The following is a 133,570-nucleotide window of genomic DNA, read 5'->3' on the forward strand; positions in this document are numbered from 1 at the left end:
AACTTCCTGGGAAGGAGAGAAAGGAACAGGGGAAGCGACCCCATCAGAGCTGGGCAGGAGAAAGAGCTTTATAGTGGAGAAGCTCAAGCAGCAGCCCCTGGCAAGGGCTGGATGTGTGGGCTGTGCAGAAAAAGCCCATCAAGTGGCCCAGGAAGGCCCTTGTGCAGGGCACTACTGGACCCAGCCCTCTTTCCCAAAGCGCACGATTACCTCCATCATAGTGCCGATCTCTGCAGCCAGGCGCACCAGCTCATCTCTCAGCTGTTTCACCTCTTGGGATTGTTCCCCCCACGCAGACAGCGTGTTCCTGCAGTCATCGGGAAAGCAGATCTTGTCAGAAAGTGGCTCAGCTCTTCCCAGAGCATCCAAGCTCATGAGGAGCAGAGACAAAGGTGCTCAAGCCCCCTTCATTTTTTTCGCAGGCCTGCAAATGCTTCCCATGCAAATGCGTCAGGAGAGGAGAGGGCTCTTACCGCAGGTCAAGCAGGTCAGCTGCAGGCTGCCCCAGCAGCACCTGGAAGGGAAAGGTTCTCCATATGAGTCCCAGAGCTGCTGGAGCTTTCCAGAGCTGGTGGCTCTAGGAAGGCCAGGCACAAGCTGCTGCTGATCCTCTGGGTCACTGCCTAGAGCTGGAGGGACTGGGCAATTTACCCGCCCACCATCTAGCAAGGTTCCTCTGTGGGGCTTGCCTGTGCCACAACGACAATCACTGACCTGCGGCGCATCCTGTGTCCACAGCCTCAACATCAGCAGCAAGCTCCCGCAGCAAACACCAGCTGTAATTCACATCACCAAGTGAGTTATTTCCTCAGGCCGTCCAATGATCCCTGCAGTCCCACAGTCTCCTCCCACATCAGGGTAGCAAGAGGCTGGCTGAGGACACGGGGGAAAGGGCGCCGAGCTTGCAGTTCCAAGCAAGCGGGGACCCTCTCCCTGGTTTCAGGGCACACTTGGCGTCTCAAAGCTGCACCCCATTTTCCCTCCCTTCTCTGCATGTAGTGGGCATCTTGGGAGCTCCCTGAGCTGCAGACACGGGAGGCTGGAAGGGCCCCACCAGCACCTCTCTGTCACACTGCAGCTCACACTCTGCGCCTCTGCGAGTCCGCTGACGGCGGGTGAACGCTCACCTAGAGCACCTAGGATCATCAAGATGAGGATCGTGCAGAGCCTCTTCTTTTTCAAGGTGATGATCTCTTTCCTGAATAAAAGAGGGAGTCCCGGTGTTAGCAGTGCTCAAGAGCAGTGCCCTGCACATGGGGGATTTTCCCTCACCAGCTGAGGAGCAGCAATGTGGGAGGAGCCAGGGTCTCCTGGTGGGGAGCACTGCCAGCCTCCCCTTGCTGGCCTTGACCCACTGGCACCCGTCGCCTGTGTGTCCGTACCGGACAAGTATTGTACTCACACGGTGGAGACTCCCGGGCTGAGGCGTCTCTGGAGGGAGACCACAGCCATTACCAGACTGAGGACCAAGCCTGGGCAAAGAAACCAGAGAAAACTCTGAGGGCTCTTCTTGAGGACACTGGTTCAGCACAAGCCAGATCCCTGCAGGGAGGTGGGCGCTGGTGCCATGGCCTCGCTCCCTGGGGCAGGGCCAGGGCCAGGGCCAGGGCCAGGGCCGTGGTTATGCCCTATGGAGCGGGGCAGCTGGGCGCCCCCTGGCCCTGGGCGGGTGGAGGGCCGGGCAGGGTCGCCCCGCAGGCAGGGCACTGACGGTGGGCCTGGGGAAGGAGGATGGCGCGAGTCCGGGGTTACTGCACAGTTTCTAGAGTGTCCCACAAAGACGGAGACGTGATGGCCAGCTCTGTCACCGTCACACAGCCGAGGTGGCCCCAGGCCTCCTTTGGGGCAGCAGGACGCTGGCTCTGCAGGGCTGTCAGGCCCGGCCGAGCCAGGCAGGCTTGGTGCAAAGATGGGGTGAAAGGCAGCACTGAACTTGCCTTCATGTTCCGCAGCCCTGTGGCGTGCGGACCCTCGCCATCTGGTGCCCGGGCTGCTCCTGCCTCCTCGCCTCGCCAGGGCAGCCCGTTGTGCTCCCTGAGGAGCCTTTCTCTTCCCCATCCTGGGCAGAAAGGAAAGTCTCCGGCAAGCTTCTGCGCCTGTCCGCTCAGAACTCCTCCTGGAGACAGCTGGCAGAGCGCCTGCCACAGGCACACAGCCACCAGCACACTGCGAGCTCCTCACAGGCCCACAGCTGCTGGCCCACAGTGCCCCACCTCAGAGAGGCTTGGCCCTGCATGGCGTGACGTCATGGCTGCGACGTCACAGACAGAGCTGCAGGGGGTGGGGGAAGGGGGTCAGGGAGAGACCCCGCAGCCCGCGTGGTGCTGTGTTTGGCATTTGTGAGCAGGCAGTGCTGGAAACACCCCAGCGTTCTAGCTGGTGCTGAGCAGCGCTTGCAGAGCACCGAGGCTTCTCCTGTTTCTCTCTGTGTCCCCAAGCGAGTAGGCCGAGGCTGGGTGAGAGGCTGGGAGGGGACACAGCTGGGATGGCCAGCCCAAACTGACCAAAGGGGCACTGCATGCCACGAAACGTCATGCTGCACAATAGAGCCTGGCCCTTTGGTCTTTCCAAAGGAGCCATTGCATGGGGACTGGCTGGGCATCGCTCTGCTGGGGTCGACCCAGCACAGCCAGTTGAGAGAAAGGAGGGGTTTGCTGAGAGCTTCAGAGGCGCCCAGTAGGCCGGGAAGGTTCCTGTGTGGGGGCACAAGGTGCCCCGAGGGCACTGGGCGTCTGGTCGGGCAGCATGGGGCCACAGGCTGTCCTAAGCATGGCCTCTGTGTCAGGGTCCACATTTTAAGTCGTCTCCAAGGTGCTTGCTCCCACCTCCACCGCAAGCGACGGCATCACTCTCCAGGAGCCCGCCAGTGACAGCCGCGGAGCCCGTGAGCCTGCCCGGCCACGAGAACTTTGCCTGGCTACAGGGGGTTGGCTCTGCAGGGATCCTGACCGGCGACAGGCAATGAGAGACTTGCATGGCCAAGGACAAATCGCCTGTCCCCGCCAAAGCATGTGCGCTGCTGCAAATGGAGGAGGGATAAGTTAGAAATGCCTCCTCACTGTTTCTGTCCCCTAGTCAAGACCAGGTACCAATAGGAGCATGGTGAACACGAATCCCCTCAAATTCTTACCAAGGAGTTTCCATCCTCTGCAACTGAACTAGCCCAACTGAAAAAGGATTTTAGTCGTTCACCAAAAGATTCTGAGATGGAATAGTTTTGGAGGGTGTCATTGTCTGGGGAGGATCAGATATTATTAAGGGAACAGGAAGCCGAGGGCTACTGGGGGCCAGGAGTGTTCCCTACCACCGGTGACCACTGTGCGCCCTGGTCCCTAACTCAAAGAGCAGCCTCTTGGGCTGGAGGCCTCAACCCTTTCTAAAGGGGGGACCCCCTTGCCATTGTGGGGTCGGGCAACCAGGTAGTGGAAAATGGACAGAAGGCAGCATGTCTGCAAGGGATGTGCGACCGGGAGCTCAAATTTAAACAAGGATCCCCCATGATGACACCCGTTGACTCACAGCAAGTGATACCTCTCATACAGGGCCTCCCGGACTCCCTGAAAACTTTTGGCATTCAGCTGCGAGGGAAAATACAAGTGATGTCCCAGAGCAAAAGGGAATAATGCTGCCGCATTAGAAGGAAAAGCGACCCCCAATTGCAGATTCCCTGAAAGGGAAGTTTGGACTTGGGGAGAGGTGGCGCAAGAGTTAATTAATTACGACCGAAAGAATTGTCCGGTGCCCTCTGTGGAAGGTGACTCTAAAGCTATCAGATGAGCAGAGTGGCACCCCCCTTCTGCAAAAACAAAACCCCTAGGGAATAACAATGGTAGGGGACACCCGGCACATGAGGATCCCCGGGCCCCAAGGGAGAAATGTTATGCCCTCTGGAAGAAGGGTGTTTTAAAGGTGATCCCTCGGGAGGTGATTGATGCGTTACCCACTCCCAACCTGGAAAGCCTGGTGGAAGGCTGGGCCAAAATACTGCCGGGGTGGAAAAAAACACAATCCAAGGTGTACCTTAGGAGGGCAAAAGAAAATGGGCGGATAAAAGCTACACCCTTGCGTAATCCCGGCCCCTCCCCAGTGTGGCCAACGCAACCTCCTGATAATAAAAGGTCTACAAAATGGACAGGGGTATTTTAAAACCCATACCTCTCTTTGGCGTGGTGATGGGTTCTATTTGCAGGCCCCGATCGTTGTGTGGACACCATGTATTCTGAAACTTCATGCTTAGCTGTACATAGACTTTTTACAGTAATGTGCTTTGCACAGTCAGCCTTCTAACAGTGATTTAATTCCGGTGTATAATATCTTGTATAATAGTGGTAGCTATAACCTTCTTAATATTTTTCGGATGCGAATAAGGATATGAATTAGCTTGAGGACCATGCAATTGTCCACCCGAATATGCCTATTGCCATATTAAATGGAAAGGCAAATGAGGAAAGCAATGTGGAAGGAGAGCAGAGGTGCCAAAGCTTTCTCCACAAAGCTGCACCCGCTGAAGTGAGAAGAAGATCACACTGCTTTCCAGGCCTCCCGTACTTAGCAGAGTAGCAGGGCTGGCAGTGCAACTGTTGGCTTTAGCTTTTGAAGTTTACATGAGTCTGAGACGAATGTGTGTAGGTCCATAGCCTTGCGTACTTGCTGTTGAAGATGCAGGGCTGAACTGGGCAAATCTCCCCTTGAAAAAGACGGATGTTTGTGTGTTCAGTGTTGAGCTGGGACCTGACTGTGTTTTGGCTTTTCAGGCAGGGGGAACGGTGTCTCTCTTAGAGACACGCAGAAGGCAGAAGCGGAGGGTTGTGCCTGGGAGCGCACATGGGCACAGGGAGCTGGGCCAGCGTCCCCTCTCTGCAGCAGCTGGGCCGCTCAGACCTCCTTACACACCCCAGACACTCCTCAGGGGTCCCAGACACGGCTGCACCCCGTGTGGACCCCTACCAGACCCTGTCCCCAGGGCCAAGGTGCCATCTGAATGAAATGGGCCAGTGCTTTGGGGATCATGACCCTCAAATGCTGCCAGGCTCTCCGATGACTCCTTCTTGGGATGAGATGGGGGGGTGCCCCTCAGGCTGCAGGAATTTGTCGAGGAAAGGCTAGAGGAGCGTCGTCTCCTTTTGCTTAGTTAGGAAACATCCCTGAAGTGGAGAGCAAGTGGAAAGCCTGAGGAAGGCCTCAGCCTGCAAAAGGCAGAGCTTGGCAGCTTGGAGAGGGCCTCTGATATGACATTGCTCTGCAGCAGACTAACAGCCACATCCCTCTGGCCTGTTTCTCCATTTAACTCTTTAATAACTATTGAGGTAAGGTCTCCACATGTGTGTGGCGGATGGCATTTGTTTCCACAATCTCCCCATGCACCTGCACTCGATAAATGCAGGTGTATCCTCGTTTTCCCCAGTTGCTCCGTATGCCGAGCTTCAAAAGCTGGAAGGCTCTGGGCTTCCCATTCTGCAAGAAAAGCACGGCAAAATGTAGCGTCACTCCTGGGGTGTAAAGAGGGAGAGCAGGGTTGCGCGCATATTCTCTGCTGGCCCCTGCCCTGCTCCAGGACCAGCTCCCATCGTGGCTGAGGCGGCAGCTTTTCCCTCCTTCCCTTCTCCCACCCAGGTGGCAAAGGACCCCGTGCCCCTGCAGACCAAACACCCGCCGCAGGGATCATGCAGGGCGGCTGTGGAAAGCAGAGGCTCGCTGGCTGCGGGAAACGGAGTGTGGGGAAAGTCCTGAGCCGGGACGAGGTGCTGGGTGTCCTTCCCGCCCCCACCTGCCCATCGGGTGCAGCCAGGTACCCCTGGGGACCCGCGCAGCTCTGGGGGCAAGGGGGCCCTTGTTCTGCATTTGCTGCCCTGCTGGATGACACTCTCCCCCGCAAGCACATTAATGTTTCTCTTGGCCAGTGTCGAGCCCCTGCCCCGGCAAGGACCATCCCCACTCCTTCTGCAAGAGACTTGCTGGTAAACCAGCGTTTGGGCCCTGGCCTCTTGCCCACACACACTCACTGCACCTGCAGAGTGAAGGTCTGGGTCGGTTCTTTCTGCACGTTGTAGGTGAAGGTCCCCAGCAGAGTTTCTTCCTTGCCTTCCTCAGCCAGTCCCTTGGAGATAGTGCAAGAGGAGCAGGTCAGGCTGAAGGCGTCCATGAGGAAAGGTTCGTGCCAGATCTGGGCCCGTGATCCCCGCTCAGCCCCTTCAGCTCCAGCCCAGTCCCAGCCCCCAGTGCCCGGCAGAGACTTACAGAGACAGTGAAATCTCGGGGGGCACTGCTGACGGTGCCCAGCGGAGAGGCTGCCTTTGAGGTGTGTTGTATGGTGACGGTCGTCGGCTGTATTAGCATGGGCAACCGGATTAGCACCTCGCTCTGAGACCCTCGGAAAGGCCAGCAGTATCCCGGGGACGTATCCGGCTGAAAGCAGAGGCCAAGAGCCATGAACGCGAGGCCACGATGGGCCCCGCTGGGCTCCTGTGCAGCCAGAAGCACAGACGGCACTGCGCCTGTGGGCTGGGTTTGTGCTCGAAATGAGTGGTGCGCTGGGAAGTGTGCAGAAGTGCCCGGCTCTCTTCCCGGTGTGGGACAGAGGAAAAAAGCCAGCCAGTGACTTTATTAGGGGCAAGAGAAGCAGTACTGACCGTTTCTGCTACTCTACCTGCACAAAGGTATCCAGCTGTGGTGGAGCACACAGGAACCAAAACACACTGCTGAAGCCTGTACAGCTGCTGGACGATCTCTGCAGGTCAATGGCAGCCCCTAAGGGGAGAACGGAGCAGCCTCAGGCTTGGAGGACCTGGGGGCTGCAGGCTATTTCTAAGGCTGCCTGCCAGCCCTGCACAAAGCCTCACACCCTCGCCGGGGATGCAGCAAACAGAAGGGGATCCCCATGCTTGGTGACGACAGCATTTGTCTCCCAGCCACACACAGAGAAGGGCTGCGGGTGCTGGAAGGCTGTGAGCTCCAATGGGAAGGGCAGCAGACCCAAGGCAAGGCCCCGCTGTGTGCACAGCAAAGGATGACCCGGCCACTGATTTTCGTTCCCCAGGAAGGCTCAGCGGATGGGGAGAGGGAGAAACGCTGTCTAGGGCACGGCCGGTGCTCCAGTGAGGGCTCTGACGGCAGGGCTGGTGCGAGCCCAAGGAGCCACTCAGCCGCAGTCGTGCTCTTGGGCCCTGCGGTTTTGTGCCACCTCCCTCTGCCCCAGGGAGCAGAGTCTGCAGCGCAGCCTGCTTTATGGAGCGCTAAGCACGATGAGCCCAGTGCAATGACAGCCCTACCCCTGTCCGTTCGTCTGTACCTGCACTTCTCAGAGACCAGTCAGACAACTGCGTGGTTGCAGACATTGTGTCTCTCATTTGCTGAACTTCCTGGGAAGGAGAGAAAGGAACAGGGGAAGCGACCCCATCAGAGCTGGGCAGGAGAAAGAGCTTTATAGTGGAGAAGCTCAAGCAGCAGCCCCTGGCAAGGGCTGGATGTGTGGGCTGTGCAGAAAAAGCCCATCAAGTGGCCCAGGAAGGCCCTTGTGCAGGGCACTACTGGACCCAGCCCTCTTTCCCAAAGCGCACGATTACCTCCATCATAGTGCCGATCTCTGCAGCCAGGCGCACCAGCTCATCTCGCAGCTGTTTCACCTCTTGGGATTGTTCCCCCCACGCAGACAGCGTGTTCCTGCAGTCACCGGGAAAGCAGATCTTGTCAGAAAGTGGCTCAGCTCTTCCCAGAGCATCCAAGCTCATGAGGAGCAGAGACAAAGGTGCTCAAGCCCCCTTCATTTTTTTCGCAGGCCTGCAAATGCTTCCCTTGCCCTCCCGGTTTAGCAAAAGGCCCAGGCAGGAGCGAAAGGCACGAGCCCTGAGCGCCGTACAAGTGAGTGCAAATAGCACGGGCTCATCTGCCGTTACCCCACTAAATGTCCTGCCCGTCAGGAAAGGAGAGGGCTCTTACCGCAGGTCAAGCAGGTCAGCTGCAGGCTGCCCCAGCAGCACCTGGAAGGGAAAGGTTCTCCATATGAGTCCCAGAGCTGCTGGAGCTTTCCAGAGCTGGTGGCTCTAGGAAGGCCAGGCACAAGCTGCTGCTGATCCTCTGGGTCACTGCCTAGAACTGGAGGGACTGGGCAATTTACCCGCCCACCATCTAGCCGGGTTCCTCTGTGGGGCTTGCCTGTCCCACAACGACAGTCACCGACCTGCGGCGCATCCTGTGTCCACAGCCTCAACGTCAGCAGCAAGCTCCCGCAGCAAACACCAGCTGTAATTCACATCACCAAGAGAGTTATTTCCTCAGGCTGTCCAATGATCTCTGCAGTCCCACAGTCTCCTCCCACATCAGGGTAGCAAGAGGCTGGCTGAGGACACGGGGGAAAGGGCGCCGAGCTTGCAGTTCCAAGCAAGCGGGGACCCTCTCCCTGGTTTCAGGGCACACTTGGTGTCTCAAAGCTGCACCCCATTTTCCCTCCCTTCTCTGCATGTAGTGGGCATCTTGGGAGCTCCCTGAGCTGCAGACACGGGAGGCTGGAAGGGCCCCACCAGCACCTCTCTGTCACACTGCAGCTCACACTCTGCGCCTCTGCGAGTCCGCTGACGGCGGGCGAACGCTCACCTAGAGCACCTAGGATCATCAAGATGAGGATCGTGCAGAGCCTCTTCTTTTTCAAGGTGATGATCTCTTTCCTGAAAAGAAGAGGGAGTCCTGGTGTTAGCAGTGCTCAAGAGCAGTGCCCTGCACATGGGGGATTTTCCCTCACCAGCTGAGGAGCAGCAATGTGGGAGGAGCCAGGGTCTCCTGGTGGGGAGCACTGCCAGCCTCCCCTTGCTGGCCTTGACCCACTGGCACCCGTCGCCTGTGTGTCCGTACCGGACAAGTATTGTACTCACACGGTGGAGACTCCCGGGCTGAGGCGTCTCTGGAGGGAGACCACAGCCATTACCAGACTGAGGACCAAGCCTGGGCAAAGAAACCAGAGAAAACTCTGAGGGCTCTTCTTGAGGACACTGGTTCAGCACAAGCCAGATCCCTGCAGGGAGGTGGGCGCTGGTGCCATGGCCTCGCTCCCTGGGCCAGGGCCAGGGCCAGGGCCAGGGCCGTGGTTATGCCCTATGGAGCGGGGCAGCTGGGCGCCCCCTGGCCCTGGGCGGGTGGAGGGCCGGGCAGGGTCGCCCCGCAGGCAGGGCACTGACGGTGGGCCTGGGGAAGGAGGATGGCGCGAGTCCGGGGTTACTGCACAGTTTCTAGAGTGTCCCACAAAGACGGAGACGTGATGGCCAGCTCTGTCACCGTCACACAGCCGAGGTGGCCCCAGGCCTCCTTTGGGGCAGCAGGACGCTGGCTCTGCAGGGCTGTCAGGCCCGGCCGAGCCAGGCAGGCTTGGTGCAAAGATGGGGTGAAAGGCAGCACTGAACTTGCCTTCATGTTCCGCAGCCCTGTGGCGTGCGAACCCTCGCCATCTGGTGCCCGGGCTGCTCCTGCCTCCTCGCCTCGCCAGGGCAGCCCGTTGTGCTCCCTGAGGAGCCTTTCTCTTCCCCATCCTGGGCAGAAAGGAAAGTCTCCGGCAAGCTTCTGCGCCTGTCCGCTCAGAACTCCTCCTGGAGACAGCTGGCAGAACGCCTGCCACAGGCACACAGCCACCAGCACACTGCGAGCTCCTCACAGGCCCACAGCTGCTGGCCCACAGTGCCCCACCTCAGAGAGGCTTGGCCCTGCATGGCGTGACGTCATGGCTGCGACGTCACAGACAGAGCTGCAGGGGGTGGGGGAAGGGGGTCAGGGAGAGACCCCGCAGCCCGCGTGGTGCTGTGTTTGGCATTTGTGAGCAGGCAGTGCTGGAAACACCCCAGCGTTCTAGCTGGTGCTGAGCAGCGCTTGCAGAGCACCGAGGCTTCTCCTGTTTCTCTCTGTGTCCCCAAGCGAGTAGGCCGAGGCTGGGTGAGAGGCTGGGAGGGGACACAGCTGGGATGGCCAGCCCAAACTGACCAAAGGGGCACTGCATGCCACGAAACGTCATGCTGCACAATAGAGCCTGGGCCTTTGGTCTTTCCAAAGGAGCCATTGCATGGGGACTGGCTGGGCATCGCTCTGCTGGGGTCGACCCAGCACAGCCAGTTGAGAGAAAGGAGGGGTTTGCTGAGAGCTTCAGAGGCGCCCAGTAGGCCGGGAAGGTTCCTGTGTGGGGGCACAAGGTGCCCCGAGGGCACTGGGCGTCTGGTCGGGCAGCATGGGGCCACAGGCTGTCCTAAGCATGGCCTCTGTGTCAGGGTCCACATTTTAAGTCGTCTCCAAGGTGCTTGCTCCCACCTCCACCGCAAGCGACGGCATCACTCTCCAGGAGCCCGCCAGTGACAGCCGCGGAGCCCGTGAGCCTGCCCGGCCACGAGAACTTTGCCTGGCTACAGGGGGCTGGCTCTGCAGGGATCCTGACCGGCGACAGGCAATGAGAGACTTGCATGGCCAAGGACAAATCGCCTGTCCCCGCCAAAGCATGTGCGCTGCTGCAAATGGAGGAGGGATAAGTTAGAAATGCCTCCTCACTGTTTCTGTCCCCTAGTCAAGACCAGGTACCAATAGGAGCATGGTGAATACGAATCCCCTCAAATTCTTACCAAGGAGTTTCCATCCTCTGCAACTGAACTAGCCCAACTGAAAAAGGATTTTAGTCGTTCACCAAAAGATTCTGAGATGGAATAGTTTTGGAGGGTGTCATTGTCTGGGGAGGATCAGATATTATTAAGGGAACAGGAAGCCGAGGGCTACTGGGGGCCAGGAGTGTTCCCTACCACCGGTGACCACTGTGCGCCCTGGTCCGTAGCTCAAAGAGCAGCCTCTTGGGCTGGAGGCCTCAACCCTTTCTAAAGGGGGGACCCCCTTGCCATTGTGGGGTCGGGCAACCAGGTAGTGGAAAATGGACAGAAGGCAGCATGTCTGCAAGGGATGTGCGACCGGGAGCTCAAATTTAAACGAGGATCCCCCATGATGACACCCGTTGACTCACAGCAAGTGATACCTCTCATACAGGGCCTCCCGGACTCCCTGAAAACTTTTGGCATTCAGCTGCGAGGGAAAATACAAGTGATGTCCCAGAGCAAAAGGGAATAATGCTGCCGCATTAGAAGGAAAAGCGACCCCCAATTGCAGATTCCCTGAAAGGGAAGTTTGGACTTGGGGAGAGGTGGCGCAAGAGTTAATTAATTACGACCGAAAGAATTGTCCGGTGCCCTCTGTGGAAGGTGACTCTAAAGCTATCAGATGAGCAGAGTGGCACCCCCCTTCTGCAAAAACAAAACCCCTAGGGAATAACAACGGTAGGGGACACCCGGCACATGAGGATCCCCGGGCCCCAAGGGAGAAATGTTATGCCCTCTGGAAGAAGGGTGTTTTAAAGGTGATCCCTCGGGAGGTGATTGACGCGTTACCCACTCCCAACCTGGAAAGCCTGGTGGAAGGCTGGGCCAAAATACTGCCGGGGTGGAAAAAAACACAATCCAAGGTGTACCTTAGGAGGGCAAAAGAAAATGGGCGGATAAAAGCTACACCCTTGCATAATCCCGGCCCCTCCCCAGTGTGGCCAACGCAACCTCCTGATAATAAAAGGTCTACAAAATGGACAGGGGTATTTTAAAACCCATACCTCTCTTTGGCGTGGTGATGGGTTCTATTTGCAGGCCCCGATCGTTGTGTAGACACCATGTTTTCTGAAACTTCATGCTTAGCTGTACATAGACTTTTTACAGTAATGTGCTTTGCACAGTCAGCCTTCTAACAGTGATTTAATTCCGGTGTATAATATCTTGTATAATAGTGGTAGCTATAACCTTCTTAATATTTTTCGGATGCGAATAAGGATATGAATTAGCTTGAGGACCATGCAATTGTCCACCCGAATATGCCTATTGCCATATTAAATGGAAAGGCAAATGAGGAAAGCAATGTGGAAGGAGAGCAGAGGTGCCAAAGCTTTCTCCACAAAGCTGCACCCGCTGAAGTGAGAAGAAGATCACACTGCTTTCCAGGCCTCCCGTACTTAGCAGAGTAGCAGGGCTGGCAGTGCAACTGTTGGCTTTAGCTTTTGAAGTTTACATGAGTCTGAGACGAACGTGTGTAGGTCCATAGCCTTGCGTACTTGCTGTTGAAGATGCAGGGCTGAACTGGGCAAATCTCCCCTTGAAAAAGACGGATGTTTGTGTGTTCAGTGTTGAGCTGGGACCTGACTGTGTTTTGGCTTTTCAGGCAGGGGGAACGGTGTCTCTCTTAGAGACACGCAGAAGGCAGAAGCGGAGGGTTGTGCCTGGGAGCGCACATGGGCACAGGGAGCTGGGCCAGCGTCCCCTGTCTGCAGCAGTTGGGCCGCTCAGACCTCCTTACACACCCCAGACACTCCTCAGGGGTCCCAGACACGGCTGCACCCCGTGTGGACCCCTACCAGACCCTGTCCCCAGGGCCAAGGTGCCATCTGAATGAAATGGGCCAGTGCTTTGGGGATCATGACCCTCAAATGCTGCCAGGCTCTCCGAGGACTCCTTCTTGGGATGAGATGGGGGGGTGCCCCTCAGGCTGCAGGAATTTGTCAAGGAAAGGCTAGAGGAGCGTCGTCTCCTTTTGCTTAGTTAGGAAACATCCCTGAAGTGGAGAGCAAGTGGAAAGCCTGAGGAGGGCCTCAGCCTGCAAAAGGCAGAGCTTGGCAGCTTGGAGAGGGCCTCTGATATGACATTGCTCTGCAGCAGACTAACAGCCACATCCCTCTGGCCTGTTTCTCCATTTAACTCTTTAATAACTATTGAGGTAAGGTCTCCACATGTGTGTGGCGGACGGCATTTGTTTCCACAATCTCCCCATGCACCTGCACTCGATAAATGCAGGTGTATCCTTGTTTTCCCCAGTTGCTCCGTATGCCGAGCTTCAAAAGCTGGAAGGCTCTGGGCTTCCCATTCTGCAAGAAAAGCACGGCAAAATGCAGCGTCACTCCTGGGGTGTAAAGAGGGAGAGCAGGGTTGCGCGCATCTTCTCTGCCGGCCCCTGCCCTGCTCCAGGACCAGCTCCCATCGTGGCTGAGGCGGCAGCTTCTCCCTCCTTCCCTTCTCCCACCCAGGTGGCAAAGGACCCCGTGCCCCTGCAGACCAAACACCCGCCGCAGGGATCATGCAGGGCGGCTGTGGAAAGCAGAGGCTCGCTGGCTGCGGGAAACGGAGTGTGGGGAAAGTCCTGAGCCGGGACGAGGTGCTGGGTGTCCTTCCTGCCACCACCTGCCCATCGGGTGCAGCCAGGTACCCCTGGGGACCCGCGCAGCTCTGGGGGCAAGGGGGCCCTTGTTCTGCATTTGCTGCCCTGCTGGATGACACTCTCCCCCGCAAGCACATTAATGTTTCTCTTGGCCAGTGTCGAGCCCCTGCCCCGGCAAGGACCATCCGCACTCCTTCTGCAAGAGACTTGCTGGTAAACCAGCGTTTGGGCCCTGGCCTCTTGCCCACACACACTCACTGCACCTGCAGAGTGAAGGTCTGGGTCGGTTCTTTCTGCACGTTGTAGGTGAAGGTCCCCAGCAGAGTTTCTTCCTTGCCTTCCTCAGCCAGTCCCTTGGAGATAGTGCAAGAGGAGCAGGTCAGGCTGAAGGCGTCCATGAGGAAAGGTTCGTGCCAGATCTGGGCCCGTGATCCCCGCTCAGCCCCTTCAGCTCCAGCCCAGTCCCAGCCCCCAGTGCCCGGCAGAGACTTACAGAGACAGTGAAATCTCGGGGGGCACTGCTGACGGTGCCCAGCGGAGAGGCTGCCTTTGAGGTGTGTTGTATGGTGACGGTCGTCGGCTGTATTAGCATGGGCAACCGGATTAGCACCTCGCTCTGAGACCCTCGGAAAGGCCAGCAGTATCCCGGGGACGTATCCGGCTGAAAGCAGAGGCCAAGAGCCATGAACGCGAGGCCACGATGGGCCCCGCTGGGCTCCTGTGCAGCCAGAAGCACAGACGGCACTGCGCCTGTGGGCTGGGTTTGTGCTCGAAATGAGTGGTGCGCTGGGAAGTGTGCAGAAGTGCCCGGCTCTCTTCCCGGTGTGGGACAGAGGAAAAAAGCCAGCCAGTGACTTTATTAGGGGCAAGAGAAGCAGTACTGACCGTTTCTGCTACTCTACCTGCACAAAGGTATCCAGCTGTGGTGGAGCACACAGGAACCAAAACACACTGCTGAAGCCTGTACAGCTGCTGGACGATCTCTGCAGGTCAATGGCAGCCCCTAAGGGGAGAATGGAGCAGCCTCAGGCTTGGAGGACCTGGGGGCTGCAGGCTATTTCTAAGGCTGCCTGCCAGCCCTGCACAAAGCCTCACACCCTCGCCGGGGATGCAGCAAACAGAAGGGGATCCCCATGCTTGGTGACGACAGCATTTGTCTCCCAGCCACACACAGAGAAGGGCTGCGGGTGCTGGAAGGCTGTGAGCTCCAATGGGAAGGGCAGCAGACCCAAGGCGAGGCCCCGCTGTGTGCACAGCAAAGGATGACCCGGCCACTGATTTTCGTTCCCCAGGAAGGCTCAGCGGATGGGGAGCGGGAGAAACGCTGTCTAGGGCACGGCCGGTGCTCCAGTGAGGGCTCTGACGGCAGGGCTGGTGCGAGCCCAGGGAGCCACTCAGCCGCAGTCGTGCTCTTGGGCCCTGCGGTTTTGTGCCACCTCCCTCTGCTCCAGAGAGCAGAGTCTGCAGCGCAGCCTGCTTTATGGAGCGCTAAGCACGATGAGCCCAGTGCAATGACAGCCCTACCCCTGTCCGTTCGTCTGTACCTGCACTTCTCAGAGACCAGTCAGACAACTGCGTGGTTGCAGACATTGTGTCTCTCATTTGCTGAACTTCCTGGGAAGGAGAGAAAGGAACAGGGGAAGAGACCCCATCAGAGCTGGGCAGGAGAAAGAGCTTTCTAGTGGAGAAGCTCAAGCAGCAGCCCCTGGCAAGGGCTGGATGTGTGGGCTGTGCAGAAAAAGCCCATCAAGTGGCCCAGGAAGGCCCTTGTGCAGGGCACTACTGGACCCAGCCCTCTTTCCCAAAGCGCACGATTACCTCCATCATAGTGCCGATCTCTGCAGCCAGGCGCACCAGCTCATCTCTCAGCTGTTTCACTTCTTGGGATTGTTCCCCCCACGCAGACAGCGTGTTCCTGCAGTCATCGGGAAAGCAGATCTCGTCAGAAAGTGGCTCAGCTCTTCCCAGAGCATCCAAGCTCATGAGGAGCAGAGACAAAGGTGCTCAAGCCCCCTTCATTTTTTTCGCAGGCCTGCAAATGCTTCCCTTGCCCTCCCGGTTTAGCAAAAGGCCCAGGCAGGAGCGAAAGGCATGAGCCCTGAGCGCCGTACAAGTGAGTGCAAATAGCACGGGCTCATCTGCCGTTACCCCACTAAATGTCCTGCCCGTCAGGAAAGGAGAGGGCTCTTACCGCAGGTCAAGCAGGTCAGCTGCAGGCTGCCCTAGCAGCACCTGAAAGGGAAAGGTTCTCCATATGAGTCCCAGAGCTGCTGGAGCTTTCCAGAGCTGGTGGCTCTAGGAAGGCCAGGCACAAGCTGCTGCTGATCCTCTGGGTCACTGCCTAGAACTGGAGGGACTGGGCAATTTACCCGCCCACCATCTAGCAAGGTTCCTCTGTGGGGCTTGCCTGTCCCACAACGACAGTCACCGACCTGCGGCGCATCCTGTGTCCACAGCCTCAACATCAGCAGCAAGCTCCCGCAGCAAACACCAGCTGTAATTCACATCACCAAGAGAGTTATTTCCTCAGGCTGTCCAATGATCTCTGCAGTCCCACAGTCTCCTCCCACATCAGGGTAGCAAGAGGCTGGCTGAGGACACAGGGGAAAGGGCGCCGAGCTTGCAGTTCCAAGCAAGCGGGGACCCTCTCCCTGGTTTCAGGGCACACTTGGCGTCTCAAAGCTGCACCCCATTTTCCCTCCCTTCTCTGCATGTAGTGGGCATCTTGGGAGCTCCCTGAGCTGCAGACACGGGAGGCTGGAAGGGCCCCACCAGCACCTCTCTGTCACACTGCAGCTCACACTCTGCGCCTCTGCGAGTCCGCTGACGGCGGGCGAACGCTCACCTAGAGCACCTAGGATCATCAAGATGAGGATCGTGCAGAGCCTCTTCTTTTTCAAGGTGATGATCTCTTTCCTGAAAAGAAGAGGGAGTCCCGGTGTTAGCAGTGCTCAAGAGCAGTGCCCTGCACATGGGGGATTTTCCCTCACCAGCTGAGGAGCAGCAATGTGGGAGGAGCCAGGGTCTCCTGGTGGGGAGCACTGCCAGCCTCCCCTTGCTGGCCTTGACCCACTGGCACCCGTCGCCTGTGTGTCCGTACCGGACAAGTATTGTACTCACACGGTGGAGACTCCCGGGCTGAGGCGTCTCTGGAGGGAGACCACAGCCATTACCAGACTGAGGACCAAGCCTGGGCAAAGAAACCAGAGAAAACTCTGAGGGCTCTTCTTGAGGACACTGGTTCAGCACAAGCCAGATCCCTGCAGGGAGGTGGGCGCTGGTGCCATGGCCTCGCTCCCTGGGGCAGGGCCAGGGCCAGGGCCAGGGCCGTGGTTATGCCCTATGGAGCGGGGCAGCTGGGCGCCCCCTGGCCCTGGGCGGGTGGAGGGCCGGGCAGGGTCGCCCCGCAGGCAGGGCACTGACGGTGGGCCTGGGGAAGGAGGATGGCGCGAGTCCGGGGTTACTGCACAGTTTCTAGAGTGTCCCACAAAGACGGAGACGTGATGGCCAGCTCTGTCACCGTCACACAGCCGAGGTGGCCCCAGGCCTCCTTTGGGGCAGCAGGACGCTGGCTCTGCAGGGCTGTCAGGCCCGGCCGAGCCAGGCAGGCTTGGTGCAAAGATGGGGTGAAAGGCAGCACTGAACTTGCCTTCATGTTCCGCAGCCCTGTGGCGTGCGGACCCTCGCCATCTGGTGCCCGGGCTGCTCCTGCCTCCTCGCCTCGCCAGGGCAGCCCGTTGTGCTCCCTGAGGAGCCTTTCTCTTCCCCATCCTGGGCAGAAAGGAAAGTCTCCGGCAAGCTTCTGCGCCTGTCCGCTCAGAACTCCTCCTGGAGACAGCTGGCAGAGCGCCTGCCACAGGCACACAGCCACCAGCACACTGCGAGCTCCTCACAGGCCCACAGCTGCTGGCCCACAGTGCCCCACCTCAGAGAGGCTTGGCCCTGCATGGCGTGACGTCATGGCTGCGACGTCACAGACAGAGCTGCAGGGGGTGGGGGAAGGGGGTCAGGGAGAGACCCCGCAGCCCGCGTGGTGCTGTGTTTGGCATTTGTGAGCAGGCAGTGCTGGAAACACCCCAGCGTTCTAGCTGGTGCTGAGCAGCGCTTGCAGAGCACCGAGGCTTCTCCTGTTTCTCTCTGTGTCCCCAAGCGAGTAGGCCGAGGCTGGGTGAGAGGCTGGGAGGGGACACAGCTGGGATGGCCAGCCCAAACTGACCAAAGGGGCACTGCATGCCACGAAACGTCATGCTGCACAATAGAGCCTGGGCCTTTGGTCTTTCCAAAGGAGCCATTGCATGGGGACTGGCTGGGCATCGCTCTGCTGGGGTCGACCCAGCACAGCCAGTTGAGAGAAAGGAGGGGTTTGCTGAGAGCTTCAGAGGCGCCCAGTAGGCCGGGAAGGTTCCTGTGTGGGGGCACAAGGTGCCCCGAGGGCACTGGGCGTCTGGTCGGGCAGCATGGGGCCACAGGCTGTCCTAAGCATGGCCTCTGTGTCAGGGTCCACATTTTAAGTCGTCTCCAAGGTGCTTGCTCCCACCTCCACCGCAAGCGACGGCATCACTCTCCAGGAGCCCGCCAGTGACAGCCGCGGAGCCCGTGAGCCTGCCCGGCCACGAGAACTTTGCCTGGCTACAGGGGGTTGGCTCTGCAGGGATCCTGACCGGCGACAGGCAATGAGAGACTTGCATGGCCAAGGACAAATCGCCTGTCCCCGCCAAAGCATGTGCGCTGCTGCGAATGGAGGAGGGATAAGCTAGAAATGCCTCCTCACTGTTTCTGTGCCCTAGTCAAGACCAGGTACCAATAGGAGCATGGTGAATACGAATCCCCTCAAATTATTACCAAGGAGTTTCCATCCTCTGCAACTGAACTAGCCCAACTGAAAAAGGATTTTAGTCGTTCACCAAAAGATTCTGAGATGGAATAGTTTTGGAGGGTGTCGTTGTCTGGGGAGGATCAGATATTATTAAGGGAACAGGAAGCCGAGGGCTACTGGGGGCCAGGAGTGTTCCCTACCACCGGTGACCACTGTGCGCCCTGGTCCCTAACTCAAAGAGCAGCCTCTTGGGCTGGAGGCCTCAACCCTTTCTAAAGGGGGGACCCCCTTGCCATTGTGGGGTCGGGCAACCAGGTAGTGGAAAATGGACAGAAGGCAGCATGTCTGCAAGGGATGTGCGACCGGGAGCTCAAATTTAAACAAGGATCCCCCATGATGACACCCGTTGACTCACAGCAAGTGATACCTCTCATACAGGGCCTCCCGGACTCCCTGAAAACTTTTGGCATTCAGCTGCGAGGGAAAATACAAGTGATGTCCCAGAGCAAAAGGGAATAATGCTGCCGCATTAGAAGGAAAAGCGACCCCCAATTGCAGATTCCCTGAAAGGGAAGTTTGGACTTGGGGAGAGGTGGCGCAAGAGTTAATTAATTACGACCGAAAGAATTGTCCGGTGCCCTCTGTGGAGGGTGAATCTAAAGCTATCAGATGAGCAGAGTGGCACCCCCCTTCTGCAAAAACAAAACCCCTAGGGAATAACAACGGTAGGGGACACCCGGCACATGAGGATCCCCGGGCCCCAAGGGAGAAATGTTATGCCCTCTGGAAGAAGGGTGTTTTAAGGGTGATCCCTCGGGAGGTGATTGACGCGTTACCCACTCCCAACCTGGAAAGCCTGGTGGAAGGCTGGGCCAAAATACTGCCGGGGTGGAAAAAACCACAATCCAAGGTGTACCTTAGGAGGGCAAAAGAAAATGGGCGGATAAAAGCTACACCCTTGCGTAATCCCGGCCCCTCCCCAGTGTGGCCAACGCAACCTCCTGATAATAAAAGGTCTACAAAATGGACAGGGGTATTTTAAAACCCATACCTCTCTTTGGCGTGGTGATGGGTTCTATTTGCAGGCCCCGATCGTTGTGTAGACACCATGTTTTCTGAAACTTCATGCTTAGCTGTACATAGACTTTTTACAGTAATGTGCTTTGCACAGTCAGCCTTCTAACAGTGATTTAATTCCGGTGTATAATATCTTGTATAATAGTGGTAGCTATAACCTTCTTAATATTTTTCGGATGCGAATAAGGATATGAATTAGCTTGAGGACCATGCAATTGTCCACCCGAATATGCCTATTGCCATATTAAATTGAAAGGCAAATGAGGAAAGCAATGTGGAAGGAGAGCAGAGGTGCCAAAGCTTTCTCCACAAAGCTGCACCAGCTGAAGTGAGAAGAAGATCACACTGCTTTCCAGGCCTCCCGTACTTAGCAGAGTAGCAGGGCTGGCAGTGCAACTGTTGGCTTTAGCTTTTGAAGTTTACATGAGTCTGAGACGAATGTGTGTAGGTCCATAGCCTTGCGTACTTGCTGTTGAAGATGCAGGGCTGAACTGGGCAAATCTCCCCTTGAAAAAGACGGATGTTTGTGTGTTCAGTGTTGAGCTGGGACCTGACTGTGTTTTGGCATTTCAGGCAGGGGGAACGGTGTCTCTCTTAGAGACACGCAGAAGGCAGAAGCGGAGGGTTGTGCCTGGGAGCGCACATGGGCACAGGGAGCTGGGCCAGCGTCCCCTGTCTGCAGCAGTTGGGCCGCTCAGACCTCCTTACACACCCCAGACACTCCTCAGGGGTCCCAGACACGGCTGCACCCCGTGTGGACCCCTACCAGACCCTGTCCCCAGGGCCAAGGTGCCATCTGAATGAAATGGGCCAGTGCTTTGGGGATCATGACCCTCAAATGCTGCCAGGCTCTCCGATGACTCCTTCTTGGGATGAGATGGGGGGGTGCCCCTCAGGCTGCAGGAATTTGTCAAGGAAAGGCTAGAGGAGCGTCGTCTCCTTTTGCTTAGTTAGGAAACATCCCTGAAGTGGAGAGCAAGTGGAAAGCCTGAGGAGGGCCTCAGCCTGCAAAAGGCAGAGCTTGGCAGCTTGGAGAGGGCCTCTGATATGACATTGCTCTGCAGCAGACTAAGAGCCACATCCCTCTGGCCTGTTTCTCCATTTAACTCTTTAATAACTATTGAGGTAAGGTCTCCACATGTGTGTGGCGGACGGCATTTGTTTCCACAATCTCCCCATGCACCTGCACTCGATAAATGCAGGTGTATCCTCGTTTTCCCCAGTTGCTCCGTATGCCGAGCTTCAAAAGCTGGAAGGCTCTGGGCTTCCCATTCTGCAAGAAAAGCAAGGCAAAACGCAGCGTCACTCCTGGGGTGTAAAGAGGGAGAGCGGGCTGCGTGCATCTTGTCTGCCGGCCCCTGCCCTGCTCCAGGACCAGCTCCCATCGTGGCTGAGGCGGCAGCTTCTCCCTCCTTCCCTTCTCCCACCCAGGTGGCAAAGGACCCCGTGCCCCTGCAGACCAAACACCCGCCGCAGGGATCATGCAGGGCGGCTGTGGAAAGCAGAGGCTCGCTGGCTGCGGGAAACGGAGTGTGGGGAAAGTCCTGAGCCGGGACGAGGTGCTGGGTGTCCTTCCTGCCACCACCTGCCCATCGGGTGCAGCCAGGTACCCCTGGGGACCCGCGCAGCTCTGGGGGCAAGGGGGCCCTTGTTCTGCATTTGCTGCCCTGCTGGATGACACTCTCCCCCGCAAGCACATTAATGTTTCTCTTGGCCAGTGTCGAGCCCCTGCCCCGGCAAGGACCATCCGCACTCCTTCTGCAAGAGACTTGCTGGTAAACCAGCGTTTGGGCCCTGGCCTCTTGCCCACACACACTCACTGCACCTGCAGAGTGAAGGTCTGGGTCGGTTCTTTCTGCACGTTGTAGGTGAAGGTCCCCAGCAGAGTTTCTTCCTTGCCTTCCTCAGCCAGTCCCTTGGAGATAGTGCAAGAGGAGCAGGTCAGGCTGAAGGCGTCCATGAGGAAAGGTTCGTGCCAGATCTGGGCCCGTGATCCCCGCTCAGCCCCTTCAGCTCCAGCCCAGTCCCAGCCCCCAGTGCCCGGCAGAGACTTACAGAGACAGTGAAATCTCGGGGGGCACTGCTGACGGTGCCCAGCGGAGAGGCTGCCTTTGAGGTGTGTTGTATGGTGACGGTCGTCGGCTGTATTAGCATGGGCAACCGGATTAGCACCTCGCTCTGAGACCCTCGGAAAGGCCAGCAGTATCCCGGGGACGTATCCGGCTGAAAGCAGAGGCCAAGAGCCATGAACGCGAGGCCACGATGGGCCCCGCTGGGCTCCTGTGCAGCCAGAAGCACAGACGGCACTGCGCCTGTGGGCTGGGTTTGTGCTCGAAATGAGTGGTGCGCTGGGAAGTGTGCAGAAGTGCCCGGCTCTCTTCCCGGTGTGGGACAGAGGAAAAAAGCCAGCCAGTGACTTTATTAGGGGCAAGAGAAGCAGTACTGACCGTTTCTGCTACTCTACCTGCACAAAGGTATCCAGCTGTGGTGGAGCACACAGGAACCAAAACACACTGCTGAAGCCTGTACAGCTGCTGAACGATCTCTGCAGGTCAATGGCAGCCCCTAAGGGGAGAATGGAGCAGCCTCAGGCTTGGAGGACCTGGGGGCTGCAGGCTATTTCTAAGGCTGCCTGCCAGCCCTGCACAAAGCCTCACACCCTCGCCGGGGATGCAGCAAACAGAAGGGGATCCCCATGCTTGGTGACGACAGCATTTGTCTCCCAGCCACACACAGAGAAGGGCTGCGGGTGCTGGAAGGCTGTGAGCTCCAATGGGAAGGGCAGCAGACCCAAGGCGAGGCCCCGCTGTGTGCACAGCAAAGGATGACCCGGCCACTGATTTTCGTTCCCCAGGAAGGCTCAGCGGATGGGGAGCGGGAGAAACGCTGTCTAGGGCACGGCCGGTGCTCCAGTGAGGGCTCTGACGGCAGGGCTGGTGCGAGCCCAGGGAGCCACTCAGCCGCAGTCGTGCTCTTGGGCCCTGCGGTTTTGTGCCACCTCCCTCTGCTCCAGAGAGCAGAGTCTGCAGCGCAGCCTGCTTTATGGAGCGCTAAGCACGATGAGCCCAGTGCAATGACAGCCCTACCCCTGTCCGTTCGTCTGTACCTGCACTTCTCAGAGACCAGTCAGACAACTGCGTGGTTGCAGACATTGTGTCTCTCATTTGCTGAACTTCCTGGGAAGGAGAGAAAGGAACAGGGGAAGAGACCCCATCAGAGCTGGGCAGGAGAAAGAGCTTTCTAGTGGAGAAGCTCAAGCAGCAGCCCCTGGCAAGGGCTGGATGTGTGGGCTGTGCAGAAAAAGCCCATCAAGTGGCCCAGGAAGGCCCTTGTGCAGGGCACTACTGGACCCAGCCCTCTTTCCCAAAGCGCACGATTACCTCCATCATAGTGCCGATCTCTGCAGCCAGGCGCACCAGCTCATCTCTCAGCTGTTTCACTTCTTGGGATTGTTCCCCCCACGCAGACAGCGTGTTCCTGCAGTCATCGGGAAAGCAGATCTCGTCAGAAAGTGGCTCAGCTCTTCCCAGAGCATCCAAGCTCATGAGGAGCAGAGACAAAGGTGCTCAAGCCCCCTTCATTTTTTTCGCAGGCCTGCAAATGCTTCCCTTGCCCTCCCGGTTTAGCAAAAGGCCCAGGCAGGAGCGAAAGGCATGAGCCCTGAGCGCCGTACAAGTGAGTGCAAATAGCACGGGCTCATCTGCCGTTACCCCACTAAATGTCCTGCCCGTCAGGAAAGGAGAGGGCTCTTACCGCAGGTCAAGCAGGTCAGCTGCAGGCTGCCCTAGCAGCACCTGAAAGGGAAAGGTTCTCCATATGAGTCCCAGAGCTGCTGGAGCTTTCCAGAGCTGGTGGCTCTAGGAAGGCCAGGCACAAGCTGCTGCTGATCCTCTGGGTCACTGCCTAGAACTGGAGGGACTGGGCAATTTACCCGCCCACCATCTAGCAAGGTTCCTCTGTGGGGCTTGCCTGTCCCACAACGACAGTCACCGACCTGCGGCGCATCCTGTGTCCACAGCCTCAACATCAGCAGCAAGCTCCCGCAGCAAACACCAGCTGTAATTCACATCACCAAGAGAGTTATTTCCTCAGGCTGTCCAATGATCTCTGCAGTCCCACAGTCTCCTCCCACATCAGGGTAGCAAGAGGCTGGCTGAGGACACAGGGGAAAGGGCGCCGAGCTTGCAGTTCCAAGCAAGCGGGGACCCTCTCCCTGGTTTCAGGGCACACTTGGCGTCTCAAAGCTGCACCCCATTTTCCCTCCCTTCTCTGCATGTAGTGGGCATCTTGGGAGCTCCCTGAGCTGCAGACACGGGAGGCTGGAAGGGCCCCACCAGCACCTCTCTGTCACACTGCAGCTCACACTCTGCGCCTCTGCGAGTCCGCTGACGGCGGGCGAACGCTCACCTAGAGCACCTAGGATCATCAAGATGAGGATCGTGCAGAGCCTCTTCTTTTTCAAGGTGATGATCTCTTTCCTGAAAAAAAGAGGGAGTCCCGGTGTTAGCAGTGCTCAAGAGCAGTGCCCTGCACATGGGGGATTTTCCCTCACCAGCTGAGGAGCAGCAATGTGGGAGGAGCCAGGGTCTCCTGGTGGGGAGCACTGCCAGCCTCCCCTTGCTGGCCTTGACCCACTGGCACCCGTCGTCTGTGTGTCCGTACCGGACAAGTATTGTACTCACACGGTGGAGACTCCCGGGCTGAGGCGTCTCTGGAGGGAGACCACAGCCATTACCAGACTGAGGACCAAGCCTGGGCAAAGAAACCAGAGAAAACTCTGAGGGCTCTTCTTGAGGACACTGGTTCAGCACAAGCCAGATCCCTGCAGGGAGGTGGGCGCTGGTGCCATGGCCTCGCTCCCTGGGGCAGGGCCAGGGCCAGGGCCAGGGCCAGGGCCGTGGTTATGCCCTATGGAGCGGGGCAGCTGGGCGCCCCCTGGCCCTGGGCGGGTGGAGGGCCGGGCAGGGTCGCCCCGCAGGCAGGGCACTGACGGTGGGCCTGGGGAAGGAGGATGGCGCGAGTCCGGGGTTACTGCACAGTTTCTAGAGTGTCCCACAAAGACGGAGACGTGATGGCCAGCTCTGTCACCGTCACACAGCCGAGGTGGCCCCAGGCCTCCTTTGGGGCAGCAGGACGCTGGCTCTGCAGGGCTGTCAGGCCCGGCCGAGCCAGGCAGGCTTGGTGCAAAGATGGGGTGAAAGGCAGCACTGAACTTGCCTTCATGTTCCGCAGCCCTGTGGCGTGCGGACCCTCGCCATCTGGTGCCCGGGCTGCTCCTGCCTCCTCGCCTCGCCAGGGCAGCCCGTTGTGCTCCCTGAGGAGCCTTTCTCTTCCCCATCCTGGGCAGAAAGGAAACTCTCCGGCAAGCTTCTGCGCCTGTCCGCTCAGAACTCCTCCTGGAGACAGCTGGCAGAGCGCCTGCCACAGGCACACAGCCACCAGCACACTGCGAGCTCCTCACAGGCCCACAGCTGCTGGCCCACAGTGCCCCACCTCAGAGAGGCTTGGCCCTGCATGGCGTGACGTCATGGCTGCGACGTCACAGACAGAGCTGCAGGGGGTGGGGGAAGGGGGTCAGGGAGAGACCCCGCAGCCCGCGTGGTGCTGTGTTTGGCATTTGTGAGCAGGCAGTGCTGGAAACACCCCAGCGTTCTAGCTGGTGCTGAGCAGCGCTTGCAGAGCACCGAGGCTTCTCCTGTTTCTCTCTGTGTCCCCAAGCGAGTAGGCCGAGGCTGGGTGAGAGGCTGGGAGGGGACACAGCTGGGATGGCCAGCCCAAACTGACCAAAGGGGCACTGCATGCCACGAAACGTCATGCTGCACAATAGAGCCTGGGCCTTTGGTCTTTCCAAAGGAGCCATTGCATGGGGACTGGCTGGGCATCGCTCTGCTGGGGTCGACCCAGCACAGCCAGTTGAGAGAAAGGAGGGGTTTGCTGAGAGCTTCAGAGGCGCCCAGTAGGCCGGGAAGGTTCCTGTGTGGGGGCACAAGGTGCCCCGAGGGCACTGGGCGTCTGGTCGGGCAGCATGGGGCCACAGGCTGTCCTAAGCATGGCCTCTGTGTCAGGGTCCACATTTTAAGTCGTCTCCAAGGTGCTTGCTCCCACCTCCACCGCAAGCGACGGCATCACTCTCCAGGAGCCCGCCAGTGACAGCCGCGGAGCCCGTGAGCCTGCCCGGCCACGAGAACTTTGCCTGGCTACAGGGGGTTGGCTCTGCAGGGATCCTGACCGGCGACAGGCAATGAGAGACTTGCATGGCCAAGGACAAATCGCCTGTCCCCGCCAAAGCATGTGCGCTGCTGCGAATGGAGGAGGGATAAGCTAGAAATGCCTCCTCACTGTTTCTGTGCCCTAGTCAAGACCAGGTACCAATAGGAGCATGGTGAATACGAATCCCCTCAAATTATTACCAAGGAGTTTCCATCCTCTGCAACTGAACTAGCCCAACTGAAAAAGGATTTTAGTCGTTCACCAAAAGATTCTGAGATGGAATAGTTTTGGAGGGTGTCGTTGTCTGGGGAGGATCAGATATTATTAAGGGAACAGGAAGCCGAGGGCTACTGGGGGCCAGGAGTGTTCCCTACCACCGGTGACCACTGTGCGCCCTGGTCCCTAACTCAAAGAGCAGCCTCTTGGGCTGGAGGCCTCAACCCTTTCTAAAGGGGGGACCCCCTTGCCATTGTGGGGTCGGGCAACCAGGTAGTGGAAAATGGACAGAAGGCAGCATGTCTGCAAGGGATGTGCGACCGGGAGCTCAAATTTAAACAAGGATCCCCCATGATGACACCCGTTGACTCACAGCAAGTGATACCTCTCATACAGGGCCTCCCGGACTCCCTGAAAACTTTTGGCATTCAGCTGCGAGGGAAAATACAAGTGATGTCCCAGAGCAAAAGGGAATAATGCTGCCGCATTAGAAGGAAAAGCGACCCCCAATTGCAGATTCCCTGAAAGGAAAGTTTGGACTTGGGGAGAGGTGGCGCAAGAGTTAATTAATTACGACCGAAAGAATTGTCCGGTGCCCTCTGTTGAAGGTGACTCTAAAGCTATCAGATGAGCAGAGTGGCACCCCCCTTCTGCAAAAACAAAACCCCTAGGGAATAACAATTGTAGGGGACACCCGGCACATGAGGATCCCCGGGCCCCAAGGGAGAAATGTTATGCCCTCTGGAAGAAGGGTGTTTTAAAGGTGATCCCTCGGGAGGTGATTGACGCGTTACCCACTCCCAACCTGGAAAGCCTGGTGGAAGGCTGGGCCAAAATACTGCCGGGGTGGAAAAAAACACAATCCAAGGTGTACCTTAGGAGGGCAAAAGAAAATGGGCGGATAAAAGCTACACCCTTGCGTAATCCCGGCCCCTCCCCAGTGTGGCCAACGCAACCTCCTGATAATAAAAGGTCTACAAAATGGACAGGGGTATTTTAAAACCCATACCTCTCTTTGGCGTGGTGATGGGTTCTATTTGCAGGCCCCGATCGTTGTGTAGACACCATGTTTTCTGAAACTTCATGCTTAGCTGTACATAGACTTTTTACAGTAATGTGCTTTGCACAGTCAGCCTTCTAACAGTGATTTAATTCCGGTGTATAATATCTTGTATAATAGTGGTAGCTATAACCTTCTTAATATTTTTCGGATGCGAATAAGGATATGAATTAGCTTGAGGACCATGCAATTGTCCACCCGAATATGCCTATTGCCATATTAAATTGAAAGGCAAATGAGGAAAGCAATGTGGAAGGAGAGCAGAGGTGCCAAAGCTTTCTCCACAAAGCTGCACCAGCTGAAGTGAGAAGAAGATCACACTGCTTTCCAGGCCTCCCGTACTTAGCAGAGTAGCAGGGCTGGCAGTGCAACTGTTGGCTTTAGCTTTTGAAGTTTTGCATGAGTCTGAGACGAACGTGTGTAGGTCCATAGCCTTGCGTACTTGCTGTTGAAGATGCAGGGCTGAACTGGGCAAATCTCCCCTTGAAAAAGACGGATGTTTGTGTGTTCAGTGTTGAGCTGGGACCTGACTGTGCTTTGGCATTTCAGGCAGGGGGAACGGTGTCTCTCTTAGAGACACGCAGAAGGCAGAAGCGGAGGGTTGTGCCTGGGAGCGCACATGGGCACAGGGAGCTGGGCCAGCGTCCCCTCTCTGCAGCAGTTGGGCCGCTCAGACCTCCTTACACACCCCAGACACTCCTCAGGGGTCCCAGACACGGCTGCACCCCGTGTGGACCCCTACCAGACCCTGTCGCCAGGGCCAAGGTGCCATCTGAATGAAATGGGCCAGTGCTTTGGGGATCATGACCCTCAAATGCTGCCAGGCTCTCCGAGGACTCCTTCTTGGGATGAGATGGGGGGGTGCCCCTCAGGCTGCAGGAATTTGTCAAGGAAAGGCTAGAGGAGCGTCGTCTCCTTTTGCTTAGTTAGGAAACATCCCTGAAGTGGAGAGCAAGTGGAAAGCCTGAGGAAGGCCTCAGCCTGCAAAAGGCAGAGCTTGGCAGCTTGGAGAGGGCCTCTGATATGACATTGCTCTGCAGCAGACTAACAGCCACATCCCTCTGGCCTGTTTCTCCATTTAACTCTTTAATAACTATTGAGGTAAGGTCTCCACATGTGTGTGGCGGACGGCATTTGTTTCCACAATCTCCCCATGCACCTGCACTCGATAAATGCAGGTGTATCCTCGTTTTCCCCAGTTGCTCCGTATGCCGAGCTTCAAAAGCTGGAAGGCTCTGGGCTTCCCATTCTGCAAGAAAAGCACGGCAAAACGCAGCGTCACTCCTGGGGTGTAAAGAGGGAGAGCAGGGTTGCGCGCATCTTCTCTGCCGGCCCCTGCCCTGCTCCAGGACCAGCTCCCATCGTGGCTGAGGCGGCAGCTTCTCCCTCCTTCCCTTCTCCCACCCAGGTGGCAAAGGACCCCGTGCCCCTGCAGACCAAACACCCGCCGCAGGGATCATGCAGGGCGGCTGTGGAAAGCAGAGGCTCGCTGGCTGCGGGAAACGGAGTGTGGGGAAAGTCCTGAGCCGGGACGAGGTGCTGGGTGTCCTTCCTGCCACCACCTGCCCATCGGGTGCAGCCAGGTACCCCTGGGGACCCGCGCAGCTCTGGGGGCAAGGGGGCCCTTGTTCTGCATTTGCTGCCCTGCTGGATGACACTCTCCCCCGCAAGCACATTAATGTTTCTCTTGGCCAGTGTCGAGGCCCTGCCCCGGCAAGGACCATCCCCACTCCTTCTGCAAGAGACTTGCTGGTAAACCAGCGTTTGGGCCCTGGCCTCTTGCCCACACACACTCACTGCACCTGCAGAGTGAAGGTCTGGGTCGGTTCTTTCTGCACGTTGTAGGTGAAGGTCCCCAGCAGAGTTTCTTCCTTGCCTTCCTCAGCCAGTCCCTTGGAGATAGTGCAAGAGGAGCAGGTCAGGCTGAAGGCGTCCATGAGGAAAGGTTCGTGCCAGATCTGGGCCCGTGATCCCCGCTCAGCCCCTTCAGCTCCAGCCCAGTCCCAGCCCCCAGTGCCCGGCAGAGACTTACAGAGACAGTGAAATCTCGGGGGGCACTGCTGACGGTGCCCAGCGGAGAGGCTGCCTTTGAGGTGTGTTGTATGGTGACGGTCGTCGGCTGTATTAGCATGGGCAACCGGATTAGCACCTCGCTCTGAGACCCTCGGAAAGGCCAGCAGTATCCCGGGGACGTATCCGGCTGAAAGCAGAGGCCAAGAGCCATGAACGCGAGGCCACGATGGGCCCCGCTGGGCTCCTGTGCAGCCAGAAGCACAGACGGCACTGCGCCTGTGGGCTGGGTTTGTGCTCGAAATGAGTGGTGCGCTGGGAAGTGTGCAGAAGTGCCCGGCTCTCTTCCCGGTGTGGGACAGAGGAAAAAAGCCAGCCAGTGGCAAACGGGGATGGCCTGCACTGGAGTCAGCGTTTCAGAGAAACCCCTCTCTTTGACCCACAGCTCTGCAGCCTCCCCCCACTCTGTGCCATCAGGAGAGGGACAATTAGAGTTGTGGCAGAGAAATGGGATGCCAAAGCAAAAGCTCCTTCAGCCACTAGTGACCAGGGATGATGGGCAGGAAGCTCAGCTCAGCTCAGCTCAGCTCGGCTCGGCTCAGCTCAGCTCAGCTCAGCTCGGCTGAGCCCCCCTTTGAGGACAACTGCCCTGTTTTTGCAAGCCAAGTCCCATGTGACACCTCGTGTGTCAGGCATCAGACCAGTGCCGTGGTCTTGTGGAACACCACCGGCCTGAGGGGAGATGCGCCAGGGCTTGTCCCCAACTTGATTAGGGGCAAGAGAAGCAGTACTGACCGTTTCTGCTACTCTACCTGCACAAAGGTATCCAGCTGTGGTGGAGCACACAGGAACCAAAACACACTGCTGAAGCCTGTACAGCTGCTGGACGATCTCTGCAGGTCAATGGCAGCCCCTAAGGGGAGAATGGAGCAGCCTCAGGCTTGGAGGACCTGGGGGCTGCAGGCTATTTCTAAGGCTGCCTGCCAGCCCTGCACAAAGCCTCACACCCTCGCCGGGGATGCAGCAAACAGAAGGGGATCCCCATGCTTGGTGACGACAGCATTTGTCTCCCAGCCACACACAGAGAAGGGCTGCGGGTGCTGGAAGGCTGTGAGCTCCAATGGGAAGGGCAGCAGACCCAAGGCAAGGCCCCGCTGTGTGCACAGCAAAGGATGACCCAGCCACTGATTTTCGTTCCCCAGGAAGGCTCAGCGGATGGGGAGAGGGAGAAACGCTGTCTAGGGCACGGCCAGTGCTCCAGTGAGGGCTCTGACGGCAGGGCTGGTGCGAGCCCAAGGAGCCACTCAGCCGCAGTCGTGCTCTTGGGCCCTGCGGTTTTGTGCCACCTCCCTCTGCCCCAGAGAGCAGAGTCTGCAGCATAGCCTGCTTTATGGAGCGCTAAGCACGATGAGCCCAGTGCGATGATAGCCCTACCCCTGTCCGTTCGTCTGTACCTGCACTTCTCAGAGACCAGTCAGACAACTGCGTGGTTGCAGACATTGTGTCTCTCATTTGCTGAACTTCCTGGGAAGGAGAGAAAGGAACAGGGGAAGCGACCCCATCAGAGCTGGGCAGGAGAAAGAGCTTTATAGTGGAGAAGCTCAAGCAGCAGCCCCTGGCAAGGGCTGGATGTGTGGGCTGTGCAGAAAAAGCCCATCAAGTGGCCCAGGAAGGCCCTTGTGCAGGGCACTACTGGACCCAGCCCTCTTTCCCAAAGCACACGATTACCTCCATCATAGTGCCGATCTCTGCAGCCAGGCGCACCAGCTCATCTCTCAGCTGTTTCACCTCTTGGGATTGTTCCCCCCACGCAGACAGCGTGTTCCTGCAGTCATCGGGAAAGCAGATCTTGTCAGAAAGTGGCTCAGCTCTTCCCAGAGCATCCAAGCTCATGAGGAGCAGAGACAAAGGTGCTCAAGCCCCCTTCATTTTTTTCGCAGGCCTGCAAATGCTTCCCATGCAAATGCGTCAGGAGAGGAGAGGGCTCTTACCGCAGGTCAAGCAGGTCAGCTGCAGGCTGCCCTAGCAGCACCTGAAAGGGAAAGGTTCTCCATATGAGTCCCAGAGCTGCTGGAGCTTTCCAGAGCTGGTGGCTCTAGGAAGGCCAGGCACAAGCTGCTGCTGATCCTCTGGGTCACTGCCTAGAACTGGAGGGACTGGGCAATTTACCCGCCCACCATCTAGCAAGGTTCCTCTGTGGGGCTTGCCTGTCCCACAACGACAGTCACTGACCTGCGGCGCATCCTGTGTCCACAGCCTCAACGTCAGCAGCAAGCTCCCGCAGCAAACACCAGCTGTAATTCACATTACCAAGAGAGTTATTTCCTCAGGCCGTCCAATGATCCCTGCAGTCCCACAGTCTCCTCCCACATCAGGGTAGCAAGAGGCTGGCTGAGGACACGGGGGAAAGGGCGCCGAGCTTGCAGTTCCAAGCAAGCGGGGACCCTCTCCCTGGTTTCAGGGCACACTTGGCGTCTCAAAGCTGCACCCCATTTTCCCTCCCTTCTCTGCATGTAGTGGGCATCTTGGGAGCTCCCTGAGCTGCAGACACGGGAGGCTGGAAGGGCCCCACCAGCACCTCTCTGTCACACTGCAGCTCACACTCTGCGCCTCTGCGAGTCCGCTGACGGCGGGCGAACGCTCACCTAGAGCACCTAGGATCATCAAGATGAGGATCGTGCAGAGCCTCTTCTTTTTCAAGGTGATGATCTCTTTCCTGAAAAAAAGAGGGAGTCCCGGTGTTAGCAGTGCTCAAGAGCAGTGCCCTGCACATGGGGGATTTTCCCTCACCAGCTGAGGAGCAGCAATGTGGGAGGAGCCAGGGTCTCCTGGTGGGGAGCACTGCCAGCCTCCCCTTGCTGGCCTTGACCCACTGGCACCCGTCGCCTGTGTGTCCGTACCGGACAAGTATTGTACTCACACGGTGGAGACTCCCGGGCTGAGGCGTCTCTGGAGGGAGACCACAGCCATCACCAGACTGAGGACCAAGCCTGGGCAAAGAAACCAGAGAAAACTCTGAGGGCTCTTCTTGAGGACACTGGTTCAGCACAAGCCAGATCCCTGCAGGGAGGTGGGCGCTGGTGCCATGGCCTCGCTCCCTGGGGCAGGGCCAGGGCCAGGGCCAGGGCCGTGGTTATGCCCTATGGAGCGGGGCAGCTGGGCGCCCCCTGGCCCTGGGCGGGTGGAGGGCCGGGCAGGGTCGCCCCGCAGGCAGGGCACTGACGGTGGGCCTGGGGAAGGAGGATGGCGCGAGTCCGGGGTTACTGCACAGTTTCTAGAGTGTCCCACAAAGACGGAGACGTGATGGCCAGCTCTGTCACCGTCACACAGCCGAGGTGGCCCCAGGCCTCCTTTGGGGCAGCAGGACGCTGGCTCTGCAGGGCTGTCAGGCCCGGCCGAGCCAGGCAGGCTTGGTGCAAAGATGGGGTGAAAGGCAGCACTGAACTTGCCTTCATGTTCCGCAGCCCTGTGGCGTGCGGACCCTCGCCATCTGGTGCCCGGGCTGCTCCTGCCTCCTCGCCTCGCCAGGGCAGCCCGTTGTGCTCCCTGAGGAGCCTTTCTCTTCCCCATCCTGGGCAGAAAGGAAAGTCTCCGGCAAGCTTCTGCGCCTGTCCGCTCAGAACTCCTCCTGGAGACAGCTGGCAGAACGCCTGCCACAGGCACACAGCCACCAGCACACTGCGAGCTCCTCACAGGCCCACAGCTGCTGGCCCACAGTGCCCCACCTCAGAGAGGCTTGGCCCTGCATGGCGTGACGTCATGGCTGCGACGTCACAGACAGAGCTGCAGGGGGTGGGGGAAGGGGGTCAGGGAGAGACCCCGCAGCCCGCGTGGTGCTGTGTTTGGCATTTGTGAGCAGGCAGTGCTGGAAACACCCCAGCGTTCTAGCTGGTGCTGAGCAGCGCTTGCAGAGCACCGAGGCTTCTCCTGTTTCTCTCTGTGTCCCCAAGCGAGTAGGCCGAGGCTGGGTGAGAGGCTGGGAGGGGACACAGCTGGGATGGCCAGCCCAAACTGACCAAAGGGGCACTGCATGCCACGAAACGTCATGCTGCACAATAGAGCCTGGCCCTTTGGTCTTTCCAAAGGAGCCATTGCATGGGGACTGGCTGGGCATCGCTCTGCTGGGGTCGACCCAGCACAGCCAGTTGAGAGAAAGGAGGGGTTTGCTGAGAGCTTCAGAGGCGCCCAGTAGGCCGGGAAGGTTCCTGTGTGGGGGCACAAGGTGCCCCGAGGGCACTGGGCGTCTGGTCGGGCAGCATGGGGCCACAGGCTGTCCTAAGCATGGCCTCTGTGTCAGGGTCCACATTTTAAGTCGTCTCCAAGGTGCTTGCTCCCACCTCCACCGCAAGCGACGGCATCACTCTCCAGGAGCCCGCCAGTGACAGCCGCGGAGCCCGTGAGCCTGCCCGGCCACGAGAACTTTGCCTGGCTACAGGGGGCTGGCTCTGCAGGGATCCTGACCGGCGACAGGCAATGAGAGACTTGCATGGCCAAGGACAAATCGCCTGTCCCCGCCAAAGCATGTGCGCTGCTGCAAATGGAGGAGGGATAAGCTAGAAATGCCTCCTCACTGTTTCTGTGCCCTAGTCAAGACCAGGTACCAATAGGAGCATGGTGAATACGAATCCCCTCAAATTCTTACCAAGGAGTTTCCATCCTCTGCAACTGAACTAGCCCAACTGAAAAAGGATTTTAGTCGTTCACCAAAAGATTCTGAGATGGAATAGTTTTGGAGGGTGTCATTGTCTGGGGAGGATCAGATATTATTAAGGGAACAGGAAGCCGAGGGCTACTGGGGGCCAGGAGTGTTCCCTACCACCGGTGACCACTGTGCGCCCTGGTCCCTAACTCAAAGAGCAGCCTCTTGGGCTGGAGGCCTCAACCCTTTCTAAAGGGGGGACCCCCTTGCCATTGTGGGGTCGGGCAACCAGGTAGTGGAAAATGGACAGAAGGCAGCATGTCTGCAAGGGATGTGCGACCGGGAGCTCAAATTTAAACAAGGATCCCCCATGATGACACCCGTTGACTCACAGCAAGTGATACATCTCATACAGGGCCTCCCGGACTCCCTGAAAACTTTTGGCATTCAGCTGCGAGGGAAAATACAAGTGATGTCCCAGAGCAAAAGGGAATAATGCTGCCGCATTAGAAGGAAAAGCGACCCCCAATTGCAGATTCCCTGAAAGGAAAGTTTGGACTTGGGGAGAGGTGGCGCAAGAGTTAATTAATTACGACCGAAAGAATTGTCCGGTGCCCTCTGTTGAAGGTGACTCTAAAGCTATCAGATGAGCAGAGTGGCACCCCCCTTCTGCAAAAACAAAACCCCTAGGGAATAACAATGGTAGGGGACACCCGGCACATGAGGATCCCCGGGCCCCAAGGGAGAAATGTTATGCCCTCTGGAAGAAGGGTGTTTTAAAGGTGATCCCTCGGGAGGTGATTGACGCGTTACCCACTCCCAACCTGGAAAGCCTGGTGGAAGGCTGGGCCAAAATACTGCCGGGGTGGAAAAAAACACAATCCAAGGTGTACCTTAGGAGGGCAAAAGAAAATGGGCGGATAAAAGCTACACCCTTGCGTAATCCCGGCCCCTCCCCAGTGTGGCCAACGCAACCTCCTGATAATAAAAGGTCTACAAAATGGACAGGGGTATTTTAAAACCCATACCTCTCTTTGGCGTGGTGATGGGTTCTATTTGCAGGCCCCGATCGTTGTGTAGACACCATGTTTTCTGAAACTTCATGCTTAGCTGTACATAGACTTTTTACAGTAATGTGCTTTGCACAGTCAGCCTTCTAACAGTGATTTAATTCCGGTGTATAATATCTTGTATAATAGTGGTAGCTATAACCTTCTTAATATTTTTCGGATGCGAATAAGGATATGAATTAGCTTGAGGACCATGCAATTGTCCACCCGAATATGCCTATTGCCATATTAAATTGAAAGGCAAATGAGGAAAGCAATGTGGAAGGAGAGCAGAGGTGCCAAAGCTTTCTCCACAAAGCTGCACCAGCTGAAGTGAGAAGAAGATCACACTGCTTTCCAGGCCTCCCGTACTTAGCAGAGTAGCAGGGCTGGCAGTGCAACTGTTGGCTTTAGCTTTTGAAGTTTACATGAGTCTGAGACGAATGTGTGTAGGTCCATAGCCTTGCGTACTTGCTGTTGAAGATGCAGGGCTGAACTGGGCAAATCTCCCCTTGAAAAAGACGGATGTTTGTGTGTTCAGTGTTGAGCTGGGACCTGACTGTGCTTTGGCATTTCAGGCAGGGGGAACGGTGTCTCTCTTAGAGACACGCAGAAGGCAGAAGCGGAGGGTTGTGCCTGGGAGCGCACATGGGCACAGGGAGCTGGGCCAGCGTCCCCTCTCTGCAGCAGTTGGGCCGCTCAGACCTCCTTACACACCCCAGACACTCCTCAGGGGTCCCAGACACGGCTGCACCCCGTGTGGACCCCTACCAGACCCTGTCGCCAGGGCCAAGGTGCCATCTGAATGAAATGGGCCAGTGCTTTGGGGATCATGACCCTCAAATGCTGCCAGGCTCTCCGAGGACTCCTTCTTGGGATGAGATGGGGGGGTGCCCCTCAGGCTGCAGGAATTTGTCAAGGAAAGGCTAGAGGAGCGTCGTCTCCTTTTGCTTAGTTAGGAAACATCCCTGAAGTGGAGAGCAAGTGGAAAGCCTGAGGAAGGCCTCAGCCTGCAAAAGGCAGAGCTTGGCAGCTTGGAGAGGGCCTCTGATATGACATTGCTCTGCAGCAGACTAACAGCCACATCCCTCTGGCCTGTTTCTCCATTTAACTCTTTAATAACTATTGAGGTAAGGTCTCCACATGTGTGTGGCGGACGGCATTTGTTTCCACAATCTCCCCATGCACCTGCACTCGATAAATGCAGGTGTATCCTCGTTTTCCCCAGTTGCTCCGTATGCCGAGCTTCAAAAGCTGGAAGGCTCTGGGCTTCCCATTCTGCAAGAAAAGCACGGCAAAACGCAGCGTCACTCCTGGGGTGTAAAGAGGGAGAGCAGGGTTGCGCGCATCTTCTCTGCCGGCCCCTGCCCTGCTCCAGGACCAGCTCCCATCGTGGCTGAGGCGGCAGCTTCTCCCTCCTTCCCTTCTCCCACCCAGGTGGCAAAGGACCCCGTGCCCCTGCAGACCAAACACCCGCCGCAGGGATCATGCAGGGCGGCTGTGGAAAGCAGAGGCTCGCTGGCTGCGGGAAACGGAGTGTGGGGAAAGTCCTGAGCCGGGACGAGGTGCTGGGTGTCCTTCCTGCCACCACCTGCCCATCGGGTGCAGCCAGGTACCCCTGGGGACCCGCGCAGCTCTGGGGGCAAGGGGGCCCTTGTTCTGCATTTGCTGCCCTGCTGGATGACACTCTCCCCCGCAAGCACATTAATGTTTCTCTTGGCCAGTGTCGAGGCCCTGCCCCGGCAAGGACCATCCCCACTCCTTCTGCAAGAGACTTGCTGGTAAACCAGCGTTTGGGCCCTGGCCTCTTGCCCACACACACTCACTGCACCTGCAGAGTGAAGGTCTGGGTCGGTTCTTTCTGCACGTTGTAGGTGAAGGTCCCCAGCAGAGTTTCTTCCTTGCCTTCCTCAGCCAGTCCCTTGGAGATAGTGCAAGAGGAGCAGGTCAGGCTGAAGGCGTCCATGAGGAAAGGTTCGTGCCAGATCTGGGCCCGTGATCCCCGCTCAGCCCCTTCAGCTCCAGCCCAGTCCCAGCCCCCAGTGCCCGGCAGAGACTTACAGAGACAGTGAAATCTCGGGGGGCACTGCTGACGGTGCCCAGCGGAGAGGCTGCCTTTGAGGTGTGTTGTATGGTGACGGTCGTCGGCTGTATTAGCATGGGCAACCGGATTAGCACCTCGCTCTGAGACCCTCGGAAAGGCCAGCAGTATCCCGGGGACGTATCCGGCTGAAAGCAGAGGCCAAGAGCCATGAACGCGAGGCCACGATGGGCCCCGCTGGGCTCCTGTGCAGCCAGAAGCACAGACGGCACTGCGCCTGTGGGCTGGGTTTGTGCTCGAAATGAGTGGTGCGCTGGGAAGTGTGCAGAAGTGCCCGGCTCTCTTCCCGGTGTGGGACAGAGGAAAAAAGCCAGCCAGTGGCAAACGGGGATGGCCTGCACTGGAGTCAGCGTTTCAGAGAAACCCCTCTCTTTGACCCACAGCTCTGCAGCCTCCCCCCACTCTGTGCCATCAGGAGAGGGACAATTAGAGTTGTGGCAGAGAAATGGGATGCCAAAGCAAAAGCTCCTTCAGCCACTAGTGACCAGGGATGATGGGCAGGAAGCTCAGCTCAGCTCAGCTCAGCTCGGCTCGGCTCAGCTCAGCTCAGCTCAGCTCGGCTGAGCCCCCCTTTGAGGACAACTGCCCTGTTTTTGCAAGCCAAGTCCCATGTGACACCTCGTGTGTCAGGCATCAGACCAGTGCCGTGGTCTTGTGGAACACCACCGGCCTGAGGGGAGATGCGCCAGGGCTTGTCCCCAACTTGATTAGGGGCAAGAGAAGCAGTACTGACCGTTTCTGCTACTCTACCTGCACAAAGGTATCCAGCTGTGGTGGAGCACACAGGAACCAAAACACACTGCTGAAGCCTGTACAGCTGCTGGACGATCTCTGCAGGTCAATGGCAGCCCCTAAGGGGAGAATGGAGCAGCCTCAGGCTTGGAGGACCTGGGGGCTGCAGGCTATTTCTAAGGCTGCCTGCCAGCCCTGCACAAAGCCTCACACCCTCGCCGGGGATGCAGCAAACAGAAGGGGATCCCCATGCTTGGTGACGACAGCATTTGTCTCCCAGCCACACACAGAGAAGGGCTGCGGGTGCTGGAAGGCTGTGAGCTCCAATGGGAAGGGCAGCAGACCCAAGGCAAGGCCCCGCTGTGTGCACAGCAAAGGATGACCCAGCCACTGATTTTCGTTCCCCAGGAAGGCTCAGCGGATGGGGAGAGGGAGAAACGCTGTCTAGGGCACGGCCAGTGCTCCAGTGAGGGCTCTGACGGCAGGGCTGGTGCGAGCCCAAGGAGCCACTCAGCCGCAGTCGTGCTCTTGGGCCCTGCGGTTTTGTGCCACCTCCCTCTGCCCCAGAGAGCAGAGTCTGCAGCATAGCCTGCTTTATGGAGCGCTAAGCACGATGAGCCCAGTGCGATGATAGCCCTACCCCTGTCCGTTCGTCTGTACCTGCACTTCTCAGAGACCAGTCAGACAACTGCGTGGTTGCAGACATTGTGTCTCTCATTTGCTGAACTTCCTGGGAAGGAGAGAAAGGAACAGGGGAAGCGACCCCATCAGAGCTGGGCAGGAGAAAGAGCTTTATAGTGGAGAAGCTCAAGCAGCAGCCCCTGGCAAGGGCTGGATGTGTGGGCTGTGCAGAAAAAGCCCATCAAGTGGCCCAGGAAGGCCCTTGTGCAGGGCACTACTGGACCCAGCCCTCTTTCCCAAAGCACACGATTACCTCCATCATAGTGCCGATCTCTGCAGCCAGGCGCACCAGCTCATCTCTCAGCTGTTTCACCTCTTGGGATTGTTCCCCCCACGCAGACAGCGTGTTCCTGCAGTCATCGGGAAAGCAGATCTTGTCAGAAAGTGGCTCAGCTCTTCCCAGAGCATCCAAGCTCATGAGGAGCAGAGACAAAGGTGCTCAAGCCCCCTTCATTTTTTTCGCAGGCCTGCAAATGCTTCCCATGCAAATGCGTCAGGAGAGGAGAGGGCTCTTACCGCAGGTCAAGCAGGTCAGCTGCAGGCTGCCCTAGCAGCACCTGAAAGGGAAAGGTTCTCCATATGAGTCCCAGAGCTGCTGGAGCTTTCCAGAGCTGGTGGCTCTAGGAAGGCCAGGCACAAGCTGCTGCTGATCCTCTGGGTCACTGCCTAGAACTGGAGGGACTGGGCAATTTACCCGCCCACCATCTAGCAAGGTTCCTCTGTGGGGCTTGCCTGTCCCACAACGACAGTCACTGACCTGCGGCGCATCCTGTGTCCACAGCCTCAACGTCAGCAGCAAGCTCCCGCAGCAAACACCAGCTGTAATTCACATCACCAAGAGAGTTATTTCCTCAGGCTGTCCAATGATCCCTGCAGTCCCACAGTCTCCTCCCACATCAGGGTAGCAAGAGGCTGGCTGAGGACACGGGGGAAAGGGCGCCGAGCTTGCAGTTCCAAGCAAGCGGGGACCCTCTCCCTGGTTTCAGGGCACACTTGGCGTCTCAAAGCTGCACCCCATTTTCCCTCCCTTCTCTGCATGTAGTGGGCATCTTGGGAGCTCCCTGAGCTGCAGACACGGGAGGCTGGAAGGGCCCCACCAGCACCTCTCTGTCACACTGCAGCTCACACTCTGCGCCTCTGCGAGTCCGCTGACGGCGGGCGAACGCTCACCTAGAGCACCTAGGATCATCAAGATGAGGATCGTGCAGAGCCTCTTCTTTTTCAAGGTGATGATCTCTTTCCTGAAAAAAAGAGGGAGTCCCGGTGTTAGCAGTGCTCAAGAGCAGTGCCCTGCACATGGGGGATTTTCCCTCACCAGCTGAGGAGCAGCAATGTGGGAGGAGCCAGGGTCTCCTGGTGGGGAGCACTGCCAGCCTCCCCTTGCTGGCCTTGACCCACTGGCACCCGTCGCCTGTGTGTCCGTACCGGACAAGTATTGTACTCACACGGTGGAGACTCCCGGGCTGAGGCGTCTCTGGAGGGAGACCACAGCCATCACCAGACTGAGGACCAAGCCTGGGCAAAGAAACCAGAGAAAACTCTGAGGGCTCTTCTTGAGGACACTGGTTCAGCACAAGCCAGATCCCTGCAGGGAGGTGGGCGCTGGTGCCATGGCCTCGCTCCCTGGGGCAGGGCCAGGGCCAGGGCCAGGGCCAGGGCCGTGGTTATGCCCTATGGAGCGGGGCAGCTGGGCGCCCCCTGGCCCTGGGCGGGTGGAGGGCCGGGCAGGGTCGCCCCGCAGGCAGGGCACTGACGGTGGGCCTGGGGAAGGAGGATGGCGCGAGTCCGGGGTTACTGCACAGTTTCTAGAGTGTCCCACAAAGACGGAGACGTGATGGCCAGCTCTGTCACCGTCACACAGCCGAGGTGGCCCCAGGCCTCCTTTGGGGCAGCAGGACGCTGGCTCTGCAGGGCTGTCAGGCCCGGCCGAGCCAGGCAGGCTTGGTGCAAAGATGGGGTGAAAGGCAGCACTGAACTTGCCTTCATGTTCCGCAGCCCTGTGGCGTGCGGACCCTCGCCATCTGGTGCCCGGGCTGCTCCTGCCTCCTCGCCTCGCCAGGGCAGCCCGTTGTGCTCCCTGAGGAGCCTTTCTCTTCCCCATCCTGGGCAGAAAGGAAAGTCTCCGGCAAGCTTCTGCGCCTGTCCGCTCAGAACTCCTCCTGGAGACAGCTGGCAGAACGCCTGCCACAGGCACACAGCCACCAGCACACTGCGAGCTCCTCACAGGCCCACAGCTGCTGGCCCACAGTGCCCCACCTCAGAGAGGCTTGGCCCTGCATGGCGTGACGTCATGGCTGCGACGTCACAGACAGAGCTGCAGGGGGTGGGGGAAGGGGGTCAGGGAGAGACCCCGCAGCCCGCGTGGTGCTGTGTTTGGCATTTGTGAGCAGGCAGTGCTGGAAACACCCCAGCGTTCTAGCTGGTGCTGAGCAGCGCTTGCAGAGCACCGAGGCTTCTCCTGTTTCTCTCTGTGTCCCCAAGCGAGTAGGCCGAGGCTGGGTGAGAGGCTGGGAGGGGACACAGCTGGGATGGCCAGCCCAAACTGACCAAAGGGGCACTGCATGCCACGAAACGTCATGCTGCACAATAGAGCCTGGGCCTTTGGTCTTTCCAAAGGAGCCATTGCATGGGGACTGGCTGGGCATCGCTCTGCTGGGGTCGACCCAGCACAGCCAGTTGAGAGAAAGGAGGGGTTTGCTGAGAGCTTCAGAGGCGCCCAGTAGGCCGGGAAGGTTCCTGTGTGGGGGCACAAGGTGCCCCGAGGGCACTGGGCGTCTGGTCGGGCAGCATGGGGCCACAGGCTGTCCTAAGCATGGCCTCTGTGTCAGGGTCCACATTTTAAGTCGTCTCCAAGGTGCTTGCTCCCACCTCCACCGCAAGCGACGGCATCACTCTCCAGGAGCCCGCCAGTGACAGCCGCGGAGCCCGTGAGCCTGCCCGGCCACGAGAACTTTGCCTGGCTACAGGGGGCTGGCTCTGCAGGGATCCTGACCGGCGACAGGCAATGAGAGACTTGCATGGCCAAGGACAAATCGCCTGTCCCCGCCAAAGCATGTGCGCTGCTGCAAATGGAGGAGGGATAAGCTAGAAATGCCTCCTCACTGTTTCTGTGCCCTAGTCAAGACCAGGTACCAATAGGAGCATGGTGAATACGAATCCCCTCAAATTATTACCAAGGAGTTTCCATCCTCTGCAACTGAACTAGCCCAACTGAAAAAGGATTTTAGTCGTTCACCAAAAGATTCTGAGATGGAATAGTTTTGGAGGGTGTCGTTGTCTGGGGAGGATCAGATATTATTAAGGGAACAGGAAGCCGAGGGCTACTGGGGGCCAGGAGTGTTCCCTACCACCGGTGACCACTGTGCGCCCTGGTCCCTAACTCAAAGAGCAGCCTCTTGGGCTGGAGGCCTCAACCCTTTCTAAAGGGGGGACCCCCTTGCCATTGTGGGGTCGGGCAACCAGGTAGTGGAAAATGGACAGAAGGCAGCATGTCTGCAAGGGATGTGCGACCGGGAGCTCAAATTTAAACAAGGATCCCCCATGATGACACCCGTTGACTCACAGCAAGTGATACCTCTCATACAGGGCCTCCCGGACTCCCTGAAAACTTTTGGCATTCAGCTGCGAGGGAAAATACAAGTGATGTCCCAGAGCAAAAGGGAATAATGCTGCCGCATTAGAAGGAAAAGCGACCCCCAATTGCAGATTCCCTGAAAGGGAAGTTTGGACTTGGGGAGAGGTGGCGCAAGAGTTAATTAATTACGACCGAAAGAATTGTCCGGTGCCCTCTGTGGAAGGTGACTCTAAAGCTATCAGATGAGCAGAGTGGCACCCCCCTTCTGCAAAAACAAAACCCTTAGGGAATAACAACGGTAGGGGACACCCGGCACATGAGGATCCCCGGGCCCCAAGGGAGAAATGTTATGCCCTCTGGAAGAAGGGTGTTTTAAAGGTGATCCCTCGGGAGGTGATTGACGCGTTACCCACTCCCAACCTGGAAAGCCTGGTGGAAGGCTGGGCCAAAATACTGCCGGGGTGGAAAAAAACACAATCCAAGGTGTACCTTAGGAGGGCAAAAGAAAATGGGCGGATAAAAGCTACACCCTTGCGTAATCCCGGCCCCTCCCCAGTGTGGCCAACGCAACCTCCTGATAATAAAAGGTCTACAAAATGGACAGGGGTATTTTAAAACCCATACCTCTCTTTGGCGTGGTGATGGGTTCTATTTGCAGGCCCCGATCGTTGTGTAGACACCATGTTTTCTGAAACTTCATGCTTAGCTGTACATAGACTTTTTACAGTAATGTGCTTTGCACAGTCAGCCTTCTAACAGTGATTTAATTCCGGTGTATAATATCTTGTATAATAGTGGTAGCTATAACCTTCTTAATATTTTTCGGATGCGAATAAGGATATGAATTAGCTTGAGGACCATGCAATTGTCCACCCGAATATGCCTATTGCCATACTAAATTGAAAGGCAAATGAGGAAAGCAATGTGGAAGGAGAGCAGAGGTGCCAAAGCTTTCTCCACAAAGCTGCACCCGCTGAAGTGAGAAGAAGATCACACTGCTTTCCAGGCCTCCCGTACTTAGCAGAGTAGCAGGGCTGGCAGTGCAACTGTTGGCTTTAGCTTTTGAAGTTTACATGAGTCTGAGACGAACGTGTGTAGGTCCATAGCCTTGCGTACTTGCTGTTGAAGTTGCAGGGCTGAACTGGGCAAATCTCCCCTTGAAAAAGACGGATGTTTGTGTGTTCAGTGTTGAGCTGGGACCTGACTGTGTTTTGGCATTTCAGGCAGGGGGAACGGTGTCTCTCTTAGAGACACGCAGAAGGCAGAAGCGGAGGGTTGTGCCTGGGAGCGCACATGGGCACAGGGAGCTGGGCCAGCGTCCCCTCTCTGCAGCAGTTGGGCCGCTCAGACCTCCTTACACACCCCAGACACTCCTCAGGGGTCCCAGACACGGCTGCACCCTGTGTGGACCCCTACCAGACCCTGTCCCCAGGGCCAAGGTGCCATCTGAATGAAATGGGCCAGTGCTTTGGGGATCATGACCCTCAAATGCTGCCAGGCTCTCCGATGACTCCTTCTTGGGATGAGATGGGGGGGTGCCCCTCAGGCTGCAGGAATTTGTCAAGGAAAGGCTAGAGGAGCGTCGTCTCCTTTTGCTTAGTTAGGAAACATCCCTGAAGTGGAGAGCAAGTGGAAAGCCTGAGGAAGGCCTCAGCCTGCAAAAGGCAGAGCTTGGCAGCTTGGAGAGGGCCTCTGATATGACATTGCTCTGCAGCAGACTAACAGCCACATCCCTCTGGCCTGTTTCTCCATTTAACTCTTTAATAACTATTGAGGTAAGGTCTCCACATGTGTGTGGCGGACGGCATTTGTTTCCACAATCTCCCCATGCACCTGCACTCGATAAATGCAGGTGTATCCTCGTTTTCCCCAGTTGCTCCGTATGCCGAGCTTCAAAAGCTGGAAGGCTCTGGGCTTCCCATTCTGCAAGAAAAGCACGGCAAAACGCAGCGTCACTCCTGGGGTGTAAAGAGGGAGAGCAGGGTTGCGCGCATCTTCTCTGCCGGCCCCTGCCCTGCTCCAGGACCAGCTCCCATCGTGGCTGAGGCGGCAGCTTCTCCCTCCTTCCCTTCTCCCACCCAGGTGGCAAAGGACCCCGTGCCCCTGCAGACCAAACACCCGCCGCAGGGATCATGCAGGGCGGCTGTGGAAAGCAGAGGCTCGCTGGCTGCGGGAAACGGAGTGTGGGGAAAGTCCTGAGCCGGGACGAGGTGCTGGGTGTCCTTCCTGCCACCACCTGCCCATCGGGTGCAGCCAGGTACCCCTGGGGACCCGCGCAGCTCTGGGGGCAAGGGGGCCCTTGTTCTGCATTTGCTGCCCTGCTGGATGACACTCTCCCCCGCAAGCACATTAATGTTTCTCTTGGCCAGTGTCGAGGCCCTGCCCCGGCAAGGACCATCCCCACTCCTTCTGCAAGAGACTTGCTGGTAAACCAGCGTTTGGGCCCTGGCCTCTTGCCCACACACACTCACTGCACCTGCAGAGTGAAGGTCTGGGTCGGTTCTTTCTGCACGTTGTAGGTGAAGGTCCCCAGCAGAGTTTCTTCCTTGCCTTCCTCAGCCAGTCCCTTGGAGATAGTGCAAGAGGAGCAGGTCAGGCTGAAGGCGTCCATGAGGAAAGGTTCGTGCCAGATCTGGGCCCGTGATCCCCGCTCAGCCCCTTCAGCTCCAGCCCAGTCCCAGCCCCCAGTGCCCGGCAGAGACTTACAGAGACAGTGAAATCTCGGGGGGCACTGCTGACGGTGCCCAGCGGAGAGGCTGCCTTTGAGGTGTGTTGTATGGTGACGGTCGTCGGCTGTATTAGCATGGGCAACCGGATTAGCACCTCGCTCTGAGACCCTCGGAAAGGCCAGCAGTATCCCGGGGACGTATCCGGCTGAAAGCAGAGGCCAAGAGCCATGAACGCGAGGCCACGATGGGCCCCGCTGGGCTCCTGTGCAGCCAGAAGCACAGACGGCACTGCGCCTGTGGGCTGGGTTTGTGCTCGAAATGAGTGGTGCGCTGGGAAGTGTGCAGAAGTGCCCGGCTCTCTTCCCGGTGTGGGACAGAGGAAAAAAGCCAGCCAGTGGCAAACGGGGATGGCCTGCACTGGAGTCAGCGTTTCAGAGAAACCCCTCTCTTTGACCCACAGCTCTGCAGCCTCCCCCCACTCTGTGCCATCAGGAGAGGGACAATTAGAGTTGTGGCAGAGAAATGGGATGCCAAAGCAAAAGCTCCTTCAGCCACTAGTGACCAGGGATGATGGGCAGGAAGCTCAGCTCAGCTCAGCTCAGCTCGGCTCGGCTCAGCTCAGCTCAGCTCAGCTCGGCTGAGCCCCCCTTTGAGGACAACTGCCCTGTTTTTGCAAGCCAAGTCCCATGTGACACCTCATGTGTCAGGCATCAGACCAGTGCCGTGGTCTTGTGGAACACCACCGGCCTGAGGGGAGATGCGCCAGGGCTTGTCCCCAACTTGATTAGGGGCAAGAGAAGCAGTACTGACCGTTTCTGCTACTCTACCTGCACAAAGGTATCCAGCTGTGGTGGAGCACACAGGAACCAAAACACACTGCTGAAGCCTGTACAGCTGCTGGATGATCTCTGCAGGTCAATGGCAGCCCCTAAGGGGAGAATGGAGCAGCCTCAGGCTTGGAGGACCTGGGGGCTGCAGGCTATTTCTAAGGCTGCCTGCCAGCCCTGCACAAAGCCTCACACCCTCGCCGGGGATGCAGCAAACAGAAGGGGATCCCCATGCTTGGTGACGACAGCATTTGTCTCCCAGCCACACACAGAGAAGGGCTGCGGGTGCTGGGAGGCTGTGAGCTCCAATGGGAAGGGCAGCAGACCCAAGGCGAGGCCCCGCTGTGTGCACAGCAAAGGATGACCCGGCCACTGATTTTCGTTCCCCAGGAAGGCTCAGCGGATGGGGAGCGGGAGAAACGCTGTCTAGGGCACGGCCGGTGCTCCAGTGAGGGCTCTGACGGCAGGGCTGGTGCGAGCCCAGGGAGCCACTCAGCCGCAGTCGTGCTCTTGGGCCCTGCGGTTTTGTGCCACCTCCCTCTGCTCCAGAGAGCAGAGTCTGCAGCGCAGCCTGCTTTATGGAGCGCTAAGCACGATGAGCCCAGTGCAATGACAGCCCTACCCCTGTCCGTTCGTCTGTACCTGCACTTCTCAGAGACCAGTCAGACAACTGCGTGGTTGCAGACATTGTGTCTCTCATTTGCTGAACTTCCTGGGAAGGAGAGAAAGGAACAGGGGAAGAGACCCCATCAGAGCTGGGCAGGAGAAAGAGCTTTCTAGTGGAGAAGCTCAAGCAGCAGCCCCTGGCAAGGGCTGGATGTGTGGGCTGTGCAGAAAAAGCCCATCAAGTGGCCCAGGAAGGCCCTTGTGCAGGGCACTACTGGACCCAGCCCTCTTTCCCAAAGCGCACGATTACCTCCATCATAGTGCCGATCTCTGCAGCCAGGCGCACCAGCTCATCTCTCAGCTGTTTCACTTCTTGGGATTGTTCCCCCCACGCAGACAGCGTGTTCCTGCAGTCATCGGGAAAGCAGATCTCGTCAGAAAGTGGCTCAGCTCTTCCCAGAGCATCCAAGCTCATGAGGAGCAGAGACAAAGGTGCTCAAGCCCCCTTCATTTTTTTCGCAGGCCTGCAAATGCTTCCCTTGCCCTCCCGGTTTAGCAAAAGGCCCAGGCAGGAGCGAAAGGCATGAGCCCTGAGCGCCGTACAAGTGAGTGCAAATAGCACGGGCTCATCTGCCGTTACCCCACTAAATGTCCTGCCCGTCAGGAAAGGAGAGGGCTCTTACCGCAGGTCAAGCAGGTCAGCTGCAGGCTGCCCTAGCAGCACCTGAAAGGGAAAGGTTCTCCATATGAGTCCCAGAGCTGCTGGAGCTTTCCAGAGCTGGTGGCTCTAGGAAGGCCAGGCACAAGCTGCTGCTGATCCTCTGGGTCACTGCCTAGAACTGGAGGGACTGGGCAATTTACCCGCCCACCATCTAGCAAGGTTCCTCTGTGGGGCTTGCCTGTCCCACAACGACAGTCACCGACCTGCGGCGCATCCTGTGTCCACAGCCTCAACATCAGCAGCAAGCTCCCGCAGCAAACACCAGCTGTAATTCACATCACCAAGAGAGTTATTTCCTCAGGCTGTCCAATGATCTCTGCAGTCCCACAGTCTCCTCCCACATCAGGGTAGCAAGAGGCTGGCTGAGGACACAGGGGAAAGGGCGCCGAGCTTGCAGTTCCAAGCAAGCGGGGACCCTCTCCCTGGTTTCAGGGCACACTTGGCGTCTCAAAGCTGCACCCCATTTTCCCTCCCTTCTCTGCATGTAGTGGGCATCTTGGGAGCTCCCTGAGCTGCAGACACGGGAGGCTGGAAGGGCCCCACCAGCACCTCTCTGTCACACTGCAGCTCACACTCTGCGCCTCTGCGAGTCCGCTGACGGCGGGCGAACGCTCACCTAGAGCACCTAGGATCATCAAGATGAGGATCGTGCAGAGCCTCTTCTTTTTCAAGGTGATGATCTCTTTCCTGAAAAAAAGAGGGAGTCCCGGTGTTAGCAGTGCTCAAGAGCAGTGCCCTGCACATGGGGGATTTTCCCTCACCAGCTGAGGAGCAGCAATGTGGGAGGAGCCAGGGTCTCCTGGTGGGGAGCACTGCCAGCCTCCCCTTGCTGGCCTTGACCCACTGGCACCCGTCGTCTGTGTGTCCGTACCGGACAAGTATTGTACTCACACGGTGGAGACTCCCGGGCTGAGGCGTCTCTGGAGGGAGACCACAGCCATTACCAGACTGAGGACCAAGCCTGGGCAAAGAAACCAGAGAAAACTCTGAGGGCTCTTCTTGAGGACACTGGTTCAGCACAAGCCAGATCCCTGCAGGGAGGTGGGCGCTGGTGCCATGGCCTCGCTCCCTGGGGCAGGGCCAGGGCCAGGGCCAGGGCCAGGGCCGTGGTTATGCCCTATGGAGCGGGGCAGCTGGGCGCCCCCTGGCCCTGGGCGGGTGGAGGGCCGGGCAGGGTCGCCCCGCAGGCAGGGCACTGACGGTGGGCCTGGGGAAGGAGGATGGCGCGAGTCCGGGGTTACTGCACAGTTTCTAGAGTGTCCCACAAAGACGGAGACGTGATGGCCAGCTCTGTCACCGTCACACAGCCGAGGTGGCCCCAGGCCTCCTTTGGGGCAGCAGGACGCTGGCTCTGCAGGGCTGTCAGGCCCAGCCGAGCCAGGCAGGCTTGGTGCAAAGATGGGGTGAAAGGCAGCACTGAACTTGCCTTCATGTTCCGCAGCCCTGTGGCGTGCGGACCCTCGCCATCTGGTGCCCGGGCTGCTCCTGCCTCCTCGCCTCGCCAGGGCAGCCCGTTGTGCTCCCTGAGGAGCCTTTCTCTTCCCCATCCTGGGCAGAAAGGAAAGTCTCCGGCAAGCTTCTGCGCCTGTCCGCTCAGAACTCCTCCTGGAGACAGCTGGCAGAGCGCCTGCCACAGGCACACAGCCACCAGCACACTGCGAGCTCCTCACAGGCCCACAGCTGCTGGCCCACAGTGCCCCACCTCAGAGAGGCTTGGCCCTGCATGGCGTGACGTCATGGCTGCGACGTCACAGACAGAGCTGCAGGGGGTGGGGGAAGGGGGTCAGGGAGAGACCCCGCAGCCCGCGTGGTGCTGTGTTTGGCATTTGTGAGCAGGCAGTGCTGGAAACACCCCAGCGTTCTAGCTGGTGCTGAGCAGCGCTTGCAGAGCACCGAGGCTTCTCCTGTTTCTCTCTGTGTCCCCAAGCGAGTAGGCCGAGGCTGGGTGAGAGGCTGGGAGGGGACACAGCTGGGATGGCCAGCCCAAACTGACCAAAGGGGCACTGCATGCCACGAAACGTCATGCTGCACAATAGAGCCTGGGCCTTTGGTCTTTCCAAAGGAGCCATTGCATGGGGACTGGCTGGGCATCGCTCTGCTGGGGTCGACCCAGCACAGCCAGTTGAGAGAAAGGAGGGGTTTGCTGAGAGCTTCAGAGGCGCCCAGTAGGCCGGGAAGGTTCCTGTGTGGGGGCACAAGGTGCCCCGAGGGCACTGGGCGTCTGGTCGGGCAGCATGGGGCCACAGGCTGTCCTAAGCATGGCCTCTGTGTCAGGGTCCACATTTTAAGTCGTCTCCAAGGTGCTTGCTCCCACCTCCACCGCAAGCGACGGCATCACTCTCCAGGAGCCCGCCAGTGACAGCCGCGGAGCCCGTGAGCCTGCCCGGCCACGAGAACTTTGCCTGGCTACAGGGGGTTGGCTCTGCAGGGATCCTGACCGGCGACAGGCAATGAGAGACTTGCATGGCCAAGGACAAATCGCCTGTCCCCGCCAAAGCATGTGCGCTGCTGCAAATGGAGGAGGGATAAGCTAGAAATGCCTCCTCACTGTTTCTGTGCCCTAGTCAAGACCAGGTACCAATAGGAGCATGGTGAATACGAATCCCCTCAAATTATTACCAAGGAGTTTCCATCCTCTGCAACTGAACTAGCCCAACTGAAAAAGGATTTTAGTCGTTCACCAAAAGATTCTGAGATGGAATAGTTTTGGAGGGTGTCATTGTCTGGGGAGGATCAGATATTATTAAGGGAACAGGAAGCCGAGGGCTACTGGGGGCCAGGAGTGTTCCCTACCACCGGTGACCACTGTGCGCCCTGGTCCCTAACTCAAAGAGCAGCCTCTTGGGCTGGAGGCCTCAACCCTTTCTAAAGGGGGGACTCCCTTGCCATTGTGGGGTCGGGCAACCAGGTAGTGGAAAATGGACAGAAGGCAGCATGTCTGCAAGGGATGTGCGACCGGGAGCTCAAATTTAAACAAGGATCCCCCATGATGACACTCGTTGACTCACAGCAAGTGATACATCTCATACAGGGCCTCCCGGACTCCCTGAAAACTTTTGGCATTCAGCTGCGAGGGAAAATACAAGTGATGTCCCAGAGCAAAAGGGAATAATGCTGCCGCATTAGAAGGAAAAGCGACCCCCAATTGCAGATTCCCTGAAAGGAAAGTTTGGACTTGGGGAGAGGTGGCGCAAGAGTTAATTAATTACGACCGAAAGAATTGTCCGGTGCCCTCTGTTGAAGGTGACTCTAAAGCTATCAGATGAGCAGAGTGGCACCCCCCTTCTGCAAAAACAAAACCCCTAGGGAATAACAATGGTAGGGGACACCCGGCACATGAGGATCCCCGGGCCCCAAGGGAGAAATGTTATGCCCTCTGGAAGAAGGGTGTTTTAAAGGTGATCCCTCGGGAGGTGATTGACGCGTTACCCACTCCCAACCTGGAAAGCCTGGTGGAAGGCTGGGCCAAAATACTGCCGGGGTGGAAAAAAACACAATCCAAGGTGTACCTTAGGAGGGCAAAAGAAAATGGGCGGATAAAAGCTACACCCTTGCGTAATCCCGGCCCCTCCCCAGTGTGGCCAACGCAACCTCCTGATAATAAAAGGTCTACAAAATGGACAGGGGTATTTTAAAACCCATACCTCTCTTTGGCGTGGTGATGGGTTCTATTTGCAGGCCCCGATCGTTGTGTAGACACCATGTTTTCTGAAACTTCATGCTTAGCTGTACATAGACTTTTTACAGTAATGTGCTTTGCACAGTCAGCCTTCTAACAGTGATTTAATTCCGGTGTATAATATCTTGTATAATAGTGGTAGCTATAACCTTCTTAATATTTTTCGGATGCGAATAAGGATATGAATTAGCTTGAGGACCATGCAATTGTCCACCCGAATATGCCTATTGCCATATTAAATGGAAAGGCAAATGAGGAAAGCAATGTGGAAGGAGAGCAGAGGTGCCAAAGCTTTCTCCACAAAGCTGCACCCGCTGAAGTGAGAAGAAGATCACACTGCTTTCCAGGCCTCCCGTACTTAGCAGAGTAGCAGGGCTGGCAGTGCAACTGTTGGCTTTAGCTTTTGAAGTTTTGCATGAGTCTGAGACGAACGTGTGTAGGTCCATAGCCTTGCGTACTTGCTGTTGAAGATGCAGGGCTGAACTGGGCAAATCTCCCCTTGAAAAAGACGGATGTTTGTGTGTTCAGTGTTGAGCTGGGACCTGACTGTGCTTTGGCATTTCAGGCAGGGGGAACGGTGTCTCTCTTAGAGACACGCAGAAGGCAGAAGCGGAGGGTTGTGCCTGGGAGCGCACATGGGCACAGGGAGCTGGGCCAGCGTCCCCTCTCTGCAGCAGTTGGGCCGCTCAGACCTCCTTACACACCCCAGACACTCCTCAGGGGTCCCAGACACGGCTGCACCCCGTGTGGACCCCTACCAGACCCTGTCGCCAGGGCCAAGGTGCCATCTGAATGAAATGGGCCAGTGCTTTGGGGATCATGACCCTCAAATGCTGCCAGGCTCTCCGAGGACTCCTTCTTGGGATGAGATGGGGGGGTGCCCCTCAGGCTGCAGGAATTTGTCAAGGAAAGGCTAGAGGAGCGTCGTCTCCTTTTGCTTAGTTAGGAAACATCCCTGAAGTGGAGAGCAAGTGGAAAGCCTGAGGAAGGCCTCAGCCTGCAAAAGGCAGAGCTTGGCAGCTTGGAGAGGGCCTCTGATATGACATTGCTCTGCAGCAGACTAACAGCCACATCCCTCTGGCCTGTTTCTCCATTTAACTCTTTAATAACTATTGAGGTAAGGTCTCCACATGTGTGTGGCGGACGGCATTTGTTTCCACAATCTCCCCATGCACCTGCACTCGATAAATGCAGGTGTATCCTCGTTTTCCCCAGTTGCTCCGTATGCCGAGCTTCAAAAGCTGGAAGGCTCTGGGCTTCCCATTCTGCAAGAAAAGCACGGCAAAATGCAGCGTCACTCCTGGGGTGTAAAGAGGGAGAGCAGGGTTGCGCGCATCTTCTCTGCCGGCCCCTGCCCTGCTCCAGGACCAGCTCCCATCGTGGCTGAGGCGGCAGCTTCTCCCTCCTTCCCTTCTCCCACCCAGGTGGCAAAGGACCCCGTGCCCCTGCAGACCAAACACCCGCCGCAGGGATCATGCAGGGCGGCTGTGGAAAGCAGAGGCTCGCTGGCTGCGGGAAACGGAGTGTGGGGAAAGTCCTGAGCCGGGACGAGGTGCTGGGTGTCCTTCCTGCCACCACCTGCCCATCGGGTGCAGCCAGGTACCCCTGGGGACCCGCGCAGCTCTGGGGGCAAGGGGGCCCTTGTTCTGCATTTGCTGCCCTGCTGGATGACACTCTCCCCCGCAAGCACATTAATGTTTCTCTTGGCCAGTGTCGAGGCCCTGCCCCGGCAAGGACCATCCCCACTCCTTCTGCAAGAGACTTGCTGGTAAACCAGCGTTTGGGCCCTGGCCTCTTGCCCACACACACTCACTGCACCTGCAGAGTGAAGGTCTGGGTCGGTTCTTTCTGCACATTGTAGGTGAAGGTCCCCAGCAGAGTTTCTTCCTTGCCTTCCTCAGCCAGTCCCTTGGAGATAGTGCAAGAGGAGCAGGTCAGGCTGAAGGCGTCCATGAGGAAAGGTTCGTGCCAGATCTGGGCCCGTGATCCCCGCTCAGCCCCTTCAGCTCCAGCCCAGTCCCAGCCCCCAGTGCCCGGCAGAGACTTACAGAGACAGTGAAATCTCGGGGGGCACTGCTGACGGTGCCCAGCGGAGAGGCTGCCTTTGAGGTGTGTTGTATGGTGACGGTCGTCGGCTGTATTAGCATGGGCAACCGGATTAGCACCTCGCTCTGAGACCCTCGGAAAGGCCAGCAGTATCCCGGGGACGTATCCGGCTGAAAGCAGAGGCCAAGAGCCATGAACGCGAGGCCACGATGGGCCCCGCTGGGCTCCTGTGCAGCCAGAAGCACAGACGGCACTGCGCCTGTGGGCTGGGTTTGTGCTCGAAATGAGTGGTGCGCTGGGAAGTGTGCAGAAGTGCCCGGCTCTCTTCCCGGTGTGGGACAGAGGAAAAAAGCCAGCCAGTGGCAAACGGGGATGGCCTGCACTGGAGTCAGCGTTTCAGAGAAACCCCTCTCTTTGACCCACAGCTCTGCAGCCTCCCCCCACTCTGTGCCATCAGGAGAGGGACAATTAGAGTTGTGGCAGAGAAATGGGATGCCAAAGCAAAAGCTCCTTCAGCCACTAGTGACCAGGGATGATGGGCAGGAAGCTCAGCTCAGCTCAGCTCAGCTCGGCTCAGCTCAGCTCAGCTCAGCTCAGCTCGGCTGAGCCCCCCTTTGAGGACAACTGCCCTGTTTTTGCAAGCCAAGTCCCATGTGACACCTCGTGTGTCAGGCATCAGACCAGTGCCGTGGTCTTGTGGAACACCACCGGCCTGAGGGGAGATGCGCCAGGGCTTGTCCCCAACTTGATTAGGGGCAAGAGAAGCAGTACTGACCGTTTCTGCTACTCTACCTGCACAAAGGTATCCAGCTGTGGTGGAGCACACAGGAACCAAAACACACTGCTGAAGCCTGTACAGCTGCTGGACGATCTCTGCAGGTCAATGGCAGCCCCTAAGGGGAGAATGGAGCAGCCTCAGGCTTGGAGGACCTGGGGGCTGCAGGCTATTTCTAAGGCTGCCTGCCAGCCCTGCACAAAGCCTCACACCCTCGCCGGGGATGCAGCAAACCGAAGGGGATCCCCATGCTTGGTGACGACAGCATTTGTCTCCCAGCCACACACAGAGAAGGGCTGCGGGTGCTGGAAGGCTGTGAGCTCCAATGGGAAGGGCAGCAGACCCAAGGCAAGGCCCCGCTGTGTGCACAGCAAAGGATGACCCAGCCACTGATTTTCGTTCCCCAGGAAGGCTCAGCGGATGGGGAGAGGGAGAAACGCTGTCTAGGGCACGGCCAGTGCTCCAGTGAGGGCTCTGACGGCAGGGCTGGTGCGAGCCCAAGGAGCCACTCAGCCGCAGTCGTGCTCTTGGGCCCTGCGGTTTTGTGCCACCTCCCTCTGCCCCAGAGAGCAGAGTCTGCAGCACAGCCTGCTTTATGGAGCGCTAAGCACGATGAGCCCAGTGCGATGATAGCCCTACCCCTGTCCGTTCGTCTGTACCTGCACTTCTCAGAGACCAGTCAGACAACTGCGTGGTTGCAGACATTGTGTCTCTCATTTGCTGAACTTCCTGGGAAGGAGAGAAAGGAACAGGGGAAGCGACCCCATCAGAGCTGGGCAGGAGAAAGAGCTTTATAGTGGAGAAGCTCAAGCAGCAGCCCCTGGCAAGGGCTGGATGTGTGGGCTGTGCAGAAAAAGCCCATCAAGTGGCCCAGGAAGGCCCTTGTGCAGGGCACTACTGGACCCAGCCCTCTTTCCCAAAGCACACGATTACCTCCATCATAGTGCCGATCTCTGCAGCCAGGCGCACCAGCTCATCTCTCAGCTGTTTCACCTCTTGGGATTGTTCCCCCCACGCAGACAGCGTGTTCCTGCAGTCATCGGGAAAGCAGATCTTGTCAGAAAGTGGCTCAGCTCTTCCCAGAGCATCCAAGCTCATGAGGAGCAGAGACAAAGGTGCTCAAGCCCCCTTCATTTTTTTCGCAGGCCTGCAAATGCTTCCCATGCAAATGCGTCAGGAGAGGAGAGGGCTCTTACCGCAGGTCAAGCAGGTCAGCTGCAGGCTGCCCTAGCAGCACCTGAAAGGGAAAGGTTCTCCATATGAGTCCCAGAGCTGCTGGAGCTTTCCAGAGCTGGTGCCTCTAGGAAGGCCAGGCACAAGCTGCTGCTGATCCTCTGGGTCACTGCCTAGAACTGGAGGGACTGGGCAATTTACCCGCCCACCATCTAGCAAGGTTCCTCTGTGGGGCTTGCCTGTCCCACAACGACAGTCACCGACCTGCGGCGCATCCTGTGTCCACAGCCTCAACGTCAGCAGCAAGCTCCCGCAGCAAACACCAGCTGTAATTCACATCACCAAGAGAGTTATTTCCTCAGGCTGTCCAATGATCCCTGCAGTCCCACAGTCTCCTCCCACATCAGGGTAGCAAGAGGCTGGCTGAGGACACAGGGGAAAGGGCGCCGAGCTTGCAGTTCCAAGCAAGCGGGGACCCTCTCCCTGGTTTCAGGGCACACTTGGCGTCTCAAAGCTGCACCCCATTTTCCCTCCCTTCTCTGCATGTAGTGGGCATCTTGGGAGCTCCCTGAGCTGCAGACACGGGAGGCTGGAAGGGCCCCACCAGCACCTCTCTGTCACACTGCAGCTCACACTCTGCGCCTCTGCGAGTCCGCTGACGGCGGGCGAACGCTCACCTAGAGCACCTAGGATCATCAAGATGAGGATCGTGCAGAGCCTCTTCTTTTTCAAGGTGATGATCTCTTTCCTGAAAAAAAGAGGGAGTCCCGGTGTTAGCAGTGCTCAAGAGCAGTGCCCTGCACATGGGGGATTTTCCCTCACCAGCTGAGGAGCAGCAATGTGGGAGGAGCCAGGGTCTCCTGGTGGGGAGCACTGCCAGCCTCCCCTTGCTGGCCTTGACCCACTGGCACCCGTCGTCTGTGTGTCCGTACCGGACAAGTATTGTACTCACACGGTGGAGACTCCCGGGCTGAGGCGTCTCTGGAGGGAGACCACAGCCATTACCAGACTGAGGACCAAGCCTGGGCAAAGAAACCAGAGAAAACTCTGAGGGCTCTTCTTGAGGACACTGGTTCAGCACAAGCCAGATCCCTGCAGGGAGGTGGGCGCTGGTGCCATGGCCTCGCTCCCTGGGCCAGGGCCAGGGCCAGGGCCAGGGCCAGGGCCGTGGTTATGCCCTATGGAGCGGGGCAGCTGGGCGCCCCCTGGCCCTGGGCGGGTGGAGGGCCGGGCAGGGTCGCCCCGCAGGCAGGGCACTGACGGTGGGCCTGGGGAAGGAGGATGGCGCGAGTCCGGGGTTACTGCACAGTTTCTAGAGTGTCCCACAAAGACGGAGACGTGATGGCCAGCTCTGTCACCGTCACACAGCCGAGGTGGCCCCAGGCCTCCTTTGGGGCAGCAGGACGCTGGCTCTGCAGGGCTGTCAGGCCCAGCCGAGCCAGGCAGGCTTGGTGCAAAGATGGGGTGAAAGGCAGCACTGAACTTGCCTTCATGTTCCGCAGCCCTGTGGCGTGCGGACCCTCGCCATCTGGTGCCCGGGCTGCTCCTGCCTCCTCGCCTCGCCAGGGCAGCCCGTTGTGCTCCCTGAGGAGCCTTTCTCTTCCCCATCCTGGGCAGAAAGGAAAGTCTCCGGCAAGCTTCTGCGCCTGTCCGCTCAGAACTCCTCCTGGAGACAGCTGGCAGAACGCCTGCCACAGGCACACAGCCACCAGCACACTGCGAGCTCCTCACAGGCCCACAGCTGCTGGCCCACAGTGCCCCACCTCAGAGAGGCTTGGCCCTGCATGGCGTGACGTCATGGCTGCGACGTCACAGACAGAGCTGCAGGGGGTGGGGGAAGGGGGTCAGGGAGAGACCCTGCAGCCCGCGTGGTGCTGTGTTTGGCATTTGTGAGCAGGCAGTGCTGGAAACACCCCAGCGTTCTAGCTGGTGCTGAGCAGCGCTTGCAGAGCACCGAGGCTTCTCCTGTTTCTCTCTGTGTCCCCAAGCGAGTAGGCCGAGGCTGGGTGAGAGGCTGGGAGGGGACACAGCTGGGATGGCCAGCCCAAACTGACCAAAGGGGCACTGCATGCCACGAAACGTCATGCTGCACAATAGAGCCTGGGCCTTTGGTCTTTCCAAAGGAGCCATTGCATGGGGACTGGCTGGGCATCGCTCTGCTGGGGTCGACCCAGCACAGCCAGTTGAGAGAAAGGAGGGGTTTGCTGAGAGCTTCAGAGGCGCCCAGTAGGCCGGGAAGGTTCCTGTGTGGGGGCACAAGGTGCCCCGAGGGCACTGGGCGTCTGGTCGGGCAGCATGGGGCCACAGGCTGTCCTAAGCATGGCCTCTGTGTCAGGGTCCACATTTTAAGTCGTCTCCAAGGTGCTTGCTCCCACCTCCACCGCAAGCGACGGCATCACTCTCCAGGAGCCCGCCAGTGACAGCCGCGGAGCCCGTGAGCCTGCCCGGCCACGAGAACTTTGCCTGGCTACAGGGGGCTGGCTCTGCAGGGATCCTGACCGGCGACAGGCAATGAGAGACTTGCATGGCCAAGGACAAATCGCCTGTCCCCGCCAAAGCATGTGCGGTGCTGCAAATGGAGGAGGGATAAGTTAGAAATGCCTCCTCACTGTTTCTGTGCCCTAGTCAAGACCAGGTACCAATAGGAGCATGGTGAATATGAATCCCCTCAAATTCTTACCAAGGAGTTTCCATCCTCTGCAACTGAACTAGCCCAACTGAAAAAGGATTTTAGTCGTTCACCAAAAGATTCTGAGATGGAATAGTTTTGGAGGGTGTCATTGTCTGGGGAGGATCAGATATTATTAAGGGAACAGGAAGCCGAGGGCTACTGGGGGCCAGGAGTGTTCCCTACCACCGGTGACCACTGTGCGCCCTGGTCCCTAACTCAAAGAGCAGCCTCTTGGGCTGGAGGCCTCAACCCTTTCTAAAGGGGGGACCCCCTTGCCATTGTGGGGTCGGGCAACCAGGTAGTGGAAAATGGACAGAAGGCAGCATGTCTGCAAGGGATGTGCGACCGGGAGCTCAAATTTAAACAAGGATCCCCCATGATGACACCCGTTGACTCACAGCAAGTGATACCTCTCATACAGGGCCTCCGGGACTCCCTGAAAACTTTTGGCATTCAGCTGCGAGGGAAAATACAAGTGATGTCCCAGAGCAAAAGGGAATAATGCTGCCGCATTAGAAGGAAAAGCGACCCCCAATTGCAGATTCCCTGAAAGGGAAGTTTGGACTTGGGGAGAGGTGGCGCAAGAGTTAATTAATTACGACCGAAAGAATTGTCCGGTGCCCTCTGTGGAAGGTGACTCTAAAGCTATCAGATGAGCAGAGTGGCACCCCCCTTCTGCAAAAACAAAACCCCTAGGGAATAACAACGGTAGGGGACACCCGGCACATGAGGATCCCCGGGCCCCAAGGGAGAAATGTTATGCCCTCTGGAAGAAGGGTGTTTTAAAGGTGATCCCTCGGGAGGTGATTGACGCGTTACCCACTCCCAACCTGGAAAGCCTGGTGGAAGGCTGGGCCAAAATACTGCCGGGGTGGAAAAAAACACAATCCAAGGTGTACCTTAGGAGGGCAAAAGAAAATGGGCGGATAAAAGCTACACCCTTGCGTAATCCCGGCCCCTCCCCAGTGTGGCCAACGCAACCTCCTGATAATAAAAGGTCTACAAAATGGACAGGGGTATTTTAAAACCCATACATCTCTTTGGCGTGGTGATGGGTTCTATTTGCAGGCCCCGATCGTTGTGTAGACACCATGTTTTCTGAAACTTCATGCTTAGCTGTACATAGACTTTTTACAGTAATGTGCTTTGCACAGTCAGCCTTCTAACAGTGATTTAATTACGGTGTATAATATCTTGTATAATAGTGGTAGCTATAACCTTCTTAATATTTTTCGGATGCGAATAAGGATATGAATTAGCTTGAGAACCATGCAATTGTCCACCCGAATATGCCTATTGCCATATTAAATTGAAAGGCAAATGAGGAAAGCAATGTGGAAGGAGAGCAGAGGTGCCAAAGCTTTCTCCACAAAGCTGCACCCGCTGAAGTGAGAAGAAGATCACACTGCTTTCCAGGCCTCCCGTACTTAGCAGAGTAGCAGGGCTGGCAGTGCAACTGTTGGCTTTAGCTTTTGAAGTTTACATGAGTCTGAGACGAATGTGTGTAGGTCCATAGCCTTGCGTACTTGCTGTTGAAGATGCAGGGCTGAACTGGGCAAATCTCCCCTTGAAAAAGACGGATGTTTGTGTGTTCAGTGTTGAGCTGGGACCTGACTGTGTTTTGGCATTTCAGGCAGGGGGAACGGTGTCTCTCTTAGAGACACGCAGAAGGCAGAAGCGGAGGGTTGTGCCTGGGAGCGCACATGGGCACAGGGAGCTGGGCCAGCGTCCCCTCTCTGCAGCAGTTGGGCCGCTCAGACCTCCTTACACACCCCAGACACTCCTCAGGGGTCCCAGACACGGCTGCACCCTGTGTGGACCCCTACCAGACCCTGTCCCCAGGACCAAGGTGCCATCTGAATGAAATGGGCCAGTGCTTTGGGGATCATGACCCTCAAATGCTGCCAGGCTCTCCGATGACTCCTTCTTGGGATGAGATGGGGGGGTGCCCCTCAGGCTGCAGGAATTTGTCAAGGAAAGGCTAGAGGAGCGTCGTCTCCTTTTGCTTAGTTAGGAAACATCCCTGAAGTGGAGAGCAAGTGGAAAGCCTGAGGAAGGCCTCAGCCTGCAAAAGGCAGAGCTTGGCAGCTTGGAGAGGGCCTCTGATATGACATTGCTCTGCAGCAGACTAACAGCCACATCCCTCTGGCCTGTTTCTCCATTTAACTCTTTAATAACTATTGAGGTAAGGTCTCCACATGTGTGTGGCGGACGGCATTTGTTTCCACAATCTCCCCATGCACCTGCACTCGATAAATGCAGGTGTATCCTCGTTTTCCCCAGTTGCTCCGTATGCCGAGCTTCAAAAGCTGGAAGGCTCTGGGCTTCCCATTCTGCAAGAAAAGCACGGCAAAATGCAGCGTCACTCCTGGGGTGTAAAGAGGGAGAGCAGGGTTGCGCGCATCTTCTCTGCCGGCCCCTGCCCTGCTCCAGGACCAGCTCCCATCGTGGCTGAGGCGGCAGCTTCTCCCTCCTTCCCTTCTCCCACCCAGGTGGCAAAGGACCCCGTGCCCCTGCAGACCAAACACCCGCCGCAGGGATCATGCAGGGCGGCTGTGGAAAGCAGAGGCTCGCTGGCTACAGGAAACGGAGTGTGGGGAAAGTCCTGAGCCGGGACGAGGTGCTGGGTGTCCTTCCTGCCACCACCTGCCCATCGGGTGCAGCCAGGTACCCCTGGGGACCCGCGCAGCTCTGGGGGCAAGGGGGCCCTTGTTCTGCATTTGCTGCCCTGCTGGATGACACTCTCCCCCGCAAGCACATTAATGTTTCTCTTGGCCAGTGTCGAGCCCCTGCCCCGGCAAGGGCCATCCGCACTCCTTCTGCAAGAGACTTGCTGGTAAACCAGCGTTTGGGCCCTGGCCTCTTGCCCACACACACTCACTGCACCTGCAGAGTGAAGGTCTGGGTCGGTTCTTTCTGCACGTTGTAGGTGAAGGTCCCCAGCAGAGTTTCTTCCTTGCCTTCCTCAGCCAGTCCCTTGGAGATAGTGCAAGAGGAGCAGGTCAGGCTGAAGTCGTCCATGAGGAAAGGTTCGTGCCAGATCTGGGCCCGTGATCCCCGCTCAGCCCCTTCAGCTCCAGCCCAGTCCCAGCCCCCAGTGCCCGGCAGAGACTTACAGAGACAGTGAAATCTCGGGGGGCACTGCTGACGGTGCCCAGCGGAGAGGCTGCCTTTGAGGTGTGTTGTATGGTGACGGTCGTCGGCTGTATTAGCATGGGCAACCGGATTAGCACCTCGTTCTGAGACCCTCGGAAAGGCCAGCAGTATCCCGGGGACGTATCCGGCTGAAAGCAGAGGCCAAGAGCCATGAACGTGAGGCCACGATGGGCCCCGCTGGGCTGCTGTGCAGCCAGAAGCACAGACGGCACTGCGCCTGTGGGCTGGGTTTGTGCTCGAAATGAGCGGTGCGCTGGGAAGTGTGCAGAAGTGCCCGGCTCTCTTCCCGGTGTGGGACAGAGGAAAAAAGCCAGCCAGTGACTTTATTAGGGGCAAGAGAAGCAGTACTGACCGTTTCTGCTACTCTACCTGCACAAAGGTATCCAGCTGTGGTGGAGCACACAGGAACCAAAACACACTGCTGAAGCCTGTACAGCTGCTGGACGATCTCTGCAGGTCAATGGCAGCCCCTAAGGGGAGAACGGAGCAGCCTCAGGCTTGGAGGACCTGGGGGCTGCAGGCTATTTCTAAGGCTGCCTGCCAGCCCTGCACAAAGCCTCACACCCTCGCCGGGGATGCAGCAAACAGAAGGGGATCCCCATGCTTGGTGACGACAGCATTTGTCTCCCAGCCACACACAGAGAAGGGCTGCGGGTGCTGGAAGGCTGTGAGCTCCAATGGGAAGGGCAGCAGACCCAAGGCAAGGCCCCGCTGTGTGCACAGCAAAGGATGACCCGGCCACTGATTTTCGTTCCCCAGGAAGGCTCAGCGGATGGGGAGAGGGAGAAACGCTGTCTAGGGCACGGCCGGTGCTCCAGTGAGGGCTCTGACGGCAGGGCTGGTGCGAGCCCAAGGAGCCACTCAGCCGCAGTCGTGCTCTTGGGCCCTGTGGTTTTGTGCCACCTCCCTCTGCCCCAGAGAGCAGAGTCTGCAGCACAGCCTGCTTTATGGAGCGCTAAGCACGATGAGCCCAGTGCGATGACAGCCCTACCCCTGTCCGTTCGTCTGTACCTGCACTTCTCAGAGACCAGTCAGACAACTGCGTGGTTGCAGACATTGTGTCTCTCATTTGCTGAACTTCCTGGGAAGGAGAGAAAGGAACAGGGGAAGCGACCCCATCAGAGCTGGGCAGGAGAAAGAGCTTTATAGTGGAGAAGCTCAAGCAGCAGCCCCTGGCAAGGGCTGGATGTGTGGGCTGTGCAGAAAAAGCCCATCAAGTGGCCCAGGAAGGCCCTTGTGCAGGGCACTACTGGACCCAGCCCTCTTTCCCAAAGCGCACGATTACCTCCATCATAGTGCCGATCTCTGCAGCCAGGCGCACCAGCTCATCTCTCAGCTGTTTCACTTCTTGGGATTGTTCCCCCCACGCAGACAGCGTGTTCCTGCAGTCATCGGGAAAGCAGATCTTGTCAGAAAGTGGCTCAGCTCCTCCCAGAGCATCCAAGCTCATGAGGAGCAGAGACAAAGGTGCTCAAGCCCCCTTCATTTTTTTCGCAGGCCTGCAAATGCTTCCCTTGCCCTCCCGGTTTAGCAAAAGGCCCAGGCAGGAGCGAAAGGCACGAGCCCTGAGCGCCGTACAAGTGAGTGCAAATAGCACGGGCTCATCTGCCGTTACCCCACTAAATGTCCTGCCCGTCAGGAAAGGAGAGGGCTCTTACCGCAGGTCAAGCAGGTCAGCTGCAGGCTGCCCCAGCAGCACCTGGAAGGGAAAGGTTCTCCATATGAGTCCCAGAGCTGCTGGAGCTTTCCAGAGCTGGTGGCTCTAGGAAGGCCAGGCACAAGCTGCTGCTGATCCTCTGGGTCACTGCCTAGAACTGGAGGGACTGGACAATTTACCCGCCCACCATCTAGCCGGGTTCCTCTGTGGGGCTTGCCTGTCCCACAACGACAGTCACTGACCTGCGGCGCATCCTGTGTCCACAGCCTCAACATCAGCAGCAAGCTCCCGCAGCAAACACCAGCTGTAATTCACATCACCAAGAGAGTTATTTCCTCAGGCTGTCCAATGATCCCTGCAGTCCCACAGTCTCCTCCCACATCAGGGTAGCAAGAGGCTGGCTGAGGACACAGGGGAAAGGGCGCCGAGCTTGCAGTTCCAAGCAAGCGGGGACCCTCTCCCTGGTTTCAGGGCACACTTGGCGTCTCAAAGCTGCACCCCATTTTCCCTCCCTTCTCTGCATGTAGTGGGCATCTTGGGAGCTCCCTGAGCTGCAGACACGGGAGGCTGGAAGGGCCCCACCAGCACCTCTCTGTCACACTGCAGCTCACACTCTGCGCCTCTGCGAGTCCGCTGACGGCGGGCGAACGCTCACCTAGAGCACCTAGGATCATCAAGATGAGGATCGTGCAGAGCCTCTTCTTTTTCAAGGTGATGATCTCTTTCCTGAAAAAAAGAGGGAGTCCCGGTGTTAGCAGTGCTCAAGAGCAGTGCCCTGCACATGGGGGATTTTCCCTCACCAGCTGAGGAGCAGCAATGTGGGAGGAGCCAGGGTCTCCTGGTGGGGAGCACTGCCAGCCTCCCCTTGCTGGCCTTGACCCACTGGCACCCGTCGTCTGTGTGTCCGTACCGGACAAGTATTGTACTCACACGGTGGAGACTCCCGGGCTGAGGTGTCTCTGGAGGGAGACCACAGCCATTACCAGACTGAGGAACAAGCCTGGGCAAAGAAACCAGAGAAAACTCTGAGGGCTCTTCTTGAGGACACTGGTTCAGCACAAGCCAGATCCCTGCAGGGAGGTGGGCGCTGGTGCCATGGCCTCGCTCCCTGGGGCAGGGCCAGGGCCAGGGCCAGGGCCAGGGCCGTGGTTATGCCCTATGGAGCGGGGCAGCTGGGCGCCCCCTGGCCCTGGGCGGGTGGAGGGCCGGGCAGGGTCGCCCCGCAGGCAGGGCACTGACGGTGGGCCTGGGGAAGGAGGATGGCGCGAGTCCGGGGTTACTGCACAGTTTCTAGAGTGTCCCACAAAGACGGAGACGTGATGGCCAGCTCTGTCACCGTCACACAGCCGAGGTGGCCCCAGGCCTCCTTTGGGGCAGCAGGACGCTGGCTCTGCAGGGCTGTCAGGCCCGGCCGAGCCAGGCAGGCTTGGTGCAAAGATGGGGTGAAAGGCAGCACTGAACTTGCCTTCATGTTCCGCAGCCCTGTGGCGTGCGGACCCTCGCCATCTGGTGCCCGGGCTGCTCCTGCCTCCTCGCCTCGCCAGGGCAGCCCGTTGTGCTCCCTGAGGAGCCTTTCTCTTCCCCATCCTGGGCAGGAAGGAAACTCTCCGGCAAGCTTCTGCGCCTGTCCGCTCAGAACTCCTCCTGGAGACAGCTGGCAGAACGCCTGCCACAGGCACACAGCCACCAGCACACTGCGAGCTCCTCACAGGCCCACAGCTGCTGGCCCACAGTGCCCCACCTCAGAGAGGCTTGGCCCTGCATGGCGTGACGTCATGGCTGCGACGTCACAGACAGAGCTGCAGGGGGTGGGGGAAGGGGGTCAGGGAGAGACCCTGCAGCCCGCGTGGTGCTGTGTTTGGCATTTGTGAGCAGGCAGTGCTGGAAACACCCCAGCGTTCTAGCTGGTGCTGAGCAGCGCTTGCAGAGCACCGAGGCTTCTCCTGTTTCTCTCTGTGTCCCCAAGCGAGTAGGCCGAGGCTGGGTGAGAGGCTGGGAGGGGACACAGCTGGGATGGCCAGCCCAAACTGACCAAAGGGGCACTGCATGCCACGAAACGTCATGCTGCACAATAGAGCCTGGGCCTTTGGTCTTTCCAAAGGAGCCATTGCATGGGGACTGGCTGGGCATCGCTCTGCTGGGGTCGACCCAGCACAGCCAGTTGAGAGAAAGGAGGGGTTTGCTGAGAGCTTCAGAGGCGCCCAGTAGGCCGGGAAGGTTCCTGTGTGGGGGCACAAGGTGCCCCGAGGGCACTGGGCGTCTGGTCGGGCAGCATGGGGCCACAGGCTGTCCTAAGCATGGCCTCTGTGTCAGGGTCCACATTTTAAGTCGTCTCCAAGGTGCTTGCTCCCACCTCCACCGCAAGCGACGGCATCACTCTCCAGGAGCCCGCCAGTGACAGCCGCGGAGCCCGTGAGCCTGCCCGGCCACGAGAACTTTGCCTGGCTACAGGGGGTTGGCTCTGCAGGGATCCTGACCGGCGACAGGCAATGAGAGACTTGCATGGCCAAGGACAAATCGCCTGTCCCCGCCAAAGCATGTGCGGTGCTGCAAATGGAGGAGGGATAAGTTAGAAATGCCTCCTCACTGTTTCTGTCCCCTAGTCAAGACCAGGTACCAATAGGAGCATGGTGAATACGAATCCCCTCAAATTCTTACCAAGGAGTTTCCATCCTCTGCAACTGAACTAGCCCAACTGAAAAAGGATTTTAGTCGTTCACCAAAAGATTCTGAGATGGAATAGTTTTGGAGGGTGTCATTGTCTGGGGAGGATCAGATATTATTAAGGGAACAGGAAGCCGAGGGCTACTGGGGGCCAGGAGTGTTCCCTACCACCGGTGACCACTGTGCGCCCTGGTCCCTAACTCAAAGAGCAGCCTCTTGGACTGGAGGCCTCAACCCTTTCTAAAGGGGGGACCCCCTTGCCATTGTGGGGTCGGGCAACCAGGTAGTGGAAAATGGACAGAAGGCAGCATGTCTGCAAGGGATGTGCGACCGGGAGCTCAAATTTAAACAAGGATCCCCCATGATGACACCCGTTGACTCACAGCAAGTGATACCTCTCATACAGGGCCTCCCGGACTCCCTGAAAACTTTTGGCATTCAGCTGCGAGGGAAAATACAAGTGATGTCCCAGAGCAAAAGGGAATAATGCTGCCGCATTAGAAGGAAAAGCGACCCCCAATTGCAGATTCCCTGAAAGGGAAGTTTGGACTTGGGGAGAGGTGGCGCAAGAGTTAATTAATTACGACCGAAAGAATTGTCCGGTGCCCTCTGTGGAAGGTGACTCTAAAGCTATCAGATGAGCAGAGTGGCACCCCCCTTCTGCAAAAACAAAACCCCTAGGGAATAACAACGGTAGGGGACACCCGGCACATGAGGATCCCCGGGCCCCAAGGGAGAAATGTTATGCCCTCTGGAAGAAGGGTGTTTTAAAGGTGATCCCTCGGGAGGTGATTGACGCGTTACCCACTCCCAACCTGGAAAGCCTGGTGGAAGGCTGGGCCAAAATACTGCCGGGGTGGAAAAAAACACAATCCAAGGTGTACCTTAGGAGGGCAAAAGAAAATGGGCGGATAAAAGCTACACCCTTGCGTAATCCCGGCCCCTCCCCAGTGTGGCCAACGCAACCTCCTGATAATAAAAGGTCTACAAAATGGACAGGGGTATTTTAAAACCCATACCTCTCTTTGGCGTGGTGATGGGTTCTATTTGCAGGCCCCGATCGTTGTGTAGACACCATGTTTTCTGAAACTTCATGCTTAGCTGTACATAGACTTTTTACAGTAATGTGCTTTGCACAGTCAGCCTTCTAACAGTGATTTAATTCCGGTGTATAATATCTTGTATAATAGTGGTAGCTATAACCTTCTTAATATTTTTTGGATGCGAATAAGGATATGAATTAGCTTGAGGACCATGCAATTGTCCACCCGAATATGCCTATTGCCATATTAAATTGAAAGGCAAATGAGGAAAGCAATGTGGAAGGAGAGCAGAGGTGCCAAAGCTTTCTCCACAAAGCTGCACCCGCTGAAGTGAGAAGAAGATCACACTGCTTTCCAGGCCTCCCGTACTTAGCAGAGTAGCAGGGCTGGCAGTGCAACTGTTGGCTTTAGCTTTTGAAGTTTACATGAGTCTGAGACGAATGTGTGTAGGTCCATAGCCTTGCGTACTTGCTGTTGAAGATGCAGGGCTGAACTGGGCAAATCTCCCCTTGAAAAAGACGGATGTTTGTGTGTTCAGTGTTGAGCTGGGACCTGACTGTGTTTTGGCATTTCAGGCAGGGGGAACGGTGTCTCTCTTAGAGACACGCAGAAGGCAGAAGCGGAGGGTTGTGCCTGGGAGCGCACATGGGCACAGGGAGCTGGGCCAGCGTCCCCTGTCTGCAGCAGTTGGGCCGCTCAGACCTCCTTACACACCCCAGACACTCCTCAGGGGTCCCAGACACGGCTGCACCCCGTGTGGACCCCTACCAGACCCTGTCCCCAGGACCAAGGTGCCATCTGAATGAAATGGGCCAGTGCTTTGGGGATCATGACCCTCAAATGCTGCCAGGCTCTCCGATGACTCCTTCTTGGGATGAGATGGGGGGGTGCCCCTCAGGCTGCAGGAATTTGTCAAGGAAAGGCTAGAGGAGCGTCGTCTCCTTTTGCTTAGTTAGGAAACATCCCTGAAGTGGAGAGCAAGTGGAAAGCCTGAGGAGGGCCTCAGCCTGCAAAAGGCAGAGCTTGGCAGCTTGGAGAGGGCCTCTGATATGACATTGCTCTGCAGCAGACTAACAGCCACATCCCTCTGGCCTGTTTCTCCATTTAACTCTTTAATAACTATTGAGGTAAGGTCTCCACATGTGTGTGGCGGACGGCATTTGTTTCCACAATCTCCCCATGCACCTGCACTCGATAAATGCAGGTGTATCCTCGTTTTCCCCAGTTGCTCCGTATGCCGAGCTTCAAAAGCTGGAAGGCTCTGGGCTTCCCATTCTGCAAGAAAAGCACGGCAAAATGCAGCGTCACTCCTTGGGTGTAAAGAGGGAGAGCAGGGTTGCGCGCATCTTCTCTGCCGGCCCCTGCCCTGCTCCAGGACCAGCTCCCATCGTGGCTGAGGCGGCAGCTTCTCCCTCCTTCCCTTCTCCCACCCAGGTGGCAAAGGACCCCGTGCCCCTGCAGACCAAACACCCGCCGCAGGGATCATGCAGGGCGGCTGTGGAAAGCAGAGGCTCGCTGGCTGCAGAAAACGGAGTGTGGGGAAAGTCCTGAGCCGGGACGAGGTGCTGGGTGTCCTTCCTGCCACCACCTGCCCATCGGGTGCAGCCAGGTACCCCTGGGGACCCGCGCAGCTCTGGGGGCAAGGGGGCCCTTGTTCTGCATTTGCTGCCCTGCTGGATGACACTCTCCCCCGCAAGCACATTAATGTTTCTCTTGGCCAGTGTCGAGCCCCTGCCCCGGCAAGGACCATCCCCACTCCTTCTGCAAGAGACTTGCTGGTAAACCAGCGTTTGGGCCCTGGCCTCTTGCCCACACACACTCACTGCACCTGCAGAGTGAAGGTCTGGGTCGGTTCTTTCTGCACGTTGTAGGTGAAGGTCCCCAGCAGAGTTTCTTCCTTGCCTTCCTCAGCCAGTCCCTTGGAGATAGTGCAAGAGGAGCAGGTCAGGCTGAAGGCGTCCATGAGGAAAGGTTCGTGCCAGATCTGGGCCCGTGATCCCCACTCAGCCCCTTCAGCTCCAGCCCAGTCCCAGCCCCCAGTGCCTGGCAGAGACTTACAGAGACAGTGAAATCTCGGGGGGCACTGCTGACGGTGCCCAGCGGAGAGGCTGCCTTTGAGGTGTGTTGTATGGTGACGGTCGTCGGCTGTATTAGCATGGGCAACCGGATTAGCACCTCGCTCTGAGACCCTCGGAAAGGCCAGCAGTATCCCGGGGACGTATCCGGCTGAAAGCAGAGGCCAAGAGCCATGAACGCGAGGCCACGATGGGCCCCACTGGGCTCCTGTGCAGCCAGAAGCACAGACGGCACTGCGCCTGTGGGCTGGGTTTGTGCTCGAAATGAGTGGTGCGCTGGGAAGTGTGCAGAAGTGCCCGGCTCTCTTCCCGGTGTGGGACAGAGGAAAAAAGCCAGCCAGTGACTTTATTAGGGGCAAGAGAAGCAGTACTGACCGTTTCTGCTACTCTACCTGCACAAAGGTATCCAGCTGTGGTGGAGCACACAGGAACCAAAACACACTGCTGAAGCCTGTACAGCTGCTGGACGATCTCTGCAGGTCAATGGCAGCCCCTAAGGGGAGAATGGAGCAGCCTCAGGCTTGGAGAACCTGGGGGCTGCAGGCTATTTCTAAGGCTGCCTGCCAGCCCAGCACAAAGCCTCACACCCTCGCCGGGGATGCAGCAAACAGAAGGGGATCCCCATGCTTGGTGACGACAGCATTTGTCTCCCAGCCACACACAGAGAAGGGCTGCGGGTGCTGGAAGGCTGTGAGCTCCAATGGGAAGGGCAGCAGACCCAAGGCGAGGCCCCGCGGTGTGCACAGCAAAGGATGACCCGGCCACTGATTTTCGTTCCCCAGGAAGGCTCAGCGGATGGGGAGAGGGAGAAACGCTGTCTAGGGCACGGCCCGCGCTGCAGCGAGGGCTCTGACGGCAGGGCTGGTGCGAGCCCAAGGAGCCACTCAGCCGCAGTCGTGCTCTTGGGCCCTGCGGTTTTGTGCCACCTCCCTCTGCCCCAGAGAGCAGAGTCTGCAGCGCAGCCTGCTTTACGGAGCGCTAAGCACGATGAGCCCAGTGCAATGACAGCCCTACCCCTGTCCGTTCGTCTGTACCTGCACTTCTCAGAGACCAGTCAGACAACTGCGTGGTTGCAGACATTGTGTCTCTCATTTGCTGAACTTCCTGGGAAGGAGAGAAAGGAACAGGGGAAGCGACCCCATCAGAGCTGGGCAGGAGAAAGAGCTTTATAGTGGAGAAGCTCAAGCAGCAGCCCCTGGCAAGGGCTGGATGTGTGGGCTGTGCAGAAAAAGCCCATCAAGTGGCCCAGGAAGGCCCTTGTGCAGGGCACTACTGGACCCAGCCCTCTTTCCCAAAGCGCACGATTACCTCCATCATAGTGCCGATCTCTGCAGCCAGGCGCACCAGCTCATCTCTCAGCTGTTTCACCTCTTGGGATTGTTCCCCCCACGCAGACAGCGTGTTCCTGCAGTCATCGGGAAAGCAGATCTTGTCAGAAAGTGGCTCAGCTCTTCCCAGAGCATCCAAGCTCATGAGGAGCAGAGACAAAGGTGCTCAAGCCCCCTTCATTTTTTTCGCAGGCCTGCAAATGCTTCCCTTGCCCTCCCGGTTTAGCAAAAGGCCCAGGCAGGAGCGAAAGGCACGAGCCCTGAGCGCCGTACAAGTGAGTGCAAATAGCACGGGCTCATCTGCCGTTACCCCACTAAATGTCCTGCCCGTCAGGAAAGGAGAGGGCTCTTACCGCAGGTCAAGCAGGTCAGCTGCAGGCTGCCCCAGCAGCACCTGGAAGGGAAAGGTTCTCCATATGAGTCCCAGAGCTGCTGGAGCTTTCCAGAGCTGGTGGCTCTAGGAAGGCCAGGCACAAGCTGCTGCTGATCCTCTGGGTCACTGCCTAGAACTGGAGGGACTGGACAATTTACCCGCCCACCATCTAGCCGGGTTCCTCTGTGGGGCTTGCCTGTCCCACAACGACAGTCACTGACCTGCGGCGCATCCTGTGTCCACAGCCTCAACATCAGCAGCAAGCTCCCGCAGCAAACACCAGCTGTAATTCACATCACCAAGAGAGTTATTTCCTCAGGCTGTCCAATGATCCCTGCAGTCCCACAGTCTCCTCCCACATCAGGGTAGCAAGAGGCTGGCTGAGGACACAGGGGAAAGGGCGCCGAGCTTGCAGTTCCAAGCAAGCGGGGACCCTCTCCCTGGTTTCAGGGCACACTTGGCGTCTCAAAGCTGCACCCCATTTTCCCTCCCTTCTCTGCATGTAGTGGGCATCTTGGGAGCTCCCTGAGCTGCAGACACGGGAGGCTGGAAGGGCCCCACCAGCACCTCTCTGTCACACTGCAGCTCACACTCTGCGCCTCTGCGAGTCCGCTGACGGCGGGCGAACGCTCACCTAGAGCACCTAGGATCATCAAGATGAGGATCGTGCAGAGCCTCTTCTTTTTCAAGGTGATGATCTCTTTCCTGAAAAAAAGAGGGAGTCCCGGTGTTAGCAGTGCTCAAGAGCAGTGCCCTGCACATGGGGGATTTTCCCTCACCAGCTGAGGAGCAGCAATGTGGGAGGAGCCAGGGTCTCCTGGTGGGGAGCACTGCCAGCCTCCCCTTGCTGGCCTTGACCCACTGGCACCCGTCGTCTGTGTGTCCGTACCAGACAAGTATTGTACTCACACGGTGGAGACTCCCGGGCTGAGGCGTCTCTGGAGGGAGACCACAGCCATTACCAGACTGAGGACCAAGCCTGGGCAAAGAAACCAGAGAAAACTCTGAGGGCTCTTCTTGAGGACACTGGTTCAGCACAAGCCAGATCCCTGCAGGGAGGTGGGCGCTGGTGCCATGGCCTCGCTCCCTGGGGCAGGGCCAGGGCCAGGGCCGTGGTTATGCCCTATGGAGCGGGGCAGCTGGGCGCCCCCTGGCCCTGGGCGGGTGGAGGGCCGGGCAGGGTCGCCCCGCAGGCAGGGCACTGACGGTGGGCCTGGGGAAGGAGGATGGCGCGAGTCCGGGGTTACTGCACAGTTTCTAGAGTGTCCCACAAAGACGGAGACGTGATGGCCAGCTCTGTCACCGTCACACAGCCGAGGTGGCCCCAGGCCTCCTTTGGGGCAGCAGGACGCTGGCTCTGCAGGGCTGTCAGGCCCGGCCGAGCCAGGCAGGCTTGGTGCAAAGATGGGGTGAAAGGCAGCACTGAACTTGCCTTCATGTTCCGCAGCCCTGTGGCGTGCGGACCCTCGCCATCTGGTGCCCGGGCTGCTCCTGCCTCCTCGCCTCGCCAGGGCAGCCCGTTGTGCTCCCTGAGGAGCCTTTCTCTTCCCCATCCTGGGCAGAAAGGAAAGTCTCCGGCAAGCTTCTGCGCCTGTCCGCTCAGAACTCCTCCTGGAGACAGCTGGCAGAACGCCTGCCACAGGCACACAGCCACCAGCACACTGCGAGCTCCTCACAGGCCCACAGCTGCTGGCCCACAGTGCCCCACCTCAGAGAGGCTTGGCCCTGCATGGCGTGACGTCATGGCTGCGACGTCACAGACAGAGCTGCAGGGGGTGGGGGAAGGGGGTCAGGGAGAGACCCCGCAGCCCGCGTGGTGCTGTGTTTGGCATTTGTGAGCAGGCAGTGCTGGAAACACCCCAGCGTTCTAGCTGGTGCTGAGCAGCGCTTGCAGAGCACCGAGGCTTCTCCTGTTTCTCTCTGTGTCCCCAAGCGAGTAGGCCGAGGCTGGGTGAGAGGCTGGGAGGGGACACAGCTGGGATGGCCAGCCCAAACTGACCAAAGGGGCACTGCATGCCACGAAACGTCATGCTGCACAATAGAGCCTGGGCCTTTGGTCTTTCCAAAGGAGCCATTGCATGGGGACTGGCTGGGCATCGCTCTGCTGGGGTCGACCCAGCACAGCCAGTTGAGAGAAAGGAGGGGTTTGCTGAGAGCTTCAGAGGCGCCCAGTAGGCCGGGAAGGTTCCTGTGTGGGGGCACAAGGTGCCCCGAGGGCACTGGGCGTCTGGTTGGGCAGCATGGGTTCACAGGGTATACTGATCGTTTCTCCTGCCTTTCCCCTGCCAGGGTAGGGCCAGCCCTGCCAGACAGGTGGGGCTATGGGCAAAGCAGGGCGGCTGACTCTGGATGACAAGGTCTGCACGGGTCTTTGGGCCACTCAGCTCCATTCGTGCCACATCATATTGGGGATCTTCAGCTTCTAAAGTGTCCCCAGACACATTGTCTCTGTCTAAGACGAGACAGCCTTCAGGGTCTTGCCAGGTCGTAATGAGAGCAAGGACCTCTAAGGTGATAAAGACAGAGCCCTGCTGTGCACTATCTCCATACCATGTGAGTGAAGTGAGGGAGAAGCTGCCAATGCGGAGGTCCTGGCTAGAAGACAGCCTTTGGAAATCCTCTCGGCAGATGTCCCTGCCAATGGTCCTTCACCCACCACAGTCCTTCCACCTAGTCTTGATGTCTGTCCTTGCCCATGTGCCTTTGCTGCTCCAGACACCTTCTCCCAATGTATTGATGTGTTGGGTTTCCATGACCAGTTGTTGGCAGTGGGAGGACTGCCAAAGGGCCTCTGTGAAAAGAGGCTGTGGCTGCCTTGTTCCAGACATGGCCAGTCCCAGACGGCTCCAACAGACCCACCAGAGAACACGGCTGAGCACATCCTATACCTTCCTGGGGCAAGATGTACCCCACAGCTGAGTAGTGGGTCCAGTCTTGCTTAACAGGACTCCTACCACACCTGGACTACCATGTCCAGTTCTGGGCTTCGCTGTAGAAGACAGACATGGAGCTATGAGAGAGAGTGCAGTCTGGACTGAAGAAGCCAGTAAGATGGTGAAAAGACTGACATATGTCTCATACAAGGAAAGGCTGAGAGAGCTGGAACTGTTCAGCCTGGAGAACAGGTCGTGTAGTGGAATCTTATTAATGTTTTTAAATACCAAAAGGGAGGATGCAAAGAGGACAGAGCCAGGTCCAGTGACTGGACCAGAAGCAATGGGCACAAACTGCAATACTGGAGGTTCCCTCTGAACATCAGGAAACACTTTTTCACTGTGAGGCTGACTGAGCACTGGCAGAAGCAATTTTCTACTCAGAATTGTGTTTTTATATCTTCCTTAGTTTTCAACTAAGGCCGCTGTTTCAAAACACTGTGAAGTTTTATACCCAATCTTTAGGTCAACCAAGTTTCTACTCTGCTGAGTTGTTGTGGTAAAGAGGATATTTTAATGAGCAGACATGGGAATTTCTCTATCATGAACTCCCTTGTGTTCCTCCTAGGTCAGTAACAAATGTTTATTAATTTCTGCAAGGCCCCTTTATATCTAATACTCATTTTCACAGAAGCTACCACAGGCACATGGCATAGGTTTTCATACTGTTGACTATGCCCAGTTGCTGAAGCTGTCCCTTGAAGTGATGAGACAAAGCCTAAAATTATCTTTATTAATTCAGGAGTTTGAAAAAGCACTTGCGGACACCTAGCTCTAGAATGAACATAGGCTGCATAAAGCCACCTTTTAGATTTTCATGTACAATTTGGCTAATGCTGCCCAGTGGGTTAAATAACTAAATAATAAATATTACAATAAATATTTGGTACCACCTTTGAATAATGCAATACTTGTCTATCACATCTAGTATGCAGGTCGGGTGCTGCTGGGTGAACATGAAAGTCTAAGAGCCTTTTATATGTTGTTTATACAGTTGCTTCTCCATTAGTTAAACTACAATGGTTTCTCAGAGAGAGAGCAGAGGTTCAGATGAGGAACTAAAAATTAATTCTGGGGTGTGACTTACAAAACTCTCAGCACTCTGGTGGAAGGGCAAAACCCAAAGCCTGATCTCCAGGCCCTACTCAGTTGAGCTCTATCATCAGGCTGACTGGAATATCTGAATGAGAGCTGACCTTGGGTTTCTATCTGGAATTGCGTTTTGATTATTTTTTATCATTCTTTTATGTTTGCTGGGGCAAATGTCTAACAACCAGGGGACTGCTTGTAGTATTTGTTCCCCAGCATAGACTAGAAGATGTTAATTACTTCTGTTGACAGTGATGAGAGTGGCATAGAGTAATATTTATTAGTGCAAGTCTATAAGCATGTAATCAGATGCTAGAAACAATGATATGATGTAAGTGGGGAACCCAATAACTGGAGACAGTTGAAGAATAAAGTGATCACAGTGTTCTGGTCAACAGGAATTTACTTTTAGGAGGACAATATATTGTAGCTGCAAAAAACCCTCACAATTCTGTCAATAGATATTTTTATACAGTCAGGGAAGCACCAGTAATATATCATACAGTTGTCATCATGGATGTTGAAGAAAGATGAACCAAAATTGGAACTGGTGCACAGAAGGGCTACTATGAAGATTTGCAAAATAGAGTATCTAAGGAAAATGAAACACTCTTTAAGTTAAAGAAGAACAAGAGTGCATCGTTATACATTTAGTTATGGAGAAATTATTCATAACTGAACACTGAAATACCTACTAAAATGCCGTTACATCATATTCCAAAAGGAGTTTGAAAAGAGCCTGGATTACTGTTTGCAGTCTGGCTTTGTTGTATTACTATGTGCTTTGAGTCTTCTGCTAGTTTCTGTGGAGGCTTATTTCCTTGCCAAAGAAAGAAGACTCTCTTCTCCTCTCTCCCATTCTTCTTCCCCCTCTTGCCCTCCTCCATGTGCACTTAAAAGATGGGCTGCTGGGCATTGTCATCTTTCTCTGAAGCACTGCACTGAAAATAAAGTAAATACAGATAAAATGTGGTTACTGATAATAATTTTTATCTGATGTCTGACTAATGTGGCCTATTAATATGCTTAGGATTTTACCAGCTACCAGAACTACCAGGTTTGGGATAAAGAAGTATTTTTCATTTAGATCAAACCAGGAAAAAAAAAAAAAACAGATTTTTTTTTTCTTTCTCTTCAGTAATGTAAGGCATAACCTACTGTTGAGGATCGGCTGGGAGGCTCATCAAAGAGGGTCCCTGTTAGATGAGGAAGCCATGAGTTTTGTGAGACCTCCTGTTCATTCTGCTCACTTCCTATGTTTCTTTATAGTTGTGGGTTTTCTTCGTTTCTCTTTAACTTTTCTGCAGGCTACTGAGAAGTACTATGGGTTCTATGATGACACACAGAATAGACATTCTGCAGACAGTTATCTAGGCTAAGCCTTTTTACAGTGTTTTTTTCGAGCTGGACTTGGCTATGCCTCTGATCCTCTCCAGTCTTGTTTGTCTAAAACACTTATTATTGTCTTACTGACTTGCTGCAACCACAGACTTTGAGGTTTTACCTAAAAGTATAATTAAATCCTCAGTTACTTATCTTAAATTTCCAGTAAGAGTGTTGATTAATTTTGATTGTTATAACATCTTTGAAACAGCACTTTTGTTTACTTACAGAAAGTGCTGTATCTTATTACAAGGCCTGCGAGATTTGAGTCTGTCATCTGACATGAACTGAAGAATATTCCTGATGCTTTGTTAAAGGTTTCCTGTGATTCATTTTAGTAGCATTTATTCCTCTTGTAAGTTAAACAGCTGCAAAAATGAGAGACACTCCTTCACCATCCTCCTCCTTCCTGTGTCTCTCATGAAGCAAAGCTAGGTAGAACCGTAGGGCAAGTTATGTGCTAGCTATGGCATGGTAACTATCTGTTTTACCTGCTGCTTAAGGGGGCAAATGAGAGGTGGTCCCTGCCAGTGTAGAGGCCTGCTGTCCTCTTATTTTGAGCATGATTACTGATGATCTGGGTTTCACTTATCTGTTTCTACCTCTCCTAGAAGTTAAAAATACTTATAAGATTGCTAAATGCTTTCTAGGGTCTCAAAAAAATGAGAACAGCTAAAAATGGCGTTCACAGCAACTTGAATGAAATTACATTTAAGAACTTTGCATTTTTGAATGGTAGTTGTGACTGTCATCTTCATGGTATTAGAAGTGCAGTTTGACTCACACCTCTCTGAAAAGCCTCTGAGAAGATCTTTCTTTCCTGAAAGAAAAGGAAATTCTGGTTCCCCAAATTCTCAACTGAGAGAAAAAAATTGTGTTTCACAGGTAGTTTGTTATCCTGCTGCTGTTCCAGCCTTCCGGGTGAAGAACTCTATAAAAACACAGTCTCTCTGGCCCTTTAGCTGCAGCTGGCAAGTCTTTGCGATCGATGTCCTCAGTAAAGGTGTAATTCTGCTGCAGAGCAGTAGATAAAGGCACAGTTTCATGTCTACTTCTGCTGGACTTTCAGGCGCACTGCTTGTGACACCCACCTCTCCAGCTGAGGTGCAGCTGGTACGACGCGAGCGGTACCTCGGGAAAGAGGAATGGCCTGCGGTGTCATTCGTGCCAGGAGGCAGCAGCTCTTGCGAGACTTGGGCATCGCCAAGAGGAACCACGGGAGATTTGAACTGTCCCAGGGAGCGCGGGTGACCGGGCACGTGGCACTTCTCATGACAGTCTGTACACAAATGCACATACCATGGGGAAAAACCAGGAGGAATTAGAAATTTATGTGGGCCATGATCTCATTGTAATCACAGAGACATGGTGAGACAGCTCATACGACTGGAATGTTGTCATGGAAGGCTATGTATGTTTTAGGAAAGACAGGCCAGCAAGGCAAAGTGGAGAAGTTGCACTTTATGTGAGAAAGCAACTCAGATGTATTGAACTCTGTCTAGGTGGGGATGACAAATGAGTTGAGTCCTTATGGGTAAATTTAAGGGAAAAGCTAACAAGGGTGACACTGTGAGTGGTTACTACAGGCCACCTGATCAGGAGGAGGAAGTCAACGAGGCCTTCTGCAGACAGCTGGAAGCAACCTCACAATCACAAGTCCTGGTTCTCATGGGGGACTTCAATCACACTGACATCTGTTGGGAAGAGGAAACAGCTAAGCGCACACAGTCCAGCAGATTCTTACAGATCGCTGATGATAAGTTCTTGACACAGGTGGTGGAGGAGCCTATGAGGAGAGGTGTGATGCTAGACCTTGTCCTAACAAGCCAAGAAGAACTGGTTGGAGATGTGGAGGTTGGGGGTAGCCTCGGCTGCAGCGACCATGAGATGGTGGAATTCAGGATCCTGCGTGGAGGAAGCAGGACAATAAGTAGGATTACAACCATGGACTTCAGCAGGGTGAACTTTGGCCTCTTCAAGGTCCTATTTGAATGAATCCCATGAATTAGGGCTCTAGAAAGTAAGGGGCCCAAGACTGCTGTTTAATATTCAAACATCACTTCCTCCAAGCACAAGACCAATGCACCCCTATGAGCAAGAAATCAAGTAAAGGGAGTACGAGGTCAGCATGGATGAGTAAGGAGCTCCTGTCAAAATTCAGAAGGATGTTTATGTAATGTGGAAAAAGGGATAGACCACCTGGGAGGAATATATGGTGGCTGTTACAGTATGCAAGGATGCGGTGAGGAAGGCTAATCTCTACTTGGTATTAAGTCTGGCCATGGATGCCAAAGACAACAAGAAGGGCTTCTTCAAGTATATCAGCAGCAAAAGGAAGATTAAGGAAAATGTATAATAGGTCTGCCACTGAATGAGATGGGTGCTCTTGTGATGGAGGACACAGAGTAGGTGGAGTTACTGAATGCCTTCTTTGCCTCTCTTTCTACTGCTAAGGCCAGCCCTCAGGAATACCAGGCCCTGGAGGTAAGAAAGCAAGTCTGGAGAAAGGAAGACTTTCCCTTGGTTGTGGAGGAATAGGTTAGAGATAATTTAGGTAAACTGGACACCCACAAATCCATCTGCCCTGATGGGATGCACCTATGAGTGCCAAGAAACCTGGCAGATGTTGTTGCTAAGGCACTCTCCATCATCTTTGAAAGGTTGTGGAGAGCAGGAGAGGTGCCTGATGACTGGAAGAAAGCCAACATCATTCCAGTCTTCAACAAAGGCAAGAAGGTCGACCCAGGAAACTAAAGGCCAGTCAGCCTCACCTCCATCCCTGGAAAGGTGATGGAACAACTCATTCTGGGCATCAACCCCAAGCATGTGGAGGAAATTTAGGTTATAAGGAGTCGTCAGCATGGATTCAGCAAGAGAAAATCATGTTTGACCAACCTGATAGCCTTCTATGATGGTATGAGCTGGGTAGCTCAGGGGAGAGCAGTGGTTGTTTTCCACCTTGACTTCAGCAAGGCTTTTCACACTGTCTCTCACAACATCCTCAGGTAAGCTCAGGAAGTGCGAGCTGGATAAGTGCACGGTGAGTTGGATCACAAACTGGCTGGATGGCAGAGCTGAGAGGGTTGTGATCAACGGTGTAGCATCCGGTTGGAGGCCTGTAGTTAGTGGGGTTCCTCAGGGGTCAGTACTGGGTCCAGTCCAGTTCAACCTGCTCGTCAATGACCTGGATGAAGAGACTTAGTGCACCCTCAGCAGGTTTGCTGATGATACCAAACTGGGAGGAAGGGCTGACACACCAGAAGGCTGTGCTGCCATTCAGCAAGATTTGGACAGGCTGGAGGACAGGGCAGAGAAGACCCTGATGAAGTTCAACACGGGCAAGTGTAGGGTCCTGCACCTGGAGAGGAATAACCCCAGGCACCAGTACAGGTTGGGGGTGGACCTGCTGGAAAGCAGCACTGCAGAGAAGGACTTGGGAGTTCTGGTGGACAACAGGTTGACCGTAAGTCAACAATGTGCCCTTGTGGACAAGAAGGCCAACAGTATCCTGGTGTGCATTAGGAAGAGTGTGAGCAGTAGGTTGAGGGATGTTATCCTCCCCCTCTGCTCTGCCCTGGTGAGGCTGCATCTGGGGTACTGTGTCCAGTTCTGGGCTCCCCAGTTTGAGAAGGACGAGGAATTACTGGAGTGAGTCCAGTGGAGAGCTACAAAGATGATTAGGGGTCTGGAGCATGTTTCTTATGAAAAACTGAGGAAGCTGGGTCTGTTCAGCCCGGAGAAGAGAAGCTGAGAGGGGATCTTATCAATGCTTATAAATATCTCAAGGGTGTGTGTCAAGGGGATGGGACCAGACTCCTTTCAGTGGTGTCCAACTACAGAATGAGGGGCAATGGACACAGACTGAAACACAGGAGGTTCCATCTGAACATGAGGAAACAATCCTTTACTTTGAGGGTGCCAGAGCACTGGAACAGGCTGCCCAGAGAGATTGTAGAGTCTCCTTCTCTGGAGACATTCAAGACGCACCTGGACACATTTTTGTGCTATCTGCTCTAGGTGAACCTGCTTTAGCAGGTGGATTGGGCTAGATGATCTCCAGAGGTCCCTTCCAACCCAAACTGTTTCTGTGGTTCTGTGAAAAAGGACAGGGCCCATGCAGCCTCGGGAAATATCAAGCATCCTCCAGATACAAGAAGTACTTGACAGATCTCCAGTTTTGACAGATTTTTTTTTCTTTACAGAAAGCCTGAAGAAGGGAATGGGTAAGTCTGACAGATTTCTCTGTGAGGAGGCAAGGAAGGAAAAAGGAAGAGAAACAGCAGCTACTAGTATCAGCAGATGCTGAGACCCTGTTTTGTGGCAAAAGCTTAACCTTTTCAAGCAGTCATTTTCCTGGCCAGACATTTAGGTCAACTCTCTTAACTATGTGTATCAACAGGTACCACATTTATTATAGTGGGCCTCAGACTTTGTATATCTCTGGCTACAACAGTTGTTCTCTGAGAAACTGTTGTCAGGTTCTTTTTGTGTAATTATTTCTATCTCACATGATATATATGAAATAAATAAAATAACTCTTTAAAAGCAATAGCATTTGAAGAAGGTGTTTAATCTCTCTATGGCACAAAATGAATTAATTTATGTGGTGGCAAACAAGGAAATAAGGAAATGTTATTTACTTATATTTCTATTCAAACAAAAAATGCTTCTTGTCTTGCAAGAGAAAATATTCTGGTAAATACCAATGATCTTCAAGATTTCTAAATGACCTGTGGAAAATGTTAAGTATTCTGGCTGATATGTGAGAAACCACGCTCTAAATAATTGAGCAGTTCAATATATGTTGCATTGTGCTTACCAACAACGTAATACTGTATGCAAACAAAACCGTTAAAAGGCATTTAGTTGCCTCTTAAATATCCAGTATTTCTTTGTAATGTAAAAGGTGGAACTTACAGACACATTATGCATGCACATTGTCTAGGACTAGTACAGTGTGCACAGTTAAACTTCTACTAAGTGAGTATGTGAATATTCTAAATAAGAAAATTGAAAATTAATTAATCCAGTTTCTTAATATGGTAAAGCATCTCAACATATATTTCGAAATGTTTTTGTTTTTACAAAGCTCAGTTATTTTAGTGGCTCAGAAACATCTAAAATGCATATATTGTAACTGGGCCAGAGCTACAAACTAAGATCCAAATTCAAACTTCTTTAAAACTCAGATATTATCAGGTCCGAGGTTTTGGTTCAGCTCATTACAAGACAGCTGCAAAATCTGGATTCTGATGAAGCAACTTCCTTGGAGTTTGCAGTGTCCAGATGTTTGGTGGGGAGTGTTACTTGCTTGGGCCATTCTATCGGTTTGGTGTTTGTCTTTTTATATATATATATATATTTTCTGACATTTTTCTTTTCATCTTATATCTGACATACATCTTTTGAGACAGTAAGCCTTATGCTGACTGTATTTGAAACACTGGAAATCCTTTAATACTTTTTTTTTTTTTTTTAATGCAATAGAAAGAGAGGATAAAGATGATACTATAGAGACTATTCTGCAATAATTCATTGTGGGATTCTAGTACTGGCCACTATATTGAATTCAGTTTTGGAGTGATCCATTGTATCACTTCAGGGGTTTGAAATCTTCAAGACATTTCTACTGCCATTGCAAATTTTTTAAATGGAGCACAAATATTTTTCAAATATGAGTTTTCATTTAAAAGGTTTATCTCACACAATTGTGTCATGTTCATGCTCAGTTAAAAAGCTGTCATTGGTATTAAAAAAATCCAAGATAAGTTGTTTTCAAAACTAGAACCATATAGATAATGAAGACCACACAGTTTGTAATACACTGGCAAATCTAGCATTTTCATTTATTGTTATGACGTTTTTGTTTCTCCTTTTGGAATTGCTTGACTCCAACATGTAAGCTCCGCTCCCCATTTGTTACTGATTTGTTGCTTCCTTTACACACGATAATCATTCCAATGAGTTGAAAAGTGATATTGTTCTTGAATGACCATACCTTCTCTGAACTGTTTGGGGAAATGAACCTGGAAGGGTAATTCTTTATGGTTTAAGGTAATGACATCACTGAAGTAAGTACCTTAACCATAGCAGACTACACTGCAAGAAACTTTGTTTGGCTTTCTGATTAAATTAAGGCCAGAGGCCAAAACCAGGGATGGACTTCTAGGTCAACTTACCTAATTTAGAAAACAAGTACACTGTGACGGTAAGTACCTTTCACAGTGAATATTCTACTGACTTTGTATTTTAGGCTGTGCAGCATGCAAATAAAACCTTCATCTAGGAGGGGCTGTATTTGAAAACAATTCATTCTGTGGCATCTAGACAAAAAGAGAAAATTAATTCCCTGCCTCATAAACATCTATTCTGCAGAAGCGTACTGCAGGTGGTGACCATCCGGAGGCAAAGCTGGGAATATCTCTCAGCAGAGAGCTGGGGGATGTGACACTTGTGCATTCTCTCCCTGCTAGGAAGGCACAGGCTGTAAAATGGTGCGTGTTGGGGCAGGGAGGGCAGGGCCATTCTTTGTCTGTCTCCCATGCCCTACGATCAGTCTTCACTTGGAGCATGCTATGTTCAGTCAGTATGACTTCATTAACAGGGGACAGTTTCCACATGTGAGGCAAGGAGGAGCAGTGCTTTCTAAGTCACAGGGATGTTGACAAATCTGAGCCTGAACTGTACAGGAACAGTGTGCAGACAAATGTTTGGCATCAGAATTACACTTAGGCTCCAGCAGTTTAGCTCTTCAAGTCCAGTGAGGCTCCGCAGCCAAAATCATGATACTCTGACTTCTCACTTTATAGAGACCAGTTTTATATTAGGCATCAATTTCTGCTCAGTTTAACCTACTTCACGGTGTATTAAGAGGAACTACTTGCAGCATCCTGCAAAGGTGTAAATATTTACTTACAAAGACAGCATGAGATGTGTATTTTTGTTTGAAAAGGAATGACAAAATTACTGTATCAGGAACTGAGCAGGACTTCCAGCTTCTGCAATTCAGGATAGTCTGAAAGTATGTATATTGGCTAAACTCCTACTGAGCTGTCTAATAACAAGAATTTTAAAAGGAGGGCTCAGGGGCTATTTTATGTGACATCTTTACTGGCAATAGAATACTATTTTATTTCATAAGTAGCCTTATTTATCTCTGATGGATCTTGGATGGTAAATTGCTTTTTAAAATACATAAGAAAAGCAAAACGAGATCACGAAGCAAAGCTACCTTTATGATCTTGGAGAATCCAAAGCAAGTGGCCCTACAGTGGGCCAAGGAACTGCTAGCCTCTTTTTAGAGCTCTGCTCATCTAATCCATCTCAACAAGCAGCTCTCAGTCTTTGGCATTTAGCAACAGTGTCAGGGAGTGTACAGAGTGTACTTCCAGCACCAGAGGAGAAGTAGGAGGCTTCTCATTTGCTTTCTTTATAGTTCCCCTTTAAAGAGTGCCTCTAGTGCATCTGGCAATCTCCATTCACCTACATGTAGGGGCAGAAGTATGTTGTACATTTTCACGTACTTTTTCCTGGCAACCTTCTTAATAGGACATTTTTGTACTCTTTTTAGCACATAAGCAAGACCAAAGGTGACATTTTGCTTATATCTTAAATTACCTTTTAACTCTTGTAATAATGAATGCTGAACATTTTGCGGGACAATCAGATATGCGTAAGTTAGTGCTATGAAAAGAGGGTCCTTCCTTTTCTTGAAACACAATAGTTGTGCACAAAGAAAGGATGGAGAATTGCTTTGGGTAGTACCATGGAGTAGAGCTGGGAGTACTAGTGTCAGATGGTAATAGAGAAAAATCAGAATAGGCTGAGCAATCAGAAAAAGTTTTTAATGAGTTAGCATCCCAAGAGGCATAGGGAAAACCCTGTCATATGGAATGCTTAACATCGTATGTTTAACACTCTACTCCAAAATGCATTGAATGGGGGAATAATCCTGCTCTGGCAGAGGAAGGTACTTATAATGCAAGTAATAATTTCAGGGCCAAATTCTCTGCTATCATAAATAAGCCAAACTCTGCTGAAGTCAAAGAAGACCCACCCTTTCATGCCAACAAAGGATACAGTCTTCCCTACTACTCTGAATGTAGCGCAGTTTTGAATGGGGAATGTTAATCTCCATGAAGCAGAGGCCTTCTCCCGAAGGAGGAAAACCAAGCTGTGGCATACTTTCTTTAAACCCAATAGGTTGTGTTTGTTGACCCTTAAATCAGTTTTTGTCCTAGCTGTGTCATGAGGCTGTGTGATTTTTTTCAAATCAGGTACTGCCAAAGAGAACTGTATTGAACTAAATCTTTATATTTTTAATGAATGTGCTTGACAGAACTAAGGGCACAAAACCAAGGAGCCAGCATTCTAACTGCATGAACATTTCTGAACTCCCTTTGGGGTTTTTTGTGGTCCTTCTCCCTTACTACTTATTACTTAGTTTAAACAGCTAAATCTCTCTTCCCTCTTTCTTTCTTCCCTCTACTTCCACTAGCTTCCTTCCAATAAATAATAGGCTCAAATGTGAACTTAAGATGTATCCTGGGAGATCATCTAACCTCACACTTTCAGACCTCCAAGTTTCACACGACTAGAAGCAATCCAAAATTTATTTGTTCTTCTTGCTAGCTGCTTTGCAAGGCTTGAGGGAATTATCAAGACTTACTCACAATTACAGTGGAGAACTTCTCAGCCAGGAATGAAAGATGCTGTCTTCAGGTAAACGAAATCTGATGAGTTTTAGTCAGAAATAAAAATTAAGCCAGCATAAACCTGCTGGACTGTGACTCCCATCTATTCACAATGCCCATAGGAATTTGGTTGAGTAGGCCCAGTCAGAACACTGCCTGAAACCCCAAAGCGAAAGACCTAAGTGTGATTTGGCGCGTTACACAGACAGAGGCAGAACACAATTTTCACTAGTGTATTAGAATATCTCCAGGTTTGGGATCTGAGCGGGCTTGACTCTTCTGTCTGTTTCCCTTCAATCTGGGCAGGATCACTGCACTTGAGAAATGAAGAGAAATCTTGCCACTGACACCAGCAGAAATAGGTGGAAGTGCCCCACAGAGACAGCATCCCAGTTGGTCTGATCCATGACCAGATGGAGTGCAAGGAGCTCTGTTTGGGGACGGATGAGGAGCTGATTAAGAGCTCATGAGTCAGGATTCAAAGGGAGGCAGGGACAGGTGGCGTTATAGTGGGACTCTGCTACAGGTCACTCAAACAGGAGAACTGAGTGCACAAGGTGACAGATAGGAGCAGCCTCACATTCACAAGCCCTGGTCCTTATAAGGGTCTTAACAACTCCAATATCTCTTGAAGAGACAACACAGCAGGGTTGTCTACTGAACCTTGTTCTTACCAATAACGAGGGGCTGGTGAGGAATGTGAAGCTCAAGGGCAGCCTTGGCTCCAGTAACCATGAAATGGTGGACTTAAAAGATCCTTAGGGCAGGGAGGAGGGTGCACAGCAAGCTCACTACCCTGGACTTCAGGAGAGCAGACTTTGGCCTCTTCAGGGATGTGCTTGGTAGAGCACCATGGGATAAAGCCCTGGAGGGAAGTGGGGCCCAAGAAAGCTGGTTAATATTCAAGGGTCACCTCCTCCAAGCTTAGGGGTGATGCATCCCGACAAAGAAGAAGTCAGGCAAAAATGCCAAGAGGCCTGCACGGATGAACAAGGAGCTCTTGGACAAACTCAAGCACAAAAAGGAAGCCTACAAAGGGTGAAAGCAAGGTCAGGTAGCCTAAGAGCAATACAGAGAAATTGTCTGAGCAGCCAGAGATCAGGTTAGGAAAGCTAAAGCCCTGATAGAATGAAATCTGGCCAGGGACACCAAGGGCAACAAAAAAAGCTTCTGTAGGTATGTTGGTGAAAAAAGAAAGACTAGGAAAAATGTGGGCTCTCCCCAGAAGGAAGCAGGAGGCCTGGCTACCTAGAATATGGAGAAGGCTGAGGTACCAAACAACTTTTTTGCCTCAGTATTCACCAACAGGTGCTCTAGCCACATCGCCCAAGTTGCAGAAGGCAAACAGAGAGACTGGGAGAATGAACTGCCCACTGTAGGAGAAGATCTAGTTTGAGACCGTCTAAGGAATCTGAAGGTGCACAAGTCCATGGGACCTGATGAGATGCATCCACAAGTCCTGTCAGAGGAAGTTCCTAAGCCACTATCCTCATGTTTGAGAAGTTGTGGCAGTCTGATGAAGTTCCTACTGACCAGAAAAGTGGAAACATAATCCCCATTTTTAAAAACTGATAAAAAGAAGACCTGGGGAACTACAGGCCAGTCCGTCTCACCTCTGTGTCTGGCAATACTGTGGAGCAGATCCTCCTGGAAACTATTTAAGGTACATGGAAAATAAGGTGGTGATTTGTGAAAGCCAATACGGCTTCACTAAAGGCAAATCATGCCTGACAAATTTGGTGGCATTCTATGACAGGGCTACAGCATTGGTGGATAACAGAAAAGCAACTGGAGTCATTTGCCTGGACTTGTGCAAAGCATTTGACACTGTCCTGCACAACATCCGTGTCTCAAAAATTGGAGAGACATGGACTGGATGGAATAAGGAATTGGCTGGAAGGTCATTTTCAAAAAGTTGCGGTCCACAGCTTGATGTTCAACTGGAGACCAGTGATGAGTGGTGTTCCTCACAGGCTGGTGTGGGGACCAGCGTTGTTTAACATCTTTGTCAGCAACATGGACAGTGGGATGAAGTGGACCCTCCTCAGGTTTGCTGACAACACCAAGCTGTGCGATGCAGTTAACACACTGGAGGGAAGGTATGCCATCCAGAAAGAACCTTGACAGGCTTGAGAGGTGGGCCTATGTGAACCTCATGAAGTTCAACAAGGCCAAGTGCAAGGTCCTGCACATGGATTGGGGCAATCCCAAGACCAAATAAAGGCTGGACAGAGAATGGATTGAGGGCATCCCTGAGGAAAAGGACTCGGGGGTGTTGGTTGATGAGAAGCTCAACATGATCCAACAATGCGAGCTTGCAGCCTAGAAAGACAACACTACCCTGGGCTGCAGCAAAAGAAGAGTGACCGGCATGTCGAAGGAGGTGATTCTGCACCTCTACTCTGCTTTCATGAGACCCCCACTTGGAGTACTGCATTCAACTCTGGGGCTTCCTATATAAGAAGGACATGGACCTGTTGGAACAAGTCCAGAATAGGGCCATGAAGATGATCAGAGGGCTGGAGCACCTCTCCTATGAAGACAGGCTGAGCCAGTTGTGGTTGTTCAATCTAGATAAGGGAAGGCTCCAGGGAGACCTTATAGCAGCCTTCCTGTACCTAAAGAGGACCTACAAGAGAGCTGGAGAAGAAGTTTTTATAATGGTATGTTGAGATAGGGCTAGGGGTATTGGCTTTAAACTGGAAGAAGATAGAGTTATTAGGTAGGAATTTTTCAGTGTGAAGGTGGTGAAACACCAGAACAAGTTGCCCAGAGAAGTTGTGGGTATTCCATCCCTGGCAGTGTTCAAGGCCAGGCTGGATGGGGCTTTGAGCAACCTGGTCTAGTGGAAGGTGACTCTGCCCGTGGCAGAAAGGTTGGAACTAGATGATCTTTAAGGTTTCTTCCAATCAGTCTATGATTCCATAATGATTCTACGATCCTTATCCTGACTAACTGTATGCCTATACCACTTCAACATGACTAGATATTGTAGGAAAAGGCATCTTATTGGCTCTTCAGCAGGTTTAAGGAAAAGCTTTTGCTTTTGGGGAGTATGGGAAAGAAAGACAAATTTTAAGTACATAGTGCTTTCTATCTACCTTATATGCCAAAAAGATGCAATGATGCCAATACAGCAATATATTGAAAGGACACTTTTCTACAAAGCACTTTGCATCTATTCAACCTATCCAGAACCCACTCAGCCTACTAAACTAGAGCTTCCTTTCTGATTTCAGCTTGAGGTTTGACAGACTGTAGTTTTTACTACAATTTGGATGAGGGCAGAAATTACTTATCTGGTGCTCTCTCTTTTAGTAGGCACTGTTGTCATGTGTAGACTTGGATGGAGACATGCCTATGATAGCCTTGCAGGGAACAGGAGTTTGAAGGACATGCTTTTACTACTTAGGCTTTTAATGAATCTGCAAACCTTTTTCAGCATGTGTATCTTTTGGGGCATTAATTCAATTCTCTCCTTCAACATATTCTGGGCAATTTCAGAAATGGTCTTCGTCAGGTCATCAGAAGCAATGCAGAATATGGCTTTACTCTGCCAGGGGAATGACCAACAAACAGTTCCAAGAGGGACAGACACTGGGAAATCAAGTTCGTAAGTCTATACTGATAGCAATGCAAGATCTCTATTCAGTTCTCTATTTACTGTTCGACACTAGTCTTTTTTAATTTTTGAAGTGTGAAGAGCCAGCCAGTCTGGCTGGAAAAGACCAGTTCTTATCCTGAAAGCCTCTGGGTAGAAGCATTTAAACTGGCAACCAGATACCCAAGTGATACATATGTAACTTACTCAAATGCTTCTCAAAAGAGCAAAGTAGGCTGTCAGAGTGTCAAAATTCTCAAAAATAACTCCATGGTGTCCAAGAGGGTAATGTGTTCTTTTGCTGATGAAGGGATAGATGCTAGCAAAATCGTACTGATATATTTTTCTGTCAGTAGCTGGTTTGTAATTCTTATAAAGGGCATTTGTTCTGCCATCAAAAGGCACATCTTTAGGAACCAGCTGTGTGAGCAGCTTGTCTGCAAGCTCTATGTCTGACTTTGTCTTAGTGACCTGCTCATGAACCTGTTTAGATCTTACGTTAAAACCCATTCTCGTCAGATGGTCCATCTTTTGTTGTGTTGTGTAATACACATATCTAAAGATGACCCCTGCCAGAGGCTTCCAGTAATTTTTGTGGTAGTATTTGATACAGCCGTGGAAAAAGCACCCATTAAATAAAAAAATCTGTTGGCACCCTATCCATGACTGCATGGCCATCTAAGATGTAGGATTCTATTTGATATTCACTATCTTGTAACACATGATAGATTTGACTATTTTCATTTTTTGTGACATACATAAGCCATTGAATAGAAAGGATTGAGTATCTCTTTTTCCTATGATAATAACTGTCAGAAGGGAGGAGTGTAACTGTGTTAGGGTTAAGGAACACAAACTGTTACACGGACATGCAAGTACAGCCCAGTGTAATGTTCTGCAAGGGATCTCTACAGCAACAAACCTTCACCTTTTCACTGTCGCTTTTCTCAAAATGTGTGATGGGTCATCACTATAATCTCGTTCTTATCTGATCTGCAGGTGTCTCTCAACATTTTAACATCTTGTTACCAATAGTAACTCTGTTAGTTTTGCAAGTCAAAAATCTCCTGGTTAGTTTTGTGCCATGCCAAGAACTGATTTTTTTCTTCAAACATCATGCTGTCCACCCCATAATATTCCAGTGGTGGAAGAGGACCCACATAACTTTGATTTTCAACAGTTTTGGAAAAAAACCAGGGAAATAACTTTTGCAGATCTTGATACTCAAAGCTTGGGGAGAGCTGCTTAGTTTCCTGGGAAAAAATTTAAAGAGGCTATGAAATGTACACTCAGGTGGGGCACTTCTACGCAGATGATTTTACCACCCTAGGTGATTAATTGCAAACATATTTTTTGATTTAGAAGCTGACTAACAACAAAGTAGCATCATAGCCTTTGACATTATGTGCTAGGTAATTGTATCCCCAACATTTCATGTCTATAAAGAACTGAAAAAAGCCCAGGAGAAATGTTCCCTTTGAACTTGCATTCTCCTTCAGTTTTCCTTTCTAACCCTTCCTCTTCATCCCAAGGGGCATTTGGTGATAATGCCATGGCAAAAATGTATTTTGAGATAAGTGTTGCAGTCTCCTCCATATATTCCATGACATAGATGATACAGCCTTGACCTTATCCTGTACTTTTTATTACTGACATGAAACATCGATGCTGGTTTATATTACAGACCTGTATATCGCACATTCGGCACTTCCAGCTTTTACATTCGTGATGTTTTTCTACATAGACATTACAGTTTTCAGAAAAAAATCATGGCCAAAAAGTTTATTTTTTTTTTAATAGTCAGAGCTTTGTGCTTCTCTGTAAGCATTCACCAGAACTGCACAACATGCTGCAGCTGTGGGACCTTATACTTTTCCCAAAGATAAATGCATCATCATGAGACAAGCAGAGCCAGCAATAACAGCTATGGCCACAGTTACACAGTGTATTACTATGACAAAGCTCATAAAAGTTTCTCGCCACAAGTATCTTCCTGACCTCCTTAACACCATAATAATGTTCATCATACAAAACAAGAAAACAGATCTTGGGGTATTTAAGACTGCAATTTGGCTTAAAAATCCCACAACATTTTCACCCCTCAGATAGAATGATACATAGATCAGCATGTAGAAGATGCTCATGCAAGAGTATGTCACTCGACATGACCTTCCCATGCACAGACCACCACAGTGTGTCACATAGCTCTTTTGATCTGCTAATAGGTCTGCATCTGTCATCTCCCTCTTGGCTGTGAGTACTGCAAGACTCACAGCAAAACAGAGATTATTGTCACTGTTCTGCTTTTCATGTGTAATTTTGGATTAGGCAACAGGCTGCAGGGTTCTGCAAACCCTGCCCCCAAGGACTTTCGCAATGATGACAGCTAGAATGAAAGTTTGATCAAAACACAGCTCTCTCTTACTTTGCAGGAGAGTACTGACCCAGTCTAAAAACTCTGTTGCATTCACTTTGTTTGAATTAATAGTGGGAGAATATGAAGTTGTGCATGCAGGCAGCCTCAAGACGAAGCTGAGCATAATCACTAGGTTCAAACAGCTGGCATAAATGATAAAAAAATTGCTCTATACCCTGAACAAACATTCATAAGCTTCAAGTAAGGATATTGGATATAAAGTAACAAATCTATATTCTTCCACATATTGCCCAGCTCCAAGCCTCTGCACTGACCAGTCCCATTGCCTAATACGCTCCGTGGCAGCCATGGAGCAGCCTGCTGCCTCCTCCACCTCTGCTGCAATAACTGGTAAATGCCTTCCAGGCGGTCATCTTCTAACCTAGTGGGAAACTTATTCACTGGTCCACATGTTCAGAAAAGCAGTTTGCACCTAAGGGCTCTGGTGCTTTCCCCATGTCAATAAGACACTTGCAGTGATGCAAAATCTATTTGGTTCTCCTAATTAGCAGTCTTCATTCTAACATTTTTTTCTTCTGTTTTGCTGGTCTGTAAGCCAAGGCCCCAGTATTAACAGCCCCACTATTCCTTTTATCACCACCAAACTGCTTGCTACCCCTCTCTACTTGAAAACAAATAATCATAGTTTGTGACTGCTAAAACCTTTCTTACAGTTTTTTGTTCCATCCCCAAAAAATTTGCATAGCAGCACTAATTAATGGCCTTGTTTGTAACACTGTGTTTTGCTTTGATGTCCTTTGAACAGTAGCTGTGCCTTATCAGCACAGCTAGCACTGGTATGACCATGCATCTTGAGCCTCCATCACAGCACCACCACCTGCCCTTTCATCAGCAGCATCCTGCTGATGTTCCCTGAGAGCATGGGGCTGCAGTCTGTGTCCCAAAGCCTGGGTCTTGGTGCTTTTACAGTTATCAGGATGTTCTAACAAGACAGTCTTAATGGCATGCTCAATACTCCACCTGTTATTTGCAGCATCAACCTAAGGATATGTAGACACATACAGCACCAGACTCCACCTCATAATAGTGTTAAAGGTAGTTGTGAGATGCCCCACAACCGCAGCTAAAGAGAGTTTCTCACCACTACTCATTCTCTCTGTGTGACACTGATCTTGAAATCCAGTTCATGGTTCACGGGCCCACTGGCCAGTTCTTCTGGTTCACCTGGTCTTTTACAGGAGCCCCTTTGGGTTTTTTCCTTGCTGCCCCCATGTGCATGTTCTTCTGAAGCTGGCATTTTGCTCTGGTTTTCCACTTTCGTAGACAGCGTTGCCTCTGTCTTGCAGGACTGAACAAAGCCCTAAGCCTGCCCCGGTTGCCCTGTGTGACCATCCTACTGGGCTGAGCACGGGCGCGGGACCCTCTTGGTCCAGCTCTTGGAATCAGTCTCCTCTTTGCACATAACAGCATCTGCACCATGGACCCCTTGGCGGGCCTCCTAGGAAGGGTCCACAGGCCTTGGGCATGTTCCCACACCCTCAGCCCTGTTGAAGTCATCCTCGCTCAACCCGTTGGGCTTGATCCGCAGCCCAGTGAAGTGGGAGACCCCAACTTCTGTTTAGTTGCTTTCTATTTACATTTAAACTTTAATTAGTCATCCCATTAGCTCTTATTAAATAATGCTTTTTCCATTATAAACCTATGTTTTAACATATAGGATATATATTTAATTTCTATATTTTTATAAATGCATATATAATTATATATATAATACTGTATCTATGTATATATAAGTATATACATATATACACATATTTTTACAGGCCTTTGTACATATGTGTTTCTATATATGTATACATTGGATGTAAATATATATTTTTACATCTGGGCACTTCCTGGCCCAAAGGACACAAGCAGCCAATCAAAGGGCTGCCTCACAACATGTGGGTATGACAGTGTCAAGAAATGGCCATCAGCCAATCGTAGTGCACTATGAAAACACGTGGGTTACTCTGTTTAACTAACGATGCCATAAAATGAACGAAAACACATGATTTTCCTGTAACTGTTCCGGTTCTGTCAGGTCCCTTTATGCTACGTGGTGTCTGTATCCCAGCTCCCTGAATTAGGTGTTGATTTTGTGGAACTTGCCAAATGCACAGATGTCCTTTTTTTTTTTTTTTTTTTTTTTTTAATAGGTTTGGAACAACCAGAAAAAAAAAGGAGTTGACCTGAGCAGGCAAGTAACATCTCAAATGTTCTACAGCCTTAGAAAAAATGGGGTGTAGAGGTTGAAACTGCCTCCAGGCAGCTTCAGTTTTTAGGATTGGCACTTACATAACTGATCATACTAGGCCTTACCGAATTTGGCAGCCATGTAGGGGTTATGCTTTTCACATGGATGAACTGTTCTTGAACAATTTCTCCAATGTATTAAGCATAAACAGGCTTTTCTTCAACATCAAGCATGCAGGTCTCTCTCTCTTTCTCACCCTTTCCTCCCGTGCTCCTAACAACAAATGAAGTTATTGTGGCCACAGTGGCAGTGAAGTGGATTCTGTTTAGCAAAAAAAACCACATTTCTGATAGCATGGTGCTATAAAGAACGGGGAAATGGAGAGAAGTAAATTCACTTCGGGCTGGGTCACAACCGACACAATTGTGCCAGAGAGGGAATGTATGAGGATATTGCCCCTGCGCTCACAGACTCTGCAGATCAGCAACAACTGCAGTCCCTGAGGATTAGCAATGCTCCAGCACAAACAGCTGAAATCCCTGACAGGGCGGAGGGAATACCGCGGGCCCCCGCCCGATGTTCACTGCATCTGCAAGCGGAGAGCACGGAAACTGCTGCTCCGCACCTGGGAGCTGGGGGACACGGGCATCTGCCCTCTCCACGCAACAGTGCGGTTCAAGCCTTCAGAGGGCGATGGAAAACCTTTGTTTTCCTTACATACCTCCAAGAGGAGGGCAGTATAATATCCATGATGCATTGTGAGTGGCTGTGTATAGTTGACCCATCCTTTGTCCACCTTTTGGGAGTGTTTTCTAAGTAGGTTCTGTAGTTCTTGCTATATGAGTAGCTCAGGGATAAATAAGTGCTTTCTGAAATTCTGAGAAAATGTAAACCATAATTACTGTTACAGTTAGAGCGAGGAATCTTTTGCTAAAAAATATGCTGTATAGCTATTGTAGAAAGAATAGGGAAACTGATAAATGTTGAAAAAGTACATTTCCACCATTTTTTTCATTTGAGATACTGTCAGGAATACAGATTGGGAAAGCAGTGATATGTTAAGTGAGTCATTCTTTCTGAATTAGTCTGTGAGTTAACAAAAGCTAACAAAACCTATATATTATATGAGAGTTAACACGAACAGTGAAAACCTAATAGCTCCACCTGGAATTTCCTCACATATTTTTTGATTCTATTGTTTCACTACCCAGATGTGCATCAATGAAATTCTGAAACTATGGATGTTTCATTTTGGTTATAGTTGATCTGATTTTTCTAATTTATTAAATTTTTATATTCTCTGCTAGAGTTCTTATGACTGCTTTTATTAACCTCATAGTTTAATATAACATCTATTTAAATGTGATGATTTTGCTTCCTGCATTTGTGCTATCAGCAATATTTACTTTGAAGGCATGTTGCCCCTGATTTCTGACTCTGTGAGATTAAGGCACCAAACTACTATTTAAAATACAGAGAATCTATTTTACTAAATATTGCAACCATTTTATATGACTGTCTGCTTTCTGGACTTCCTCAAAATACAGGAGAATGGGGAGTACAACTGTTTATTAACTACAGATGAACTAGGCACTCTGAGGGGAAACATAAATATTGTGGCAAGTCCTACACCGTGCCATCTAAAACCATTCTAAAATCAGTCTCCAAACAGAACTTTAAGTGGTATAAGACACTTTCAAACTGCAGCCTAGCTTTACTTCAAACCTCCAGCTTAGCCTGTGTGCTACCACAAAGCCCGGTAGTAGACTGTATCTTCTGGGCAATCAATATTGTTGTTTAACTCTATGCACCAAAGTAATGGGAGAGATTCAACAAGCAGCAGCAGCGAAACAGTGGTGAATTAATTAGCTGATTATCAGAGGTGTTGGGCTAGCCAAGCTACTCATGACAAGAGCAGCAGGTGTTTCTTTACATTTAAAAGTCAGAATAAAAATGGGGAAGAAATGAAGCATAGCAGCTTTAAAGAACATCTGAATGCAAAACGAACGCAGGGAGACAGTTCCTAAAAAAGCCCTGTGCTATTGTGCTTAAATAAAACTGTTCCTGGTTGAATAGTGAATATTCCCCATACGACATTCTAGTAGGATGATGTAAAGTAGTTCGGGTGTGGGAGGCCATACCATGAAGCACAGGAAATAGTTTAAATCTATTGATATGTTTATAATGCTAAGTAAATGGGAAGTGGCTACAGCTGAGGTTATCAACCACTTCACCGTCATTTTTTCTGACAGATGGTCACTTTTCACTGTCAACATTTGTCTGAAATTGCATACTCAAGCAAGGTATGCAGGCATGTTCTTCCGCTAGAGCTTAGGATATTCTCTTAAAGCAAGTTGCTCTCAGTTTAAAAGTTTTCCTTTGCTATTTCTCATCTCCTCTGTGAGGCTCTGCAATGCTCCACACGTGCTTTGACCGCTTAAATATGATGTTTTCTTTTCACTGGTGAGGTTTGGATGCTCTTTACTGTATAGCACATGCTTTTAAAACAGCCTGTAACACCAGCCATGACAATCTTGGAGGGCACTTCTGTTCCCTTTTTCTTCTATTTTAAAGCTGATTTCCAAACCACTGAAAACATAGCAGAAGATTTTTTTCCTTCCTTCCTTCCTTCCTTCCTTCCTTCCTTCCTTCCTTCCTTCCTTCCTTCCTTCCTTTCTTCCCTCCCTCCTTCCCTCCTCCCTCCCTCCCTCCCTCCTTCCCTCCTTCCCTTCCCTCTCTTCCCTCTCTTTCTCTCTCCCCTTCTCTCCTTCTTTCTCTCTTCCTTTTTTTTCTTTTATTTCTCCCGTAAAACCCCAGCATTCCCCTACAGGATGCCTGCGTGCAGGTAGGTTCATGCCTGCCCCTCCTGCGTGCCTGACAATCAGGTTGCCAAAGAGGCTCTTCAGCTTTCAGTACGGAACTGTAACTCAGAGTTGTTTAGAAAGGTTCAGGATGAGGGGACACTACAGAAGAAAGTTATCAGCATTGAGACCCTAGGCCAGGAAAATATCTTCATTCAGCGCACTCTCATCTATTGAAACCAATAAGCATGAAACCATGAACCCAAAGCTTTAATTTAGGGGTTTGGAATTCACACTTCAAACTGAAACATTTGTTTTTAAGTATTATCTTTTTAAAATTTTTTTAAACCATTGTTTAATATCACCTCATTTTTGACTGATCGTAAAGAGAAAAACAAAAAAATCAAAAAGTACTAAGCAAAAGGAAAGCCTGACCAAAAAGGAAGTTTTTTTACACAGTTGTGTTTTTTCAGTTTCACTGTTAATAATTCCAGTTTTCATATAGGGGACTAACAATTCCTATTGCTATTCCTGCACTGGATGGGTGGTGTGCTCCACAGTTCTGTTCCACTGAGTCTCTGGAACTGCAAACCAGCCCATCTCTGCCTGCCGCTGCAGCCTCTTTCTGAGGGAAATGAGGGCAAGCAGGGGGGATGATACTCAAGAAGTGGCCACGGTATGTATGTGCACCTAGAAGCCTTATTCCTTGGTTTAGATGCATTTATTGAGTGCTCTTCAACCACTAGCTGGAATGAAAAAGTAAATCAGTCTGAAGACAATTAATACATAATGGGCATTGAGGCAACTACATATAAAAAAATGCAAATACTAGGAATCTATTTGGTAAATGTTAGTGTGAGAGATCTCACATGACACACGATTTAAGCTTAAAGCTCATGTTCAATACACAGGAAGAGTTCTTAGGTGGAATGACATATTACTTCTTTTATATCAAACAAGTATTTTGATATCTCAGATTATCAATATGTGTAAATGTCTCTGCTGCCTGGAGTTTATCTTTCTTCCTAAATATAAGTTACAAGTAAGCCACTCTTCGTTACTTGCAATGAATATGACTGTTGGGGTTGGAAGATCAAAATATGAATCTTTTGTGAACAAGAGAAAGAAGTAGCCTATTCCATGAGATTTTGTTCTTTAAACTTTAGTGACTTTAGACCCTGCTCGATTCTACAACAGGTACAATATAAAAAGCAGTACTGCAGGGTTCACCACAAGCGCCTCTTACCCTTTTCTAGACAGGTTGTCCTCTATGTCCCTTCTCCTATAACTACCATAAATGAACTAAATGGTTTGTTATAGCTTTGCTGTAGTTTTCATCCCATCAAAACTGAAAATCCATTTAGCTTGGAACAAGTTATTGGAATTGGTCAGAAAGTTTCCAGCTCAATCAGAGCCTCAGTGCTACTCCATTCTTCCTGAAATTTTTATCTAAAATACAATGTTTGCTTATAAGATAGTCTGTGGGAAAAGGGCACTATTCGGGCATTAAGGAAACACTACTTACTGCCCACAAAAGGTACATTCTTTGTCCCAAAAGCTAGACATTAACATGCTCACTATTTACTAGGAAAAGCAAATAACAAAACCTACTTCTCTCCATTCAAGTAGTTTAATATATCTGAAATTATAATCCCAAATAAGGTAGGGTAAATGCCACATATATAAAAGGAAATCTCATACAAAGCCTCTTATGACAAGAACATCTTTCTTGTCATAGAGATAATAAACGGCTGTAAGCTTGCCTGTAACACATAGCAGCCTCAGTATCAGTGTAGTAGACAGCCAGCTACTAAGGCAATGAAGTCAACTCTTCATTCTGACCACTATGGATTACATAGTACAAATGGCACTGTAAAGGGAAGATATAATTCATATCTGAATGATCCTTATATGTCACAGGTCTTCGTTTTGACTGGGTTCTGGCTTTCTGTGTCACATGCAGGTACTGAAATCTTAGGTGTGCCTTAAATGAAGGTAGTTCCAGTCTGACTTGATTACATATTATAGAAGAATTATTTATCTGAGAAAATGTACTTACACTTTGGAAGACTGCATACCACAGCTGAAACATAATGTGGCTTAAAGGTGATTTTTTTTTTAATAATTAGATAGGACTTGCTCAAAATAAAACAAAATATTTTAACTGGTTTACTATATTCTAAAACCACTGTTCCAAACTTTTAAAATAGAATCTAGGCCCACCGGAGGTAAAACCATTGCAGTTACTGGAAAGAAAGCTTTGTTACAGCCACAATCTGGTCTAACAGGTAGCAATGCTCCATTTTACACTGGCTGGTGTTTATCTCCCCTAATCTGAATATTTGTAATTGTTTCCACCTCATAAGCAAGTTACAATATCTCTGTGTGCCCTTCTTTCCCAATCTGTGAAACAGAGATCTTTATAATTTGTTTTGCAAAGTATGCTGAAAATTACTAAGAGAAGAACAGTGCCTAAATTAACATTTTAGGTTTGGTCCACATGAATGCGGTTTTCACTTTTTTTTTTTACTGCATCTGATTATTGCTAAATCACTATAAACAAATGATTATCTTATTACCTGCTCTTTTTCTGCTTATTTTTGAAGGAAGATTATTAATTTGTTGGGTCAAGTTATTTTCCTTATTGTAATATGGACAGCCAGACTTAAATCAAGAATGCTGAATACTGTTTGTGGCAGATGCCACTTCAACAGAACTGGAAGATACCACATCCACAGAGGAATGGGTAAAAGCAGTGTCTACACACATGCAATTCTTGAATCAAACCTGATCTACCTGCACAGGCATCCTCAAAACAGCACATTTTGATCTCTGTTCCTACTTAGTCACAATTCTAAGACTATCAAAGAGAGGAGGTTCATATCAAACTCTTTTGAAGTGGTAGAAACTACTCTCTAAAAACTGTCCCAAACTGTTTGAAAAAATGACCCACTGTGCAGCTGTGAATTGTTAATGTATTCCATGCTGGACAGATTCAAACATGGTCTTCTAAGGTTTCAGAAGTAGACTCTCAAGTTAGTATACTAGAATAGTTTAGCTTCTTGGTATTATATCAGTGGCGAAATATTTATATACTTTTCTGGAATGAAACTGCTGAATAGTAAATTGACCAATCAACCAAACAAAACCCTATTATACCTATAGTCTTTTTTTCTTCCCCAACAAGCCTAACTTTGAATGGAAATTAGCTAAAACTGACTCCTGCAGTGATGTTTGAATTCTTGTGTCCTGTGTTTTGAGTTGTATCTGGAAAACACTTCAGAAATTAACAGGATTGACTACATTTTTTCCCTTTCTTCCTACTTTTTACTATTGGAAAAAAATCTTCTCAACATTTTTTCTGTAGGAAATTAAAATTCCTGGGGATATCAAGTCAATATTGGTGAATATGTAATACCCAATACAGCCCAAACACATAAGACTCTCTTTGTTCCCTCCATGTAAAAAATACACTTTCTGGCAAATAAGTTAGCCATAATTCATAAAGCCCAAAGAGAAAAAGACAGCTGAGGCTTTCAGATTGTTTTCACTTAGACCGATGTGCTGTATGCTTTAAATATATTTTGAAGTTAATATTGCTTGGCAATATAATTAAACATGTCTTTCTTGATTCACTCAGTCTGAATGCTAATTTTGATTTAGCCCTGAAGGGATCAGTTCAGGAAGAAGTTATGCACCTTTTGCAATATTCGTAGCCTTTCTTTGGAAACTGGAATGCTGCACAAACAAGTAGAGTCACAAAGATTCCTTATCTATTTATATTAACCCTCCAAGCAAACTCTGCTCTCATCTCCCCACCAGTAAAATGTGGAATACACTTAAGGTGGATGATAGTTCCATTGTAGAGAAGTGTGAAATGCTCATTTTAGGTCTATGTTAGCTTTCGTGAATAATAAATGTAAATTTTCTGGGTAATTTTTATCTGAAATAACTGTAGTTTCCAAAGCTAACACAATTTTGCAAATAAGGTTCTGTGTCCAGTTTCATTACCTATCAATGTACTCATATATTCACATATAAAGTTTTATATCTTGTGCTTGTGCACAGTTTTACATGGTAACTCTTGCAGATCCATTGCATGTGTCAATTAATTGCCCGTGGTTCTTATCTATATATTTTTACATGAAGTCTCTGTCTTCTGTATGTCATATTTGTGAATAAGAAACTGAAAAGCATTGGCCAATTCCAGCTCTAGAAAGATCCTGCTTTCCAAATGCAACTCTCATTGATCCTCTTTGGCAATTCTTGTTAGATAGTAGCAGTTAAATGGCAGCATCATATTTTGGAAGTGATACCACTAAGAGCAGAGGAAACCAAAAAAGACCAAATAATTAATTGTCCTATTGGTTCACTGCCTGAAAGTGCCCTAAATTTAGTATATAATATCTGTACTTGTCATCCAAGAGTTTGAATTGGGGTGGGGAGCGTGGAGTTTTTGAATGTGTGATTTTTTCTTCCTGCTTAAGAAGTCACAGCTCCTATTTTTCCCGTGTAAGGTCCATGTTCACTCTTGCTTCACAAAGGAATTCTGATGTAGGCATTCTGGAAATTCATAGGTTGTTTCTAAAGGCAAATGAGACAATTTATAATTGTGGTTAAGGTCGAACTGTTCATGTTGCTTTGGTTACTCATGTTAACCTTAACACTCTTGACATGGATTCCTGGTGCAAATCTGGTTCCAAATGGGCAAATGTCCACTCTAAAGATACTGGCACTATGAATAATCAGTCATTATTAATCGAGAAGCAAAAGGCTACTTTCTTTCTCCTGCAGAAGGTATTTTTATGTAAAACTGAATGCTGGCAGTATCCAGTGCTTTACTTTATAATTCAAATTAGAAAGTAGTTTACTGCTGTATAAACAAAACAAAACAACAAGAAAGCCCTTATGTAGAAATCAACATTAAAATGTATAACAGCTTTTTAATATTTGATAACACCTTCTGTTATTACTTAAAGTAATTAATGTCATGTGGAATACAAGGATGATGGCGCTTCTCTAATTTCTAGTGAAAAACTGATTAAAACTCTCCTTTAAGAAACTGACAGTGGCACTATGATGCAGTCTACGTCTACCTGTGCTTCTGTCCTCCAGACAGGCGTGATAAAGGAGTAGGTAGCTGTATAGGTACTACCTCAAAAGAACATGATAAATCATAATTATCACATTTCATGAAACTCAAATAAATATATTTTGATTTGAAATTTTGAACAGGTTTTAAGACAGTTTTTAATTATTCTGTGAAGCAATATTCAAAACATACATACAGATAATTAAATAATGATTTTATGTAACAAAATCAGGGATTTCTATTTTGGAATATGATTTTCTGCAGTGTCAGATCTTAGGGTATTTACTTCAGCCAAAGTGGGAATGTTTCTTCGTTTGAGTGTCCTTTATAGTGTTGTTCTTCATACTTTTTCGGTAGACAAAATAGTTGGCATAAATCAGATCTATGCTCTTATGAACAGCTATTACAAACAGTGTTCAGACGTCTGTGTTTGTGGAATGTGCTATATCACAATTTGTAGATATAGAATAGGTGGTGCCATGGTGTCCAGCAATGTATTTTCACCTTGGCCTGGAAGGGAATGAAAGAGGAGTACACTACTTCTGCTTAGTGTTCTGATTCCTTGGCATTTTGTTGAGACTCTTAAACAGTGGCAGAGACAGCTTTTGTAATGTGGATCCTTTTCACCTCAAACCGGCTCAAAACAGAGCTTTTAAAACTGGCAGCAATTTTATTTTGTTAGCGATGTGTGAAGACATTTTACAGATAGTTATTCTTTCTCTCACTTTTTAACTGCAAGCTGGAAAAAGGACAGAACCTGCAAAATACAGATCTGAAGCCATACCTTCCCTAAACTGGGTGACTTGAGTTTACATTTTGATAGAGAATATGACAGACTCTAGCACCTATATTCAGGTCCATTAAAACTGAATGCCAGTCACTAAAACCTGGGAGTTCTTGGGAGCATGATTTTAGTCTGTAGTCAGCTCTGAGTTGTGCCAGGGTAACCAGGATATATTTACCATAAACACTGAAGGTTGTGGTTTTTTTGTTTTTAAACCAAATATTTAACTTCTCACAGACTTTTGATGCATTCAGTTTCCCAAAGCTTGAAGGGTTCTGTTAAAAGATATAAAATTCAGTTAAATATTAATACAAGATGATAAATTGTTAATCAAATGTTAAGCTCTTCGCCTTTATTAAAAAATATAGTTTGATAGCACATAGTAGCCAAAATCTATATTAGATTGTGTATTCCTCACGTTCTGCCCTTCATTTTTTTTCTCCTCTTTTTTGCACATGGATGAACAAAAATCACCTGTGGAGTAATTCTGGAGAAAATGTTGATAGTCCTATTTGCATAACCTCAAAGATATCTTAAGAAATTCTAAGGCAAAAGGCAAAATTCAAAATAGTATGTAACTGAAGTGCCTGGAATTTATTGCTAGGCCAGAGTATAGTTTGTAACGTGCAAGCCTTAAAAGGAATGTATATTCCAGAAACAAACAAACAAACAAACAAACAAACAAATAAATAAGGGGGCTTTTTTCCTGGTCAAGAGAAAAAAAAAAAAACTTTGTGAAGCATTTATAGACACAGCTAGCAGTGTAGCAGTGTAGTTCTGTAGTGCTCATGAGAGCAGTCGGCTCTGTGGCCTGGAGAGCAGCTATGGACCCTTCAGGGGGTGCCTGGTGAGTTATAGGGCAGGCTGCAGAGCATTGAAGTCGGTGCTAAAGGTTCGGATGCTGTGCATGGATATCTTCTACTCTATTTCAAAAAAGGCATGAATAGGACTGGAAGATGAGTTCTCGTCTTCGTTCATACTGTGAGATTTTATCCTGACTGACACGACTTCTGTAGGAGAAGAGGAGGAAACCTGGTCCACCATTTACTTTCTCCAGGGCAGGAGCTAGTCTCTAGAGTTACTGGAATACAAATTTGGGCAGCTCTGGGAAAAGCTGCTGCTGAGCTCATCTGTCCCGCTCCTTGTTTTTAACTATGCAGGAGCTGCCATGTTGGGTGAAATCAGAAGCCTTCTTTGCTGAGGCTCTGTTTGCCGGTGTTGGACAGACTGTGACCATGCATGCTAGAGTTTAGTCAACCGTGTGCCAAGACGGTGCATGTTTCTGCCTGGTCTTCATCAGATAGATGGAGACTGACACATATAACCTGTCCCTGATACTTTCTGTACACCGTGTTTTAGAACTACAGTTATTTTCCTTGCAATATGTCTAGTCCACTTTGCCTCCTAGTGATTTTTTAGCCTCAGTGACATCTTGTGGCTGCAACATGTTCATATTTCAATTTTCAAAAAGTACATTTTTTAATCTTGTAGGAGTTCCACTCTGAAAACTTTGTGAGAGAAGGTGAAGAGGAAAATTCTTATGGATATGGAGCTGTAAACTTTCTTCCTGAGCATCAACAAGCTGAATGAAAGTCTTCAAAGAAAAACATCTGGGGTTTTGTAATGAGTTTTAGCCTGTGGCAAAACAGAATGAATCATTGTAAGAGATTTACACGTATATACACACAAAAAATGAACACAAGCTAGGACTCATCACAGTTGGGCATGACTTTTTGCATCTTAGATAAGACAGCATTGCTGGCTTTCTCATTGGGCTACAGTTACTTCCCCACCAGTAGGACTGAACAACTCTGACTTTTGAAATGATGTATCAGAAGACTGCATCGGATCCACAGCTTACCAATAGGCTTCAGGGGCCGTCGGATTAATCCGTTAACATTGTCTTATTTCTTATTGGTTTTCCATATAAAACATATTTCTATTCAGTTCTGCTGGCTCCTTGCTTTCCTGTCTCCATTTATGTCAATGTTGTACCGAAGCTGATGTAACTGCAGCAATAGTCTGTTTAATTGCCACCTGACTGGCATTTTCTGACTCTTCCTAGGTGGGAGGAACCTCACTTTAGGCTATACAGGGAGAGAGAATGCAATCCAAAAGAAACAGCCCTCCTAAAAGAAAAGAAAGGCAAGCTTTTATACTGTGATGTTTTGAAATATTTCACGTTTCAATTACCTGTTCATGAAACAAAATATTGGATAAATGGCTAAGTTGCCTGGTTCAGAGCTTCTTCTTCACTGAATCACCTCCAGATCACTGGTGCAGAGTTATTGCTTTTACTCTAAAAAGGAGAGATCAGGTTTTACCATTCCAGCAAGTCCAGTGTGCACCTGCCGAATTTCGTAAAGTTCTGCTTCAAACTGTCAAGATATGATGTGCATTACTGTTACCTACTGCTTCAAGTTTTGTACAGAAAATGAAGCAAAATCAGGATTTCTATTTTATTTTACCATTGCACTTTAACACAGAGATGTGACATGTTTCTTGATGCCAAAGGAGAGCATAGCTGAGACTTCCTACTATTCAGGTTGCTTTGTCTTCATGAACACATTGGCTGTTCTCTCATCATTACTAGGAAGAAGGAAAGTAGTTTGGTTATCTGTGCATGCTACTGGTGAATGTAAATGTTTTTACTCTGCATACACTGTAAATGTTATGTTAAAAAGAATATATTCTATGTTTTCAATTTTTCCATACAACAGTTGACTTCCTTCCACATAGGCAGCCTAGGCTCACCGAAGATTTTGTGCCTGATTCTGTTTTCACCCAACCAATCAAATGTAACTCCAAAAAAACGGTCAGATTATTCTGGCAGGAAAGAATATTTGGGCTCATGAGTAGTTCTCATGGGCCCAGTTTTCAAAAAAGTGGATCGTTTGTGTGGGCTTTTAACTTGAGGAATTGCGAGTAGTCTGCTCCCCTATACCTCAGACTGATGTATGAAAGCGAATTCAGGACTGGAAGAAAACAAGTGTGAATGAAATGAAAAAAAATGTTGAAACTGGATGTTTTATGTCACTAAAATATTTTGGGTTCCAATAACTGTCAAAAGGCAATGGTGTACAGAATACTCTAGAGCCTACAAGTAATTTCTGGGGTTTCTGGAGGATGCAAAAAGATAAAGTTATCCTCTTGAAAAAAGTCTTTCTGTGAGCAAATGAAGCCAGATTATGGCTATAAAGAGCTGACAAGGAATAAGGTACATAGCTCTGCTTTTGTGGAAAATTGATCTATCTTCTGTAGAAAAGGAAGAAAAACATAACGAAAAGAGGAATAACTCTTCCAAAATGGCTGCTACTCTACCCGAAGTCAGCAAGTGGAAGGAACTTGATCATTCAATAAAAATAAGCAGATAACCCCCAAATGCCTGGGATTTTATGGATTTGATTTATATAATAATAAACTGTGATCATTCTGCTAAACTGGGTAGGTAGAAATGGACTGTGTATATTATGTTAAATCAAATGTGTTCCTACCTGTAACTCCAAAGAAACAGAACTCATAGGGTAGCAGACTCTAGCCAGCAAACACACACTCTGGAAAAGACTTGTAGGTTGTAGTTGATATTATGAGCCAGTGATACAGTGGCCAAAAAGTTTTATTCAACCATCAGATATATAAAAAATGAAAACTAACTAGTGGTGAATAGCTAATACCACTAGTGTATCTAGCACAGATGCAAGTATTACTGGTCATTTTCTTACATCCATAACTCATGCAAGATGCTAAACTGGAGAAGACTGAGAATATCCAAATGAATGATTAAGGAAAATTTCAGGGAATCAAATCTACTTAATTTTGTCAAATGATAAAATTGACAAGGCCATAGTTCACAACAATTCAGGAAATTCTATGGACTGTCTTATACAGTAAGTCAGCATAGCTGGTCAAAATGGTACCTCCTGCCTTTCAGATTGTGAAAATAAAGTCTTAGAGCAGATTTTTAAATACAGAATTCCTTCAGGTTGCTAGCATTCAGACTGACACAGTAAAAGTGGCACATGGCTCCAGCCTGCAGTTTATCATCTGATGTGAAATAAGTAGTGTTTCACATTGAGAACTGCAGAGACAGTGTTGTCCAGTCAGCTTACTAACTACAACACGTTTTGTGTCCTGTACCAAACCCTGAATGATACTAGCTCAGAAATATTGTTGTCCTGGGGAGTTAGGTGTTTGAAGTGATGCAGGAGCTAGGGACCAGATTTGGATTCAAATAAGACAATAGATACTGTATTAAACTTCCAGTAACACAGTGCTTTAGAAATATAATCAGATGGCAATTTACAAGTATCCAAACAGGGCAAATGGAACAATTGTATGAAATTGCTTATGATTTTTTTTTCACCAAGCCTTTGGAATTCAAAGGGCTTGGATGTTTACTTCTTTTATTTTCATCACCTGCTGTTATAAATCTATCATCCGTTAGACTGTATGTCACAAAAGACTGGATTTTGTTCTAAAAGAGGCCAAAGGAGCAGGTTAATAGAAGCTGTTGGCCTGTTTGGTCCTGCAGAAGAGGTGTGTGGATGACATTTAGAAGGAGAAAGCCTATTTTAATTTTTATTACAATTTATCTCACTAAGGATGAGAGCATCATGAGCAAAAGTTGATGGCACTGAAAAGTTCCTTGTTAGGCAAATAATACTGCTTATTTTTATTATCAGACAAAACTGATACGAAATGCTTAATAAACTCCAAAAGTCGTATTGCTAAAACAATGTAGGAATTGCCATTGTTTGTTTTGGAATAAATACCAAACCTCAGGATACAGTTTTCGAGGTATGCTATAAGTGCACCAAAGTAACAAAAAAAAAAAAAGGTGCCCTGATTCAATGCTAGCATGATATTTTAAAGGAGGAGAAAAAAGCACCAAAATATGCAAACAAATACTTCAGCCATGTCAGAGAGTGCCATTCTACTGCAGCAGAAAATGGTTTCTGGGGCTGGAATGTGTAACTGCCTGACAGCTCCTTATGTCAACAGAGCGTTTCCCATGCCACTCCATCTTCCAGTAATGGGTAAATGCACTGTGATGAAATATTGAGGGCTACATCACAAATGGTCATTTACAGGTCAACAAGGTGAATCTTTGTTTTCCACAGCTTCTTACATAGCATACTCAGATGCTCATAACTGTATTCTGCTCCCATCCCCTCTTCTGAGTGATTAAATCACTTGAGAAGAGTTGAGGGAGAAGAAGGAGGTGACAGTTTTGCTACAACCTGTCTCTTACTCCTGCATTTGAGAGGAGACCAAGGGTTGCAGGTGCAGGATGAAGAACAGGATTCATCCTAACAGATAACAGATTTTAAATAGATCTGGGAGAGGCTTCCTTCCTGGAGATGTTGCAGCACTTTTCCTGGGATGGATCTAGCTTGCCCTATGTAAAAGGATACCAGCAATTAGGTTTGAGACCTGCTGGATTCTGTACACCAATTTGCGTTTAGTGTCTGACATCACAGACTACATTCACAAATCAAGGGAGTTGCCTTTTTTTTTTCTGGTATTGTCATCCCTTTTCCCTAAGTGACGATGAAGAACTGCTACAGGAGGCTGTCCCACAACTCATCTGAATTGATGCAGTTGTTACTGTAGACATGATCACATATTTTGTTAGCATTGTTGACTTCCACTTCTGGGGCTTCCTTATTTGGGTAAAGGAAATATCTTAAAAAAACCAAAACAACCAAAAAAACCAAAACACACACACACACACAACACAAAAACCCACCAAAAAAACCCCAAAACAAACCACAACATAGATCCTTGAAAAATCATAGTCCTGCTACATGTAGTCTGAAACTAAACTCAGTAGATTTTATGTGACCGTCTCCTGATTACATTGCAAATATAGAGAATTCTAAGGTACAGATGAGGTGCTAGGGGAATCAGAAATAACTTCTGCATCAGTCTGCCTCTTCCACAAATGTTACGTATCTTAGTATTTTAAGTATCTATCGCCTGCATATCCTTGGGGAACAGCAGATGGTAAGTGATTTGGGAAGGTCTTTAAACACTCTATGACAATTTCAACAACTGTTCATTGTTATTAATCCTAGCTCTTGTATAGCTAGTTAAGCCTCACCCAGAAAGCCTCACCCAACAGAGTTTATATGTGTTATTATACTTTGGAATGTTAAGTGTTTTAGATGCAGTCTCTGCTGGGAGCTCTTATATAAAGAACAGGTTTTCTTCCATGAAACAAGCAAGTATTCAGCACCCCACCTCCCCACTCCCCCAAAAAAAAAATCCTGAAATCATGCTGTATTATTTAACTTCTTAACAGTTTGTGATGTCATTTTTTATAAGTTAAGAAAAACAAATGCTGTCACGTTCTAAGTCTGAGTTTTGAACAAGCCAAAATCAAGAGATTAAGTGTTCCAAACACTTAAACATTTCATCCAATTAGTTAGTTCAGTCTGGCTTCTCTATCTCTGAACTGCTTCCAATAAACTGTGGATTTGAATACAGAAAGATAAACCCACTGATAAGTTTCTACTACTGTACAGATATAATGTTGCTTTCATATAGAGTAATTTTAATGTTTAAACTTGTAAATGGATTCTTCGTTCTTTTTCTATGCTGTTTGTTGCATTTCTGTGATTTTTTTTACTAATTCACTATGTTCTCTTACTCTGAAACAGATTCTGAAGGGGCCTGATTCTGAAGGCTCTGAAAGACCACCTGTGGAATAATCAGGCGTTTCCTGGCTGAGTGTCTCCAAAGAGAGATGACGATAATAAGTGGAGCAACTGGAGTTAAAAGGTCATTGTCTGCTCAGCTGTCGACAGGTGAAATCCGATTGATGCACACACATAGCGAACAAAATGCTAGCTTTGTTTGCTTTAGGAAATGGAACATGGTAAAAGGAAAATGAGAAGAGAGGAGAGGGTAGCTGTAGCTGTTCTGCTTCACTGTTCTTGTCTTTGGTAGTAAGGCATATTTCTAGAGGTTGAAACCCCTTCAGCTTCACCATCTGGGATGGAACTACACTATCAAAACTGCATGTTCTATAGAAAATAATTAACTTTTCAAGACTAATCATTTTAGCTCACTAACAAATGTAATATTTGAAACATCTCTGTTTTCTGCATAAAATACTTCCTCCACTGGTTGTAGTTTATTTAACTTCTAAGGTTCAAGTCAAAGTCATGCCAGTTATTAATTATCAAGAAAAATCATGTTTGCTACTTATTACTGATTTTGAATATATGTAGTTAAAGATACAGAAGAGAAGAAATCTGAAGATACTTACTCATATAATGTACTTCATCCACCCCGTATCTAAGCTAAATCTACCTATGGAATGGAAACTGTTAAAGAAGCTGAAAATTGTTGTATTGGTGACAAGCAGTGGAGGAAAAGAAGACAAAATTTATGCACAAATTTTCTATATTCTTCGAAAAATGCTGGGGCTCTTCACTGTTTACACTGAGCAGCAGGTGACATACAGGAACAACGGGCTTATCTACTCTCTGAGACATCTGAGGGCGCCCCTGTTCAAAATCCTCTAATTATCTCAGCAGGACCAAAGTATCACCACAACTTTATATATTTATGAAAGGACAAACAGATGCTGTTGCTCACTTATGCAAGCACCTAAGTGGAAACTGTAAATATCTAAATGGAAATGTGGCCCCCTTCGTAGCTTCTGAGCTGCTGGAAATCCTGGGTCCCTGAAATTAATCCTACAGAAATACTGAGAGTGGTGGGACATCACTATTGTAGTGCAGAGGAGCATTTTGGCCAAATATGGCGTGTGATTCTGAAAATGGTGTAGGAAAATGCCAAAAGCCTCAGATGTTTAATTTAAGATCAACCTACCATATATTATACCTGCTTGGAGGCTCTACCTGAATTTAGACCTGCAAGTCTATATTCAAAAATTCATTTCAATTTCTGCAGGAAATAAATAAGTTATATAGGAAACAGAAAGAGATACGGAAAGTCATATCTTGTAACACCAAAGCAATGTTGCTGGGAGGAAGAAGATTTTCTAAGAGTGTACTCTGCCTACATTCTAAATGTGGAGAAAAGCATATTCTTGCTAAGCATGTTATTTGCCTTCTTCTGGCTAATGCTAAAAATGATTTCAAAGTTGTTAACCTGTCTCTTTTTCTGAACAAGGAGAGTCATTCCTTAGGAAGTCTCCTTATGTACATTCCTTCCCTACGCTCGAAGCCTTGATGTTTTCTTACATCTTAAAAGATCTTAAATCTTCCTAAGCCTTCTCAGATCCCTGGGCTGATGATAGCGTAGATTTGATGTCTTGTGCCTGGCAATATTGTTGTATGTCTTACAAAAGAATAAGAAGCATGCTTCTGTAAGTTCTATTAAGTTCCTCTCTGGTTAAAAATAGTATTGCCAAACATCTCTATGTCTATTTAACTGGGAAGACACTTTCAGAAAGCTCTTTTCCCTCCTCCCAGTCATTAATGCATAACTCTACTCTTCTTCTAGACACAACAGTAAGAAAAATATATTTTAATTTTTTTTGTTATGTCATTTTTAGACAACAGTTATACACTTTCAATATCAAAAGAGTGTAAAATTACCTGTAGCTAGAAACTCAGTGTGATAATAGAGAAATTTTGCATTTTATGTGCTAATATCACAAAATTCATAATGTAAATAGTAACATTTGTCAGTACAACATTTTCTGACAATTAACATACAGCTTGGTTTTACCTTGAACCCTCAGGCCCTTCAGACAGTTGTAAATGCCAGGAAATGTCCTCTTCACTTCTTAAAAGATAAGCATAGTTTGCAAAATGAAACTTGTAAACAGCTCATTCCTGACAAATTGGATGTCATGTTTTGTTCAGCCAAATTGTGTTTCTTGGATCATGCAGCATTTATGACATATTTTAGACCACACTACTCCATGCATACAGGAGCCTTAACCTCTATAATTACATGCTAATAAAAACAAGAACTGCAGAATGTTTACATCTTTGGCCAACCGTATGTCTTCAGAAAGAAAAAAAAATTCCAGAAGTTCATCTGTCATGCATATTCATAGATTATTCTTGGGTGTACTTGAATAAGCAAGCACTTTTCAATTTAAACTACTATGCTTTATGTAGCTGTACTTGAAAGAACATTTCTAAAATGTTAACCATAGCACTTCTGTTTGTTGTATAAATAACAGGTTGTAGAGAGTTATCAGGTGAAATAGGTTGTAAATCTCAACGTAAAAGGGCTGTTATGATTTCACATGCAGATCTGAGCCTGAAACCCAATCTGCTTTTTCTGTACAGGGCAAAGACTTTCTCGACAATGGCTGACATAATGCACAAAAGATGAGGGGAGATGTGGCAGTCTTTAGTCCATATGCATACTGCTTCATCAACACAGATTTATTTAGGATTTCCATATGATTTATTTGGCTCTTCAACGAGGTGTGCATTTTTCCAGGGATAATCCAAGTATGTGCCCAGATGCTACAGGAGCATTCGAATAGGCTTATGGTGGGAGTTTTAGAAACGCACGTAATAATAATACATTTTCTTGTGGTTTTGCAAGAGACTTATAGAAGCTGCCACGAACCTTTCACAAGCAGCCAACACAAATTTGGACAGGTTGATCTCATTTGATTGCCACAGCTTGCATTTTGGTTGTTCTGTTAGCAGATGCTGCAGTTGCAGGTACTAGCCAGCACCTTCAAGTGAAGGCTTGAAGGCAGCTTGAGAGCTGTATGAAGGGTCTTTGCTCCCCAGACCAAGCACCTGCCACATTTACCTCTAGGCAGATGTGAGCAGCAAGTGCCACAGCACACCAGCATTTCAGCTTGTGAGTCCTAGAAATGCTTATAGGCTTAGTAGGCAGGCACATCAAAGAAAACAGACCAGTGCACCACAGCAGGAGGGGGCCCGTCCCTAGATCTTCACACACTGTGCCTGCCTGCCTGGCTATGCCTGCCTGCCTGCTGCTTGCCACTGTGTCCCACCCTTGCCAATATGCACTGTTCTTGCTCTCCCCATCCCTGTCTGTGTGCCCCATCCCTGCCTGCCCCACCCTGGAAGGCGCATCCCTGCCTGCATGCCCTGTGCCCGCCGATGTGCCTGCCCCATACCTGCCTGCACCCCTCATCCCTCCCCAAACACCGCATCCTCGCTTGCACGCCGCCTCTGTCTGCGCCCCCCACCCCTGCCTGCACGCTTTACCCCTGCCCGTGCGCCCCGTCCCTCTGCGCCCGCCCGCGCACGGCCCACGCCTGCCTGCGCGCCGCGCACCCTCCGCGGTGCCCGCTCCGTCCGAGCCCCGGGGGAGCCTCGGGGGAGGCGGCGGCGGCGGCGGCGGGCGGGGGCGGACTGGCGGCGGCTGCTCCCCGCCTCCCTCCCCCCCGCCCGGCAGCAGGGGGCCGCGCCCCCGCGCACCTCCCTGCCCTGCGGGGCCCGGAGGCGCCGCGCACCCCGCGCCGCTCGCAGAGGCGCGCAGGGGCGGCCGCGATGCAGGCGCGGAGCGGCGGAGCGGGCGGCCGCCGGGGCACCACTGCGGAGCGTCGCGGGAGGAGGATGGCGGCGGCGGCGGGGCCACGCCGGGGTACCGGCGCCCCCCTGCTCGCCCTCGCCCTGGGGCTCCTCGCCGCCGCGCAGGTAAGGGGGTCCGGGGGCTCGCCCACCTCCCCGGGGGCAGAGACGAGCCGCGGCTCCCCTGCTCTGGGGAGGCGGAGGGAGCTTCGCGGGGCGCGGCGACGCGCTCCGCACCTGCGGCCGCCGGGATGCTCCTGACGCCGGGGCCGGGGGAGCGCTGCCCCGGCCGGCGGAGGGGCTTCTCCTCTGCCCGCAGGTGGGTGCCGCGGCTCCCGCAGCCCGTGGCCCGCACGGACGGCTGGCGGGAGGCGCTGCCGGCAGCTGTGTTTTCCGAGCGGACGTCTCCGGGAGCCTGCGCTGGGCTGGTTTTACAGCTCTCTGGAAGGGAGGATGGGAGGGCCGTTATTACAAAAGTTACGATACTGCTGAGTTTTGCCGTATGCCGGCGGTGAGGTTCTCATGCTCCTTCGGACGGGGAAATACTCTCCAAGTTGCAGAGCAACTTTGGGAGTCCCCCGCCTGCCTTTCTCTGATGGGTATTTCGTTCTGAAAGCACAGAGCTGAGCTGGGCCGTGTCACTGCATTTCTCTTGGGTGTAATTTACATCCTCTAACATGCTCTACAGGTAGTTTGCTTTGCTTAGTCATCAGTTTGCCATTGCCCAGAGTTTGTTTCAGACTCTAGCCAAAGCAAAAATAGGAAAGAAAAAAAAAAAAGGAAAACAGCCTCTGATGATTCCCCATTCAGCCCTCTGGAGACAATAAATGAACTCGCTTTCAGCTTTGTATGTAAAGAAAAGCAAGTGTGAACATGGCTTTCCTAAATCATTCCCATTTGGTTTTGTTCTTAAATTTTGAATATGAGTTTTAAATAAATAATACCACATTTGCAGTGAAGATGATGATCCTTTTGTGTTTAGGGCAATAGCTTAAAAAAAATAGTACAGAGTCACTTGAAATAAACTTAGAAATGTTACTATCTGTATAACTTGAGGCTGCTGCTGAATGAGACATTTCTGGTCTCCTCTTGTGCTCCTGACCATGCATTTTCTCCTTCCTTGAACCTCTGTGATAATGGTACATCCATGAGTAGGTTAGCCCAGTTATCTGAGTAAAGTTCTTCATTTTGATAGAGAAACTTTTATATTAGATTACTTTGCCTTCTGTCGTTGCACCGCTTCTGGACCCCATGCAATACATGGTTCAAAAGGACAGTGGAGGGCCGTGGAGGATGAGGTGTGATGCCACCCTACACCTGCAGGCATGTGGTCAGGACTGCATCATGACTGTCACCGGAAAAGCTGTTGACGACAGAACGCTGCAGGGTGTGTTGGTGGCACTGGAGTGCCTCAGGAGCGCACAGACTTGCTCACAGAGACCAGTGTCTAATGTGATCTGGTATCTGTTTCTGATAAAAGTCCACAAGAGCCATAATAGCTGTGACATCGCAATGGAAACCTCATCTGCCACATCGTTCAACCCTGACACCAGCTGTGTTCCCAGGGCTGAGATTGGGCTGATCTTCCCTGGCACTCAGCTCTGTCCCTGCTTATTTTGGCCTGTGCACCTCCTTCCCTTCCTTCTTGCAAGCACCTCCTCTTTGTGGGGAATTAAAATAGCTTCTTCCTTCTGTCTTTACACGCAAATACAGAATATTCAGGCTTACTTTGGAAAAAGTGTGGAATGAGTGAGAGATAGTGCAGTGGCTTGGGAGCTGGTACAGACGGGCAGTTCGGTTGCCTTTGACTTTTCTGCTGCATACTTAGTTACACTAATTTCATTTTACAGTTATTGAGATAGTATTACACTTTAAATAGCAGAGTTTGGCTCTGCATTGTGCCTCTAGTCTCAAATTTACACAGTGATATTGTGAGTAAAATCGGTTGTCCTCAAGGACAGCGTTTCCTAGGGCCAAGAATATAATCAGCCTGGGGAAGCCTCCTGTTGTTTTTTCTACCATTTGTAATGCAAGATAGTGGAGCAAGTGGGGATTAAGGTTATACTTTACTAAGCAGTCACAGGTATGTGTGTGTATCGCAAAGAAGATATTAAAACAACTGTAATTCTGTGACAGTGCATTGTATTGGTCTGAATTTTAGATTAAATGAAGATGAAAAATGATTGTTCTCATGTACTAAGTATGACCATGAATTTAGGCTTTGGATGATATTGCTATACCATATTATGATAAAAAACCCTTTGCCTTTTTTTGGAAGGAGAAGTAAACTAAGTCTTCGAATTGTGTGTTGTTATTACTATTTTATAAGTGCTTCAGGAACTAGACCAATTTGGGGCTTTTAATTAGTAATAAATAGGATCTATTAATAATTATAGGTCTGAACTCCATTTTCAAGCTGTATTTTGGAATTAAGTGCTAGTTTGGTGGGAATGACCTGCATTTCTACTGCACCCTCAGTTCAGTATTCCTGTGGAATTTCAGTTTCGTCTTCTTTTCCTGTAGTTTTGACAGGGAATAGCTATCACCATTTTTTATAATTTTGTCCTCCTTTACGTCTATAAAACAATATGTTGGGTTTTAGTAGAACTTCTCTTAGAGTGATTCTTCTTACAGTGCTCTTTAAAATTTTTTTTGTTGCAAATTTTAAAAAATATGGAAGAGATTATAGTAGATTCTCCAATAAAAGAACCTCAGCTGCCTTTTTAAATTTCACTGTGACATAATAGTTATTGTAATAGACTCAGATTTTAGCTCTGTGTAAGATTCCATGTATGAGCTTCATGGATAAGCACAGGCATTTTCACGTGTGCTTATGGCCTGACTGGGTATGAGCAGGTTTAGGTCTGGCAGGAGTGTAGGGAAATGTGGACCATGCATAGACTGAATTTTCATGCTAGTCTTTGTATTCCTAGACCTTTTGTGCTTCATATTTGCTATATCCTATTCTATTTTTATATTTAAATAATGTGATTGCTACAGTGTTTCCTTTTTTAGTGTCCATGACGTGCTGTAGGGTGGGAAGGAGTGAAGTGAGGGTATTTTGTGTATTAGGAAATAGTTCATACGGAGAAGAAAGCATCTTTCTAAAATACTTGCAGGTTGTGACACAATAGTACATTATATTAAGCATCTACCTTTATCTTTTCTCCAACAAAATACCAAGTAAAAATCCACTGAGTTTTGTTCCACTGTCCAGAGAAGACTATATCTTTCACTTCTATTGAATTATGTCAGAAACAAAGCTGGTCAAAGCTACTGCAAACAGGGCTACACTCACAATCCCTACATTTGAAAAAATGACCATGTTACAGTTAGTAAGTCAAAATACTTCAGTATGGAAGCATTTTAGATGAGACTGTAGAAAAAATAAATGCAATAAGGACAAACTATTAGAATACAAGCAGTAAATATATGGAGTTCAACTAGTCAGCTAGCACTGACATAACACCATGTTCCTACTTGTTTCATGTAAAATCATCCTGAAAGCAGCTTGTACCCATCAGAATAATTTTGTAGTGTGTCTGTTATGGATGTTGGTAGTATTATGACCAAAACTGTATTGATGACATTAATTATGGCTGTAATGTTGAAGCTAAGCAAACTCAAATTTCACCTTGTTGTGGAAGGCTTAAATAAACTTCTGTTACTTTAATGATTGGAGTTGTCCTTCGAGCTTTCTAGCAGATAAAATGGGTTCCTGGTTATATTGTTAGCTGAAGGCATGACGCTGCAGAAATATGTATTCTTTTTGTATTATCGTCATAAGACGACTCACTCTCTTCTCCCAGTTAGAATCACAGAATCACAGACTGCTTGAGGTTGGCAGAGACCTCTGGAGGTCATCTTGTCCAATCCATGCTGCTCAAGCAGAGTGACCTAGAGCCAATTTCCCAGGACTATGTCCAGATAGCTTTTGAATAACTTTAGTGATGGAGACTACACCATTTATCTGGGCAACCTGTGCCAGTGCTAAGTCACACTCTCAGTGAAAAAGCGTTTCCTGAGGCTCAGAGAAAACCCTCCGTATTTCTGTTTGTGCCTATTGTCTTTTGTCCTGTCACTGGGCACTGCTGAGAAGAACCTGGCTCTATCTTCTTTACATCCTTCCTTCAGGTATTAATAAGATCCTCCTGAGCCTGCTTTTCTCCAGGCTGAACAGTCCCTCCCATCATTTCCTCAGAGAGAGATGTTCCAGTCCCCTCATCATCTTTGTGGCCCTGTGCTGGACTCTCTCCAGGAGGTCCATGTCTCTCTTGTACTGCAGAGCCCAGAACTGGACACAGGACTCTACCTGTGGCCTCATCAGTACTGAGGAGAGGGTACTGATCACCTCCCCTGACCTCCTGGCAGTGCTTTGTCTAATGCAGCATAGGATGCCATTTGCCTTCTTTACCACAAGGGAACGTTGCTGGCTCATGGTCAACATGGTGTCTACTAGCTCTGCCCCTGTCCCATCCTTTTCTACAGACCTGCTGTTTACTTACAAATTTGATGGAGAGAAGACTGGGCTAGCTTTTTACCATGGTGGGCACCTGACCAACTATTAATAAATGTTTTCAGGAGAGTTTCATGCAAAATTATAGAGCCAATTTTAAGAAATCAGGTGTATGGGGGAAAATGTAGTTTAAAACAGTTCTAATGACCTTTCTTTCAGGAAAGCCTTAAGCCCCTTTAGTTTATTAGTGAAGAAGTGTTGAAAATTTAGCAAGATGCCATTTGCTAAAACTGTGGAAGTGAGACTCAATTTGCTTAAGTTACAGGTCTCTCAGTATTCATACTACGCAGCTCACTAGAGATTTAATCCATCAGCATTTTCACATGTTTTCACAGGCCATATACAAATAATGTGCATATGCCAGGGAAACAAGCTGTACTTCCTCTTCTGTAGCACCAGGCAAAGTCAGATTATTCACAAACTGATGTTACACCTGGATCCTACAGTCACGTTTTCATCTGGACAGGTGCAAAGGTGGGGTGAATAAGGGATTTGTGGAATCCAAATGTAGATGAAACAAGAGCTACAACAGGTCAATAGATAAACACAGGGAGTGGGAATATTTTAGCACTGGTCTGATCTACAGCTTCTGACAAGTTATATGATCTCTGACAATATTATTTGTTGCTCTCTTGTGTGACCCTAATAAACAACTCTTCTGTAGTAGCTTTTGCTTCCTTAAGATGAAGAGAAAAGAGGGAAGCAAACTGTACTTTTTACTTTTATGGTGTCTATCTGATTTGAAATTTTATCTCATTCCTCTTTTAGAGCTGTATACCAAATTTCACAGATTTAAAGATATTGCACTGTGTGAGTTTTTTTCAAGCAATGATTGGGTTGATAATGCAATCATACAGTTAGGTACAGATATAGAATACTCTGTTATCATTTAATGAGTGATGGCAGAATTGACTGATCGACATATCCTTCAAAAAGTGGAGGTATAATTTTTGATAATCTGTATTAGATTGCTTTTATCATGTTCGAGTCTCATGTCCCTGTAAATTACTTATCTTAAAAAAAATGTAACCTTTGCATTAAAATGCATCTCTGTTCTTGGTGAAGAAGTTCACACTGGGTACACGGAAGTGGACACTACTAGAACTTTATGGAAACATCAGAGCATGTAAATTATTGCTACTAGGGGTCCCAAGGATTGGGGAATACTGTGTGGCTATTAGATAAGTGTGTGTTTTGTAGTAGGAGTTTTGAAAATCTTGGTTAGAAATTAAATTTCCTCAGACTTTGAGGTTACTTAATATGAAAAAGAGAAAAAAAAAGGGGGGGGGGGGGGTGAGCTGGCCCAGGTATGCTTTTAATCTTCTTTCACTGCAATCCACACCTGAAGGATTTCACTCTCCAGTGTCGTCTTCTAATTTTTCTCCTACAAAATATGATAAATATGCCTTGCCTGTGATCAAAAAAACAATCAAATATGATGAAGTCCTCTAATGGGATGAGATATGGTAAGCAGACTAGCAAGTAATTAGCTGGATTTAGCAACCACAGTATTCCCTGTGTGCTTCTGTTCCTGTATTTGAAATCTTCCCGTAACAGCTCAAGTACTTGGGTGCATGTTACCTTTGTGTACCTTAAGGCACTTTGCACTCTGAAAATGTAGCTTTGTCCCAGCTGCAAACAAGATGTTTCTGTTTTAGTAAGCAATGTAACAGTGAAGTAACATGTCGTTTACAAGATGTGGGGAATAATGCCATGTGCATCTGAGTCATGCCTCTATTAAATTTAATTAAACTCTTTAGACCCTTCTCAGTCTTCAGGGCATGTATTTTGTATGCCTTTTGAGAGAAATGTGCAGTCAGCATAATCGTGGAACATGTATGTGCAATGAAAGTTACCAAGAGGGGGAGAAATTGAAAGAGACAAGACAATGCAAGACCTTTGGGAAATATACTGAATGGAGCTGCACTAGGTACCTTAGAATAATTTGTGGGATGAATAGATCACTAGTGTTGTTTGATACATATTTACATTTTCTACAAATAGGAGAAAAAAAGGAAGGAGAGAAAAAAAAGAAATTGCATAATTTGGATTTAACACACAGGGGAAATCAGATTATAACAATGAGTTCTGTTGGATAACAGAAAGCCTCATTCTTTCTGAGTGGACAAGAGTAGTATTATATGTACTGCTTACACACCAGTGCAGGACTGGTGTAGGAATGGAGTGCATGATCTAGCAGGACTGTCCCACCTAAGCCAATAATATCCATCAGAGGAATTAAACAAAGCCTATTCTTGCATCCATGCTTCAGCTTGTTCATAGTCCTCTATGGCTAGGTGCCACAAATGATGACTGCATTACATCAGTCCCAGATATGGCTTGTGGAGTGTTGTTTGATGCTGTTACTTTTGACTCAACCAAATACTTCCATTATTTTCATCTGTGCAAATACGTTTTTTAAAACTGACTCCATATATGCCAGTTCTTTCAATGAGGCATTTAATAATGGAAGAGTAGATTTACACAAAACTGCCAATAATTGTTTCATTTGGTTTTGTTTTGATTTACAGATTAAACAGACATATGTATTGCATTGAACAGAAGACCTGCTTGTGGATTTTGACATAGTTATAATAATACTGTTACTCTCCGTGTAGCTCAAGTGAGCTGAAGAAACCAATTTATCTTTGGGCTGCACATGTTTTTTGATTCTATGAAGAGCTGATACAAAGGAAAAGACTTCATGTATAAGAATGACCTACTATGTAGTATAGTAGCCAAAAACTAGTCCTGTGTGGCTTCAAGCTTTATTTTCTTTTATTTTATTTCTCTCAGTGGTTTTTGAGAGGAAATAGAGGGGAGCCAGACTCATCCTGACTTACGCTAACTCCTGAAGAAATGACTGACCTGCTGCACTGAAAAACACCCCTTCCTTTCTGCTATGGGCTTGGCTGAGCTATGTTGTAGAAGGGAAGGGGAAATGAAGAAGAGAAGATTTTTTTTAACAGATGAATGACATTTCTAGCTTTCCCTTCAATTTCAGAAAATTTGATATTTAAGTGTTTAAAGTTTTTCAGTTGGCTGGAGAATTAAGGAGGCAGCAAAGGTCAGAGCTGAATGTCTCAATGATCATTTTGCTTAACTAATGTTTGGAAAAATGGTGCATTTGTAAAACTACTATTTTTTTCAAGGAAAGAATAACTGCTTCTTTGTAATAGGCAGTGTCAATAATTTCATGGCAATTCACTATGGTTGACTGGTGCGTAGAGTGGTGCATGGGACCATTTTGAAGTGAAAACAGTGTAATTTTTCTCTGAAGATTTATTAGAAAATTCTCCTTTTGATATCTGACATTTTAAACATCTGTATGTTTAAATGAGAAAAAGCTGTCTTTGCAAAATCTCTCAAAGGAAAAGAGGTGTGCCTATGTAAAAGACAGAAATTAATTTTCAAATATTTCTTCTCTTCCCCTCTTCCTTCTACCTGGCTTTCTGAATCTTCTTTTGAGGATTTTTTTTTTTCTGCTACGGCCAAGCTCGTGCTGAAAAGTGTGTGTGTATTGTGTGTTTGTAAGTTTGGTTGTAACTGATCCCAGTGAACCTAGGAAATCGGTCATGTGAATCAACTTATGTTTTTGATGATTTGAAGACTGTGTTGAACAGTCCTTAGAAAGGCAACAAGACCTCCGCATTTGGTATGTTCTCCCCCATTGCCTTTTACTTCTAACCTCTAACTTGCAGGTAATGGCACTGGATGTTGCATCCAAAGGCTTGTTGTGAGCACTGCTGCTGAAGCATAATGCTTCGCCTGCAATTTGTACAGTGGTTTTTCAAATTGTGTTTGGTGGAAGACTGCTGTCAAGAGGTAAACTCTTGAAAGCCAAGAGTTTAAATAATGTACCTATGAGTTTTTGTGCTGTACTGCAGTGATTGATGGAAGATGGTGTTTATCCTGGAGGCGAGTGATTTTTTAACTTTGAATATAACCATTTTGGTTTTTTGTTGTTGGTGGTGGGGGTTTTTTTGTTTGTTTGTTTTGGTTTTTACCAGATGTTTTTCAGGTATAAGTCAGCATTATATTTAATGACCTGTCTACAAATATGTTTTTGTAGAAACTGTCTTGGTTAGGGTTAAATTCTATGAGATGTTAACCAACCTTTGCTGAGCCTTTATGAAGGAGTATTTCAGAATATTAAAGAGCAGTTGATAGATGGGTCAGAACCTTTGGCTTTCATGGGAATATTTGTATGGGTATTTTGGTTCCTACTGAAGTTCATTTTGTAAGCGAGTGAGCTCTCTGCCTACTAAATTCCGTATTTTCATTTTGCATAGTTCATAAGTACTTAAGCATTTTCATTTGCTGACAAATGTACCCTTATCCAGTAGTCCTTTACAAGAATAAGCTGTTACTACAGCCTTGCACCTGTACACCTGTATATGCATGTGTGGGGTAAAGGGAGAAGTCATTAGAAAAAGATCCGTTCTGAGTTTGAATGCTAATTGCACTCATTACTTTAGCCTTCAATTGCAGAGGATAAAGAGATGTTTTAGTGGGTGATTTTGAATATTAATTATGCACTGCCAAAAAAGTGTATAATTTGTAGTAAGCAAAACCAGGACACAGAACCAATACGAGTTGCAAACAGACACAACTCTGTTTTGCTTTTAACCTAGAAGCTTATGCTAATACAGCTAATACCTTTTCATTAGAAAAGTATTTTTGTCCTCTCCACTCTGTATTCATTCTCTGATACTTTTGGCAACAGTGTCATATCATCGTTATGATGTTTTGCGTTTTAGAGTAGATGAGCATACTGGAATGAGGACTGTGTAGTTTTGGGTTTTGAATCGAAGACCAGGAAGTGACTTTATCTTTGGGTTGTTTTATTTGTTCAGTTTTCCTGATTTAAAACAGTGTGAAACTGTCTGGTTGTGGAATGTATGCATTTTTAATGGCAAATTTTAAACATATCTGCCCTGGGTTAATCATAGTGAGGCTGTAGTGTAGAAAGGATTTATTATTTGATGACTGGCTTTTTCAAGCAGGTCAAGCATAGGGGTTACCTAACTGCCATTAACTTTTAATACCATTTGGAAACCTAACAATCTTGTTATGATAACTGAGGAATCTACAACACACTGAGCAGCCACACAGTGAAGGATGATTTTGTCTGCTATAAACGACAAATAAGGGAAAGAACAGGAAAACTTGATGCTCGGTTGCTGTTCAGAGGGAGAAATACAACAGAATTCATCGAACAGGTGGTAGTTTCTACACTTTCCTTGACTGACTGACCTGCAGAATTCAGGGTACAGCAAGCTGAAAAGTGATGTGTTTAACATTTCAGATAGATATTATAAAAAAACCAGCTCCCTGATTGTGGGAAAATGATCTTCCTAGATGAATATATGAATATGAACTCCACAAAATCATTAGACTTACTGCTACAAGACAATTTTGGAAAAAGATTTTAAAGCTATAGTTAAACATTCTTTAAAGAAAGGTCTACTTACCAGAAGAAAATTCTTCTTAGGAAAAGCTTACTTCTAGATATTTTAGAAATTTAAGAAACTCTTCTTATTTTTTCTAAAAGCTTTATTTGAATTATATTGGAAGTAACAAAAATTACTTTGTCAGGCTCAAAATTATTATTAATTATTTGAAACTTGGTACTTCATACTGGGTCAGAGTGGACCATTCTGAGCTTAGTTTAACTAGTGAAACATGCAAGCTGTTCAGAGGATTTTGATGCGGGTGGGTAGTGTTTGGCTATTTCTTTTCTCTCCAAATTTATAATATTTCTTGAGAGGTAGAAGTCTGTTTGTGATTTTTTTTTCTTCTTCTCTGTTTTCTTCTTAAACTGTAGTAAGGACATTCCTGATACCTCAAATATCTGTAAGAGCAGAATACGGATTTATGCTCAGGTGTAAAATGCTAAAATTAGCTTGCACCATGTCCTTATTTCTCCTCTCCTGAAACTAAGGTGATGGAGCAGTCTTTGAACATGCTGATTAAAATTTAATTTTTGCATTGAATCTGAAATCCTTTCCAAGAAATCATATCAGGTATCAGGCGCTTTTTTTTTTTTCTTTTTTTTTGTGGTGATGGCAGTGCTTTAATTTTAATTTCCTTAAACCTCAGCTTTTAGGAGACATTTTTACCTATAAGAAGTTTTATTCAGTATGTCAATTGTAAAGCAGTAGTCTTTAGAAAATGAAAATCGGCTTATATAGCATCAAAACTATTTTCAACAGTAATGAATAACAGTAATTCCGGAGTCTTGCCACATGTCTAGCACTGACATACTGCTATTAATTGGTTGCTGACTAAAAGGAAAAAGAACTGATATTTTAACAGGATCCCTGAAATGTTCTGGGTTGCAGAACAACCCTTTTCCTGGTCTTGGAGACTGCATATTTTCATGTCAGATCACACATAAAGAATTCTGGATGTTGGAGTGCAGTTAAAATGAGTATTTACTGGGCTGATTTCAAACTGGTTTACTACCAAGAAAAATATTACAACTATAAACTATGGCATTTATGTGACATCAGACCTCCAACAAGGTGAGAACGTAGAGGAAAACCCAAGACTTCATTAAAATAATTTGAAACGTTTATATGAGAATGATGAAGGAAAGAACCTGTGCAATAAAGGATGGGCTAGTTTTGTTTTAAAAGGAATATTCCTCTGTAGTTGAGTCTATCCTTGATATAACTTGGCACTATGTTGAGACTATGGCAATATTAGGAGGAAAACAGGTGTATTTTAAAAAATGTGTTAAACCCCTGTGCTAGTGGTTTGGAATTAACTGCTGCCTATTTTGGATTTTACTGCTGATGTGGTGTTGTATTTTTGAAAGCTCACCTCTCTCCTATCTATACAAAGCCAAGGTGGTATGTTTCCATATGAAACACTGTTTTGACTCAGTTCCATGCAGAGTTTCAGTGCTGGTCTGTGTCTGCTTTCGTGCAGAGCAGATTCTGACTTTGTGAGCCTGAGAGCTTGAACCTTCTGAGGCCCCCTTAAAAATTCAAGCCAAGATGAAAACATGGAAGAAGGCTAAGTATACAGTTGCTCCCCAGGATTTTTATAAAAGTGTATTTAGAGCCTTGTCAGGCTCCTGTAATATCCCTACGGGATTTTAACTATAATAGAACATGTTCTGAAATAGTGACCATAGCTACAGAAGAAAGCTGACACATCACAGGGTCACTGTGGTCACGTAATATGATAAAATGCAATACATAATGTAGAAAAAACCCCATAGTTAACTAGGTTGTTAGTCAACAGTCCCTATGATCCAAAAATATTTCATCATGTAATGACCATTTTAAAATTGCAGCAGATATGATTATCTGACCCCAGTGGTTAATAAAAGTACAAGTACAAAAGTAGTCCTGGCATGGCTACTGTTGTATTTTTTTTAGTTTGTTTGCTGGTTTATTTTCTTTTTTCTTTTTTTTTTTTTTAAGAGCTCTTGGGATTAATGTGGGAGTTAAAATATTTTTGCATCTTATGAAACCAACCTCAGGGTGTTTTTTGTGTTCCTGTGATCAAATTGCATCCAACATTCAGTGAATGAGTTTTAGTTAAAGAAGAGGGGATGGAAATGTATACTTTTGCATTTATTTCGTTATCTTTTACTCTCTGAAAGGCTTTAATCTGTCCCACAAAAAAAAAAACCCAAACACCAACAAAAAACAAACAAAAACCAAACAAAAAAAAACCAAACAGGGATCTATAACATGTGGGGAAGCAATTTTGCAGAAAGTTTTCAAAACACTTGTATTTAATACTCTGTTATATAGATGTCCCTGTGATCACAGAGCTAAGAGATGTGGTTTGTATGTTTCATTCCTCTGACTTACTGTGTGTAAGTTTTGCAGTCATGGCGGTCTATGATGGGGTTACAGCATCGGTGGATAAGGGAAGAGTAACTGACGTCAGCTGCCTGGACATGAACAAAGCATTTGATCCTGTCTTGTGTGACATCCTTATCTCGAAAATGGAGGGACATGGATTTGATGGGTTGACCACTTGGTGAATAAGGAATTGGCTGTCTGGTCACACTCAAAGAGTTGTGGTCAACAGCCTGATGTGCAGGTGGAGACCAGTGATGAGTGGTGTCCCTCAGGGGTCCGTACTGGGACCAGTATTATTTAATGTCTTTGCTGGGACATAGACAGTGAGATTGAGTGCACCCTCAGCAAGTTTGTGGATGACACCAAGCTGAGTGGTGTGGTTGATACTCTAGAAAGAAGGGATACCATCCAAAGGGGCCTTGACAGGCTTGAGAGTTGGGCCTGTACAAACCTCATGAAGTTCAACAAGGCCAAGTGTAAGGTCCTGCATCTGGACTGGGGCACAAATCCCAAGCACAAATACAGGCTGGGCAATGAGTGGATTGAGAGTAGCCCTGCAGAGAAGGACTTGAGGGAGCTGGTCGATGCAAAACTGAATGAGAGCTGGCAACGTGTGCTCACAGCCCAGAAAGTCAACTGTATCCTGGGCTGCATCAGAAGTGTCGTCACTAGGTTGGGAGGTGATTCAGCTCCTCTACCCTGCTCTGGAGAGACTCCACCTGGAGTACTGCCTCCAGCTCCAGAATCCTCAGCACAGGAAAGACATGGACCTGTTGGAGGGGGTCCAGAGGAGGCCACAAAAATGATCAGAGGGATGGAACACCTCTCCTGTGAGGAAAGGCTGAGACAGTTGGGCTTGTTTAGCATGCATATAAAAGCCTTCCAGTACCTAAAGGGGACCTACAAGAGAGCTGGAGAGGGAGTTTTTACAAGGGTATGTAGAGATAGGACTAGGCGTAATGGCTTTAAACTGAAAGAGGGTAGATTTAGATGAGTTATTAGGAAGAAATTCTTCAGTGTGAGGGTGGTGAAACACTGGAACAAGTTGCCTAGAGAAGTGGTGGGTGTTCCATCCCTGGAAGTGTTCAAGGCCAGGCTGGACGGGGCTTTGAGCAACCTGGTCTAGTGGAAGGTGACTCTGCCCATGGCAGAGGGTGTGGAACTAGATGATCTTTAAGGTCCCTTACAACCCAAACCATTCTATGATTCTATGGGAGCTGCCTATTTAACCCTTCAAGTTGTCCATGACTACTTGTGAAATGAAGACTGTAATGCTCTGCTTCGTCATTGGTGACTCAAATGGAAATGCCTTAATAAGTGCTTTCAGTCCTACTGAGTGGTATTTTATTGTTTGTTTGTTTATTTACTGAAATTATGTGTGACAGACTAAGTACTCAATTAAGGTGAAGTATTTTATGTACTTACTTACTATGCTTTCTGAGTGTGTTCACATCACAGTCTTGCGGGGGATTCACATGGAATTTTATGTTGTTTGAAGGAAAAGTAAGAAAAGGGGAAAAAAACCTGAAACAATCTAATTTGATGTGATAGTTTTTATTTTTCCTGAATTTTAACCCTCTCCATTCTCATAAGAGGCAAAATTCTCTGTTTCCCCACATTATTGAATCGTGGTGTGTAAAAAGCTCATCCGACTTCTCAAGAGTAAGGGTAATATAGCAAAAGAAATGTTTCACCAGTTGTTGCAGTCTGTCTGCTTCCCAGAAAATGTCTTAAATAGAAGAGGGGGTTAAAGCTGCCCTGAATTTTTGCTTATACATTAGCAACTACAGTGGTCTCCCAACACTCTGCATCCTGTCCTGAAGTATTACGTGAGTTTTGGTGGTTGCCCCATGGGGAAGATATTGTCTGTTTGGTTCTGTTCTGAAAAGAGAAGCAGATAGAGTCTCTCAAATAGTCCGTAATGCATCCATTGTTTGTCATCCATCTAAAGCTCTGCAGTGTATACACATTTCTCAGAGTTCCCTTTCCTCTAGGAAGCAGCATTTGCTAGATCTAGCCTGGATGGAGGTGGTAAACCGATCTCCAAAGAGGAGATTAAAACATTTCCAAACACTTGCTTCAGCTTCCTCAGCTGTTAAGATTGGATTGTGATAAGGACTGTGGGTAATGTAATAATGTAAAACCCTGCTTGGATGGGACAAACTGCTTGAATACATGTTCTGGAAGCCAACCTGACACACTTTTTCCCTGCTCCTCGGGCATCTTCCTAATAGGAGAAAAACGATCAGAAAACACTTACTTTGTCCTAATGCTCCCCTTCCCCTTCACCGGGTTCTGTTATTGCTTTATTTCCTGGTAGAAAAGGTGAGACATTGTGGAAAACCTTCAGCCAGGCATAACTTGCATTTTCCTTAGCTATTATCCTGGACTTCAGCAGCTTGGAAAAGTGATCCAGCTCCTCCCAGTGTAGGGGGAAGAGGAGTGGCTGTCTTTTGCCTTCTGGATACTCCAGTATAATTCTTGCTCGTGTAGAGCACTAGGTAAAATTAAAATGTTTGCTTATGGAGAAGCACACAAAAAAAATCTGCTGAACAGCTTTTTTACATATCTAAAATACATTGACAAATTTTGAGTGAAAAAATTTAAGTGTTTGGTAAAATGTCTATGAGTATATAAATATTATTTACTGCATCAGTCTTCTATGTGCATAAATAGATACTTTCCAAATGTCCATAAGTTCTTGGATAGAAATAAGTTTCCTGCAGTTCAGAGAAAGAGACAATTGGATATTTAAATGGTAAAAATATCCAGGATTTTCAAATATTCATGAAAAACAGGAAACAGCAAATCAGGTAAGCAAAGATATTAGTTTGAATAAGTTCATTGGACTAGAGGAAGCCTGTTCTTAGAATCATATGTCTGAATGCTTTTTTTTTTTTCTCAATTGTGATACAGGACGGCAATTATATTTTCAGTCAGTAAGTTTTACCCAGCTATAAACCCCCAAATTTACTATTGTGAAAGTTTTCCACACAGCTGACTTTCTTTACACTTTATTAGGATATGTAGATTTTGAGAGAAAGAAGATAATTTAATATAACTTACCATTGCATCCTGTCAAATGTAATTTTGTTCAAGTTTTTGTGTGTATTTTGTATTGTAAGAGTGGTGTTGACTGGCAGTTCATGTGCCTGTCACTTAAAAAAAAGTACACCTGTGAAAATATTTTTTTTACTTGAAAAATAATCAATCAATTTAGAATTAAATATACAAAAGAAAAAGAATCATTTATATGGATAGGTGCAGAAATTGAAAATGCAGATGCTGATGCTCTGGGTCAGATACACAAATGAACACTGTTAAATATTGTGTACATGCAGCAATCTATAAACATAGCTGAATAACTACTGTATGCTGTGAACACAAGAAAAGAAAGTTGTTTTTCAAGGCTACTTACAATTACTGTCTTTACAGAAAGAGAAAAATAACCTCTAGAGGACACAGATTCAAAACCTTCAATTTCAGAGAGAAGCAAATGCTAAACAAAAGAAAAAGTTATCCAAATTTTATTCAAATCATCTTTTATTTCTTTTTTTAAAAGGTCCATTGATAAAATTAAAGATAAAATGCTAAAGCTCCTTGCAGAAGTTTGTACAACATTTGTGGCCTGCTGTTGAGCAATAGAAATACTTGAAAACTGAACAGATTTGTAAGAGTTCTTGGCTCCTAAGGAAACTGCGTTGCAATACTAAGAGGGCAATTATAGCCAACTGAGGCTTTGTAATCCGTCACTGCTTTAATTTGTTTTATTTTTTCTTCTGTAAAGCATAGAATAAAAATATGTCTATGAAATTATAAGTTAAGTAAAACTGGAAATTTTTTAAGGACTTCAGTTAACTCTGCTTAGTTAACTAAGTGAATTTTGAAGGACTAGATTTAAGAACAAAGGTCCAAGTGGGAAGAAACGGAGTGCAACTAATGAGCTGACCTAGGCTGATTCACTAAGGCTAAGTCTGAGCTCGGTATGGACTTCAGGCTCAGGTAAGTGGGGCAGGAAGAGCCGATTTCATCAGCTGATCTCTACATTTGAGAGTTCAGGCAAGGGCTGGTTTGAGAGCACATGTGCCTGTTTCTTTACTGCTCTGTTGCCCAGGTGCCCTGGTCATCCCTGGCCTCAAGTTTCAATTATGTTTAGGCAAAGTGGAGGTAACTGGGCTGATCGGATTCATAGGCTTTTTCTAGATGCAAGTGGAGATGCGGGGTTGGGGCTGCACTGGATGAAGAGTATTTGTGTGGGGTCTAACAGCAGATAGGGCTGACCAGATACCACTGGGTGTAGGATTTGTGTTTCAGAATGGCTCAAGAATAGGGAGGATTAAAAATCTGATTTTCTGAGTGTTGTAAGAATCTAGCATCATCGATTCAGTATGTTGTTTGAAGAAATTATTTTTGTTCAGACTGTAACAAGTATTATTAGCCACTAAGAGCTGAGTGCTACTGCTGACACATCTTACTGCAGTTCAATTCTGCACATCAGACCTGAAAAATATTCCTGAAAATATCAAGACAAGCGATTCCTCATCAGTGAAACTGCAAAAGTAGAAGAGAGAAACATTTTTCTTTTTTCACCTGTATGAATGCACTAGTGCAGTATATGTAGATTTTGCTAAGGGTTGTATTTTATTTTATTTTATGCTATTTTATGCTATTTTATTTTATGCTATTTTTTGTTTGTTTGTTTCAAGATTTTTTTAAAGAAGCTGATAGAACTGTAATTGAGAAGATCTTTGAGTTTCTGAACTGACTTCTAGTGATCTGACATGTTTCTTTCATTACTGTTTGGTTTGTATGGGATATCTGCTTTTCTTTTTCAAGTTATAATATTTTCTGAAGATAGGTAATGGTGTAACGTGAGAGCCTTATTAAACTAGTTTGCTTCATGATTACAGGTCTATTGGTTCTGCCACATCAGATATGATAAGATGTAAATTGAAATCAGCTGTGTGTAAATACCAGATATGTGTAAATAGATTACTTATAAAGTGATTTCTCCTGTGGATTGTCCTGTTACAGGTTTGTTCTCTAGCTGTTTGCATGTATGAGTATATAGTTATACAGGAGTACAGCCTATATAAAAGTGAATTTCAATATATGCTACTTCTTTCCATCTGTTGTTTACAAAGGTATATTTGTGTTTCTGTCCATAGAGGATTCCCATTCTCTCTTTGGAACTCGAAGTTTTACAGATGGTGTATCTATTTGTGATAACATCTATTATCTACTACAACCATATTTTATTGTAGGTGTATTTATTGCTGATTTTGTCTTCTTTGCAGTCAAGACCAATGTTTATTCAAAGGATGTTAATCCACCGTAGGTTATCACTTTTCTTTGAAGTCTGTATGCCTTGTTCTACAAGGTAAGTCACTCATTAGTATAAATTTACATGTCTTTGCCTGGTTCAAGGTTATCCTAGGAAAGAGTCCCCTAAAATAAAATTGTAGGTCTATTAAAAAAATGACAATGTGTGATCTGAGAAGGAAGGAATGACATTTATACGAAATTAAAATGCTGAATGCATTTTGCAGACTAATATAGAGAGAAAGGGAAAAAGTCCTAGTTATTTACCCATTAAAGGATGGGTAATAGAGGCTTGAATACACTGTCAGCCTCAGCACAAAGCCTTTGGCTAGGCCATTTTAGGACTGTGATTGTCGTATGGTGATAATACTTCACCTAACTGAGGTAAAAGAGGGTTGGGAGAAGAAACAGATTTGTAAAGCATGTTGAAAATAAAATGTCCTTTCTTTTAAAATTCTCTTATTGTTAGAAATAAAAGACATTTTTGAATGGCAGACTTGTATTTAAAAAATTATTTTGTCACAGCAGTATTGGTGATTCAGCAGCATTATGATGACGTAGGGCTGGAGAGATCTGGGATAATGGCACTGACAGTGTTTCAAACAAAGCTGCTTCTTTCAGGTGGTGTACAGTTTCTCAGCCATTATTTCTGCCTTAATATACAAGATGTAATGAAAGAATGCATATGCAGGCAACTACCTGGGGAGGCAAGCATCCCAAACTGTTGATGTAATTTGTGTGTTTTTTCCTCTCATCAATTATAAGGGAGCAGATGAAATTCATTTCTTATTTTTCGTCCTAGAAACAAAGTTGTCCTGGAGCACAGAGGTGCCTAGTTAGTTTTGAACAAAATTTAATTAACCTCAAATCCAACACCAAGTTTTAAATTATTATACTTACTGGCAACGTTGCTGAAATATAGAGTCAATATTTTTAATAACAGTAAGATAAATATGTAATAAAAATGGACTAATAAGCTTTTGATATAGCTGTTGCACAGTCCAGATACAGAATAGACCTATTGGCTGCTATACGAGAAAACAAAGATCTGTAAGTTTCCAATTTAAGGGAAAATCCCCCTTGCATTGTATAGCTATGTTAGTAAATTGTCTGTTGTTCTTGAAAGGCCAGAGTTCGATCTTTTCCATTTCTACCTGTGTTTGATAATGAGGATGGAGTGAGGCACATGGTTACGTATCATGTTCAGTAGGTGAAAGCTGAATTTTTCATTTGGAGTGGTTTTGTTTTTCATGGAATCGTAGAATGTCCTGAGTTGGAAGGGACCCACAAGGATCATCGAGTCCAACTCCTGTCCCTGCACAGGACAACCCCACAGTTCACACCGTGTGTCTGGGGGTGTTGTCCAGTCTCTTCTTGAACACCGTCAGGCTTGGGGCCGTGACACCTCCCTGGGGAGCCTGTTCCAGTGTCCACCACCCTCTGGGGGAAGAACCTTTTCCTAATGTCCAACCCAAACCTTCCCTGGCACATCTTCCTGCCATCCCCTCGGGTTCTGTCATTGGTCACTAAAGAGAAGAGATCATCACCTGCCCCTCCTCCTCTCCTTGTGAGGAAGCTGGAGCCACCATGAGGTCTCCTCTTAGTCTCCTCCAGCCTGAACAAACCAAGTAACTTTAGCCGCTCCTCATACAGCTTCCCCTCCAAACCCTTCACCAACTTCATGGCCCTCCTCTTGACACTCTCCAGTAGCTTTATATCCTTTTTATACTGGGGTGCCAAGAACTGCGCACAATATGGATTTTGGGGGGACGGGAAGAGATAGCTACCAGCAGAAAAATCTCTCTCCATTGTTTTTTTTAGGCCAATGTGATAGGAGGCAAAGGTTCATTTCTTTGAGTGCTATATTCTGCAACAAGAAGACAGGGTTGATATGGACTATTAGACAAGGATACAAGTACCAGAACAAGTTGAATGTGTCTGAAAAGAGGAAGTGGATTAGTGTCGCGCTCAAAAAAGAAAATAATGTAAGGGAGAGGGAATATAGTACATGTTCTAACATCTCAAAGAAAAGAGGCAGATTTGTTTTGTTTTGTTTTCATAAACTTAAATTCTGCTATCACATTTAAGATTTTCTCCTCAACTTCAAATGTTCATCTGCCTGATGAACAAGACAACATCTTGTATATTGCCCATTTCTGTGTCAGGAGAGGAAATCCTTTCAACAGTAGGACAGGAGAAATAGTTGCTGTTTGTCTTTTGCTTACCCCTTAAACACTGGTGAATGGAGAAACTTGAGAATCCAAGGAGTATGTTGGACCTGCATCTTACTAGTGTTTTCCTTTGGGGTGTGAACTGGAGCCTCTTAAAAACCCTTTACCTCCAGACTTTTCTTCCTGCCCTTATACAACTCTGCACTCAGAGAGCGATATTTGGTTCATAGATCCTGCCACAGGATCAAGCTGAAGTCTTGAATTTCTGACCCTATATTTTACACTTTATACAGCTCTTCTGGTTGTAAAATGGAGATGAAAACTTATGGTTTTTTGTGTCTCTTATATTTCTGGTTGGTTTCGAAGGCAGTGTGCAACACAACATAACCTGGTTCTTTGCAATGTTCTTCAGAAAACGTTCCAATTTAAATAACTGTGAAAACCACAGGCTTTAGTGGCAGAACCTTTGCGAGCTGCATTTTTGCTAGCTGAATGTTTCTGGATTACAGTATTAACACCTGAAGATCATGTTTAAAATGATATTTTATTAGTTGTATTTTTGCTCGTGAGCTCTGAAATTCAGCTTAGGATCTGCTGGGTGCATTTTTCTTACTTGTAATAACAAGATTACATGTCTACACCCCAAAGTCTGCATTGTGTAAAGAACCAGCCATGAACACATATCCTTCAAACTCCTCACTAAAGCAGTATCCCTGCTTTAGTCATGATGTACAGCTTTTTCCAGGATTATGGCTACTGATAAATTTGTCTGTAATACTGGATAAAATCATGGTCTGCAAAGCAATTTGGAAAACAGAATTAGGAAGAAACTTCTTTTTAATACTGGGTTTTAATGCTTTTGTCAACAATTGCTAGCATAGCTGAAATACAGGAGACAGAAACCAAAGAACTGACAGTACCTCCTTTCCTCTGAAGATACCACCTTCCTGAAACATTCCATCTACAATTCTGCATATTGGTGTATGTGTCTAGCCAATTGTCCTTTTAATACAGAAACCTTAGAGTAAGCTATACTGGCAGTGGAGATATTTAACTTCATTTCTTGAATGTGAAATTTCGGCACATTTGCAGTTCTTGAAGTAGGCAGTGTTTGAACAATGGCATCTATTATTAACTCAGAATTTAGCAAAGATTCTGGATTGCATAAAAAGCAAATAATGGCAAATATTTTAAGGCCAAAATAATGTTTATGGCCGTACTTTTGTCTACAACATTCTATTTTAACAAAGTAGGAGGGCTTTTTTTTTCTTTTTCACTTTTTAGGAGTACTTTGGAAGCACTTCATGCTGTTCATAGTTAGTTTGTTTTATGGGGCTTTTTACTTCTGTCTACTCTTTCTAAATATTCCAAAACGCACAGATGAAAGACTGGATTTGTAAAATGGCATAGGTTAGAAAGATTTAGGTGGTTCTATGGGATGAAGACCACATGAGACTTAATTCAACCTGATAAAAGCTTTCCCACTTAATCTGAAACCTAAAGACTAGGGATCCAAAGATTCCTAGTTTCTTAAAAGCTTTGGGATGTACACTTGTAACTCTGAGAAGAACAAACAACTTATGTGGGATTTTTAAAATTATGACATTTTAAATAATTTTCAGTGTATGCTAGAATTACTAGGAGTATCTCATCATGTGGAGCTTGGATAGACTTTCCATATCAGTGGTAAGACCTGGTTTTGTGTTCCTTTAGTCTAAAAGAGTGGATTCTAAAATTGTCAAAGTTCAAAAGTGTTTCTTTTGGTTTAACAGCAGCTTCTTCATTTGATGCCAAATTTTCAAAGTTGTGAAAGAGTTAGCAAGAGAGGTCTGAAGAACTCTTTTGAAGGTAGGAACTTAACTATAGCTTTTTTTCTCAGTGTTTCAGAAGTGACCCTTGCCCTTATGTTCTCAGTATGCCTTGTTTCTTAGGAATCAGAGATCATGAGGTTCAGAAATTCCAAGGATTCTCCCCTGTAGCAATGAGGAGAAAATGAAATTACTGGGATCGTAGCTTCAAATTGCTTCATCTGGTTCGATGTCACTGAGGAGTGTAGCAAAAGATGTGTTCATGTCGGTGCTGTGGTGTTTGGTGTTTTTAGTTGTTTTTGTTTGGTTGGGGGGTTTTGTGTGTGTGTGTTTTTTGTTTGGGTTTTTTTTTTCAAATAAAGGTGAGGCAAACCATCTATGGAGCTTCAAAAAGTAAGTGTTTGGAACTGTTCCAATTGTGTCTGATTGGTTTAGATGAACATGTAAGTGATCTTACTGAGGTCCCTTAAGTTTCTCATTGTTGAAAGGAACATGTCTTCAATCTCTTTAATACAATCTAGAAAGTAGGAAATCACTGCAGGGTGTTGAAAGCCGAGGTCTTACAGAGTGTTTGCTGTGGGTTATTGGATGCAAGAATAAACATCAAAGAATTACAAAAGAAGGAAGTATGAATTTTTAGGCGGAATTAATTTGAAAGTACTTTTAAATCATAGAATATCAGGTTGGAAGGGACCACAAAGATCATCTAGTCCAACCTTTCTTGGCAAAAGCACAGTCTAGGCAATAATTAAGTACATTGTAGTCAAAGAATATGAAATTTGAGATGGCGTTTGTTTTCAGTAGCAACAAGTAGTTTGACTTCCTGGTTTGATATGATTAGCCCGTACAACAACTGTTTTTAAGTAGTTGGTCAAAAAGAAGAGAGTTGCCTTTGGAAAGCTTGTTTAGATAGGATTCACAGGATTAAATTAACACAGGTAGTATGTGCTTATTATTCTTAACTGCAGTCATAAACTCTTAACAAAACCAAGCCAGCATTATTCTTTTGTGTTTGAGCACCCTGAGAACAAAGAAAGAAAACAAAATAAAAGTTATTCTATGCCATTTCCTGATAAAAGTGTGTAGGTACTGCTTTGAACCAGTTTCCTTAAATATGGCATTTTCATCACATTATGCCATAATATTTGTCATACCACTACCAATTATAAATGCTTCTAAAACCAGGAATCTAGCAATGTTATCTTCAGACCAGAGTACTTTGGAAAATACGGTTTCATTTTCAAGAAAGAGAAAATTCTAAAATGAGAAAAGAGATGGTTCAGGGGAAGTTATGAAAACAGAATAGAGGATGACCCTGGATTTACACTTAATGAATTCCTCTAGCAACATTCATGACCAGGCACAGGAATCTTACTGGAAATGTTTTGAATAGTTATATGCAATAACACATTGCACATTGGAAAAGGGTTTAAAGGGAAGTATGGACAGAAACAATTAACTGAGAAGGTAACTAGAACTTCATTATGATAAACACTTAAATAATTCCTTCTGGTGTTCTGTAATCTTTTTGAGCAGGTATTTCCTTTTTTTAACAAGCCTTTAACTGAACATTTATTTGTTCAGATGCTGCTTTTAGACTGGGACTTGGCTAACTGTTGA

At 49.6% G+C, this 133,570-nt stretch overlaps 11 protein-coding genes across 12 annotated transcripts in view; 1 reads left to right on the forward strand and 10 right to left on the reverse strand.

Moving 5' to 3' along the window:
• LOC136002282 (sperm-associated antigen 4 protein-like) overlaps positions 1–754 on the reverse strand; it is a 2,589-nt gene extending 1,835 nt beyond the window's left edge. The window contains exons 1-4 of the mRNA XM_065657185.1: positions 715–754; positions 474–514; positions 211–307; positions 1–6 (exon numbers count right to left, since the gene is read on the reverse strand). The exon at positions 1–6 is cut by the window's left edge and continues 64 nt beyond it. Coding sequence (XP_065513257.1) covers positions 1–6; positions 211–307; positions 474–514; positions 715–747 — 177 coding nt within the window. The 5' untranslated portion in view covers positions 748–754. The remainder of the gene's footprint in view (positions 7–210; positions 308–473; positions 515–714) is intronic.
• Positions 755–4,899: 4,145 nt separating this feature from the next.
• On the reverse strand, positions 4,900–8,178 carry LOC136002367 (sperm-associated antigen 4 protein-like). Its single transcript, XM_065657310.1, has 7 exons — positions 7,936–8,178; positions 7,563–7,659; positions 7,289–7,358; positions 6,647–6,747; positions 6,238–6,405; positions 6,008–6,097; positions 4,900–5,454 (listed from the first exon to the last, which is right to left on the reverse strand). Exons 2-7 carry the CDS (start codon positions 7,569–7,571, stop codon positions 5,299–5,301), a joined length of 594 nt encoding a protein of 197 aa, XP_065513382.1. The 5' UTR covers positions 7,572–7,659; positions 7,936–8,178; the 3' UTR covers positions 4,900–5,298.
• Positions 8,179–12,645: 4,467 nt separating this feature from the next.
• Positions 12,646–19,126, reverse strand: LOC136002100 (uncharacterized). The gene is made up of 14 exons (XM_065656930.1): positions 19,068–19,126; positions 18,853–18,932; positions 18,043–18,146; positions 16,850–17,050; positions 16,321–16,349; positions 16,004–16,116; positions 15,633–15,694; positions 15,392–15,432; positions 15,019–15,115; positions 14,745–14,814; positions 14,103–14,203; positions 13,694–13,861; positions 13,464–13,553; positions 12,646–12,910 (listed from the first exon to the last, which is right to left on the reverse strand). The coding sequence occupies exons 1-14, from the start codon at positions 19,124–19,126 to the stop codon at positions 12,755–12,757; spliced, it is 1,371 nt and encodes a 456-aa protein (XP_065513002.1). The 3' UTR covers positions 12,646–12,754.
• Positions 19,127–20,186: 1,060 nt separating this feature from the next.
• On the reverse strand, positions 20,187–23,166 carry LOC136002101 (sperm-associated antigen 4 protein-like). Its single transcript, XM_065656931.1, has 8 exons — positions 23,088–23,166; positions 22,847–22,887; positions 22,474–22,570; positions 22,200–22,269; positions 21,558–21,658; positions 21,149–21,316; positions 20,919–21,008; positions 20,187–20,366 (listed from the first exon to the last, which is right to left on the reverse strand). Exons 1-8 carry the CDS (start codon positions 23,118–23,120, stop codon positions 20,211–20,213), a joined length of 756 nt encoding a protein of 251 aa, XP_065513003.1. The 5' UTR covers positions 23,121–23,166; the 3' UTR covers positions 20,187–20,210.
• A 4,482-nt stretch (positions 23,167–27,648) lies between these two features.
• Positions 27,649–31,566, reverse strand: LOC136002233 (sperm-associated antigen 4 protein-like). Its single transcript, XM_065657106.1, has 10 exons — positions 31,510–31,566; positions 31,235–31,305; positions 30,822–30,883; positions 30,581–30,621; positions 30,318–30,414; positions 30,044–30,113; positions 29,402–29,502; positions 28,612–28,779; positions 28,382–28,471; positions 27,649–27,828 (listed from the first exon to the last, which is right to left on the reverse strand). The coding sequence occupies exons 1-10, from the start codon at positions 31,557–31,559 to the stop codon at positions 27,673–27,675; spliced, it is 906 nt and encodes a 301-aa protein (XP_065513178.1). The 5' UTR covers positions 31,560–31,566; the 3' UTR covers positions 27,649–27,672.
• A 3,809-nt stretch (positions 31,567–35,375) lies between these two features.
• On the reverse strand, positions 35,376–39,293 carry LOC136002230 (sperm-associated antigen 4 protein-like). Its single transcript, XM_065657101.1, has 10 exons — positions 39,237–39,293; positions 38,962–39,032; positions 38,549–38,610; positions 38,308–38,348; positions 38,045–38,141; positions 37,771–37,840; positions 37,129–37,229; positions 36,339–36,506; positions 36,109–36,198; positions 35,376–35,555 (listed from the first exon to the last, which is right to left on the reverse strand). Exons 1-10 carry the CDS (start codon positions 39,284–39,286, stop codon positions 35,400–35,402), a joined length of 906 nt encoding a protein of 301 aa, XP_065513173.1. The 5' UTR covers positions 39,287–39,293; the 3' UTR covers positions 35,376–35,399.
• Positions 39,294–43,108: 3,815 nt separating this feature from the next.
• LOC136002102 (sperm-associated antigen 4 protein-like) lies at positions 43,109–49,891 on the reverse strand. The gene is made up of 13 exons (XM_065656933.1): positions 49,833–49,891; positions 49,618–49,697; positions 47,615–47,736; positions 47,080–47,108; positions 46,763–46,875; positions 46,392–46,453; positions 46,151–46,191; positions 45,778–45,874; positions 45,504–45,573; positions 44,862–44,962; positions 44,072–44,239; positions 43,842–43,931; positions 43,109–43,288 (listed from the first exon to the last, which is right to left on the reverse strand). Exons 1-13 carry the CDS (start codon positions 49,889–49,891, stop codon positions 43,133–43,135), a joined length of 1,188 nt encoding a protein of 395 aa, XP_065513005.1. The 3' UTR covers positions 43,109–43,132.
• A 1,061-nt stretch (positions 49,892–50,952) lies between these two features.
• On the reverse strand, positions 50,953–55,354 carry LOC136002103 (sperm-associated antigen 4 protein-like). Its single transcript, XM_065656934.1, has 10 exons — positions 55,164–55,354; positions 54,497–54,609; positions 54,126–54,187; positions 53,885–53,925; positions 53,622–53,718; positions 53,348–53,417; positions 52,706–52,806; positions 51,916–52,083; positions 51,686–51,775; positions 50,953–51,132 (listed from the first exon to the last, which is right to left on the reverse strand). Exons 1-10 carry the CDS (start codon positions 55,352–55,354, stop codon positions 50,977–50,979), a joined length of 1,089 nt encoding a protein of 362 aa, XP_065513006.1. The 3' UTR covers positions 50,953–50,976.
• Positions 55,355–58,685: 3,331 nt separating this feature from the next.
• LOC136002104 (sperm-associated antigen 4 protein-like) lies at positions 58,686–62,816 on the reverse strand. Its single transcript, XM_065656935.1, has 10 exons — positions 62,626–62,816; positions 61,959–62,071; positions 61,588–61,649; positions 61,347–61,387; positions 60,974–61,070; positions 60,700–60,769; positions 60,058–60,158; positions 59,649–59,816; positions 59,419–59,508; positions 58,686–58,865 (listed from the first exon to the last, which is right to left on the reverse strand). Exons 1-10 carry the CDS (start codon positions 62,814–62,816, stop codon positions 58,710–58,712), a joined length of 1,089 nt encoding a protein of 362 aa, XP_065513007.1. The 3' UTR covers positions 58,686–58,709.
• A 3,331-nt stretch (positions 62,817–66,147) lies between these two features.
• LOC136002353 (sperm-associated antigen 4 protein-like) lies at positions 66,148–69,089 on the reverse strand. Its single transcript, XM_065657285.1, has 8 exons — positions 69,050–69,089; positions 68,809–68,849; positions 68,436–68,532; positions 68,162–68,231; positions 67,520–67,620; positions 67,111–67,278; positions 66,881–66,970; positions 66,148–66,327 (listed from the first exon to the last, which is right to left on the reverse strand). Exons 1-8 carry the CDS (start codon positions 69,080–69,082, stop codon positions 66,172–66,174), a joined length of 756 nt encoding a protein of 251 aa, XP_065513357.1. The 5' UTR covers positions 69,083–69,089; the 3' UTR covers positions 66,148–66,171.
• Positions 69,090–110,245: 41,156 nt separating this feature from the next.
• ADAMTSL1 (ADAMTS like 1) overlaps positions 110,246–133,570 on the forward strand; it is a 444,801-nt gene continuing 421,476 nt past the window's right edge. For both annotated transcript variants that reach the window (XM_065655435.1, XM_065655436.1), the window contains exon 1: positions 110,246–110,433. In XM_065655435.1, coding sequence (XP_065511507.1) covers positions 110,287–110,433 — 147 coding nt within the window. In that variant the 5' untranslated portion in view covers positions 110,246–110,286. The remainder of the gene's footprint in view (positions 110,434–133,570) is intronic.

The sequence above is a fragment of the Caloenas nicobarica genome, chromosome Z (genome assembly GCF_036013445.1).
Source record: "Caloenas nicobarica isolate bCalNic1 chromosome Z, bCalNic1.hap1, whole genome shotgun sequence".
Taxonomy (NCBI): Eukaryota; Metazoa; Chordata; class Aves; order Columbiformes; family Columbidae; genus Caloenas; species Caloenas nicobarica.

What these genes read in the sequence shown, in the direction of transcription:
- LOC136002233 (XM_065657106.1), bottom strand. Translation starts at nt 31,559, where the DNA reads ATGGCTGTGGTCTCCCTCCAGAGACGCCTCAGCCCGGGAGTCTCCACC. An exon ending in AGCCCGGGAGTCTCCACCGT is followed by an intron (nt 31,306 to 31,509) that starts GTGAGTACAATA and finishes TCTTTTTTTCAG; the next exon opens with GAAAGAGATCATCACCTTGA. An exon ending in CCCGAGATTTCACTGTCTCT is followed by an intron (nt 28,472 to 28,611) that starts GTAAGTCTCTGC and finishes ACTATCTCCAAG; the next exon opens with GGACTGGCTGAGGAAGGCAA.
- LOC136002104 (XM_065656935.1), bottom strand. Translation starts at nt 62,816, where the DNA reads ATGAAGGCAAGTTCAGTGCTGCCTTTCACCCCATCTTTGCACCAAGCC. An exon ending in GGACACAGGATGCGCCGCAG is followed by an intron (nt 61,388 to 61,587) that starts GTCAGTGACTGT and finishes TTTCCCTTCCAG; the next exon opens with GTGCTGCTGGGGCAGCCTGC. An exon ending in CCCAGACCTTCACTCTGCAG is followed by an intron (nt 58,866 to 59,418) that starts GTGCAGTGAGTG and finishes CTTTTCTTGCAG; the next exon opens with AATGGGAAGCCCAGAGCCTT.
- LOC136002353 (XM_065657285.1), bottom strand. Translation starts at nt 69,082, where the DNA reads ATGTTGAGGCTGTGGACACAGGATGCGCCGCAG. An exon ending in GCTGACCTGCTTGACCTGCG is followed by an intron (nt 68,533 to 68,808) that starts GTAAGAGCCCTC and finishes CGATGACTGCAG; the next exon opens with GAACACGCTGTCTGCGTGGG. An exon ending in AGATCGGCACTATGATGGAG is followed by an intron (nt 68,232 to 68,435) that starts GTAATCGTGCGC and finishes TCTCCTTCCCAG; the next exon opens with GAAGTTCAGCAAATGAGAGA.
- LOC136002230 (XM_065657101.1), bottom strand. Translation starts at nt 39,286, where the DNA reads ATGGCTGTGGTCTCCCTCCAGAGACGCCTCAGCCCGGGAGTCTCCACC. An exon ending in GGACACAGGATGCGCCGCAG is followed by an intron (nt 38,349 to 38,548) that starts GTCAGTGACTGT and finishes TTTCCCTTTCAG; the next exon opens with GTGCTGCTAGGGCAGCCTGC. An exon ending in GCTGACCTGCTTGACCTGCG is followed by an intron (nt 38,142 to 38,307) that starts GTAAGAGCCCTC and finishes CGATGACTGCAG; the next exon opens with GAACACGCTGTCTGCGTGGG.
- LOC136002103 (XM_065656934.1), bottom strand. Translation starts at nt 55,354, where the DNA reads ATGAAGGCAAGTTCAGTGCTGCCTTTCACCCCATCTTTGCACCAAGCC. An exon ending in GACACTCTAGAAACTGTGCA is followed by an intron (nt 54,610 to 55,163) that starts GTAACCCCGGAC and finishes TCTTTTTTTCAG; the next exon opens with GAAAGAGATCATCACCTTGA. An exon ending in GGACACAGGATGCGCCGCAG is followed by an intron (nt 53,926 to 54,125) that starts GTCGGTGACTGT and finishes TTTCCCTTTCAG; the next exon opens with GTGCTGCTAGGGCAGCCTGC.
- LOC136002367 (XM_065657310.1), bottom strand. An exon ending in CCCGAGATTTCACTGTCTCT is followed by an intron (nt 6,098 to 6,237) that starts GTAAGTCTCTGC and finishes ACTATCTCCAAG; the next exon opens with GGACTGGCTGAGGAAGGCAA. An exon ending in CCCAGACCTTCACTCTGCAG is followed by an intron (nt 5,455 to 6,007) that starts GTGCAGTGAGTG and finishes CTTTTCTTGCAG; the next exon opens with AATGGGAAGCCCAGAGCCTT.
- LOC136002101 (XM_065656931.1), bottom strand. Translation starts at nt 23,120, where the DNA reads ATGTTGAGGCTGTGGACACAGGATGCGCCGCAG. An exon ending in GGACACAGGATGCGCCGCAG is followed by an intron (nt 22,888 to 23,087) that starts GTCGGTGACTGT and finishes TTTCCCTTTCAG; the next exon opens with GTGCTGCTAGGGCAGCCTGC. An exon ending in CCCGAGATTTCACTGTCTCT is followed by an intron (nt 21,009 to 21,148) that starts GTAAGTCTCTGC and finishes ACTATCTCCAAG; the next exon opens with GGACTGGCTGAGGAAGGCAA.
- LOC136002100 (XM_065656930.1), bottom strand. Translation starts at nt 19,126, where the DNA reads ATGGTGTCTACACAACGATCGGGGCCTGCAAATAGAACCCATCACCAC. An exon ending in CAGAGGATGGAAACTCCTTG is followed by an intron (nt 17,051 to 18,042) that starts GTAATAATTTGA and finishes TGCCTGTGGCAG; the next exon opens with GCGCTCTGCCAGCTGTCTCC. An exon ending in CAGGGCTGCGGAACATGAAG is followed by an intron (nt 16,350 to 16,849) that starts GCAAGTTCAGTG and finishes GTCTCCCTCCAG; the next exon opens with AGACGCCTCAGCCCGGGAGT.
- LOC136002102 (XM_065656933.1), bottom strand. Translation starts at nt 49,891, where the DNA reads ATGGTGTCTACACAACGATCGGGGCCTGCAAATAGAACCCATCACCAC. An exon ending in GCTTTCCAGGTTGGGAGTGG is followed by an intron (nt 47,737 to 49,617) that starts GTAACGCGTCAA and finishes CTTTCTGCCCAG; the next exon opens with GATGGGGAAGAGAAAGGCTC. An exon ending in CCCAGACCTTCACTCTGCAG is followed by an intron (nt 43,289 to 43,841) that starts GTGCAGTGAGTG and finishes CTTTTCTTGCAG; the next exon opens with AATGGGAAGCCCAGAGCCTT.